A 144,179-nucleotide genomic window follows, 5' to 3' on the forward strand; every position below is an offset into this window, starting at 1 on the left:
TAACTATTATTAATATCCTCTTGCTGTGCTATGGCCTTCTCAATATTTTACTCTCAATCTCTTGCCACTTTAATATAATATACTAATGTCCTAATCTCATTCCGCGATATCGTTTTCTGTCAATTTGCCTTTCTCTGTCTCCCCATTGGCCTTCATTCCATTGTCAAACATTTCCACTTGATATCCGACAAGCCCTGCCAAACTCTATCAGTTTTTTCACTTTGCAATTTATATCTACCGCAGTTCACTTCATCAACCCAGTACAGCATTTAATGAATCGCATTCAATTACTTTGTGACACGTGAGCCATAACAACTTATAAACATATACTGTAAGGCACTAAATCCTTTATTTATTATGCTCATGGTGCGATACAATACAGGAGATCAATACAATGTTTTCACCGAGTATCAATGCAATGGAAGTGTAAAAAAATATAGGTGACCAAAATGAGGCAAATTGTAATGCTACAGCTTGGGATCACTTTCTGCTTGTGTCATCACCGACTCGTTGTGCTGATCGATGGTGTTGTTGTAGCGGTCACTGGTTGCTCCTTCCAAGGATCTTTAAAAAAAGGAAATAGTTGGAACAGTTTTACGTCAGTAAGCAGCTTATATCACAATTGCCTATTAACATGCACAGGGGATGTGTTTTTTGTGTCTACAATTTATTATAACAGGCCAGGGAAATATGGGAAAATAAAGCTCTTTTTTTAAAAAAAATTGCTAAAGTTTTGAAGATGTCATTTTAAAAATGGGTCACAAGTCCTACCACAGTTGGTGGGGCAAGCTGGGCAAGTGAAAACTTCCTTCTCAGTTAAAAACTAGGCCTGATTCCCATGTTTGTGAAATGCGGTTTTTGATAATACTTTGGGAGAAAATGGTAAAATGTTAAACAGTCATTCTGTGACTTTCAGAAAATGTAATTTCTGCCAACACATGAGTGAGAGGCCACTTTTCTCAAAGGGGTCATCTGGTCACATACTGAGCTTGATGGTCAGGCCCATGACAGTGCTGAGCAGCAACAGCAGCACCAGCGCCAAGGCCACCCCGAGGATGAAGGCCGTGAGTCGGTGTGTCCCTGCCCCCTGGCCTGCCGTGGCGGAGTCGGCATCGCCACGTGGCTTCCAGCACATACTGGCCTGTCCGCTCACACCTAGGCCCATGGCAACACGTGTACAAGAGCAGCCTCGTGCGGTTAAGGAAGCAGGTACGGCATTGGTATTGCGTCGATGAATTATTAACAAGTCTCACCTTGCTGAAGGCTGTGAGGTACCATCGTAGAGGGCTGCCTTTCATTCATCTCATCATTGCCGTGTCTCTCTGTCTGTACCAAGTAGAGTCATGGGTCACTTGCCTAGTGTCATTTATTTTGGCCATACGTTTATAAAATAGCAATTTCTAATTTAACTTAATTTATTCACTCTACAAATCAAACTTCTTAGTTGTTAAAAGGAAAATTCATATACATGTGTAAGCATTCTTTACAAAAAACACAAATCGTCTCTTTTAAACTACTGGAATCTAATGTTTTAATTTAAAAGATAAACCTCTCCGGGGTAAAGCAACCATAATTTAAACAAATTAAATTATATATCTTAAAACATTAAACAACCTCAGAGGGTTTTCTTATAATGAAAACAAAGCAATATCAATTATTTATTTACATGTCTTTCCTCTCAAGACAACTATTTTTTCACAATAGGTAGAGGTTATAATTGTTTTTTTACCCTTCTATCTGGCAACAAAACTGACACCTTTTTACAAGGAGTCATGTTTGCATAGACCACAATACCTGCAGTCATAATGCAAACAAAAAACATAACTCTGATAATGTGCACTGTCCTTGAAGTCTCACATAGGTTGGACCAGATGGCGCCGAAAGGCGTCATCTGGTCCAACCCATGTGAGACTAGGCTCTAAGGAAAGCTGTCTCGGGTGTGGACCAATCAACTTCAAGGACAGTGCACATTATCAGAGTTATGTTTTTTGTTTGCATTATGACTGCAGGTATTGTGGTCTATGCAAACATGACTCCTTGTAAAAAGGTGTCAGTTTTGTTGCCAGATAGAAGGGTAAAAAACCAATTATCATATTTTTACTGGCAAATGAGGTTGCCATGAGGTAGAGGTTAATTTGATAACATCACGCAGCAAGTCTCACAAGCTCAATTGCACTGTGAGACAAAGCTGCAGGCGCCACAGAACGTCACGAGGCAGAGGGATGTAGCCGCTGGTAATGTTTACCTGTGTCGCTGTCGAAGTCATCGCAGCACTCTGAGGTGTCGATGGATTTCCCATGCTCTGAAGAAACAAAATATTAACGATAAAAAAACACGCATTCCCACTACACGTCAATATTCATTACAGCTCCGTCGGGGTGGGGGTGGGGGGCTATTTAAATGTAATCTGCACGAAGTCAAGTGTCTTTCTGTAGCACTCTTGCTGTACTGCCTCCTGCAGGTGCCCGAAGATGTCTTGTAGGTTGGGTATCTCACTCGCTTACTCTATGCGCGAGCAAGCAACCCCACGCCCCGCCTTATACTCCTGTGATGCCCTGTTGTTTTATCCCATTCAGTTTCATCATACCTCATACTCTGTGTGCAGCAAGGTGGCGTGTGGTTAAAAGCACCTGACTCGCAGTTGAAAGGTTGAGAGCTCAATTCCAAATCAGGCTCAAACTGTGGCATATGAACCGTGCTTGACCTATGGAGATGCTGGCCAATACAATGGTGAATGCAGAATTTCCACCACTTAAGCCTGGCAACAGGTGAGTGTCGTCCCACCCCCCTTTAGAGTCGGGAGGCGCTGTGATTTCATGAACGTTGGAACAAACATGAATACGTGCGGCTGGGCGTGCTTCACGACAGAGAGGAGACGACCTGGATGGCCGGCGTGGGTGAAGCCATCGCGTCTGTATTCTTGCCCAGACACAGCCTGAAGAGTTGGCTCTATAACGACGACGACACGGTAAACATAGACGTTCAAACTGCTTGCCATACACGTAATGCCAGTGACATTGTCATCCGAATTATGAGAATTTATTGAACAGTTAAGGGAAAGGGGTGGATGGTGAATTATGACGTCTACTTATAAATATTCTTCATTGACAAAAGACATTATAGGTGGACATCAAACTACATATAAGCACTTTGTAATTACCGTAATATGAAATGACCATCATGTTGATCATTTGTATTACACTTGCATGCCCAAGATGGATGCTCAGGATAATCGTGTCAATGTGATGCGGTGGCACACTGAGGTCAGGTGGGGGAACACGTGACCAGAGCCAAGAGGATGGAAGGGTGACGCGTGGACGAAGAACCACAGCCAAGACTAATAATTAAGGAGGACGATAGTAACGAAGGTGCGAAAAAGGAGATAAGGGGTTGGAGGGAACTCAACGGAGAGATATTTTGGCAGGAAAAAGAGGGAAGGAGGAGGCGCTGAGAGGGACTTGTGAAAGGTTCCAGAATCTCGGGAGTGAGATGCTAGATTTCGGGTGTGGGGTCGGTAGAAGAAAAGGCTGAAAAGTGAACTTCCTGCAAGTGCGCATTGTGGATTACTGGAACTAGAAAGTTCCCTTACCAGGATGACTAGTGTGGACATAAGATGAATAAATAGCTTCATATATATCATTTAAAAAATTGCGAATATAAACAATAGGAGGCACTTTTTTTACCAGTGACAGTCGTCTTCTTGCGTTACTTTCCGTGCATTCGTTCCTTCCCAGCTCTGGTTAAGACGGCAATCAGTTTCGGACACTCGCAAAAGTGAATCCACACTTTGTTTATATCAAAATAATGCTGCACATGTTATTGTTGTTTTCCATTGGGTTCCCATTTACATCGGGAGTCAAAACCGATTAGCTCTCTGGTTCGGCTTTGGTGCACCAATAACCGTTTGGACCGGTTGTGTCAGTCGGTTCAAAAGTTGTGAAAGGTTCAATTCCAATTAGCTATGGGGTAAAATCTATTTAAAACCAGTTATTTTCTAAATTATCAAAACAAAGACCTCGTATCAGATACGTTGCAGGCACTAGGCTACACGTGAGGACTTTCTTTCTAAAAGTAAGCACATTTTAATTGGAGAAAATACATATTTTTTATTATTATTATACGGTTCAGCCGAACCTTTAAAAATAATTTTGAATCGATTGAAGCCAGTGGCACTGCCCCATGAACTCGGCAACCTGACTTCGATTCCTGGTCACAACGGACGTAAGTGCCGAGGGTTATCTGACACGTTCCTCCCCCCCCTCCTTTCACCAACTTATGGGGAGGGCCTTCATCCAGCAATAGATGCACAATTACTTCTTTTTATATCCTGCTCTTGATTGGGATACCATGTTAAATATAAATTTTACTCATCCTATTAATTTTCCAAACCAGTTTTACTCAATAAAGCACTTACTCAAGCTAACTCCCCCCCCCCAAAAAACTGAATTGGAAACCCAATGAATGTAATTGTTTGAAATAATAGTTACAGATAATGTTATACTGCAAAGCATAGAATGATAACAACTGCACCTGCGTGGCATGCATGGGATGGAGTTGTTTGATAACGAGCGACTTCTTCTGGAAAGCCGGTCCCAATTGCACTGTGCTCTGAAAAACACTGCACCCGATATTGCAGCCCAGCTTGGAACAACCACACACACGGTGCCACGCATCACTCACACTTTACACTCCAGGTGAAGTTTCAGAGTGGCATCTTTTTCCTAACAAATCCATAGCAAGGTTACCAAACATTCCTTCAAATGATGCAGTCAGTAAAAATAATATTTTAACCAAGGTTGTAAATCACAAAAGTCCAATGTCAATAAATTAGCACTGCTTCAAATCGGTGTGTTATGCTTAATACATATTCGCGAATGAGCAAGGTGCAGATACAATATTAATGTTTAGAATATAAGTTAGGGGCCGTCCATAAATGACGTCACGCGATTTTGGACGTTTTTTGACCCCCCCACCCCTTCGTCACACGGCGTCACAAAAAGTCAGACCCCCCTCAAATATGACGTCACAAAGCTCTGCCCCCCCCCCCCAAATAAAACATGCTTCAAAACTATTTTCATTGTAGTGCGTATTTAATGTGGCGCTGCACTCTGATGTTGTACGAGGATACATTTATTAAAAGGTCTATTTAATTAAGTAGAACGTGTTGTCTATATTTATTAAAAGTTGCGCATTTGGATGTGACGTCACATTTCTCAAACCCCCCCCCCCCCATCGTCACACGTCGTCACAAATGTCTGACCCCCCTCCTAGGTGCGTGACATCATTTATGGACGGCCCCTTAAATCTTGTGCTTGATTTTATGCCGTAAATTACTTCACGTAAATGTCATCACATTATGCCCAAAATAATCATCTGTTTCATAATAACAGCATGTCTAGCTATGTGTGTCAGTGGTTGGGCTGGATTAATTATCCCGAGGCCCTGCACTCTGCTGGGGTCTCCTCCCGTGTGGGTGAACCGGTGGGTGGGAGCCGAAAGGGGGCACAATGGCCTGCAGGCAATTCATCTCATGGGCTAATCATGCTCTATATATACTCTTTGGTTTTTTCCCTAAAGTCACGTAGGTAAAAAATAAATGAATTAAAATGAAAAAAAAATAGCTTCCGAAACATCGTAATTAAATTTATTAATTTTTTTACCTACGTGACTTTACCGAAAAAACCAAACCGTATGGATCCTTCCAGTCACGAAAACTTCAAATCTAGAATGAATCATGCTCTACTCAGCAGGTGGGCAGAGAAGACTTGCAGCGAACTCGCCTCCTCGGCTATAGGCTGCAGGTGATGGGGTTGCCGGTAGGAGGCGAGTTCTGGCGTGAGGATGAGCATGGCTCTCGGACGCTGCTGGCTGCCCTCCCGGATCACCAGTGCCCGAGGCCTCCCAGCCTCCTCCACCATCCGCCTCGCGAGCTTGAGAAACATTGTAGAGACACGGCAAGCCGTAACATCAACACCAACAAATGAATTGCGTGCAAAACTACGCCGTCGAAGTTGTGAAAATGTTTGTGTGTGTATCAATCTATTCTCTTTTTTTACTGGTTGTAGGCCGAAATCCAATATTTCAAGTGAAACATTTCTCAATGTTGGAACCGCCCACAGTACCGTTTTTCAATGACTACTGACCGTCTGCTGTTTGCGATGTGCGCTGTCGTGGCTTAAATTGCACACGAATCGAAGAGATAATCACGGACAGCTGGACCATGATGGGTCACAAGGACTGAAATTTGAAAAGAATACAGTTATATACCTTGATTATAGACGTTACAAAATTAGCTTTTGTGTCAGGAAACTTGGTGTCCATCAGCGTAATTATATGACCGAAACATGTAACTGTGCAAGTCTGCTCACAAAACTCGTGTGCGCGGCAGATGACAAATAAAAGGGCAACATAAAGCCGCTGCTGAGCTTTAATGGTGGAAACATTTTGTGCCGTGTCGGGTTTTGATTTTTAAAAAAATCGCATGCCCTCATATCTCCATCTGTGCCATCTGGCAGCTGCTGTAATGATACGCTGAAACGCGAGCACACCATTGTCAAGGCGAGCGTGGAGCAGTGTCATCTGGAAAGTTGCTCCATTGGACATTTATATCAATTCCACACCGGCAACGTTCATCGCATCGACACAAAACACACCCAGCCCCACCCCTCCCATTTTTGGATGCATGACGGACGGACGGACACAATAATCCCCTGTGGGCTGGTGGAACCAGGTGGTTCCTACCAGTATATGCACTTTTAGAAGGCCATGCGGCCAATGGATTGTATAAGAAATACGAATATTTCCATGTGTTGAGACGGATATATATCAAGGAGTAATTGTTTTCTTATCTATTTTGCTCTGTGGCAGTTTCGAATGGATACTTCACCTCATGACATGATGCTGACATCACAATCAGGACAAAGTTGAAAAAAAAAACATAAAAAGCAGAATGAATTAGAAACAAATGTGAAAGCTGCTTCGTGAATAAGTTGTTTTACTTATTCTCCACAACTAGTAACAATAATATAAAACACTTTAGAAGCTTATAACGTCCACAATTTTTTTAAAATTCACTCTCTGATACAAAAAGAGAAAATGATCCAGTGGCACGAGAAACCAAAGACAAGTGGCACAAAGCAGCCAGAATCGGTGCCAATATTTGCCTCGGCTCTCTTGGTCCTCCTGTGGTACTCGCCGAGCTGCATTGGTTTCCGTTTGCCGGACGCATCCATAAGGTCGCACTCATTATACACAAACTGCTTGCTACAAATGAACCACAATACATTATTGATCTCGTCAAGGAGCAAAAACCATCACGCGATCTTCCGGTAATCGCAGCAGCGGATTTTGGCTGGCCATCGAACAAAGATGGTCACTGCATCGCGCTCTTTTAGATGCGCTTCTGCGGCCAATTGGAACGCTCTTCATTCCGATATTAGAAAGCCACCGGAGCCATGCACTTTTAAATCTAGATTTGAATAAAAAAAATTCTAAACTGCTTTTAGCGTTTAGTTTGTTTTCCTTCCCCTGCACCTCCGATTAGTACGGTACTGTGCGAAAGACGTTGCAGATACATATTTGGCCAGCCCCACTAATGAGTGTGGAATGAGCTTGTGAAGTGAGGCATTCGTGCCACTCTCACCTGCATCTGTGAGTGCGAGCGGTGACCTCTCCGCTCTCCTTGCGTGGCCATTAGTGCCGGCCCCGTGGCCTGCGGTGGTGCCCACCGGCACTGCATGGATGTCAGGTGCTGCAGAAACTCACATGGCTCACACACTGTTGGGCAACAAACCCATCCACTACTACCATCGTCGTTTCTTCAACAGTGCTGTTTGTTGCTAGTTTTGGGCATGTGCTCATCACAAACTATATCGAAACCTCCTCCAGGCAACACTGATAATAATCACGCTGGTCAGAGTGGCTTGGCAAAGAATACGGGGAGCGTTGGATTTTTCTGCGCTTGGATCTGCTGATGACCACGTGGCACAGCCCCCTAAAACAATATGGCGTGTGTGGTGGTCACCCATCTGAGCAATAACCAAACACTTTCTCCCTGCTTAGTTTCCGAGATCTCATAATGACACCAGGATATTTCGTCTGATTTGTTCATAGGCATTAAAACGATAATCGTCATCTATTACTTTATGAATATGGGAGTCATACAATATGCAATATATTGTGTACAGTAATTGCCAGAGTAATCCAGCCACATGTGGCTGTAGCAAATTGCTAAGTTTAGGTTTCAACCCCGGTCAGAGGCATCTGTAGCCCATGCGCCATTTAGCTTCCATCAATTCAACAGATAATTACCCAAGGGATAGCCTGGCCCCACCCATAGTAATGTGGAATCTCCACCACTGGCTTGGGGCCACCAACGGAAAAGGTTGTCGCCCCAATCCCATTTCCGCAGCTAGACGCTTGGAATGACTTTACGAATTCGGATGAACAGTATCTAGCATCTAAATGAGACTTCATGTCAATAATCAGTACCTAAACAGTCGGCATAGTTATGTTATAGACCAGGGGTCACGGACCTGCGGCTCCAGAACCGCATGCGGCTCTTTAAGGACTGCATTGTGGCTCGTGAAATATTGCGTTTTTGTACCTAATTTTAAAAAAGGCTCTTCTTTTTATTTTGGTTGCCGACCCCTGGAACAGACAGAGGCAGTCAGTCGTGGGCAGAGGAATGCAGCTGCTTTGCATAGTCGGCTATGTGCTCGTAACAATCTCATTCAGCCATATCACACACGAGGCAAACACTACTAAAACGTGACTTAAAGCTTTCCTGACTGCAGGCATTCAAATTTATATACCTGCCGTCATATGTTTTGTTGCGATCGAAACGTCGTAGTATTTTTGATTATTTTCTTTGAACCTATCTACGTGACTTTACCGAAAGACCCAAGAATATACTACTTATACTTGCAAATACATTTTGAATTAAGGATCAAAGGTGGGAATGATGACAGCTATTTGTGGTCTCTCTGTGCTTCTGCAATTCCCATGATCAAAACGGCGGCAGCCCCAAGATGCTAAAAAATATGTTTGATCTTAGCTCCTCCTGCACATTCAAATTCACGACTTCGCGGAAATTATTTCTCTGCTGCTATTGCACCGATAAGGGGGAATGACCCAGGGTAGGTGGACGAGTGGTGGGTGCTGGCCCAGTGGGGGACCCCAAGCAAAAATAATAATTTAGAACTCCCCTCCATTTCAATTGATGCAATCCGAATAATGACAATATAAATAGACAAGAGATGTAGTGAGATAAGAGAAGTATAGACAAAATGAGAGATGTTGCAAGATAAACAAAAAGAGAAATGCAGACAAGTTCGAGATGACCAATGTAGAGATGAGAGGGATCCATTTGATTGTTTATGTTCACTACAATATTTTGCATTCATGGGGTGCTTTAATGCATCGGCATCTCAACACATCTTCCATCATCAAACTTCTTCTGAACCATTTGAAGGGCACCCGCAATGGCAACTCTGCCTCTGCGGGACAAGGCGACTGCTGGCCTGCAAGTTAAAATGTGTCTGCCAGTAGGGGGCGATTACTGCTCCATGTACCGTATTTGTAATCCACATTGAGTAATTTTGTTGAGGTTTTAATTTCAGCTGAAATTTCATACACCCCTATTATTTTCTTAAATCCTGGTATCCAATTAGCTACTTGGCTCCTAATGCATTTGCTTGGTTTGCGTGTACAGTGTTCCCTCGTTATTTACCTTGAGTAAATATGTAAATAATACAACTCATCACTGTCTTTCTATCCCTCTCGATGTAGCAATGTAGAGTTCCAGACGCGATTCGCGGACAGCCAACATCGCGCGCGGTTAGCAAGTTCGTGAATAACGAGCTGAGGAGCCGTGCCCCGCAATGGCCATGGGCGAGATCAACCTGCTCATTTCTCTCAAGCAGCAAAAGGCCTCCTGGGCTCCACGTGTCCCTCGTGTGTGGCGCAGACGCTGCCACTCGGTGCAGCCTGGGTCCCCCACACGCCACCTGGGCGGGGGGCAGCAGCACTCAGCGAGAGCTCAACCAACAACCTTCAATGCCCCGCACCTCCGATTAGCAAAAAAAGTTCCACATACATACTGCAGGTTTTTGTTCATTTGTTCATTCACGGTCAGCGCGTAAGGCGTCCACTCACTAATCGCGACATGCACATTGTAAACCTTTATTTTAAACTCCCCGTCATGCGAAAGAAGACGCCAGGGCATCGTCGCATTTACATTATGGGCCCCATTCACACAAACTGCTGGCGAATGTTGCTCTGTGCAATGTTATCAGAAACGTGCCGATGTTTCTCGCGAATTTGGGCAAATTACTTCGGTCGGTTGGTCAACATGTGAACTTGGCCCCACAAGTTTTAATTTCAGCACTGTAATTTGGTTAATGTAAGGGAGGTATTTCTTAGGTTTTTTTAGCCGATACATAGTAAAATAGTAATTTGATTGCCCTGATACAGTTCAGCGTTTATGCATACCGCTCAACTCACAATTACAAGTTTGCGAGTTTAAATTCCAATCAGGGGTTCACCCACCAGCTTTATCCCTTCAGGGTCCATAAGTGGACCGTGTTGTAGGAAATAAACCGTAAAAATTGCTGATCAACCTGTCATCCTACGAAGACAGGCTCTTGGCATAGGAATGTCCACTCGTTCATGGCTATTGACGGAGACGAGCGGGGAGAATGTTTTACACCGAAATGATGTGTGGGAGCGCAGTGGCGCAGGGATCCGCACGCTCACTATAAACCAGGCAAACCCGAGTTTGATTCCCAGCCACGGCTTTCATCAATGGCAAATATCTGAATCGATAATGGAAGCCCTCCCCTTCACCAACCCCGCACTCACCAGCATGGTCAAATATGGCCAAAACAGCCCCCATGACTAGTCATCGAATAAAGACGGTCCCTGTATCGCACGCTTTCAGATGCGCTTTTGCGGCCGTCGGGAACGCTCTTCCGATATTAGGAAGCCACTTGAACTATGCACTTTTAAATCTAGAAGGAAAACTCATTTGTTGAGAACTGATGTTTTGTGTTTAGTTTGTTGTCCTTCCCCCGCACCTCCAATTATCACGATTGGCTAAATATGGTGCGAAAGAAATTCAACATATATGGCCGCCACGACATGGGGAGGCTTTCATCTGGCAATGAATTGATGAAGGACCGTCACTTTTTTTTAAGTACACAACTGCATTTGCACGAGAGTTTGAGTCGTAAGAATGCATTCATTAAAAACATCCACTCTAATCCAGTGACGTACGGTGAGGTCAATGGCTGGGGAGGCACTGGCTCGTGTCAGAGCCAGATTCACACACTGAAGGGGCGTGGCCTCACGGAGGGGGGCGTGTTAGACACGTCCCCATCAGTGAGGCAGATGTGATAGCTGCTTCCCCTGGTGCTTTTCATTGCAGTTTCATGACGAGACCAGCGAGCCTAAATATATTTCTACACATACGTTAAATAAGTTACCTGGAGTATGGAAGGCGAGGCCATGAAATGAAGGGATCTACAAACATTACATTGGCGACATACTGAGATAGTAACAGGCACGCGCTTATTGCCCGTGCGCTATCCAGTTACTGAGGGGTTGCGCAATCAGAGGGGAGGCTGAGCTCGTCGCTGCCTCACCTCTCGTCTCTTCTTGTATTTGCAGCGGAGCTCCGAAAATTTGCGAATTTTGACTATAAAATTTATTGGAATCATACAGAAGGGACATTTATAACACAGATCAATATCTTAATATTTATTTGATTATTCTTTATTTTAGTAACAGCTATTTTAATTGGATTATGATAGGTGAGGCACTGCCTCCCCAGCCTCCCCTTACCGCACGTCCCTGCTCTAATCTCATGTTTATTTGAGGCACCATCTTTCACTGTACTATATAGAGCATATCCTGCATATACTTTCATGACTTTAACATGTGAATCCAAAGCTCATGCACTATTTAATAAAATGAACACACCATTTATTTTATCTATGGCTAAAATGTGACAGCGCTAACATCCACCAGCACTGGTTTTGCAATATTTCAGAAAAAAGCAGACAACAGATCTGTGCTTTATCCACATGCCAAATAATGTTATGTGCGGCACAACTCAAACTGAACACAATACAAGCAGCATGCAGCTCTCTGCCAAATCTAGCTCGAACAACAAGTGCATTTTAATGAACACCAGATATAAAGTTATTCACACTACGAACATACCAGACTGGTGTATGAAGCATCAGTTTGACTCTTCAGCACACATCGACTTTATGCATAAATGTTAAATTTAAAGTTCAATCGTGTAGAATAATATACTCGTACAATCTGCAACCCGACTTGCCAGGGGGTTAATTTCAGGCAGGTGTCTGGGTCAGTGACTCATAAAGTACATTGTTTCCACACACAGCACACCACATCCAATATACGCGCTCGCTACGGCTGTGGTTACTAGTCGCGCGCTTACTTCAGGTTGCCAGCGACCCGGAAAATATTCAGTTAGAAGTTACCTGGGTGGTCTGCACTGCCACGGAGAGGCCCACAGCAGGTCGCCGCTTGTTCCAGTAAGAGGAGAGCGAGTGAGTCCCTCGCAAGTCTCTCGACATGGCCATTGCCACTCACGCACAACCACCGCTTAAGCTTGGTCTTCACGTCTCCAATGCTCAAGCACCCATGCAAGCTTAAACTGTCAATCACACTCTGTGGTCAGCGATGAACTCAAGTTTTTCTCTACGCCAAATGCCTGCAAAGGACCGTCGGTGTCTAGTGTCTACAGCACAGCCATATTTGATCCTTCATTTAATCTTCCTCTGAACAATGTCACGACCGTTATGGAGGACGCAGTGCCAGCTGTAATACCTGCCGATGTGAATTTATCAGCCGTTTGGTTCATCCCACCTCGTGTCTTCTCTCCCTCCTTCTGCCCCACCCGGTGGATGCAAGCGGCTTTTGGGTTGAATCACCGCCTTGAGTGGCGACACAAGAGCCCTCGTTCCCTCTGTATTGACGGCGTCACAGCTGCGCAAGGGCTCACATCTATGGCCCCCTCGTGGTTCGTGCGGCTCATCTTCAAGAGGCCCCAGAGTTCGCCCACGCCGCCGAGATGCTGCCATAGTGATGGCCTTTTGTGTCCCTTTCTCCTCGGAATGACGACAGCAAAAAGAACTACCGCTCTTACTTTGTTTTTTTCGGTAAAGTCACGTAAGTAAAAAATGTATAAATGAAAAAACAACTAAATTAAATCACGATGTTTCGGAGGCAACACAAGCTTCCGTCCTTCAGGTGGAACCGTTACAGCCCAATTCACTATCACAGTGAACGTCGTGATTTAATTTAGTAGTTTTTTCATTTATTTATTTTTTACCTACGTGACTTGACCGAAAAAACCAAAGAGTATGAATCCTTGCAGTCACGAAAATTCAAATCTTGAATTAACTACCGCTCTGCAGCCCGGAGCGCAGCCGCCCACAGCAGAAATAGTGAAAACCAAACGGCACTTCTGTTAAAATCAGTTACCAAGCAGAGGGCACAAAGATGAAACCCATTTATAGTTGTCCTTTTTGTCCTACTGCTTCCTAAAAAATTACCGGAACAATTTTGTATCTTGGTGGTTCGAAAACAAGAATTGTGTGCATTGTATATGCAGTGTGGGCTACGTACAGCGTGAAAGAAGTTCAACATACATGTGTCCCTTTCCACTGCAGGACACCCATCAAATAGTTCCTAACAGCTCATTGGAGGCCCATCCTGCTGAAATAAAAACAATTCTACCTCATTTGTTTCCAGCCTGAATGCACTTTGCGATTTGATGAATTTATCATTCTTGGTCATGATGCACAATATTGGTAAAAATTGGTTTGTCATCCTAGTGTAGGTCTCCCGTAAGTCCATTCTCAGCACGACGTGAATTCTGCTGGCCCCAAGTGCCCTGTGTGTACCGTGCCAGCCTGAATAGGTGCTTTCAAATAGCAAGTGCCCCTTTAGTCTACAGGGGTGAGTGGTGTTTGTGGATGAGTCTGATCATAATTAAACTGTAAATGTACATCAAAGCATGTTCACTTTTATTTTGTATAACAGCAGACACCATCAAACTACTGTACTTGCAGTTTTGTTGTTATTGCATTTCTTAAACGGCTGTGGCATTTTTTTTATAATTTTATAACAAACAAAACGTAAGGTTAAGATAAGTCGGTAATTTTAATTATTGTTTCGTAAATGACATTGTTTTTATAAATGTTTAAATGAATCTCATTATGAATGGCAGTTCAATAAAGAGCACACTGCATCTTACCCCGAAGCATTTATGCCATTCTGGCAACGAGGCTAACTAAACAAAACATGTAAGCCAATCTTCCAACAGAATGAGGAACCGCAAATAAGTGCTGACCGCTTACGCTTCTTGGCTATTTACAACGTAACATAGGCAATCGATATTCTGGAACAAATTTCAACACAATAAAAAAAAATACGTATGCATAAAAGTGCAATTTACTGCAAATTACAGTAAAACCAGCAATAACGATGACAGAAAGACCGAATAAAATTATCAGAGCAAACTAAAGTGCTGCAGGGATGAATGAATGCGTGGTATGCTGCATGTGGGGTTCATTTTCTAATATGAAGCAAAGACGAGTCTTATCTAGGCAATGAAATGACATTATAAATTACTAATTACTTGCTGTTTTACTTAGACTTATAACATTACCAAGCCAGTATGCAATATTGTACAATAATATTTAGTCCTATAAATGAACAAGCTGTACATGTGGAACAGATCTTAAAAATCGTAGATCTTATCTAAATGTCGGAATATACCAATCATCAGACTTAACAGAGCGAGATAACGATGTTTAAGCAATATTAATGATAATGTAGCACCCCTAAACTTTATATATTTTGATATTTCTCAGAAATACCACAAGAACTTACAGAAGTGATACCGATGATTTCAGAATAAAAAAACCCAATAATGTCTCAACAAAAACTGCATTTGTGCGAGTTTGCTGTAAAGTACGTTCACGTGCTGTACGCTTAAGAAAACGTTGCCCAATGTCTCTTTGCAAATACATACATGTCGAATGTACGTTGTACATGTGTACTTTGTGCTCTCCCTAGTTGTGTCACCTTCATGACTGCTGCGACCAAAGGAACACTTAATTAGGCCTTAATTTCACCTTGGTCTGTCCTGGTCAGCATCCCAGACAATATTTCCACAACCGGCACTCCGCATCTAGTACACCTCTTAGTATGGCCGTGGAAACTTGTCACACATCGACACTCTGGACCAGCAGTTACCCAGAAAATATTCACTGAGAAACTAAGCCCTGTGTGTCACAAAACTGTTACTCACAGTCCCCGATCCATCACTCTCGTTGAACTCGGCCTTGATCTTGTTCTGTCGGAGGTCACTCACCTGGCTCAGTCCTCTGACACGGCGACGGCGGTACCGACGGCGCCTAAAAAAAAAAACAGTTCCCGCATCTCCATCACCCGGCCTGGTGTTGCGCAGCGCTAGGTCACACAGCGTCCTCGCTGCTGCCTGACAGCGCCAGCGAGAAGCTGCCAGAGAGCAAAGAGGCGTCAACGCAAGATGCCGCGTTGCTGGACAGTGCAGCCCAGGTGGCTGGGCGGCCCTTGCGGAGTGAGTACGGTGTCTTCACCCTCCTCTTGATGCGCTCGGCTTGAATCGGCAGCTGACCTGAGGGGTGGAGGGCAGCGGCACAAGCAACGCGTCGGCAAAGTTACATGAAACTTGTTAAGTGCTGTCATAGAGGATGGGGGGTTAGAACGTAATGAACATACCAGGGTGTCTCTCGTCGCGATTGAAAATAATATTTTATGTTCGGGCGTAAGAATGAACCCTCCCGTGATTCACGGTTATGATTAGATTCATAAACAGTTCTTTTCTGACGTCTCGCTGCTAAAGAGGTCATGTGGACTAACAACCAAGGTCAAGTATGAATCTAAAACAATGATCGTCACAATTCAATGTGTGTACCATGAGCTTTAAGAATTTACATCGCAATGGATCATCACACCCCTCATTTTAGCTCGTCAGCATTGTGGACCAATGTTTTCCAGCAGAATTTGGCTGGGCACAAATTTTCTGCGATTCCAATAAAAAAAGTTTTTCCCTGGCAATTTAATTAACATAGAGTGCATGTTTAAGAGGCAACTCCCAGTTAAGCTCCAAACCATGGACCTCCTTTTACCAGCAATATCAGTGCTCTCGACTGACGGCTTCTCTTTACAAAGTAATTAAATCCACTATTTCTGTATATCATCTGAAGATGCACTCGTATTTACACATCGATATGATTTCAAATTGTATTGTAATTACATTGTAAATGCAACTTGAATAAAATGGTGCCATAGGACTCGTGATGGATTATGTAATTTCATTTACACGTTATTTCCTACAAACCCCCTTTATTTATAGACATCGTTGTGATTCTGCTAAATGTACTCCATCATTTATGTACTTCCTGTTTATGGGAAAGGGCAGGGATTCTTTTTTAAAGTGGTTATTGTATGGATCAGACCACCTCTATAAAAACAGGTCCACCGATACAACAGGCCCAACTCGCCACATTGCCTTTCCTCAGGCACGGTAGACTGGTGTGGAGCTACTTTGTGGTAGTTTGTGCCACCACCCCTACTACAAGCTACCGCGGGAGCCGCCCAACAGCCATCTGCACTGTGGAGGGCTGCTCCTTACGGCGGCGGCTATGGGACAAATAAAAAGGTTGATTGAATGCGATGACGCCACAGTCAAGTTATTGAGTAAACTAAATGGTTACCTGCTTCCCGCGAGACGCCTCCAAACAGTGCCTTGCCCAGGTCCAGCGAGTTTGGCCTCCGCAGCCTTCGCTCGGCCAAACTCCGGCTCTGACAAGCAGCAACAATCCCCCTGGCGTTTTCCTCTGCCACTGTACCGCTGCAATCGCAGCCGCCGCCGGCGCCGCCGCCACCAACCCCACCAGCGCCACTGCCACCAACCCCACCGGTGCCACTGCCACCAACCCCATCAGCGTCGGCACCACCGCTGTTGTTGTTGCTGTTGTTACTGTTACCAGACCTCCCCCTCGAATGGTGCCTCTCACCACTCAGAAGTGGCGCGTGTTCGTCCTGGACGCTAGGTGACTGCGAGGTGGAGTCTCGAGCGGTAGACAGCCCGATGGCAGCCTCTCTTGTGGCTGACTCGCCCGGCCTGCGATCGTCCTCCACGGCTGTCTCAGCCACGGGGCGAGCAGCATTCACCGCCACGGTCGCCGCCGCCGCTTCGTGCCGGATGTTCGACTTCTCATCCCTGCCATTGCCGGCTTTCGCACGGAGGCCTCTGCCGTTGGCCGTCGTCGTCAACTGGAGTGGCAGGGTGCTAGGCCGCACCCTGGCGGCCACGTTGGGCTGCTTGGGCAAGGGCGGCCGTGGTGGCGTCTGCAGGGCCTGCGAGCGCAACAGCCGTGCGTCTGGTGGTGCCGTGCGCCTCTGCTTGTCACCAATGGCGGAGGCGGCCAGCTGCACGAGCGGGCCTAGTTTGAGCGCAGCGCCGTCGAAGCACTTCGACGAGGCCGTCTCCGTGAGGTTCTCGTCCGAGCTGTCCTTCAGGTTCTTGTCAACCTCGGTGGGGTCGAGCTTAACTGCTTGCAGGTCAGCGGCCATCATCTGGAGACGGGCAGGGGTGGGGCCGGACGCCGCCGCGACACGCGATGCTTCGGCCGCGGTGGCGTCGTCGAGCAGCAGCATGCCGGCGACGTTCCGGACCGGGACGCCAGTGGCGGTGTCGTCGCCGGTGGGGGTGGCACTGGACAGGGTGGTGAGGCTCGTCTCGGGAGACCCTGGGGGGGCCCCGTGCCACCCTCGACCCATGTTCTGGAGGTTTTTCTCGGTAGCTGCCCCCGACACGGATGTACTTGTGGAGATGGAGCTGTCGGCGCGCGCGTCGGTCGAGCGAGATGCACCATCTCCGTCGGACAATCCTGTCCTGGGGAATCTCCGGTTCTGAACGGTGTTCCTGGATAACGGAGAATGAGTGCTATTCAATAACAATTGTTCGTAACCAAAGATACAAAATGCTCATATCGTATACATATCCACCCACGCTGTTCGCTGATGCACTTTTAATGACAAAGGAGACGTTTTGCTTCACGTGCCAAGAGCTTTTCAAGAACCGAATCCAGTTCCCCGCATGGTAAGTGAAACATTGGATATCATGCGTAACAACAGGCGATATAACACAAAACCCCCCTGGAATGCTCATACAGCACAGGCACGAAAACACACAATGACATTTACGTTCGTAGCCACCAGGTCCGTCCGGCTCATGGTAATCTCTTCTCTTCCCAGCAGATCATTCTTCATTTCCTCCTATCGGGCATGAGTGCTGCTTTAACACAAACGTCGGTGGCGCAGCAGCAGAAGCAGCACTCGCCTCTCACTGTGGCCGGCTTGGTGTGCCGGCAGGCATGGTGTGGCATGCACGTTGCTGTTGCCGGTGGGGCTGAGTGGGCGGGAGCGTTCCCAGGCCATCGCGAGCTCCGCAATTCGCTCCTCAGCACAGTCGGCCGTGAGCCTCGCGTCCGCGTCCTGGTCCCAGCAGTCCTCCATCGTCTCCTTGAGTGAGCGCACAGCCTGCCACGTGCACACGGAAGTGACGCAGTGCGATGCACAAGGCTCGCGTGGCCGGTACGACACAACACCTCGCGGGGTGGCGGTGCTCATCTCTGTTGCCAGCTCTGAGCCAGTCGTGCCAAAGTCACACTACTATGGTGGGAGCCAGGCTCTTCGAAGAACATTGTCGACTTTCCACACAAGTGTACTCGTTTTGAATCTTGATTTGAAACTTTCGTGACTGCAGGAATCCATACTCTTTGGTTCTTTCGGTAAAGTCACATAGGTAGAAAAATGTATAGACCACTGACGTTTCGATCGCAACACAAGCAATCGTCATCAGTTTTTTTTTGCTGTGGTTGTCCCACCTGATGACGATTGCTTGTGTTGCAATCGAAAAGTCGTGATCTATTATTTTTCTACCTACGTGACTTTACCGGAAGAACCAAAGAGTATGTACTCGTTTTATTTACCCTGGAGTGGGGGGGGGGGGGAATCATGGGCAGAGTCGATAAATGGAAGAGATTTTAAGTTGACGCTCTTGGAGTATTCTGATATAGCGCCACAACACTGGGTAAACAACACGGCATAAACATCGACAAATGGCACGGGGATTTCGAAATAGCTCATGGTGCTTGTCATGGCGGTAATGTGAGCACTGCATGCGTCCGACCATGGCCTGCAACAAAAAGCACCGTACACGTTGCCCGGTATTATTTATTCTGGCAATGCGCCACTCCTCGACCTGGCTTACCAAAGCATCAATGCAAACCCTATACGGAAAATGGTATAATTACCAAAGGAACAGTACTCGGCCAACCAGAGGTATAACAGATCGCCTCAGTTTAAAAATCTGATTTTTTTTTGGTTCCACTACAGTGCAAGCCAACCCATTGGGACTTGTCAATCATTCCACTGATGCTCCAGTCCTCCGAGCGTTGTGCGTCTCACGTCCGTACAAGTATTCACAAACTTAAAGCAGTGCTCGCTGTACACAAGTGCAACTTAAGCGCCATTCTTTTCCTTTTTTTCCCCACATTTGAGCAAAAGCTGCCAAGTCAAGCAAAGGTTGTAAAAATGAAATGTACTCCCCGGCCTGCCTCTCTCCTCTCGTGATTGGGGCATGTGTTTTCAATATTTGCTAAATGCTGCACTGCTCGCGCTCTTTGGAAACAGAGCTAAACAAACAGCACCGTTCTGAAGCCGGCACTGTGTGTGCCCAACAAAATCTACTAAATCAAGGAACGGCATTTCACCATTTCACCCTGAGAATGTGTGCGATGATCGTTTGTTTGATTTTTATCCACGTTTGTTATCAAAGAGAATACAATTATTCTAAAATCCAGTGTCTTGTTTTTTATTCAAGAAACCATGCATACAGGGGTTGCTCATTACCATTCACGACTTGGAGCCAGTGACTGAAAGTCCACATTCCTATAGTAGGGACCTCATCAACCATAGAATGGCCAGTTTGAAGTAGACCGCTTGACTAGCAATAAAAAAGTTGCAATCCTAGTTAGGGATGGACTTGGCCCGTTATTCCTCCAGCGTTGATGATTTAAAATATATATTTGTGTTTGCATCTGTGTGTATCTACGATCCATTCTGGGTTTGACCAGGTTGGATTATGTGAGCTCACAATTCCTTGAAAAATCTGGACACAGGCCCATCGGTGAGCTCCTCTGGCAGGCAAGGCTGAGTTGGCTGGGTCATATAGCCCGCATGCCCAGCCACCGCATGCCCAAAAAGTTTTTGTTCGGCCGGATAGAGGGGGCTAAACGGGTGCGGTACAGGCTAGATAAGAGATGGAATGATGTAACAAAAAAGGATGTGGAGCTGAGTGGACTTGCCAATTACTGGTACCAGCTATCGACAACAGCACTTGCCCCAAGAGTCTATTGAGGCTATCTTTGTCTTTGTATACATACGTGTGCTTGCTTGCGTGCGTGTGTTTCCTCACCAAACTGTTTTCCTTCCACGTGTCGGGAAAGCGAGGCCGCCGCTTCTCCCGTGACACCAGCACCTGCATCTCCTCCACCGTCGGGTGGCTCCCTGCCTCCTCCTGGAAGGCCAGCTGGAAGTCTGGCACCGACTCCCCTGCAAGCGGGATCGCGCCTCTTTAGCCCCGATTTAACCATGGCCACGAGCTCCGTAAGTCAGTACACATTTGCTATTTACACAATTCTTGAGCTACCATGAAGGTGCTGTGTTTCACAGATGGATTTAGTCTGTCCGTAAGTAGGGAGCTATGTTGCTAGGTGAATACTTGTTCAGGTAATTTGGCAAATTCTAAACATTTGGACCATGACACTGGCAAACAATTGCCTACTTGTAACATGTAATGTCAGGGGATTTTTAATGTTCGCTGCAAAACAGAAAGAATTTTTATTATTATGAGTACACCCATAGCAATTAACCAGGGCAGCCTGCTGGATTCGAACCACGACCCTCTGCAGCATGCGGAGAGAATGCACTACTGCTGGGCCCTTTCGCCGTGCCAAGCGCTTGTCTGGGCATGTGATATCTTAAGTAAAAAAAACAGGTTTACGGGGTCGAAATATTGAATAATGCAGAGCCAAATACATTATTTTATACAAAACATTTACCAGTAAAAAAGCAAACGGCATAAATATAAAAATAAAATAGTAAAATAATGGTTCAGTAATTTTCAATCTACTACTGCCTGAAGACCCCCTCTATGCCATTGTTTGACCATATTTCACCACACTGATCAGTATCGGCTGGCAAAGAGGGGGGGGGGGGGGAGGTGAAGTGCCCAGCATAAGTTCAGTTGTCACTCTCGACCGATGTTCGCTGGAGCCGGGAATCGAACTCGAGTCACCGAGTTCACAGACCAGAGCGCTAACCACTGCGCCACCGCTCCATTTAAACATTTCAATGCCTGTGTATGTCCACGGTGCAAACAGTTGCAGAGCCGGGAGTGGGGGAACGGACCGGGGAAGAGGTTGGTGCAGCGCGTGAAGATCTCCCAGTAGACGAGGCCCAGTGAGTAGACGTCCACCTGCTTGAGTGCCGACTCGCAGTCGCACAGGTTCACGGCACCCTCCAGCACCTCGGGTGCCATATAGCGGATAGTGCCCACCTGAGGAGCGCAATCGCACACCGCCACCACGCCCAGGAGGCTCGCAATCCACAACAACGGCAACAGCAGTCATTCGCCGCCAAGTGATGGCGACGCCACCACCGCGCTTGTGGGCTTAGAAGCCACGAGGCTCGTCCTCCCAGCACGTCTGTCTGCACACGTCTCCTCTGAGCAAGCTCTGTTCCTCTCTCGCGACGTCTGCCGTGGGTTTGTTTCCCGGAAAGTTCAGTTTTCATCCGTGCTAGCCCAGGCGTGCCGAGTCACACGCAATGTGCACGGGTGAAATTGTCAAGTCGCGATCGAGCCCTTTCACAGGCTTACAGACAAACGTGTGTCCATTGTCACATGCTCATGGCCTTCAACACTGGACGCTTACGCTCGGCACACATGAACTCACAGCAGCACACGCGGCTGACTTCGTCTCCCCAGTGCGGATGTTTACACGATGGACCTGGTACTCATTGCAGGCGGAGTCGACATTGGGGAAGACCCAAGACTGGTTCAGATATTCGCCGCCCACGATAGCTGCGGGCTAAAACAGCAGAGCACACCAGAGACGGTCGGCAAAGAAATTGTCAGCGCACCTCACTGATGGCGGCCGCCTCCTCCTCTCCGGGCCGCACAAGCCTCTGGCCCGAGAGCCGCATGGTGAAGCCCAGGTCACTAAGCACGCAGCTGCCGTCGCCGCGCACCAGCACATTGCGGCTGTTGAGGTCGCGGTGCGCGAGCGCCGGCTTGTGCTGGTCTGATGTCCAAAGGCGAGAGGGCGAGGGGGAAACGGGTTCATAGGATAGGGCATAAATAAACGAACTAAACATCAATCAATCACGCAAATAAAATAGAATTATCTCCGTACACGCATCTTTGGACGGCGTTTCGGTTTTGAGGCGCGGTCAGAGTTGGACACTTTATGCATCGAAACTGAATTATATAAGTGCCGAGGTGAATGTTCGTGGGGTTTTTTTTTATGGGTAATGATGTTTCAATAGCGTTGTTGGCATCGAGTTATGATGGGGAAAATTCTCTCACAGCAAGCAGAAGTTCAACATACATACATACATAGTGACATCGACACATGCAGGGGAATGTCGTCGGGAAGAGGACATCACCGGACTAATTCTAATTGTAAAATGTATTGCTCATGTACCTAATTGTTAAATTTGGTCGCAAGAATTGTTTTTCAACTTATTGATGAGTTGATAATAATAATAATCGGTGCGTTAAATGCTTGAACACATAAAAATCCATTTATTTGGCTCTGTTGGGTGGTGGAGGGTTCTTAACAGTGGCGGCTCCTGCTAAATCTCTCAGGGGATAAGGTCCACCCATGCAATGGATAAATTAACAGCTTAAGCATGTAAAGGCAACTTCACTACTTTAATATTAATGAAAAATAAAGTGACTCTTACAATACATCTCCTTGTTTGTTTCTATACTCACTATTATTACAATCCACTCAGTTTTTTTATTAAAGATTCCACTAGGTGGCGACAAATAATATTGTTGACTGAAACGTGCTTACGTATGATGACGTAAGCACGTTAGTGCGAGCCCTCCCGGAAGCCATAGAGAATGCATTGGAGCGCCCGCCGTTCGAAAAAAAACATCTTTGAATGTAAGTCTATGGGAACACTGGGCGATTCTCAGCCAGAGTGAAATCGCCCAAAAAGAGGCGGTACTCCACAGAACGTGACATGACGCTGATTGGACTATATCCAGAGGCACAGTAACGGCTAGCGTGACTCTGTGGTTGAATGAGATTTTGAATGTGATTGAAAAAGTCCCTTTCACACTTTGGTGGTGCGTCGCCCAATCGCCCTAATGAAGAAACCGCCCCTGGTTCTTAACAACAAATTCGATTTGATCATTACATCGCCTAACCGAAAAAGCCATTAGGAATCAGAACTATTGCTAAAATTTTATTGATGCTCCATTATGCTCTTTACAGAGTGTTGGTCGCGTGACGCTCAAATTAAATACTCAGTTGTCGACATTACGAAAAAATCTAAAATAGTCTTCTTGTTACTGGTGAGTGGGGTGAGACTCACAACCCACGACCGCGCAGTTTAATAATGTGTGAGGTCCAAGATTTGAGCCCCAGTGCTCTGATGTGGTGGCCATTGGCCCTGTTAAAAATCTGGCAAACACTGAATTTCTATTTTTAACGACTATCCATGAGTGACCAGGAAACAATGCAGATGCGAGTCCCATTGTTCACAGTCAATGTTATCTGGATGCACAGCCTCCGAGTGGGATGTGTTTGAATCAAAACACTTGTTTACCTGGTAGGGAGGGCTTATCTACTGCAGTTAATCACCTGGCAGAGAAGCAGGGCCAACTCACAGCAGCTGCTGCAGTAGCAGCAGCAACAACAATACCCTCCAGATTATTACGAGATTCTCACACAAAGTCAATGCTCACACAGCATTCCAAAGTGTTAAAAGACTCCTTACACAAATCCATTGTTCCATGGCCAGGAGGAAATGTGCTGGCTCAGTGCTTGCACTGGGGCAACGATCCAATAACAAATATTGACCCAAATCGTACACTTAAGAGCACAGATGACCTTGACATCAGTTAACAATAACAATCAGTGTTTATGCATAAAACAAAAACTGAACACACCACTGCCAACAGAGCATCACCAAATAATTTGTATTGTAATTTTTGTATATAGTGTAATTCATACAAACTGCATCCTTCTTGCAAAGCCGCAATTCATGGAGGTGCAAACATTTCTGAATATATTTTCAGCCAAGGAATGAGTGTTTATGCATGTGGGAGGAAATCGTCGCACCCGGAGAAAACCCACGCCGTGCTGTACGTAGAACTTTTTTTCGCACCGTACTTAACCAACTCTGCTGCTGTTCCAGGGCAGCGCCTACGCTGTTTTTGGACCAGCAGAGCCTGGTTCCAATTGGCCCTAGAAACGAGGCTCCTGATGTCTACATTTGCTTAAAAAGGCCTTTGTAGTTTCAGAACTATACCCATAAAAAGACACTTGCAGATCCCTTCCCCACTCCTTTATCCTTCTCCCACAATTGCTCCACTCAACTTATTACCCCTTTAAACCTCCTCATTGCCACCCACGGCCTCCCCTCGACCCCCTCATTCCCTCCCCCACAGCTTCTCTCCAGCCATTCCAGCATGCAGTGAAGGTAGTTTTGTTGTTGGTGAAGCAATCGTCAGAAGGTACTTGTGATAAGGGCAGGCAGATATGCAGCTTACTGTTTTTTTTAGTTGCCTACTATATTTTGCGACATTTTTCAGTGTGAACGATTACAGGAAATTTGGTGTGTTCATTTAGTCTTAATTTACGATATTGCTCCATATATTTTTTTATTGGTTGTTGTTGTAACTTTATGACCCGCCCCTATTGGACATCTAGATTTCTCCAGCATGAATAAAATTCTAATTCTGACATAATAATATATTAAAATCAGTTTATTGTCAGTACCGAACATTTTGAATCTATTGTAGGTTATAACATGTTTATGACTTTCGTTCATCATTCCTGATAATTTGCACATTTTATCAGAATACTTGATGTTTTGCTTACATTCAGAGAGCAAGGGATGACCTACAAAGTGAGATGGTGGGAGACTGTAAGAGCACTTCTTAGGTTGGGTGTCAACTGTGCAACAGCTGGGATTTCGTCAAAGGAGGATTATTAATGGGAGCAGTTGTAATGACCTCTTGACCCTGCACACTGGAAATTATTTTATTCATGTGGGAAATTCCATGGTGACAAATCACGAGACGAGTCCCAGGACAATTATCCACAGCGATAAAAGAGTTCTGATTTTGTTGTTGTACCAAATACAAAATTACAAATACAATGATTACATGTTGAGATAAGTATGCACTCTGTCACGTACTATAATTTCTATTCATATAGAAGCTTTCTTTCATTCATTCCAATACAGTACGAAACAATGCTAATCTGCGCAGGTTTCGCTTCCAAAAAGGATGTGTTGTCACAATAGGCTGTCAACTGGTTATAACAGAGTCAATCTCTGTACGAGTGTTATTTATTTTTACATACCATATAAAACTAATACACAACCCCTATAATGATGTCATTAGGCAGTAAGGCATAATTGTGTCAAATAGTGGTGGGCAGCAGAAGCAGCACTGCCGGACCCAAGTGCTTTCATTCCCTCACTCGTCATCAGTCCATTAAACGCCGTACTCTCACTCCTTCAGCCACCCTCCGATCAATACTCCCGGTCCTGGAAAAGGTTAATCAGGTCTGACCATCCCGAGAGCCTTTTTCGGTCATTGAACATGAGGAAAATGAGGAAAAGGCAATCGATGCAGGTCGCCCTTCCGGCAAAGCGTGACCGTGCCCCGTTGCAAGGGAGCCAGGATTCCCCGGCTTCATGCAATAAATGACCACAGCACGAAGGCTCCTTGAGGTTCGACGCAGGAAAGCAGGTGACCTTAGTGAATTATTTACGGCATGCCATTGTGCTGTCTCACGTCTAATTGTTACAAGAAGAGGGCAACCTCAGCCGCTACACAGAAGTGAACAAGGAACATGATGAAGCGCCTGCCGAGAGGAAAACTGTTGTCTTGCGTCTGCAGGACACAGCGAGACGATCATTATTTTAGGTCGGAAATAGGAAGCGATGTGACGAGAGTAGGTTTAGAATATTTGAGACATTTGACTCTTTTGTAACCTGCAATCCAGGAATCCACACAACCATGTCTCAAAAATATACTTGCAATAACGATTCGGCACAGATTTCGATCAAATGTTTAACAGTTGATATAAATCTCATAGACCTGTGCTATGAAGACATCTATTGCAGCTTTCCTGAAGCACATTCTTTGGTTTGGCACTTGTGAGGTTTACGTTGTGAATTCCTCCATGATCCTGATAGTATCTGCTAATGATCTCCATTAACGATGGTGCTCAACTATGGCAAGTCCTAACCAGCTCCAATGCACAAGTCTGTGCCTATGTTCCTGCCCCTTCTGCCCTCATCCCCCAACTGGAGAAGACCATGGCTGAAGGGGGCTGCCCTGGCAGGGGAATCTGATGACTCAAGCTACACTTCTATGACCACTGGCAAGTGGGTCTGGCGGTGACCCAGGAACAGCCCAGAAATGGCCAAATTGTGTTCAAGGATCAACAGCATGGCATGGATCCGTACCCCCCACACTCCATGAGCCACAAGGCTCTGTGGTTTCGGCTCCATCCGCTCCATCCTCGCACCCCCCCCCTCACCTGGCCTCCCCCCCTCACCTGGCCCCTTCCCTCCCCCCCCTCTGTAACCATATCCTTAGGTTTGAGTTTAGCTAATCCAAGTAAAAAAAATATTATTTTTGTAACATCCCATAGTCTTTGAAAACAAATTCTTCAAGTTGAACTCAACGAGAGACGCCATAACTGATCTCAAGGTTGGCCCAGGTAAAAGAGAATGGCTCCATTAGTAAAGGGAGCTCCCAAGCTTCATGCCTGTGCCCAATTTGTATTGTGTCAGCCTGGCTGGGCTGCCATGGGCGCACGAGCCAAGCTGACAAGCCTATGTGAAATACACATATATATACAAACAGACATATAGAGAGACACACACAGACGAATAGGTTGCCAGGCAAATAGATGGGACAGACGGGCATTAAGCCAGCACGGTTTTCAGACATCGTGAAAATGCAACTTTATCAGATCATGCTTAACCTGTATTGCAGCGCTGGGCAAGCGATACTGAGACCTTGGGTTTCAAAGCTGGGCTCCTATTACAGATAACATCAGATTCTGATGCTCAATTAATTCGAATGGCCTCCTATAAGTGAATTCCAGCTCAAGGATAGAGAGGAGAAACACAGCTAACCATCTAAGACAGTACAGATTTGTGATTTTTGAAAGACTCACAAGAATATTAGGCCTTCAATACTTAGAAAAGTCAAACAATTTCCTTTGGAAACATCAATCCTAGAATAATTGCAGAGTATAAACGGGACGGTTCATTCCATTTAGAAAGCTTGACAACCCCAGACAGGACATCTCACTCAGTGGCATACCTATTGAGTGTGCGGGGGGTGCAACTGCAACAGCGACTACTGGCAAGAGGGGATCAGATGCTGGACTACAAAGGGGGAGGGGGGGAGTTGGGGGGAAATTAGAGAGGGGCCCCATTTCACTGCTTGCACTGGGTACACATGCCAAGCACACTATGCCACTGATTCTAGATTTGAAGCTTTCAGTGACTGCAAGTATTCATATTCTTAGGCGATTTCGGTAAAGTCACGTAGGTAAAAAATTTAAATTAATAAAAGTAAAATAAAAATCACGACGTTTCGGAGGCAACACAAGCTTCCATCTTCAGGTGGAACCGTCACAGCACGCTTGCTGTATCCCACTTTAATGTTTTTTATATATATTTGTAGTGTTCAACACGGAGGCACACACTCTGGACTGGGAGGCAACACTTTGATTTAACAACTTCCCTAGCGGGTAACACTGAACGTAACTCGGCTTCTATAGTAGGTGATGTGGCTAACTACGTGAGTAGCGAGTTAACTCGAGACGAAGACCCGGAGACGACCAGACGCGGGACCCAGGCTTGATTCCACCGACGAGCCAAGAACACGCCCGGCACCGCCCCTTGATGCTAATGGGCGTGGCCTCGCTCTGCCTTCGGTCATGCCCCCTTTGAGACCTTTCCCAAAGGATCTCGACCGAGTATCACGTGCCCCACCCAGGCTACCACGTCCTCCCTTGCCTTCTCTCTCAGGCCATCGCCAGGACTATGCCCCCTAGGGCTGGCTGACATGCCGTACTTACTCTGGTGCTATAAAAGAGGCTCCTGGACGCACAGTTGCACTCCTGTAACAGTAGCTGGCGCGAACACCCTAGTGACACCATTTACGTCACTACATATATAAACTTTCATGTATACAGTTATACACAACTGCGACGGTCACATTAATAGGTATCATAAATAAAAAATTATACTGAAGGAAAAAGCGCAATGTGTGCACAGAAATAAACTTCACTAAGTGACAGCAAGTAGAGCACTTATCCCTTAATCACTCAGGTATTGTGAAATGGGGGAATCTGAAAAAAAAGATCTGGCTCAGGGGTGGAGCGAGCAGCTCGCAATCGGAAGGGTGCAAGTTCAAATCCCGGTTGGGGGTTGATTCAGTCCATCCCTCCAGAGTCGATAACAAAATAACCATAGCGAATACAAACGTTTCTGTCCGATGGATAGCCACATCCCTCGTCAGAGAAATGTGGAATTTCTAACACTGATTCAGGACTTGTAAAACAGGAGCTGAGGACTACATAATGCTTATTCCAGCGGGAAATCATTTGACTTTTGAAAAGAAAATGAGGAAAGGAGGGGGGAGGCAGGGAAAGGGGGGGAAGGAAGGAAGATCCCACTCGTGGTTTTGGCGTCAGTAGCCCGGGGAAGGATGGGGCGTTCGTACCCCCGCGCACGAGCTCGGCGTGCAGGTAGGCGAGGCCGCGGGAGACGCTGTGTGCCAGCTTGCACGAGGCGAGCCAGTCGCTGGAGACGCGGGACAGGTAGCTCGCCAGCGAGCCCTGTGCAGCGACACAGCGGGAACACAGCGACGGCAACAACGACGTGCACCTTCTTGTGATGATCCTGAGTAATGCGCACAGCGCGGCTGTCATCTCGGCTTGACCGGGCCCCACGCTGATTCGCCGAGAGCTCTTGCCTAATAACATTGGGCAACCCTGCAGCATTTGTTTTTACAGGCCACATCTTGGAATTTCGCTGCTTAAACAGGATGCTACTGGAAAGCATTGGTTCACAAGTCCAATAGGCGGATGGAGAAATGTTATATTATTTAAAAGTCATGTGGTCAAATTGACCCTTATCTGCTAACATATGGCAGACACAAAGGTTTTCTTTGCACACTTGTCAACTCAAGAGGGGCAATGCATCCCTCCAAATCCTAGTTGATCATTTTGAACGTGTGCTATTTATTTTAAAAGCCAGGTGTATGTAATTAATCATTCTTGTAGCTGATTATTTGCCCATCTTCAAAACAAAGCAAAAACATACCTAATTATAAAGGTTTTGCCCTACCCTGACAAAGTCTTGATTCATGTGGGTTCTACTAATTTAATCTCTTTGAAAATGAAAGCAAGGGGGAAATGTTAAATATTTCATTTTGTTGTGTTATTCCATTTCCACTAGTTTAGAAGTCAATTAAGTAGTAAAATCAGATCACATCTTCGAAGCAATAAATATGCAAATGTTTTTTGAGGTGTGTTGCAATTGTGAAAATTTACGAGCTAGGCGGCTGTCTGTAAGATTCAACAAACACACACGCACGCACGCACGGTTTTATTGGGAAACCTGAGCGACCATTGTGAGGCTAATGAACAATCAAATTGGTTGTTTCGTATCTAAGCAATTACACGAGACGCTCAGGGTAATGTCAAAGAAATTAAAGAAATATAATGGAACCCAAACTTGTCTGTGCTACAAAATGTAGCCTCAGGCAGCTGTTATGAAAAACAAAAAAATAATCCTTAAGCATTCTGACGAGCATTGAAATGTAACTTCAAATTTGGCACGTCACACAAATTAAGCAATGTAGAAGATTGCTCATTATTTTTAATAAAGAACTCATTCCATAGCCTTAAAAGCATAATTTTACTACACTAAGATAGGCTTCTTGTGGGTTATATAGGTGTAGATGACGATGATGATTATTGGATCGTGATGATGATCACCATGACAGCTGCAGATACAGACCGTAGATGTCATTTGGGTGCAACTCGTGGGGCCTGGCATCACGCTGATGATGACGATGCTAATTGAGAGATGATGATGGTGAATGTTGACAATGATGATTGAATGATAACGATTACCGACACTAAATCACAGATGTCCTGTGTGTGTCACTCACGTCAGGGTAGTACTCGAGGATGATGATGTACTCGGGCCGCCCGTCCTGCCGCACTCCGCTCCTCGGCCGCGATGAATCGCGCGATATTCTCGTGCTCCATCAGAGGCTGCCGGTACATCTCTTTCTCCGTCACAAAGTTGTGGCGGCTGCCGGCTCCCAGCACCTTCACAGCCACGGGCTGCTCCTCCAGCATGCCCTTCCACACGGACTGCGTAGCGCCCCCGGCCGATCACCTGAGACACCGCGGGGAGTTGGCGACGACGCGTCGCGGAAACGTGGAGAGACGATGTTTACCTCCAACTCCGAACACTAAACCCCTGAGTAGCTCTCCGAAATATTTTCGGGTTGTACCACGTGTTGTTTCGGCACGATGTCCGACTTTTCGCTCCGCGTGCTGGGATCTTCTTCAGGAAGCCAAAATATGGAGCGAAACGTTGGATATTGCACCGAACAAAACTAGGTACACAACCCAAAGATACGTCAAAGTGCTATGCAGCACAACTGCAAAAACCTACGAATTAGTTTTACATCTTGCAGTCATTATCAATATAAATGAAGCTAAAATAAATGTTCACAACAATTCAACATCTATCCTTATAAGAATATTCGGACTGTATTCCCAAACTGGCAGCATTGAGAGATGCGTCTCCACGCTAGAAATGCGTCTCCACGCTACATGTGATCACATGACCTAATGACACCAATAATTACAGGCACTCAGGGCCTTGAGCAGATGTGCAGCAACACCATTGCAGTGACGTCACCACTGCGTGAAGAGGTTACCATCACCGTGACGACACCGTCATCAAACTACTCTATTGGGATCACACGTAGCAACATCACTCCCGACTGCCAAACTATATCCGCCTGTGCGACATAGCTCATTGGTGAAACATTGGCGTTAAATACCAAATATACAACAATATTTTTATTATTGTGATGTTGTGGGTGCATCATGTACCCATACTTCTCAGGCAATGCGCACAGATAACCCCCGGTAGGTTGAAATCAAATCTATAGTTTGCCGCTAAAGCGATGGAGGTCGTGCGTGCAGTGTTCCTCGCTGGAACCCTCACCTCGATCAGCTTCAAGCTGTCAAGCGCCAGGGAGGGCAGCGATGGGGCCTCAATCAGGTTAATGTTGTGGAAACTTCCTTTTCTCTTTACTGTAGGCAGAATGATGTTACCGTCAGATGTCAATAAAAAACACAGCTGCACGTGTCAGTTCGATTCATGTCAGAAAGCGTCGAAAACGATAGAATGAGGCAGAAATGCACGTATGTATGTTGACCTTTCATTCTCACCGTACATAGCTAACCATACTAATCGGAGGTGTGGGGGAAGGACAACAAACTAAACAAAAAAAGCAGCTCTAAAGAAATGAGCTTTCACATATCCAGCCGCACCACCTCGAGTAGCTCCCGTGCGAGGCACACACGGCGACAACGCGGGTCAGGTTAAACGAGCTTTTCGACCGCATTTGGCCCCTGTCTCACAGCAAGGACAAGCCCTCGCTCGACAGAAATGAACAAGTAAAGAATGTTGCAGGACACCGCTGCATCTCGTTGGAGTTCACACTGCGTAGCGTTGCCGCGTGGGTTTCACTGACCCGTGTAGAGGCGGAAGATGAGGAAAAGGATGATAATGATGACGGCAGCAGTGCAGACGGACGTGAATGCGATGATGACAGCCTGCTCGCGGTAGCTGCCGTTCATCGGTGGCCCTGCACACGGCGAAGCAAAAATGAAACGACGCCATCGTGTCTCGATGCCAAATAATCACCGACGACCGCAGACAACGACAGCAACACCATCGCCACACGCTGAGAAACAATGTCGGTCAAATGAATGGGCATAAGGGATAACTTATGGGATTTAAACAAAAAAGTTAATTATGTATGGAAGTGGACAATGCTAACTTTATTTAACCAATTCATAGCAACATGGCAAATATAATATTAGGGAACTGTTGCCAGTGGTGTACAACAATAACACCCAAACACCGCACCGTGTTCACCATAAACATAAACCTATACGCTCAGTTAACGGTTCAGGTTCAGATCCTTCTTCAGAGCAAAACTGTGTGTTGTTGTGCTAAAACAATGCCAGAGTTTGATTCAAATATATTTTGGCGTTTTCTTTGCATTTGTTAGGGAATTAAAATGAGCTTTTTTCTTTTCCAGTGTTGGAGTAATTCCATCACAGTTATACTGTATTATTATTTAGTGGCCAGTAAATACCTATAAAGGCCACTAACAGGGAAACTTACACACATGCCACAATTGAATATATGGACACCCCAAATGGCACCATGAAATCTTATTATCTATGCACAAGGAGGTATCCAATGATTTGCGAACTAAATAAAAACTATTGTTACGTTCACAAAAGATGGCATCGAATTATGTTCATGAGAGTGTAAATTATATGTTAATGTTACACATAGGTTAATGGAATAAATAAGACAAACAACACAAAGCAAGATGGGGAAAATGAACGAATCAATTCCCTGAATGGTGATAACTCATTAAACCTTGGGTTTGGGGATGTGAATAATGATATGCGTAATTGTGAAGCTTGCTTTGGTTGTTACGGCTCAACATTTAATTGGAACATTTGTTTCTGGTGGTGGTATAAATATTCATGAAGTGGCTGCATAAAACTGCAGTTGTGTAGCAAAAGCATTAAAGCTTTTGGACAATTGGAGACTCTATATATGGTATATCATCAGCCATGATCCCTCCACTGCTAAATGAAGGTATTCTCAAGCCATTGCCACAATCCACCCAACACCTGCAAACAGATTTCATCACTCCATCTCATTGGCGGACATTCTCTCAGATGCATTCTCTTCCTTCGTTTCCACTCCCAATATTATTCTAGACCATCGTCCATGAACAGTATATACATTGAAATAATAATGAGACTGTATTGGCAGTTTAAAAGTCGACAAACATTGGGCCATGACGGACCACATGATAAATATTGTACAAGCTTGGGAGGTTCAATGGTAATCTGTATGCTGCACTCCGTTGACTGTTTATCAGATGACAATTTTCAAACCATTAAAAAAGATTCACGGCGGGACAAGAAAACAAGTCTGAAAGCTGAAACGTCACAAAACGGGACAGAATAGCAGATTTTATTAAACGTGGTGATGGATGGGAGCGGTTTTTTCACCGGATTTGCAGCCTATTTGGCCTCAGATTGTAGCAACATTTTTTGCAGACAGCAAATCACGGTGGAAATCCACAAACAAAAATACTTGCCACCACGCTGCACACCAACAATAAACCAGGCAAATGTATTCCTTAAAGGAAACACACCAGCCCTCTGCTGGGCAATGAGACGGTGACGAACACAGGGCAAGCAATTGGAACGCAAGCCACGAACCCGAAAAAGGTGTGCATTGCTTTGGTCATTACCAGTAGAATAGGATAAATGGTAAGCGGCTCATACAAGTGGTCAGTTCGCCTGTCTGCAGATCGTGTGTAGTGGAGTAAAGTGTTGGTATTTCCACCTCTTTCAAAACGTCTGGCCAGCATGGAAGAGGGCGGCAAAATACAGAGACGAGCGCTCTAGAGCTCCCTCCAGTGGACAGGCCCTTCCGCCAACAGTGGCATGAGCCAGGAATTGCAGGGCTGCACTGCAAGTCCCATTGCAAGTAGTGATGCCGATCCTGTCTCTCCCCCCCACCACCCTCCCACCCTCCCAATGTGGAAGTGTTTGTACCGAGACCAGGAAACGAACCCGCGGAGATTATTTTGCTCTAATTGCCGTCTGGAGCCTGCATTTGGCATGGTCTGTGCTATCTGCTTCCGGCCAGACCCCAATCTCCGCGCCATGGTGAGATCCTCTATGGCGAGCGACGTGCGGCCACGTTTAGCCACCCTAATGACCGTCTGGAGACTCTCACACTGTTTGCTCGCAGGTTTCCTGAGCCACGCCAGTATTAATCAATTACGACGCATTCCTCCTCTGCTAATAAGATGCCTGCTTTGTTCGATGTTTATTACGTTAACAGCTGAGACTAGCTCTTATTTACATGTACATTTCCTGCAAGCACGAGTGGGGTCGGCGAGCCATACCCACCCATGACATAGTAATAGGTTTTTACCCTTTCAACTGGTACAAAAACTGACACCTTTATACAAGGCATCATGTTTGCAATAATCATAACACAAGCAGTCAAAATGCAAATAAAAAGAAACAACTCTGATGATGATAATGATATGCACTGTCCTTGAAGTTGACTGGTCCACACCCGAGACAGCTTTTCTTAGAGCCTAGTCTCCATTGGTGTTGGACCAGATGACGCCAAAAGGCCCATGACACTCACTGTGTAATCTCCCCTCCACACCATGCCAAGATTATTGTGTGTACTTTAAGTCTGTACCTGTAACATGGTTATTTTTTTAACGAAGGATGGCCGTCAATGGGTCCCAAGAATGTTTTTTATGACGGTTCTGCTTTTATGTAGTGTGCTTTATATATATAGGAATGTATGGAGAAAACCAATGCAAATCGAGGGGACAATAATGAAACTCTGTATAAGATATTACCTCTTGTAGCTAAATGAAGACTGTTTGGTTCCATCTCTACATGCTCCACCGACCCCTTCTTCCAAGTTGTATGGTATCCCCATAACCAAAAACTAATATTTCAATGCATATATATATACATACCTCGACACTTTGAATACTACATTGTACGTACACAGTATACTGTGCCAATATAATATGAATACATATGTTCACGGACGCTGAAAAGTTAAAGTGTCTTCTTGCTCAAATGACAGGGTGTCCATCTCCTTTGGTAGTACAAGAGTGAACTTTCCACGACAGCACTGGCAGTATATCCATACCACTGCTGATGTTCCACAAAGTGGTTTTGATTTAATTCACTCCAAAGGGATCACATTTCACCTCCACACAACCCACGAACAGGATTTGAATGCCGAATGGCCGGATACACTTGTAAATTGTACACGGAAGTTGTTGTAAAGGTTAAATCTGCACATAAGAGGACATAACAACACAACACGCGCATACATATATTTTACATGCGGCCATAAAGTTGGGAGCAGCAGTTGTTCTATTCACAGAAAGCCACCGCAGACTGCCAAAGTGCCTCGGGCGTTGCGGGGTGCATATTCAGACTCGGCGACACTATTTTTATAGGAGCCCCGTTAAACGAGCAAATCAATGCCAGCTGTCACACGGACATGGCAGCGCTGTGGCTGCCCTTCCTCCAGCCCACCATACTTCTCTCGTTCATTCTGCCTCTCTCGCACTCTCCCTGGCTCTCTCCCACTCTCCCTGCCTCGCTCTCCCGGTTTTTCGTTCGCTCTCCCTGCCTCTCTCTCACACACTCTTCCAGCCTCTCTCTCTCGCTCTCCCTACTTCTCGTTTGCCCAAATGCACCTCTCGCGGTCCACCCATGGAAAATAAAGTTAGGGAAACAATTCCTGGAACTCGTACTTATTCACATGAGCTAATGCGAATTCCCCTGCACATGGCTCCACCAGGAGTAATAATGGGGGGGGGGGGGGATATTCCTTGCAAGAGTTTCTAAGTGTGCTGTGTTATCAACAATAATGAAAAGAAAACATAGCCGATTACAACCCACACAGTGCTTTTGGCGTGAGCATTCAGATATGCTTCCTTTGACTCAAAGTGAGTCACTGATTCAGCTGCTTGGATTTAACCACATGAAGAGATTAGAAAAACATCACACCTACTGTGCTGGAAATTATTGCTTTCCTTGGATAGAAACATGATGTTTTCATTTGGTTATTGTCTTTATTATTAAACTACAGCATATTTAGTTTTCTGCCACTGCATAGTTTTTTTGGCAAAAATACAATTGGAAATTTTTATTTACACCAAAAAGACAAAAATGCCCTCCGTATAGCCTTCATCAGACCGTTAGGGCAAGTGTTGTTAGCACCCTATAAAAGCTGGCACGGTGCACGAGGGGATGGGTGGCCAACACCATACCCGAGCACCTTTGTCTCCACAGTGCTGATATTTAGCCAGTGCATCAAGTAATAATTTAAGGCCGAGTTGACCTAGATGAAGCACAGGATCGGTTCAGATATTCGTCACTGTTTTTGATCATGAGCAGGAATCGAACCTGGGTTGCTGGGTTCGTAGCACAGTGCATTAACCACTGTACTTCCGCTTCTCATTGTTTTACACGGTGCACAATGTCAAAAGTGTAACGTTCATTAGAAAGTGAAATTTCCGTTTTTGCACAATAAAAGCCAGAACTTTCAATTATGATCATGGAGCAAAGCAAATACAATACTGTCATCTCTTTAAACTGAACCCAGCTTCTGCTTTTTGTATTAAATGGCTCTGTCCACCCTCCTTCCAATCTCATGGACCCCGTGCATGTGAATCTGCGCAGTGCCTGGTACCATGTGTGATGACCACCACACAGTGTAAATCTGTGCGCTCTGCATCTTGCGATTATGACCCCTAGATTTTCATTTCATTGGCAACGATTCAGCTTCAAAGTGACTGGATTAATCTGCATGAGGATTCCGGCGTTAAGACTTTGATTCAAGAATCGATTCTATACTGTGTCATTTTTAACATCCTTTTTTCACTGTTTCTAAATTGTATTGTCATTTAATAATAGTAGGTTTTTACCCTTTTAACTGGTACAAAACTGACACCTTTATTCAAGGCATCATGTTTGCAATGACCACAACACAAGTAGTCAAAAAAGCAAACAAAAAGAAGCAACTCTGATAATGATAATAATATGCACTGTCCTTGAAGTTGATTGGTCCACACCCGAGACGGCTTTCTTTAGAGCCTTTAGACCATCGGTAAGAGGGTTATTACTCAGATTAATAAATTATCCTAAATATAATTTGTATAAATGGTAAATAATCTATTACAGCACACATGCCTCAAATAATTAAGTAAGCTGAAGAATACATTTATAATCAATCAATGCAATATTTCATGGCTGCCTTCACCGAAGATTACACACCAACCAGATGTCCCACGTCCCTATTGCCAGCATCATGAGATAGAACCGTATTTATCATCAACTGCTGGATGAATGCCTCCCATATCCGTCGCCATCTCTCACGGTCCAGCGATGCAAACTGTACGTATACAATTCGTAAATCCACGCTGCCTTGCAAAGTTTTGTACAATCTTTGCTAAAGGATGGGACTTAAAAACAAGGCCAACACCAAGTTGTTGAAATGTCTGTCTAAGCGTCTCGTTAATTGTGATTGAAACATTTTGTTCCGGCAGGAGAAAGGGCTGCAAAGAAGGAGAGGCGAAGGGAGGGAGTGCGATGGAGAAAACTCGACCCAACCAGTGGAATGCGCCACGTATTTTCTCCGCGCCGCTGTTTTGACGGCGCAGAGTGGACCCCTGCGCTTGTTTATGTTTCCCCGCTGATAGCTCCTCCACATCTTCGCTGAAGGTCTAAGCTGTGCAGCACATTATAAACGGGAAATGGTGGAGGGGAGACACGGAACTCTCTTTTTGTTTCTAAACATGAAAGGCTTCAAGTCCAGGGCTGCGGGCGTCATTAATAACAAGTGGTGGAGGATGCATGAGGGAGCTCAAGGGGAAGACTTCAAAAGTGCCTGTTGCAAAACCTTCGAGTCATTTATTATACTTATTATTGTTGGACTCAAAGCACGCATTTCTGTAATCTGCTGATGATATTTAAAAGGTTTATTTCTATGGCCAACTAGAAAATGATATATTTGTTGGGGAGGCTCTGGAGGCAATGTCTATTGGAGTGCTTTTGACAGTTTGAGTTCGAGCCTACGGGCAGACGAGGCAGATAAATGTTGAAATGCAGAAAATCTGCTCCGCATGTGATGAGGAGGTGCATTCGGGTGGAATTCCTTTGATTTCTGAGCCTAGCCAACTGCTGTAAAAATACCCGCACAGCAGCAGCAGCCTACAAATTGTTGCTTACACCGATAACACTCCGTAACACAATTTTTGTTCTGGGGTAGTAAGTGTTATTTTGTAATTGCTTATGCCTAAAAAGTATAGAAAATGGCTATTATTCCCCACAAACTTTGCAAAATAATGCATGAAACCTGAGTCCACGAGGGAAAGGAGCATGGAGGCATGAGTCACTTTACAACAGTTGTAAAAAAGTTGTAATAATCAAAAACGTTCATATTAATAACCACAATAACACACATTAAATACAATTAGGGAATGCCATGTTAAACAGCGGTGGTGCAGTGGTTAGCGCAGTGTGTTGCGGACTCGGCAGCCTTACATCAGTGGCGAGTGCTATGTGAAAAGCCAGTCCTGGGACCATCTTCATCCACCTGCACTGACCAGCGTGATGAAGTATTGTCAAAAAACCCCTATTACTGACACACTGGATGACTGTGCGAGGAAGGTTACGGTGTGGCTGTGGTTGTCAAGAACAACTTTACAAACACTTCACAGTTCTGACAAGTCCAAATGTTATTCCAGTGCAGTAGAGCACACAAATCGTTAACACAAGACGTTTGCAAGAACTGAGACTGGAAACGCAACTTACAGTGGCAAATCATACAGCACTGTGCTGTACTGTACATGCTGCAGCAAAGGCTATTATTGATATTTTCATTTAATCGCTCACTTGGGATTTATGGAATGCTGCAGCTTTTTTTTACATGCGCCAATGTACTAACATGCTAATGTGTTTATTCAGCTTAAATCAGCAATAAAAAGCTTTGCAACTATTACGAATTGATACAGTTTTCATTAATACTGCATATTATTAATGGGTACTAAAAGCTAATGTGCCACGTCACTGCCACGGTGTGTATCTCAAACAAATTATCACTCGTGCGGAGGAAGACCTCGGCAAACGATATGCAACATTAATGAAGCACACAAAAATGACCGTATAGCCTCTTCGAACAGAATGCAAATGTACAACCGCACGACTTAACCATTTGATCTGCAACACCACAATGGCCGTTGACGTTTAGACATGCACAGTAACTCCAAGGTTTGGCGGCACTGTAAATGTTGAGTTAAAAAGGAACAGATAAGACGAACAAGGGGAGGGAGGCGTCGACGCCAAAGTCAAATCGGTCCGCGAGCGCAAGCAGCAATTGTGCTGTGATCACAATCCTGAGAGACTTGCAGAAAAAAAGCTGCGTATGATGGCGTATTGTGGGACATTTAAGTGCACTTAACACAAAACGATAAAGCCATTTCAAAAAATACTACCACGTCAATACAACTAATGTACACTAAGCGACCATATCATTACATCCCCCATTATTTAACGGTGAGTCTTACTTGAAATCTAATCAACTTCATTCTTCCATTCTCGGGTGGCCATACGGAATATTAAAAAATTCAGTTTTTTTTATAATAACAATCAAAATATATATTTTACTGGAAAAATCTGCCCGACACAGTGTGGCAAGATATATTCCAGTGAAAGCTTGCGATTAAATCTTTCCGTGATGCGGAAGTGACACAAGATGAAATATGCATGCACGATCGCTCTCTCCCGTTGGGACTGCATGGGCCGCTTGCCGGTAATGGTTGTGACGAACTCAGCAATAGGCGCTGTCGCTTCGACATTCCCAACCCTGCCGCGTAATTCGCTGTGGAGGCGGCGTGCGACGATGCCTATCTGGAGCGCGAGTTGTTGTTTATGTTAAGACCCGGCTCCCAGTCTCCGTCACGCCGTGGCGTGGCGCCACCCGCTCACGTCAGTGCGGCCCTTTAGCATCTTGTGGCCCCAGGGAGGAGGACTTGGCCCAACGGCAAGAATCTGGACCGTGACCCCCGCCAGTGCCACCGCGGGTGCCAGGTTTGGCGAGAGCAGCCTGAATGGTCGCGATTTTACACAGCACAGCAGTGTTTTGTGCAGACTTTGGCACCGTTGCATTAACGCTGCATCTTAGAACACTTTGATTTATTTCACTAGGAAGTGGAAACAAACCCGGTTGAGACAAAATAAATAATGGTTTTCTTTGCAAGAGGGACCTCGATAAATAAATATGTTGAACGATTGAAATGATAAAAACAACAAGTTTTATAGCCGAAAAAATTGCACGTTGAAATGGGAAGTAAACTTTAAAATAAAATGCAACCCAAGTATTAACGTGAGTATTCTAAGCATTAATGTGAGTATTAATAATTAATAAAGCCTAAATATAAGTCATGAATAAGAAATGTAAAGGCAGGTATGAGTATGTCATTGCTGAAGTGAGCATAGTCCAGAGTTTAATTCCAGGAGCTGATCACATGGTAGAAATGCTACATTCCAATGGATCTTCTTCAGAAGAATATGCCCTGGGGGTTATCAAGAACTATATTCAATTCGTTTTTAAAACCAAAAACAACTCAAGAATCCCATTGTTGGACCCTCTTAACAAAATGTCTTGATAATCATCGCAGCTTTCTTGGACGAATAAAATAATATTTTTTGGAATGTGGTCAAGATGACAACCTTCTCATGGTCTACACTGTTTCGTGTGAAAACACAACGAATTTAACAAATCGGCGACTGAAGCTAATCGTTCTCCCGATCCCAAAAGCAACGGCAACACTGTGAGCGACCCCTACTCGGGCCAAGTCACCGCACCGACGACCATCACCGCACATCACGGAACTAAATACCCCCGAGCTGCTGAAGACTGAGAATATCGACGCAGTTGTACGACTAGAACAGTACCATCAACGTCAGGTCGCGAGCAGCCGAGGGGGTCTCCGTACCGAGAGGCAGGACGTTGGTGGGGTGAGGCGGAGTGATGTAGGTTTCCGTGAAGTTGGCATTGCACATGTTTCCCACGCAGCAGCAAAAGCGCGATCGCCCGTTGAGGATATTGGTGGGCGGCACCGACACGAGGCACTCCGACTGCCGGCAGTTGAGCTTCTCTCCGGGCTGTAGCCAGCAGCCTGTCTCGGGCATCACAGCAGCAAGCACACGCGCAAGCACACGTGTATAAGACAAAGACACACACACAGGTGCACGCATGCACTTACATGCAGCAACAACAGCTGCCATTCGCCACGAAATGGAGGTGATGTTACCACAGTGCTTGGGCCGGACTAGGTGCACTTTAAGGCCACGTAATTTGTTGAAGGCTCTGGCAGGTCAACGGGACAGACCCAGGTGTTACGGATTGACCAAGCTCAATATACCACCCACACATGGCCTAAGCGAGTCGCCTGACAAGTCAGTGATTGTCTTGAGATTTTATGGAAGTTTTGTGAAAAGTTTTGTGAACGGCTGATGTTGTTGCGGCAACGTTGCTCTCAGCAAATTCATCTGGCTCATTAACATAACGCACCAATGCGCGACCGATTTGTCGATTGGAGAGCGAGACAATGTGCATGCAGGCGAGAAAGATTTGATCGTCAAAGCATAACGAGAAATGACGGCCGTCAGTCACTCCAACGTACGATGCATTTAAGGAGAGAAAAGTACAAGAGAAAAGGCGCACGTCAAGTGCACACAGCTCGGTGCAAACAGACAGAACGGTGTTTTCTGGGCTCCCTTTGAAAATTCTCTTAATATCTGTGACGTGTGATGGTGTCACCTTTGGTTGGGTTGCATCTATTTATTTCCCTCCTACGAGTTACACTGCGATCGTGCTATTGGCTTCATGTCACAATACAAAGAAACTTCCATTCAGAACTCTTGATTGTACGTACTTAATGCACACCTTGTAATGGGGAACAGCTCTAGAAAAATGACACCACATATCTCATTGTGCAGTCTCTTTAAGAGGCACTAGAAGTCACCGTTAATATTCTCTGCAAACAGTGGTTGTTGCCTAGCAATGCATCAACATTTTACAATCTCAAAGCTGGAATAAACCACAGGCAAAAAATACCTATTTAATGTTAAGATTTGTTTTCTGCAGACACTGATGGCTGGGCTTGGATCATTAACTCGTCACAAGTTGAAAACCAAATGTAATCACTCGTGGCTGCCTGGATTCAAACCCAAGTTCAGAGCAGTGCCGACCCAACGGTCTAAAAAATATTCGTCCCCTGAGCTTCCAATAACCTCACCGATAAAGCTTATCTTAAAAACACAGCATCCTACTGCTACATATTTGCTGCTTCTACACAAGCCTACAGCAAGCGGTCGGTACAGAGCAGCAATCTGTGAGCCTTACAGCTGACCTCACCGGTAACATTTCCCGTCACGTTACATTTGTGCTCCTAATTCATCGTATGCCTTTGTGGTCTACGAAGACCGGGGTGGAAGGAGGGCGACTTAGGGCACACAGTCAAACCTGAAAGTTGAATAAGAGCAAATTATAGCTCTGCGAAAGCATACTCCAAACCGTAATGGATTGAAAGAAAAGCTTCAGAAATATTTAGAAGATTTATTTCAGGATGCGGAAAGAGGCTGGGTATAGAAGTTACTAGCGATGACAGGTGTTTGATACGAGAACGGTTTGAAGATGAAATTACAGCATGTGGAATGCACTGTATAAGCCAACCGCAAAGCGTGTCCACACTGCTACGGCGGAGGCGCTGTGTCACGGCGGAATTATAATGACATGACGCAAAATGACAGATGCCACATTTTTGCTTCCTAAAGCAGAAGGTACACACATATTCCTAAAATGTAGCTTCGACAAACACAGTTAAATGAAACGATGTGATAGATAGAGTCAAAACAAAATTAGTCGTCGAGCAAAAGGCAAAGGTCACAGGAGACCGGCAAGAGTCAGGCTCGTACAAGATGAGGTTAAAGAGGCCAATCTGCGCCCTGAATTGCCACAAGCAGTGGGTCCTGGTTCATTATTATTATTGTGCTAGTTTACCCAGGAAAACCTCACTGAATCTCAAGAATCTTTTTATGGAGGGCCCTACAATGTTTAGGCAATAGGGTGATGTGTAATCCCTACAGGTACATTTTCAGTTTTGGGAAGTTTGGCCAATCCTAGTAACATTGTGTGTTTTTGTTTATGTTGGGAGGAAACCAGAGAACCCACAGAAAACCCATTCAGAACAGGAGGTGAGCATACAACATCTCTAAGCAGAAAATAGCCTTAGTCGGCAATCGAACCAAGTCCCTTTTGGCCACGAGTCACGAGTGTGACTGCTGCACCAGCCTGCTGCTCTGGTTACAGGTACTAGATCAGGGGTTCCCGGCCTAGGTATGGACTTGCGGACCACCATCAACATTCAAAAACAAATTATGGCCCACGATGCAATAATAAACTTGGTGTTTTGCAAAAAAGATCGTTTCTACAAACAGTTGCACAGACCATTTCCTACGGCTCTGCGGAGTCTCTCCACGCAATGCTCCCCGCAAACCACACGTTGGGAACTGCCCGAGATCACGGTGCATGCGATACTGCAAATGAAGGGGCAAGTAGGTGGCTAATAGAAGGCAACATGGCAAGTAGGTTGCTGGCATTTTCAGGTTTTCTTATACAATGGGGTTTTCTGGACATTGCCTTCCACTAAAAAAACCTTAGAAAAGGAACTGCCCAAGCATAACAGTGCAGGACCGTCCAAAAAATGAGTCCTGTGACTCAGTTGAGGGTTATGATTGATACGAGTAATGCGGTAAATTTCCACACACACCGGCATGCAACCAAATCCGTGGCGAGCGCCGATAATGACATCACTGTTTGGTCTGCGTTGTACAGCATCAGCTTAATGCAGAGGGTAGCGGTTGTTATCCAATGCTCACTTGCTCACCCTCTCTCCATGCCACATCCACACATGCTCATTTTACCCTGCAGCCATTCGAGTTCTGCTAGCGGATAATTGTTTGTCACCACTGACTCCTCTAGCCAGAGCAGTGAGCAGCTAGCAGCTCTCTAAGCTCGTTACGGTAATGACTAAATTAATCTTAACGGACTGCGCCGGCTGCAGCATTCAAGCACAGCTCAACATGCATCCTTACAAGCAGCCAACGCGAGCTCATGTGAAAGAAAACGGAGAGATTAACATTCCAGCCAGTGGCCCTTCTTCCAAGTAGAAAGGGCAGAAAAGGGCAGAAACGTCTATGACGTTCAAGAGACACAAGGGCTACCACAACTGTAGGTGCTCTGTAGAAATAAAAAAACGTGCCATGGAATGCACCCTATCGTCTACAACGAAGTGACCGTGAATACACCACGTTTCCGTCCCAAGCCTAGCACACGGAAAGACCTTATGGAATGGGGAAAAGCTGTTGGTATACAAAAACAAGGACCACATTATACTGTAAAGGCTGTTTGGTCGAGTGCTGTTAGTCAGCACCTGTTAAGGCCCGCGCAGCCCACGAAATATGGCCAGCACCACAGCCAACCAACTTTGTCTACCCACTTTAAATATTAACTAGCTGTACTACCCGGCTTCGCCCGGGACTTGTATCCACCACGGCCGGCCGCCTTTGTCTCCCCAGTGGCGATGTTAATACGCTACAGCAGTTACTCGTTTGAGGCTGAGTGGACCTAGGGGAGGGCCAGGTCCGTTTCAAATAATCGTCAGCGGTGGTGGGTGTGAGTTGGAATCGAACTGGGGTCGCTCAACCAGCTTAATGACTATTTGTACAAAGAACATATAAAGAATCGATTATAATAACCAGGCTACAGTCCACATTATAGACTGCCAGTACACGCAGTCAGCTTCATAAGCAGGCTAGAGTGTACATGATAGAGTGGCAGTACGCTCACCAAGCTTAATAAGCAGGCTACAGTGTACATGATAGACTGGCAGTACGCTGACCCAGCTTAGTGTCTATTTGTACAGTGAACATTTAAGTAATCGATTGTTGGCGCGTTGGGTTTAAAAGTAATATTAATTGCACACATTGTGGTGGGGGTGGAGTGAAGAGTAGGAAAAACTTTGATGAATTTACCTCAGAGTGGCGTGGTGGGTGTCGAGGCCTAGTAGCGTGCAGAGCCTGCGGCCTCGCCTAAATTGTCCAGCCGGCAGAGGCAGGGTACGGGTGGCGTGCCTTCCCCCCCCCCTAGCGCTCCAACAATGCTGTGTAATGGCTATTATTTAATTATTTACGGAGCCTATGAAAGTGGCGAAGGCGTGGCTAGCCGTTGGCAGGGGCAACCGCCGTCCAATGAAACTGCAGCCCTTGGCGAAGGCGTCGCTAGCCGTTGCCAGGTCCAATGAAAGCGGCGAAGGCGTCGCTAGCCGTTGCCAGGGGCAACCGCCGTCCAATGACAGTGCGTATGGTCCGAAATCCACACACACACACAGACGGACAGACAGACATTCACGATTTTATATATATAGATTCCCACCAATTCTAGCTATCGGCGAGGAATTGATCTCGAGTTGCCGAGTTCATAGTGCAGTGCGCTAACCACTGCGCCACCACTCTACCACTTTGCTGGCGTGCACACGTGCGCATAAACTCGCACACGCACACACAATGCACCCACACACGCTAGCATACACACACGCACGATCACACGCGTGCTCACACACACACTCATGATCACACAAGCGATCAAAGACACATCGACGCACGCACGCACACACACGAAGACACACACAGGATGCACACCTTGCTTGATGATGCGGTAGTTGCCGCTCGGCTCCTTCTCCCACAGCCCGTAGCAGTGGCTGTTCTCAAGGCAGGGGATGGTATCATTGTGGGAACGCGCGGGCAGGCCGTGCCCGGCAGCCGAGCTGTTGCTCGCCGTGTCGTCGGACCACGCGCAGAACATCTCCCTGCTTGGCTTGGAGCCTGAGGAATAATAATAATAATTTAGTACATTCGATATTCACGCCACTCTTACCGCAAGGCTATCATCGCGAACGTGATACATTTCACGGACACAGTCTGTGGTAGTTTCGCAGTAGCGGGCTACGTTGATTTGTGTAATATGAATGATTAATTAGTGGGTAAGTTTTGAATTGTTTAGCATGCTTGGACGAGGAAGTTGCACACAGTGGCCTATTTATTTTAAATGACGTCAGGAGATCCCTAGTGTCCATCGCTAATCAGACGGTGTGTAGTATTTAATGATTATTTCACCCAGAGTATTAACTTGGGTAACCTGCCAGATTCGAACCACAAATCTCTACAACAAGCGTCAAACGCCCATACCGCTGGGCCATATCATTCACCCCTGAACATGGGCAACACGTGCACAATGCATAAACACGCACACAATAAGAATTTACACACACATTTACACACAAACAAATCATACAGAAGCATAATATTTATACTGTAGGAATACGATGAGCTATAAAGCTCTTTTTCACAGATGTCAAGTAGATACACACATACACACAATGCACACAATGCATGCAACGTGCGCGTACACAAGTATAAATCATATAGAAATATAAGACATACACCCACATACATAATTGTAAATTATTGTAAAAAAAAATTGTAAAGACCGAGGTTTAATTCTTGGCCATGAATAACATTGTACGAACATAACTAACACTAGTGAGCGACATTTTAACTGGTCCTGGGCAACATTGCCCCCATCCCAAACCCCCACGTCCCACACTGACCAGGCAACGCATGGTGCATCAACTTCTATGACCAACATGGAATTGTATTCATAATAAACGTGTTAAATGGGATTGTATTGATGATACTTCATGTTGCTCAGTGCGGGCTGGGTAAGGCACCCAAAGACCAGATCAGATATCCCTTGTCAATGACGTGGCTAACATAGCTGGTCGAGTTCCTCCTTCACCAGCACAGCAAGTGACCTTGAATCGAGAATCAGAATATTTATACAGGTAGGAACAACAGTTCTACACTGCCCACCAGGGATTATTTGTCTGTCGTGCATAGCCCCTCCCAAACATGTACGCTCCCGGATTGGTTGAAGTGCGTCACGTGACCACGAGCTTTCTGTCGTGCACGTATGCGCTGTCCAACCAAGTTCCTACCTGCCCACTCCGAAGGAGCGTGTTTTGGACTGGAGGAATCTGATGAGCTATGAAGCTCTTTTTCACAGATGTCCAGTAAAATGTAAAACATTTAACTTGAGTAACTGGGTTTCATAACACAGGGCGTTTACTATTGTACCACTGCTCTCCCAATCATCCCAATGCAGGACCATGAAAAGTAATCTTTGGCCTTAGGGAGGCTTTCCTGGGTAAATAATTGGCTTTTTTTTCAAATCCTCGAATGCTCAATATTGATGAGCGGACATCAAACCCACTCCCTTTACAACTGCTGGGCGACACACTATACACCCAACGCTGGTAACGACCCTGCCGAAATAAATTCAATAGCAGGCGAAGCCTGCGAACCAGCGGGTGCATTAAGGTTAAAAGTATGATATCCATGAAAATAAAATGCACATTTTGGTGACTTCGAATAATTAATCAGTGCCACATAGAAACATAATATGTCCACTTGCTATAAAGACTACACTGCCAGGAATCTCGGCAGCACAGTTCAGGCTCCGAGGATTGCCTCTCCGTGTTCCACAGCAAATTGGGGAGGACAATGTATTTTTATTTATTTATCGATATTGCATGCAAACAGGCACACGGTTTGCATGGTGGTGCACGCATGTGTACATTAATGGGGTGAAGAAATTTACTTCAGTGGATAACGATAAGGGGGGGGGGGGGGGGATGAGATATCTGAGAAATAAAGGTGTAACAACAAATCTAGAAAATATTAACCATCTTAGGCTTCATCCCTTTGCCAGTACCAAAATATGATCATAGGTTTTTCCCCTTTTTCTGGCAACAAAACAGGTGTCAAGATGTTAAAACACCAAAATGAAACCTTTTACAAGGAATCATGTCTGCATTAACCACAATGCTTGTGGTCAGAATGCAAACAAAAAACATCCACACGCCTTTTGGCGTCCTCTGGTCTAACACCGTTTGAGACGAGGCTCAAAAGAAAGCTGTCTCTGGTGTGGACCAATCAGTTTCAAGGACAATGCATATATTATCAGAGTATGTTTTTAGTTTTCATTCTGACCACAAGCATGGTTGTTAATGCAGACATGATTCCTTGTAAAAGGTTACATTTTGGTGTTTTAACATCTTAACACCTGTTTTGTTGCCAGAAAAAAGGGGAAAAACCTATTATCACATCTTAGGCTTTTTGATGACAGTTATTATAACTCATGCAAATGATCTCTCAAGTAATGACCGATAAGAGCAAACCAAAAGTCATGCATACTAAAAGTTCGATGCACAAAATAAAAATATGATTGGAGGGACACAGCAGATCAAGTTTTTTTGAGGGAAATTACTGAAGCTAGACTGGGATATAAAAAAGATGAAATAAATAAGGGAGCAAAATCAGGTTGAAGTGCTTTTGTAAAACTGAATTTGACAGTGAAAGCAAAATTCCATGATGCCTAAATAAGAATGTTTTCAATAAGCGTATATATGTCCTGCTATGGCATGCTTCACCACGCTGGTCAGCGCAGATTAGGTTAAGGGAGGAGGGCCCAAGACTGGTTCAGATATCACGAGCCATTGATGTTAGCCATTGCCAGAAGTTGAACTCAGCTCGCCAGGTTATCGCACAGTGGGATAAACACTGCATTACCGCTCCACCCGTGCATACAATTTGTTGTGTTAATCAGCTTTATTGTGCTTAAGACTCGGTGAGGTTTTCCTCGCTAAATAAAGGCCACCGCCATTGCCGCGTGAGTTTATTAACCTTCATGGAGGACCATTAAAATCGCAATATGCAAATATAAGACATTTAACCTTTTTTGAAAGCTCTAGTTTCACATTACAAATGCACAGAAATGATAACCACGTTGAAAAATAACAGACAGGCGAGTCTGCATACTTGGAACATCGTGTCACCAAATCTTCTGACTGCTCCACGTCCACTGTGAATTGCAATGAAGCGCACTTCATTTACACTCAACAGTACAATCCACTTCACATTTTGGACAGAATAATAAATATGGTAAATGCAAGTTTTGTTTGAACGTTTATGAAAACGGTACTGTGTTCACTAAATATTTAAAGACATTCAGGTTGTGACAAAAGAAAGTGCAATAATACAACAAGCCAAGAAGGAAGGGGCCTTCATCGGACGCTATTAAATACTGTAAATAGGCCTGCGGACAACACGCAGGTCTATTGTGCGTTTTTTTTTGTTCCTTCTCCAAACGCAATTTAATTGCCCAAAAAATTCCTAGCCTGGGGTAGCTCTGCGCTTCGGGGATCTAATGCATTGTGTCAGCCGACTGAGGCAGCTCTTTTGAAATACCGAGTAAGACAAGTCAAGGGCATGGGTGGAAAAAACCCTATTTTTCCAGCGGCAGGCATTGGGTTTTTTCTTTAATAGAATTAAACCCGATTTCGGGAATTAAAACCTGGTTTAATGAATACGAAAATCTGATAGGCTTAGGCTGCTTCCTCGTCGGTGCTGCTATCGTACTCGGGGCCATCGGGCACGGGGTAGTCGTAGAATGCGGCGGGCAGGTTGGTCGTGATGAACACGAGCTTCTCCACAATCGTGGGCGCCAGTGAGTTCCTTCGCTTGGAATGGATGAAGCCCATCTTTGAGAAGTTGGCGAAGTGCGGTTCTGCAATTAGAACCAATTAAACAGGATTTCTCCCAATCTCAGATGATCGGGTTTAATATAAAAAGACAATTAAACCCGATTGTAAAAAACCCGACTGTGCCACCCTTGGTCAAGGGCGAGTAAGGCGAGGAATTAGGGCTGGGTGAATGCTGTCTCCATGCGGCAGACTCAATAGAATCAACTCCGAGAACTGAGTGTTGCACAGCAAGCGAACGGCAGCGACGCTCGTTGCTGCTGAAACCTTTAAAATAAAAGTTCTCCTCTTAGACTAAAAATAAGCACGTATTCAACAGCAACATAAAATATCCCTCTGGTTTGAGAATTCATGTCATAGTTCTTTAATAAGATTATTATTGTCAGACCACCCTATCCCTTGAAGGTTAAATCGGGCTATACGTATTCATATGGAGCCAGTTAATTCACTCAGGATGTATGCTGCGGGTCACATTTAGATTTGGAATGTCAACTACAGCACCCCATGTAATAGTTTACTTTTGCAAATTGTGTTTAGTCTTTAACATCTAGTTTTATCGCTACCTCATCTCTGCAGTAAATGGAAATACAGTAATAGAAAAAATATAAATCTCTTATTTTTTTACAACTGATTTTCAAAGAGCATTTTTTTTTATACAATGTCTGGCAAAAGAATTCCATTTCGACGGATGTGGAAAACACTTTATTCCACAGCTCGAAGGTCAAAGGATGCGACCCGTTTTTCTCTTCTCTGCGCCGCATTAGTGCGCTAAGACGACAGGGCGAGAGAAATATGCACAAGCAACATCTGTGGCGTCACAACAGCAAAACACAAAACATCATCACAATCGCGGCTGGGCTCTCAGCCTGCCCTAATTGGAGTTTCTGTCGTCGGCAGGAATAACAGCGCTTTCCGGCCGATAACGTGTCTCCCCCGGTAACAGGAAGGCAGGCATTGCACAGAAACGGGTCTGCCAGCTATCATACCCATTTGGACTTGTTTTGTTCTCGCGCTCGATCACATGTATCCGAGCATACCTCTACAAGGGAGGCAGCCTTTCTACAACAGGATGTGGTTGTGGGTATGAGACATACGCCCTGTTCAGCAGAGCATAATCAATGTCGTGTGGTGGATGATTAGGAATTTTTTTCTTGCTCCTGAAACAAAGCAGGGAACATAATACTTATTCCAGGATCACAGTGTGAAGCGAGTTTGCAATAAGTGGGGTGCTGATGATTTTTTATATTGATTGATAACAAAAAATATGAACAGATCAAAATACATTCGAAATCTCATAATGTAACCATGTCATCTAATTTTTTGTTCACAAAGGTTTAAAAAAAATACCAATGTATAGAAACACGACAAACCATCATCTTTAACTCATGTGTTGACTAAAAACGAACCCCCTCACACTTATTTGTGTAATATCCATAAGTAGCCCTGTATGCAAGATGATTTTTTTAAAAATATACATTATGAGATTTGAAATCGTAATTACATTTACTGTAATCGTCTAAATGAATTCTAAAGTGAGCATCATGATATGGAAAGATAGGAAATTAGTTGTATAAATAGGAACAAAATTCTCTATAAAAGATGCTGACGATGATCTTTATCATCATGAATTACAGGCACAGTGTACCTATGCAGTGACAGAAACTCATTTATATTATGCTTCCAAAGCGGTTTGTATTAAAAATAATCTACACTGATGTCGCTGGTTTGACATATCGCGCATGAAGCACATGCAAGAAACCTTTTCTATCTCCTAAAAAATATATTTCGGAGCGGCATGCCACACTATTTTAGAAATGCTTAATGACACGTCAGTTCACAGTGGCATCGCCCCCACAAGAAATTTAACACCAGTGACACCGACACAGCATTTTACCATTCCCTCTACATAAAGGTCACCACTGTCATTTCTTTGGTCACATCAGTATGGGCAGCCCTTCATCCAGCAATGGATAAATCAAGGACTATGATGAGAAGCACGTTTGTTGATGAAGAACAAGAATGGAGGTGAGCAACTTTCATTCATCCACAGCAGCGCTCCAAATGCGGTAACATTTTGAGGTGTGACTATTTTTGGATTAGCTCGGTGCAAACCAAAAAAAATCAATGTGTGATATTAAAAATCATAATCCAATCCATGCCGCAATAGCAGCATCTCATAATCACCATGGACCTTGAAATGTTCATATAAAGTAACACATAGATTTATATCAAATTACTTATGTCCCCCAGATATTTATAAAAAAATAAATTGTGTTTCCCTGCATGCGTTTTTACAAACCAAATCGATGTTCTTCCTTGAACCGGAAAAAAACCCGAGAGAACGATAAATTATTTACTTCCTCCCCTCGTCTCGTTCAGATCAATACGCGAGACTTGGACATACATCGTGTGGATAAACGCAAAATCCCCTCGCAACGAGCCGCAACAACGCAAATAATTTGGATATATAATGCAATCCGGCTGCACCACCACTACCACCGGATCGTGCCATCCCTTTGAACCGAGCCACCTCCGTCCCTCCCCTGACGCAGCAACGGGTAACGCAACAATGGGAGACGAACATTCGGCCTGGCGGGATGCCCGTTAGCGCCAGACACACCGGCACCGTGCAAGAACCCGCGGACCAGGGTGCGGCAGGGTGGGTGGGGTGAGGAAGGGGGCCTTTTTCCACCGCTCTGCTGAACGCAAAAAAACACCATCGGTGCGTTTCCCGCTCCAGCACGCTCGGGCAAAGCTATCGAGATATTCATGTTTTCGCAATGCTAGTAATTGCAGTGCCACTTGCTTAATTACACTGCATACAAAAAATTAGGACATGGTGAGACGTTATGAATCGTGATCTAAATTCAACTGTGAGCCTCTGCTGAGCGTTGACATCTGAAAGATCAGATCCTTGCTGATGTGCGGGGGATGTGGCGACTGTGATTAGTTAGGATGCTTGATGCTGTTCAGCAGTCAAGCATTTTTCACACTAGAATTTCAGTATTTTGCATTAGTTTCACAACGGAAAGCTAGTATAGAAATTATGTATTCGGAATTAACACTTTTACTCTTTCTGGGATTTAGTTCAGTTACTGCATCAGGTTGACTCCGAATCATTAATGTAGCCCATAACCATCATCATTAGTCAAACATTCCATTTGCTCTCAGTGAAACGACAGCCAACTGTTGACGCTGCACAACTTAGTAGTCACTTGCCCCAAAGTATGCTCTGGTTCCTGCCATAGATTTGTGGAAGTTTTACCACTCGCTTCTGACAAAATAGATTAACTCTACCCAATGCTTGAGCATGACGAGACTAACATGTCTATGCTCTTCGAATTGTACACCATCCTATTTGTGGGATTTTGATACCTACTGCACGTTATTTGGATCCATTATTCCTAGCCTCAATAAATATTGGTTACCACGCAACACAATAGGACTCATGGCAGCCACAAGTGTGCCTGTCACATCCTGCACAATACCCTATAGAAACCGGTGGCAATATTGATGTCATTGATATTATAATTATTATTATTTAATAGCAATAAGGTCTGTGGTTTTGTCACGAGTGAAATAACCGTTCACTCACAGCACTAAACATCGAATTCTTGGCCCAAATTACAAGAAACAAAGCCATCATATTCATTTGAAACTGGCAATAACTTTTTAAATAAGCATATCACAAACATCACATTTTATCCAAACGTAAAGTGTGTTGGAATGTTAACACAATATAATTACGTCGAAAATATATATATATATATATTTTGTCTGGTCTATTAGGATCTATAACTGGGGAGGTGACCAGATTTGTCCAAGTAACGGGGGTCATTTGCAGCCTAATAAACACGAGACTGAATTCCTGCAAGCGGGAGGGGGCCCCCCTCCTTCATGAGGCAGAAACGGTGCTCTCAGGACGCGGCAAAGCATCACTCCCAGCAGGTGCTTGATCACTGTAAGTGAAACTACATTGTTAAAGACATAAGACAGATGAGAAAACGCCAAATGCTGGGGACTTTTGAAAAAAAAAATTCTTTAAAGGGTATGAAGATGCATCGATTAATCGCATGATGATAACGATTCTAAAACTCATCACACATGCATTGAACTGTGCAGGTAAGGATAGATGTTTTTTTTTAACTCGTGTATATTAAATGTAAGCTGGAAGGATGGCACAGTGGTTAGCACTATGAACCTGGGGATCCGAGTTTGATTCCCTGCCACAGCTAGCGTCACTTCAAAGTGAATAATATCTGAACCGATCCTGTGGCTACCACCTTCATCAACCAACACTGCCCAATGTGACGAAGTATGGTTAAACGTCTCCCATGACCGACAACAGTGGGGACATCTTCATCCAGCAGTGTATTTACAAAACGGTTATAAAACATGACAGTATTATGTGTCCATTGTATTTCCAGTAATTAGGTTCACGTGATCCCTGCAGCCACCAGAGGCTGCTATATGCAAGTTTCCCATTTGTTTTGTTCAACCAGATGTGAACTCAAGAGGCCAGGATGAGCCTCATTTACATTCATCACAATATAAATAAACTCCTTAAAAAAAAGTAAAAAAACGGTTTTATTAACAACTTCGTTTAACTCACGGTCGAGAAGTACGTCAATGGCGCAAGAGACACACGGCACAAGCTTTTTGTGCGGGCCGTTTCCACAGTTTAGAGACCGCTGCGTTTTTGACCTCCACACAAATATATAATTAATAAGCCGTCCATACAAAAATTGCTATTGCTTGAAAGGAGGCAATTAATTGATGCCTCTTTTCATACAGGCATGCATTGTCACCGGAGCTGAGTACGTGCGCAAAATGTTGAATTGATTGGACAACAAGAAGTCGACTATGGAAGTAGACTAACTTTTGATTACAAGATTTGACCACGACAAACACAAGTGAAGTTAAACAAAACCGTTGAGAAAAAAAAATCGATGTTTTATTCATATCGTGATCCCAAAAAGTGACGCTAGTAGCTGTTTTCCCTCTGGAACTCCAACGCTCTACATCATGTTGTGATCTGTGAGCGGCCACTGCGTTGTTGAGGTGAGATTGGAGCATTATGGCAGCGCTTGGCTATTAAGACCCTGCCATAAACCTCAGTGTAATGGAATTGGTTATGGCAATCTATGATCTTATCTTCGACTCATAAAACCACTTTACGGTGCACTGTACAGACCAAGCTTAACAATACGCACACCAAAATCTCCATACATTGTTCAGCAATTGAAGTCCAGCTGGGAAATCTATTGTTACGGTTTTCTATATGACATCACTGGCTATTTCTCCGTGTGTCTGTATTTTGGGCCTTACCTAGTGACATTCAATATTTGTTTTACATTACAGATTTGAAATCGCGAGTATAAATTGAAAACTAAATTAAGTCCAACACAGCCGTAACAAGCATTATTTACTCATTGGCTCGAAACGTGAAACGTTTTCAGTCTGAATCATCACACTATGCAACACAATTTTTGTTCCTGGGTACTAAGTATTATTTTTTAATTGCTTATGCCTAAAAAGTAGAGAAAATGGCTTTTATTCCCCACAAACGTTGCTTTTGTGACCAGGACTTGATGTGAACGAAAGACACAAATGCACACGTTTCTCATTGAAAATATGTAAATTCAAAAATATCACTGTCCTGGTCACAAAAGCAAAGTTTGTGGGGAATAATAGCCATTTTCTGCACTTTTGAGGCATAGGCAATTAGGAAATAACACTTAGTACCCAGGAACAAAAAAATGTTGTTACAGTGTTATAAACAGTTTCAGCATCAAATTTTGATTTAAAGTTTTAGTGACTGCAGGGATTCATATTCTTGGTTCTTTCGGTAAAGTCACGTAGAAGGGAAATAATAAAATAATACAAATATAAAACAATAAAAATTCTCACGACGTTTCGACTGCAACACAAGCAATCATCATCAGGTGTGAAATCCACAGCAAGAATTTTTTTTTCAAATTTTCTTGCTGTGGATTTCACACCTGATGATGAAACGTCGTGATGATTTTTATTGTTTTATATTTGTATTAGTTTCAGCATCGTTATACGTGCCCACTGTGTCTCGTTCTACTGGCTGTGAACCTTACCGAGAATACAGGGGGTGGGTGGTAGAACACAGGGGTGGTAGAACACAGGGGTGGTAGAACACAGGGGTGGTAGAACGCACGTGTTGCCCTCTTGCTCCTGTGCTCTGTGCCTCTATGTCACTGGAGGGTCCGGCACCCCCACGGTCTCTCACTGGGCAGCCACCACGCACGCAGGGAGCCTTCCAGGCGATGTTGAAGAACGACAATGGTGCTCGTTAATTCGCACCGACTCACTCGCTAACGCACCGGCACACCAATCGGGCCTGCAATGTCTTATTCCAGGACAGGACTTTGATGTACTTGCAGTACATACCTATCAGCAATTGTATTCTCCTTTAGCAAATTTTGTAACAGTTGCTGTATTAACAACACGCAACAAAGGTGACACTTATGGCCATGAAAAGCCCCGTGACTGACATCCATAGGAGCCTAATAGGCAACACATGCTGAGATGAAACCTTGCTTAAGAAAGAAATCCTCACTTATTTTGTCTGTTACAGCATGGTTTACGTTTTTGCTCATTATTCGTCGCTAGTTTGTCAGAATAATTTGAATGGTCCAGTCTTGGAGCAATAACAACACTACTGCAGCCAACAACATTCCCAATGGTTGAGTTGGTCGGTGGGTCGCACAAAGTAACAATTAATGATAATAATTGACAGCCGTTTGTAAATCCACTGCTGCATGTAGGCCTCCCCTCACAGTGCAGGTCATGGGAATTATTTGACCATCGGTTGTAAATTTTCATTTCGCAAAAGAAAAAGCAACTTAAATTTCGATTTAAAGCTTTCGTGACTGCAGGGATTCATCTTCTTGGTTCTTTCGGTAAAGTCACGTAGAAGGGAAGTAATAAAATAATAAAAATAAAACATAATAAAATAAAGAGAATTATTTTATTTTATTATGTTTTATTTTTATTATTTTATTACTTCCCTTCTACGTGACTTTACCGAAAGAACCAAGAAGAAAAAGCAACTTAACTGTCTAAAAAAAATAGTTGGACATTATATTGTCTACCCTGACTTGCTTCAAGGCAACTGGGTCAGTGCGTCCTGGCGAATGGGAGAGATAAAAACAATTCAGATATCACGAGCCACTGATGTGGCCCAGACTGAAACTCGCAGATCCCAGCTGAGTGGCGCTAACTGCTGCAATACTTTTTTTTCGATTTAAAGCTTTCGTGACTGCAGGGATTCATATTCTTGGTTCTTTCGGTAAAGTCACGTAGAAGGGAAATGATAAAATAATTGCTCGTGTTGCAATCGAAACGTCGTGAGAATTTTATGGTGAAATTTTTCTCATTTTATTATTTCCCTTCTACGTGACTTTGCCGAAAGAACCAAGAACATGCTGCAACACTGTTTATCCCAGCTACAGAGTGCTCGGGCATCATTCACATGCAAGGCTGTCTTATACCACGAAGACGAAATGCACGTAACTAAACCGCACCGGTGTTTTGTGGATGCTACTTACTGTGCCCGAGAGCCCGTATTGCACTGCCTGCTCAAATATTCATAGCTAAAGGTGGTAAAATCCAGCCTCCATTTGGCTAAGAGTTAATCTCTCCATATACAGTACCTTTGAGGCCCTGCATTTTTTTGTATGTAGTCAGCAACACCATTTGATCTAATACTGCATTGACCTCAGCTCTGGAGTTTCGAGGTCAAAATAATTTGCAATAAATCACAATTATTCCCCCATTGCTCAGGTGTCATATCGAAGCGATGCCATTTACAATTGACTTGCTCTTGTCACTAAAAAATGCATGTTTATCTTTCGCATTGAATCTCCCTCTAGTTAGTTTTAATGGGGAGACTGGCAGATTTTTTTTTTAAAGGCACACAAAAGGTGACCATTAATGTCATCCAATGTTCTTGATTTTTAAAACGTCAGCCGTTACACGTTGGGTTGGCGGCTGTATATTTTTGGCTTAAACCTAAGAATACTGGACCGCACAAATGTTTTGGTGTATTGGAGTTCAACTTACTGGTGGGAAACATTTCACGGTTGTTACTCACTGTATCCATTCGGTGTCTAAACAAAGCTTTTGTCTTCTACTCTCAAATACACTTCTGCCACGCAGCAGTCACCAGGAAAATACATTATCTGGTTGTGCATTGACCTTTGTGGCCCCATTAGCCACTAAAGGTGTCAATTTTAAACCCAGATGACCACCAAATTAAACATTGCACTCAAGAATTGAAACCTCAATATCCAGTGAAGCGTTGATTATTCATATAAACTATGCCAGAATTACAAGCGCCCTATTTAAAGTAAAGAACGGTGGATAATGCATTGACATGTCCGTGAAGAGGTCAGAATGCATGGCCATGACGGTGATTATAATTTTCAAAGCGTTGTCCCATGCTGGTATATTAAAACCTTGCTGTGTATCGCTGTTACTGAAACGGGCACACGTACACACAACAACCCGTAACAATAGCAGCTGAGGGCGTACATCCTAATGAACAAACTGAAGGCATCACAACAGCCGATTATAATTGCACAGCAGCTTGTAAAGTGCAGTTGGCCATCTGTAAGATGTGTTGTGGAAACTGGGAATTAAAAATGGACTCATTTGAGATGCATATTCCACTGTTATGGAAACAAACCTGGGATCCAGGTGACCGTGTACACATGCACACAACGTAACAGTAGACGGTGCATACGTCAACTTAATGCGTACTGATTCACACGTGGTTCGAACAATACACACAACTGATACATGCATTATACATAGTTAATCAATTACACACAAAGACAAAGCCCCCCCGTATAGCCTTAACAGTAAGTTAAGGCAAATGCTGTTAGCAGCACCACGCCCGATCGCCTTTGTCTCACCCGTATCTATGTTTACACATCGCACCAGCAACTCATTTGAAGCAGAGTCGACCTCGATGCACACATCACACGTCAACAGTTTACACATTACACGTCAACAGCTTACATATTACACACTCACATATACAGTACTAAACAGCCCATACATTACAGTACAGGCACACACCGTAGTTCATAAAGTAAACACATCACACACCGCGCGTATCACACGCACCGAAATGAAAAACCCATTCAAATCACTTCCGATAAAGAACAAAAGCGGCCGCTACTGCTGCATCGGCATCATCATCATCATCTGTATCATCATCATCATCCCAAAACTTGAGTTTTTCTCTACTTCGGACCCCGTACCTGCACCAGGGACCAACACCATCGCCGCCACGGTCCAGGGAATGAGCGCTCCAGCCATCATCATCACCACCATCACCACCATCACCGTCACCGTGACCATCACTCGGCGAACTCTGCGCAAAATCTCGGCGACCCTCCGGTGCGTGCGTGCCTGTGACAAGGACACGCTCCCGACTCCCTCCTCCTAACTGGACCGTAGGAGGGAAACCTTCTCCACGGATCTTCCCACGCCGGGGGATCCTCTCGACTCGGTGGTTGTGTGTGTGTCGGCGGCGGCGGAGGGGATGGATGTGGTGGGATGAGTGGATGGTGAACGAGGAGGCTCCGACAAGACGTCACCGCACACAGTGAAACCCCTCCCCGACACCGCCAGCGCAGCAGCCTCCCTCGCCTCCTCCCTCCCGGAGCCAACAAAAGGCCGCAACGAAGCTGCACAAATACATCGGCGGTGTTATGCTGGCAGGAACCTCATGCTTACACCAGCCCACAGGGGATTATTGTGTCCGTCCGTCCGTTTGTGGGGAGGGGCTGAGTGGGGAGGGTGGGGAGGGGCTGGGTGGGGAGGGTGGGGAGGGGCTGGGTGGGGAGGGGCTGAGTGGGGGGTGGGGCTGGGTGGGGCTGGGTGGGGAGGGGGGCTGGGTGGGGAGGGTGGGGAGGGGGGCTGGGTGGGGAGGGGCTGGGTGGGGAGGGTGGGGCTGAGTGGGAGGGGTGGGCTGGGTGGGGGGGAGGGGCTGGGTGGGGAGGGTGGGGCTAAGTGGGAGGGGTGGGGCTGAGTGGGAGGGGTGGGGCTGGGTGGGGGGGCTGGGTGGGGCTGGGTGGGGAGGGTGAGGAGCGGCTGGGTGGGGAGGGTGGGACTAGGTGGGGAGGGGCTGGGTGGGATGGGGCTGGGTGGGGAGGGGCAGGTCACCCCGTGGTGCCCTTATACAACTCAACGTTTGTGCCCGCCCTCACAGTCGGGCATATTTGCGGAATACACCACGCCGCCGTTGACCCTGCAGGCCATTGACCGAGCAACCCAACGTTCCTACCAGCTCCGTCCGCAGGAGGAATGTGTTATATGGTGGCCGAGTGGAGTGCTTTGAAAATGAGGTTTTATTGCCGGCCACGGCGAACAACATCCGTGAGCTGATTCTAGATTTGAAGTTTTCGTGACTGCAATGATCCATACTTTTTGGTTCTTTCGGTAAAGTCAAGTAAGAACCAAAGAGTATCCGTGAGCTGGTTGGTATCTGAACGGGTCCTGGGTGCTCACCAGCGTGGTCGCAGTCCGCTCGCAACATACCCAAGACTCACGACAAGGGGACGCCGTGGATTTACAAATCTATCTCATCTGATAGAGCTTTTCACCTGATGATGATGATTGCTTGTGTTGCGATCGAAACGTCGTGATTTATTTTATTTTATAACCTACACCGAAAGAACCAAAGAGTATATATCTCATAGTATGAGATAGCCGGTAAAGCGGGTTTGGTTCACTTTCTATCGGCTAAAGCCCCATACTCCACTCGAGGTGGATTACTCGACTGGCGTTTAGCACGAAACTCAAAGCCACGTAAAATAGCTGAACCAAATGAATAAATAACATTCGAGCCATAATTTTGGTTGTCGCAAATTTCGAAACATTTGGTTTTAGGATTGTGTGCCAAACTTCTATTCAGCTTTTTAAAGTCCAATAAGCACCACATGTATTAACTTATAGTGGTTCCACCCAACAAGCGTCAAGGTTATAGTTGAAATATCAGGCTGGAACAGACTCGACGTTTCATTCCTTCGGGCCAATAAAAACACATTCCTGCGGAGGGAGCTGGTAGGAACGTTGGGTTGCTCGGTCAATGGCCAGGGTCAACGGCGGCGTGATGTATTCTGCAAATATGGCCGACTGAGGGCGGGCACAAGCCGGCTTGAGTAGGTTAAACGTTGAGTTTTATAAGGGCACCACGGGGTGACCAGCCCCTCCCCACCCAGCCCCACCTCGCCCCACCCAGACCCACCCAGCCCCTCCCCACCCAGCCCCTTCCCACCCAGCCCCTCCCTGCACGACGGACGGACACAATAGTCCCCTGTGGGCTGGTGTAACCAGGAGCTTCCTACCAGTACAAGTTTCACTAACTTGGCAGCAAACTAGTAGGTAACATCTGGAGACTGGTCCTCGTTATAGAGGAATGTGAAATGCGTACCATTAGATTGGCTAGAAAAAGCATGACCACCACCCCTTCTGAATGTGGATTTAAATGGGGTGTTTTGTTTTTCATTAGGTATACCAGTTTGATGAACTAATGTGCCCATGTATGGAAGTAGAACTTATTTCGCACCGTACGTAGCCAACAGTGCTAATCGGAGGTGTCAGTCATGACGCCAACATGAAAATATTGCAAATCTAGAATTAAACACCACATTTCGTTTTTATTGGTCGGTGTCAATTTAATCTCATACCCTTTTTATTACGAATATTGATCTTGCTGATTAAAAATATAGGTCTAGGTGACCTGGGGAAACTTCTTGTTCCCAAAAGCAAACATAAGTTGTCACAAAAAGTGACACAGTGGTGGAAAAACATGTTTACGACTGATTCTACAAAACCATGACCAAATGTCAGTGAAACAAGCCATTTTGTCACTGACACCATATTTTGGTTAAACATTTGGTCAACTCTATGGGGACCTCATTTGCCAGTAAAAATATGATAATTGGTTCTTTACCCTTCTATCTGGCAACAAAACTGACACCTTTTTACAAGGAGTCATGTTTGCATAGACCGCAATACCTGCAGTCATAAATACAAACAAAAGACATAACTCTGATAATGACAAAGACATAACTCTGATAATGTCAGTGACAAAATGGCTTTTGGCGTCTTCTGGTCCAACCCATGTGAGACTAGGCTCGAAGGAAAGCTGTCTCGGGTGTGGACCAATCAACTTCAAGGACAGTGCACATTATCAGTTATGTCTTTTGTTTGTATTTATGACTGCAGGTATTGCGGTCTATGCAAACATGACTCCTTGTAAAAAGGTGTCAGTTTTGTTGCCAGATAGAAGGGTAAAGAACCAATTATCATTTGGTCAACTGTTATTGAAACCGCTCTGTTAACTTCACTTGACACCCTGCTAGGATTTACAGTAGCTGCAATATTCATATTCTTAGGTTTTTTCGGTAAAGTCACGTAGGTAAAACATCAAAATTTATAAAAAAAATAAAATAAAGATCACGATGTTTCGGAGGCAACACAAGTCTCCGTCATCAGGTGGGACCGTCACAGCCAGATTAGCTGCATCAAGTGAGGCAATGATTCAAGATGTAATCCCTTAAAAGCGAGTTGAGGGGGGAGGAGAGGGGTGGGAGCTCATCAGAATGTGGTAGCCAATGAATCAATGTGGCCAAGTGGCGCCCCCTTTCGTGTTTGAACATGGAGACACTTGGACTGGAATTGAACTCTATGGGAACCTCATTTGCCAGTAAAAATATGATAATTAGTTTTTTACCCTTCTATCTGGCAACAAAACTGACACCTTTTTACAAGGAGTCATGTTTGTATAGACCGCAATACCTGCAGTCATAATACAAGCAAAAGACATAACTCTGATAATGTGCACTGTTCTTGAAGTTGATTGGTCCACACCCGAGATAGCTTTCCTTAGAGCCTAGTCTCACATGGGTTGGACCAGATGACGCCAAAAGGCGCACAACTCAAAGACAATGCACCATCAGAGTATGAGAGCTCGGGGCAAGCATCTACACTATGGGAACCTCATTTGCCAGTAAAAATATGATAATTGTTTTTTTACCCTTCTATCTGGCAACAAAACTGACACCTTTTTACAAGGAGTAAAAAGGTGTCAGTTTTGTTACCAGATAGAAGGGTAAAAAACCAATTATGGAATTGAACTGTTAGGTCCGCCCTCTGGTGGCCTCCTGAAGTATGACGCCATAATAAATACAGCTCTGTATATGCAATGGCACTTGCATTATAATTATCAATGACATTTTGGTCACTTATTTGGCTCCATATTCTGGGCTCGGGTGAAACCGGGTGAAGGTTAAAAGGGGCAATTCCCCCTCACCCCCACCTAAAATTTCTAGACTGCCTTTGTAGCATAGATATGTACCATTTATTATTCTTTTTCACTGATAAAACATTGTGGTGACTGATGCACGTCATTACAATTATTGATGTATTGTACTGTGCATTGTATTTTAGATGCATTTAATAAATCGTAGAAATGTTATTGTATATGCAATCACTAGTGTCAACTGAAATGAGTGACTTTGTACAATTTGGCCCCTCAATAAAGTTTAGCTAGTTATGCCACTGACTTTAGGCACGATTTCAAAAATTTGAACACGCCCCGACGGTATGGTAATCACTAAAATGCAAGTAATGCACAATTTCCCAATAACCACTGACCATTGTCACTGCGCAAACGGTCCCTCTCACACAATGAATAAGTCATCTCTGGTGCGATTCCCCCGAACGGTTTATTGCTTATAAGTGGAACAGATTTCCTAGGGCTGGTATTACAAAACGTAAACACGGCTGAAACTACATCGGTATTGAAGGCAGCAGAGTTCTCGTCACAGAAACACAACAAGGTGGATGCCCCCTTCACTTGACTGTGGCACCAGTCCTCGGTGGGCAGCAATGGGTTGAGAGGACTTGCCAGGCTCAAGCACTGAAGCCCTATTTTTTTTTTTTACAGATTACCACAATAATGCCGAGATGTCTATTTTCTGTGGCGATGAGATTCACACACGTTAACACGCATTGCTGATTACGCACTTGCTTCACTTCAGATACAGTAATACTTTTCACAAAATGAATGTCAATTACAACAGTTTATCGTTTCTATAATTAATTGTCGCATATTTACTTTTAACTTTCAGCGTAACGACGTTATAAAAATATCAAACATTCAGCTATAACAATTCTAATTCCATCACCCAACTCCTATAAATGGACTCTGCAGGAGTTACAATATAACCACATTAGCAACTGGAGCACTCATTTGGGCAATCACCAACGACCAGACGCCACGACAACAGGCTTCCACCTGCAGTATAACAAGTCGGCCACACGAGCAAAATGCAACGGGAGGGACAGATAATTGCACATCACAAGCAGACACGGAGCCATGCAATGAAACCAGGCTGATATGTCAGGCTTACACCGCACGTACCGCATGTGCAAAGAAAAAACACAACACCGTCCACTACTGCGTGAAACTTATTAAAAACCTAAAAGATGAGCTACTCGTAATAACAAACTTACCCATTTGCCATTCTCGTTGCTGCCATACAAATGCAGCATTTTCTCCAATTGTATTAACTGATCGTTTATGTTACGGCTGTAACGTATGGATAAACATGTGCACATATAATAGAGCTGGCTTTCTAAGATTGACGAAGCACTAAATTAATGGATTGAGCTGGTAATGGTGTGCAAGCACAGGCCAAAGACACCTCGGCATTGCTAACAATGCCCAAAAAAGGTGCCACTGCCAAACAATGTCTGCCGATTGTATATATTGCTGTTGTACGGCAGTGTATATGGCAGCCGTGAGGCGGATTTAGTCTGAATAAGCAAATGGATTAGAGGAAAAACCTTGCCCTTCATCACTTAACATCATTGGTTCCCAACACTAAATTTGGAAATATATATTTGGGACTCGATCTTTCTTTCCTGTCTTGGTAAAATTATTACATTGACCAATACAGTACTTTTGGTAAGTTGCATAATATCTATTTTAAAGCGACATTTCCCCATAGTTTTCAATGGATATCAGTGTGAATCAAAGGGTAATTTTATGCAGTTGGCCAAAGACCTTCAAAGTGGAAAAAGAAAATGCAGATTTTCCTCCTCTGCTAGGCACATGGGTTTTTACTTACAGGAGAAAGCATAAGCCAATAGCGATGTCCAAGCACTTGGCTTCTGATTATTACTGCAGGTAACCAAACTAGCCAACATGTCCACGCTAACAGAACACTGCTCTCATTTTGAATCATATAACAGCTTACAATAATGCTGTGCAAACAAAATTTATCCAGCAAAATAAAACGTTGAATAAATAAACCATAATTAAATTCAAAGTTAAAAACAACATTTCTTCGTTCAATGTTCACCTCAGCTTTTGGAGTACCATCAAACACACTTGAGAAAGAGTTGTGCCGTTCACTGCAGGGCCTTGACTACAAGACACTTACACTTAAATAGGTAGGAAAATACTAGTTTTTTTGTGAATCACATGTATACAACAGCGTCATACATTCTCAGTAAATAATTTGTAATGCGAGATTAAACAGTCTATTGATTCACGCTGTAATAATTTCGTTACAAGCAGACAAGTGATTGCAATTCGTGACCTTCAAAAACTTCGGATATAAGCTAGTAACAATGGAAATATGCAAGAGCACCAATAACCTTGAGAAATAGGATTGTGGGAAAAACTTTTAAAATGAGGTGGAACACACTGACAGCTTTGGTAGCGAGGAGGCCTTGTGGTGTGTATACATGCCAGTCTTTTTTTGCAATGGCTCCGAGGGTAAGTTCCATTTCCACCTCCTAACATGGAAAGGCATTGTCAAGACTTACTGTCGATTGCAAATGGAATATTAAAATACCCTGTGACATAATTTATCAAGAGGACGCCAATGATTGCTGGTATCAGTCTAATTTTAAACAAAAATATTACACCTTCAGAATGAATGGTTTTCAAAGTCTTGTGTTCACATCATGCACTCAACTGGTGAAATGAAACAACGCAATTGATTCCCGCAGAAATTTTAAACCACAAAAATCTTACGTTTGTCAAAGGAAATTGGTACTTTCACAATCTTACATTGCACCTGCCGACAACAGGATTTTTCAGCTACCACATCAAGATGAGGCTTCAGTGTATTTTACAAATATCAGTTTACTCTGTGCCACTGCCTATCAAGTAATCAGTCTCAGGTGTTCTAAGCGAATGCTTTCTCTTATGCTTTAAGACATTTTCTCCATGCACTGTACATCAACATATATTGTTTGACCTCGTGTAATTGTATGAACGTAACAAATGGGCTCTGCTTTATCACACTCGGAAATTTAAAAACCATACGATCACGTCTAAAACACTAACACTGTAAGCGTAAACTAACAGAACACACACTCTTTTGTGGCCTTAAAACCTACATTTCATGATAATGGGTTCCAGACCACTGCACTGTTCAACCAGGAAGGCTTGTGATGCAATGGCAGTCAATCAGGTATGGGACACTGTGGAACATCCCCATAAATAACAACAGGCAAACCAAGAGCATGTGATGTCTCAATCACCAGTCTGAAGTATGCTCTTTTGCACATTTGGGTGTAATACAGACATAATCAGGCAGGACTCCGTGTATTTCCAAATGAGCAACCCTAGTTGAATGAACCATACTTTATATTGGTACTGCATTGGCAGTGGTGCAAAAACACAAATAAAAAAACTCACATTTAACTATGCCCTGAAATGAAAATATTTAAAATCGGTGACGATTAGGGAAAATGGCGCCTTTTTATTGATTATTTCATAGAATAAGTCAGATGTACTAACACAGCATTTCCACTTGCAGATGCCAATTTAACCAACTTGTAAGATAAACATTGTTAAATTGCAAAAATATTAAACCGGCTGAGCAATGTGAGCTTCTGCATGGTGAAAAAAAAAGAATATTATCAACATCATAATCATCTACAAACGTTCCCAACACCCAGTCTTTCACCCAATTTCAAGCTCAAAAAGTGACCTCGTTTTATGACAGCCCAACCGCACGAACAAAATCTGTTCTTCTCATCTTTATTTGAACAAGATAGATATTATTACTGAACTACGTCGAAAAGATAATGGTGCAGTAGCTTCAAGCTTTGCTGGTGAAAATAAAGTATTTTAAATGTATTTCGGTGACTTTTTTTTTTTACAAAGGACTAAAAACATTAACTTTTCTGGCTTGACAAAACTGTCATTTTTAAAACTTGCAGTGGACAAGAGTGTATACCTCACTTTGTGTGAGGCAATGTATATTTAAATTGGTGCAAGTGAATTATTACATTTTAGCGTGATAAAATTGTCATGCCACCATGAACAAAAAATTGTCAAGTATAATTCTCACGTTGACAGGAAACAGCAGTACATGCCAAAATGTGGCAGAAAAATGGCTATATCGCCACCATTTGTTGGGAGATTAAACAATTTTTTGACACTGAATAACAGTGAATACTACCTTCCGAGGAACAGGTGAATTATAACTCAACGTCTCAATAGATTCTCACCTGGTAAAAAAATGGCTGCTGAACCGCAATGTGTAAAAAGTGTCAGATAAGAGAGAATCCAACAGTTTGGCTGAATGGGATGATGATGTGGACCCTTCCAGGCATCGCTTTCGAGACTCAAGTCTCGTGTCCCGGATCCACGTGCCGAGCTGGTCACCGATTCACACCGATGTCTCGGTTTGAACGCTGAACCTCTTGTCCTTGTGGCCATCCAGTCTAATACGCTCTTGGCTACAAGGAAACAAAGGTGAGACAGTTACAGCAACAAGGTCAGCGCACAGGCAATCGCCATCAATAACACACACACGGACATTTCCATGCACAATTTCTTAAGAGAGCAACATTCAAGCAATATTGAAATTAATGCATTTGCAGTTTACATTTGTAGCAAAGCACACGAATGCACCACAAGTTCAAAGCAATTTATACATAAATAGAGAGATTACATTGTTCATGCACTGTGGATGACTTTGACGCTCAGTACTGCTTTTTATTCCCAGTGCACCATCTGATCACTCATGTGATTGTCAACATCGGAGCACAAAGGGTGCGGCAGACTGATAAGAATTCACTACTCGCAGAGCTTCTCATCTCGTTCATCACTAACTTTCCCCCCCCCAGATAACGATTGCCTACACAGTGTAATGGACAGGAGGTGCACATCGTGTACAAAGTCTGGCGACAGAACGTCGCTACCGTCAAACGAAAGGAACCCAGGAGAGACGATCATGCAAAGGAAGTTTATTGTCATTCAAGCATTCACTAGGGAGGTCACCTCACAAATGCACTGTGGCTCACATGCTTGCAAGGCATTATTGATGCAAAGTTTTCAAGGCATTTACTGAGTGCGCAACACCAACTTACCTATGCAGGCCGCAATTCTAAATGGGGCATGGGGTAGATGGGCTGATAATATAGGGATGGGATACGCTCGTCAGAAAGAAAATCTCGAACAACAAATATTTATAACCATGCTCTTTAACATGTACATTATGACAATATGGGATAATGCAAACAAATGTATGTAATAATTGCACATGTACAGCCATTTTGTCAGCCCACTGTTAAATGAAAACTAAAACTAAACTATTTTATTTGCCAGGTAAAGCCCACTGAGCTATTAGCTCTTTTTCAGAAACTACCTGGCCACAAATGATAGCTCAACCAAGTGTCTTATCACGTGTGGAAATTTATAACAGCCAACTAACCTAAACACAAGTTTCTAAATGTCGAGAGAAAAACTGGAGGATCCAGAGAAAAACCCATGGGACCACGGGGAGAACATGCAAACTCCAAATATACAGGCGTCAGGGTCGTGACCGAACCCACAACCTCCTTCATACCAGGCGAGGGAGATAACATCTCGCCACCATGGCACTCCTTCGCATGCCTTATAGGCCATGAGGAATATTTGACCATACTTCGTCATGATGGTCATTGCGAGTTGGTCAAAGTGGGGGGAATACAGAACAAACACATTCCTGCGGAAGGAGCTGGTAGGAACGTTGGGTTGCTTGGTCAATGGCCAGGGTCAACGGCGGCGTGGTGTATTCCGCAAATATGCCCGACTGTGAGGGCGGGCACAAGCCGGCGTGAGTAGGTTAAACGTTGAGTTTTATAAGGGCACCACGGGGTGACCAGCCCCTCCCCACCCAGCCCCACCCTCCCCACCCAGCCCCACCCAGCCCCTCCCTGCACGACGGACGGACACAATAATCCCTTGTGGGCTGGTGTAACCAGGAGGTTCCTACCAGTATAACACACAGTGGTGCTAACCCATTCAAGCACAACCCAGACTCCATTCTGCTTGGCTCACAAGATCCGTCACGCATTTAGTACATATGGATTGGTTTAAGCCATGTTAAAGAAGCACTGCAAATGAACGGTTACAGTGATGCACAGATCAACAGGGCATTGGATACCAAAACCAAATCAAATAACAAGAGCAATGGAAACTGCTCAACTAATTAAAACGATCAAACTACCCTACATTGCAGGAGTAACTAATAAACTAGCCAGATGTTTGGACAAACAAAACATCTGAGTCAGATTTGGCACGGTAAATAAAATACAGAAATTAATATCTGGTAAAAAAGATGTATTACCGAAGCTATCAACAGAAGGTGCGTACAGGATTAAATGCACGTGTGGCAAATGTTACGTTGGGCAAACAGGACGAATGATCAGCACGAGACTAAAAGAACATCAGAGAAATATGAAATTATCCCAAATACAACTGTCAGCAGTAGCAGAACACGCGTGCCAACAAGGGCGCTCAATAGATTTTTTATAATGTTGAAGTTTAGTGCAAAACTAGCTACTACTGGCCAAGACTAATTAGAGAATCTATCGAAATTGAAAGAACTCAAAATAACTTAAACCGTTCGGATAGCTACCGTCTTAGTGCTGCGTGGAAACAAATCATCAAATAATACATTATTTAAATGCATGCCAACAAAGGGCAACATACTTCATTAGGGATTACCGTTGGTAGGGTTATCTTAATTAACACAATAGATAGGAAGGACACGTTCAAAGGGCTCGCATAATGCACATGCATAATGTACGTTGCCTCAGTAATCCCCCCCCCCCCGCCATTGTGCAAGAGCGCAGAAGTGTGGTCAACACATCTTACCCTCTACATAAGGAACAAAACAGTAAAAATTCTCCACAAATCTGGCTGTCGTCTGATGAAACGAGTTGTAATTACTGACGAAACGTCGTACTCAGATTGTAAATGTTGTGGCTTGGCTTTCCAACACACCGGTGTGCTGTACTCGTGACAAATTGGCATGTTCTGTTGACATGACAACCCTTACTAGTTGGCTGTGTTGGGTGGTGGCGGGTATTAATGACACATTTATATATTTACGCGATCTAACCCAAAAACCTCTATGATGGATACATATGTGTAGTGACATCGCGGGATGTCACTGTGTGATGTCGGCCCCGAGAGAGGCACGGCGTGCGGTGTATTGACATCGCGGACACCACTTGGATGTGGGTGCAGTACCGGCCCGAAAGGGGCTCGGTGAGCGCTGACTGGCAGTGCTGGATGGCACCATGCTTGGCGTGCAGTGCCGTCCCCGACAGGATAGGGTGCGGGAGTGCCGGCCATGGAAATGGGGTTACTAAAGGCCATGGCACTCTGGTTGACCCCAGAGGACACGTGACCGGTAAAGTCTACACAGGAGCCCCAAGTGGGGGCTAGGGGTGGTCACGTGTCAGGTCGAGATCCTGCTCGAGGATTCTCGAAGGTGGTCGTGGCCAAGGGCGGAGTCGGCCACGCCGCAGAGGATATAAGCCGGGTCCCCCAGAGGGACCGGCTGCTGTTGTTTATCCTGAAGAAATCTACGTTCTTCGTTCTACGTCCTACAGTCTCCAACACGTGGACCTGGACCCAAGCTGTGGTCCAGTCCATTGTAGCTAGTTATGTTGTAACTAGTGTAGTTAGCCTGGTGGTCACCACCATAGGTTGTTATTCTGTTAAGGGGCAGTTACAACGTGTGTTGGTGTTAAATAAATGTGTTGACTCCAAAGAGAACGTCTGCGACTCAGTTGAACTCACTACATATGGATTAGCATTTTAACTATTGGTTTCATCTATATATATAAACGGAAAATGTGTGAATATGTGTGTCTGTTCGAAATGTTTAATAGACTTTTGTATTTGGGGGGGGGCGCAATAATGGATATAATGTATTGCACGGCAAGTGAGCGGTGATGTCACATCTGTGATGTCACCCGCATGCGTCAGCGTCACGCAGTGTGCCTGTGACGTCACGCATACCCCCACCCTCCGCGTAGGCCGTGTATCCCGCACAAATGCGTGGCTGGGGGGGGGGGGAAATAATCTATATAAACTAGGACTAAACTATTAATTTCCGTGCGAAGAACAGGTACACCTGCTCGTAGTTGATCAAATAAATACCACTCTGTGAGATGTTAAGAGTGCTTCTCATCATAAATCAAAGAAATGTGGACTTTCCACTTCTGGCTCAGGCCAACAGATATGAGCATCTCCCATTGCTTGTTTGAGCAGGAAACCACTCTGACTAGACTGACTTCCACGTATTAGTACGGCTGGCGACATGTTCACAACCCACCAGTATTCGAGTTTCTTGGTTTCAGAATAAAAATGTCAGTGTCTTCATTAATTTTAGTTGGTATTTGGTCGAGTCTACAAGTTGTGGAAATGTAAAATGTTAGTCTGTGGACTTGATTTGGTGATTCTGTTAGTTTAGTTGAAGAAAGCAGAGTTGAAAATGAGGTTGGCTCACAGTTTATGAATGTTGGTGTGAAGGGTGCACACTCCATGCCCCCCCCCCCCCCACCAGGTGAATGTTATTGTATACATAGAGAGAGCCAATTACCATTTTCGGTCGTCCTCAATGTGCTGCAGGCTCTATGCAATTTGTTAAATTATCTGAGTCTGCGCCTTCATTCAAATTCGCAAAATTTGTCTCGTCATATTCAGTCACACTTTTTGGTATTTGATGGGTATTGGTGGTCAACATCATGTTTGATTTGTCCACTCTCAGTCATCGCTGAATACAATTTAAAGCTTTTCGTTGACAAATACTTTCGTCACTAAATCTTGTTAATAAAGTACATATCCTCTGTGTGTACCTGAATTGATTTGTAAATAAAATAATTTTGGAGAAAAAAAAATCTTGTTCGTAAAGTTACCACTGTGAAACATCCACATTGAAGGAGGCCTTAGCAACGGCAACCACTACACAGTCTACTGCCACCACAGCGAACACATCTTTTTTGTGATACTGTGTTGGCAGCGGTGCACGAGCACAAATAACTAACACTCAAAACCTGTCGATAACACTACCTTAAGAGGGGGAATTACATACGCTCCTGTAGTGATGTATGTGGCAATACCTCTTGGTTGCAGAGCTCTCCGCCTTCTCAGTGCTCCCAGTCACCGCCCTCCACATGGACGTCTTGTCCATTTCCTGTGAGATGTTGATGATGGATGGGTCCTCGTGACTACACACACGGTGGGGGGTGCAATGTGGGAGTCAGGGCGGAGAGGGCCGGGTCACATTTGCCACGGTGCCACATGAATAAACGTGTTTTTATGACTTTGGACGTCTTGGCGATGACGTGCAATACCATCCAGCGTTCAAATACATTATTATAACTACGATGTATTACTATAACACATACTGCTGTCTGGTTGAACACAGGCATGTTGTGTTGGTTGTGTGAACAGGGGCACACGGAGCAGAAACTGCATTGGCTGCACTCACCTGTACTTGATGCTTTTGATGGGGATGTTGAGAACGTCCCCCCCTTTCAGGGGCAGCTGGACGGTGCCCACGTCAGACACTTCAATGATTCCGTCGGGGTCCTGCAAGGGCACAACCATACACAATATGAATAACGACAAAGATCCCCCATGTAGGCTGCAACAGACTGTTTGGACAAGTGCTGTTAGCAAGCACCTATGAAGGCTGGAACAGCACACGAGGGGGTGGGTGGCCAACACTATGCCCGGCCGCCTTTGTCTTCCTGGTGGCTATGTTTACACACTGAACCAGGTAGTAATTTGAGGCTGAGTGGACCTAGGGGAGGCCCAGGACCGATTCAGATAATCGTCAGTGGTGTTGGCCATGAACGGGAATCGAATTCTGGTTGCCAGCTACACTCCCCACTATTTATACACACACACACTCAAAACAATGCTTTCGTTAATCACAGATCAGTCACCTCTTGATTACAGTTATATTGCTACTCATTGATTCTTCCACCCATGTTGAGGACTGTCGTCTCATCCATAACGTGTTCAACCACCACACTTGCAGGTCACGTAACTTATTCTTTTGCCTCTTCCCTTGCACTGCTCAACTTTGGAATTCCTTCACATTGTTTCTAGATCCGTGCTCAAGTCAAGAAACGCATTAACTTGTCAATTACACATTTAATAGTGTTGCTTGTTGCTAGCCGTTGGACCTGCGCTTAGAAATTGTGATGAAAAAGAATTGCGACGCAGTGGCTCCAGACCTATAATGCAAAGTGGCCAAGAACATACGGATATATTAATGGTAACTGTGAAAGAGGTGGACAAGCTTCTTGAATCAAGTTATGATGGCAAGGCAGATTTGGACAGGGAGTTCCTGTGTGAGGACAAAAATAGCTGGAAAATGAGCTCCGTCTGCAATGAGGGCAGCTGTGTGCAGTGTGGATGACAGCGGTCGGCCAAGCGTGGAAACCGTATCCTCGAAATAAAAGTCGAGGAAGCTGCTCCTGAGAGAGCAACAACGGCGAGCGGCGCGAAACATCTCGACCTCCCATCGTGCGGGCGTGCGGGCACGCGGGTGTCTCCCCAAAACTGCCCACCTCGTCCTTGTCATCGTCGTCATCTTCAAGGGTCTTCTTCTTACTCTCGGGCATGAGGTCGTCCAGCCAGCTCAGCTCGTGGTTGGTGAAGCACAGGTCCATCAGTTTCCGGATGAACACCAGTGCAAGCACCTGCACACAGAGTGGCACACACCCCACGGCAACGTGCAGGCACACAGGGAGATGATATTACACACCACCATCGCCTGCCACTATAATAATAATGACATTATATATAGTGAGTGCCTGTGGCTGAGACAAACAAAACAAGGTCCAAATATCCCATTTATCTATGCAGAAATGCTTAACAGTCTTATATTTTTTTTATAAAAGGGTCATTCATCTTATACATTTTATCTCTAAGAATATTTGCTATATTAAATTCAACAAAATAAATTGATGTTTTGTGCATATTAAATGTTGGTGGGCATCAGTTTTCTGCAACGCTGAGTCTGGTTTAATCATGAGTGGTGGAAACCTGGTTTGAATTCAAGGCTCTCAGGGGTGAGGGATCTGAGACACCCTGAGGCACCCAGCCAGATAATATTTCAATGAATGCACCATAAAAAAAGATCGGCATCCAAAATGTTTTTCTTAGAGTGTGGTGCAATCAATCCTGATACTGAAAACCAACTTGCCCCACATAAGGGGTCGCACCTTCCCAGAGAATTATTATAAAGCCATGGCCGTCCAACCGTTTTTAAGTGCAGGCCACATTGACAATCTCCTAAACTCTCTGAGGCCCCAGAGGGTCGCGTACCGCCGGTGCTCGCAAGCCTGTCAAATCCACGCTGCGAGCTCCTTCCTGCCCACAGGCCGTCGGTGGCATCGCACCCACGTACTGACGAAGCTGGGGCGAGCGGCGGACCTAAACAGTGCTGCGGTACCATGATGGGGAAGACGATGGCGGCAGGCGATGCCTTGATGACCCAGAGCAGCACGAGGCAGGAGACCTGGATGACGGTGAACAGGTGCACCTTGCGCAGCGGCACGTGGCGCAGGTAGATGAAGTCGGGCTGGTGTTTGGCCGGCATTCCGAGCAGCTTCAGCCGGTCAAACAGCTGTGGTCATAGGCAAATGCATTGGACTGGGTAAAATGTGACGTGGCATACTTCGGGCTCACAATCAGAATGGTGAGCGAGGAGAGACAAGTTTTTTTAAAAATAATGTTAAGAGCCTGCTGCAGTAGAATAACTTTTTTCTCTGAAGGAAGACCACTGCCAAAAGACTTTCCACAATGTACTCTTATTCACATTTCAGTGTTATTGATGCGTGTTTATGGTCAGTTGTGAAAGCAACGATGACTTCCAAGTTATACGTTCCCACTGGTTCACGATGTTCAGGGTTCGTCATCTCCCACCTGGATCCCACGCAGGGAGGAGGCGCCCATGTACAGGAACACACCGTAGAGCACAGGCATGGGGATGAACTGTTAAGAGAAAGGTGCACAGAGGATGCAGATTTGACAACAAGGTCAATGACCTCTGTAACAAGGATAGCTAAGACCCTGTAACATCACTCGCGAAGGTGAGCCATTGGGTGCGTGTGTCACTAATTCAGTGAAGGCCACCTTTCTTACCTTGAGCACTGTAGTCATGAAGACAGAGCAGCCCATGAGCAGGAAGATCATGAGCCCCGTGAAGCGCTGCTCGCGGATGCCCAGGAACTTGGGCTGCTCGCCGGGCGCGGAGCACTCCGACTCGAGCTTGAGGCTGTTGACGTGCGAGATGGAAAGCACCGTGGCCGCCACGAACCACGGCAGCCCCATGATGGAGCACACGCCCAGCATCAGCGCCACGCACAACAGGTCCAGGTGGTAGCCGCAGCCCTTCTGTGTATGCGCACGTGTGGGGGGTGTGTGCGTTTGGGTGCAAATTTAGGCGTGTGGGAGTGTGAGGGTAGAAGTGTGACATTGTGTGTGCGAGTAGGCGAGTGTGAACGTGTAGATGTACGTGTGTGACAGTGAGGTTGCCGAGTGTGCAAATGCACGTGTGGGCGTATGTGGGCGTGTGTGGGTGTGCGTATATATGAGTGAGCAGGTGTGGAGTTGTGAAAGCGCCGGTGTGTTCATGAGGTTGTTGAATGTATAATTGTGTGTGTGTGTGTGAAGTTTATCGTGGATTCGTATTGGTTTGTTTTTTGGAATAAAACACAGGCACAATGAGTAGACATTAGCATGAAATGCAGACAGCTGAGCATTACCAGTTACTTTAATGGCCTTGTCAATGCTGAAGTAAAGTTCCAAATAAATGAGGCATGTGTGGAAAGTTGTCTGCATGAAGCATATACATTATTTTTCGAGGTTATCTCTGGAAAGAAAGATCACCCTTATCTTAAAAAAGTCAAAATGTTCACTTGCTCAAATGAGCGTGAGGTGGTGCTCATCTCCATAGGCAATGTTTAGTGTGCAAAGGAAATCTCACATTCCTATGTCTGGGAGACAATTCCTCCAAAGGATATGTACACTGTTGACTTTCCACAAAGTGGTACTTGTTGAACCAGCACGTGATTTGCCAGCCTATCAGCGGTGCGGTGTACGCTGGTGGAATGCACACCTTGAGCTTGTGCTCCTTGCGGTTGATGATGACGGCCGTAATCTGCTGATCCATGAAGATGAGGATGGTGCAGAGCAGGGCAGGCACCAGCGCTGCCGGGAAGGTCCACCAGGGGTTGGTTCCAATGGGGTTCACGAACCAGCCGCGGTCATCGCGTGTTGGCTGTTCATGAGGATTGCACGGGTGAGACATCGTCTCCCATAGGTTCTTCTACCAGTACCCCAATGGTCAGTGCCATTCTAAAGAATCTTGCATTAATATACCCACATTTGTCTGTCAACCTGGAAGCGTGACCCGCCTGTTTTGATCTCGGTGCGTGAAATGTTTCTTGGCTTACCCACTGCTAAAGTGCTTTGCTCTCTTATTAACATTGAATTATGTTTGTGCAATAGTTTTCCTTTCTCGTGTGACACAGTTGCTTTTGTACCGATTTCTACTTGCTTCATTGATGTATTTTATTTAGTTTGTCTTTTGTCATTTTGGTGACTGAAGTAACTCTTGTAAATGAGACTCTATCCTGGTCTCTTGAGTTTTCACCTGGTTGAACAAAATAAAATCGATCTTGAATTTCCTCCTCCATCTTACCTATTACTGTTATTTTATACAGCATCATATTACATGAAATACCAATTTCTTTGGTAACTTGAACAAAATATGGCTTGTTAATGTGCTGGATATAAAGAGAAACAAAAACTAACATGAATTTGTAAAAATGTATATCATTATAAAAATGCAGAAGCTGCAACCAACATTTCTGGGTCATGGTAAGAATTGAGGAAGGCATATCGAGACCTGTAAGAAACAAACACAATCCAAAAACGATGACGTGTGGTTCAATTGTCGATCGCAGTACCTTAAATTCACTGGGGACCTGGAGTTTTGGGGAAGGGATCCCCAGAGCGTAGTCAACCAGCACCATGGACAGGATGGTGAGAAACACGGCAAAGTCACTGACCGATGATCGGACCTGGCACACAGGGGCACATAGATCCACTCACTCATTTCCCTGTACGATGTTGTACAGATGTAAATTAACTCGAAACAGAGTGTTCGCAATGTCGAACAATTTTTTTGTGGCGAAAAATGCTTCAGAATAGAATAAGGAAGCACCAGTTATAAATGTGTTTTTATCTCAACAGATTGTGGAAATGGCAGATACCACACATGCTGCACTCAAGACGGCAGGGTTGAGTTGCCACTAATTAGTGGCAAGGTTACGAATGTGTTTGTTTTATATATGTACGCACAAGTGTACACACACAGCTAAAGATCTTCATTTAGCCTAACATTTAGACCAATGGGCTAAATGTTAGGCTAAATGCAGATATGTGGTATCTGCTAATGGCAACGAAACCAAATTAGCACATAAGTGCAAGATCACAGCGCAGACCCAAGCACGAGGGATCAACATAATAGGGTAAAAAAAAAAATCTGTTAATGAGAGCACACAAACAACATACTCACACCGCACACTCAAAAAATGTACACACACAAAAACAACACGCACAGAAACAACATAAACCCACACGCAAGACACACAACATACATGCTCACATACATAAAGCATCACGTGCATAAAAACAGATGCAAATACAAAAAAAATCAACTCGCGGCACATTCACAAAGAGTGTACAAACGCACAAACGCACAATGGAACAGCACACAAACAATTTCCAACCACGTAACTTTGTAATTCAGGGGATGCGACAAGGGCGATGTTTTTAAAATGTATTTTTGGCCGCCATTCAGTGCAATTTCTATAAATTGGGACGGACCTTGGTAGGGAAGTAGCGCATGGTCTTGAACTGCTTGAAGAAGGCGGAGAGGAAAACGGTGCAGAAGAAGAGGATGACGGACCAGAAGAGCACGTCAGGGACGAAGGGCCCGTGGTGTCCGCACGCCGAGCCCAGAAAGTCCCCGTGCAGCTGCTGACAAGTCTGCTCTCACACGCAGAGCATAACGTCCCATTATTTAATTTAATCAATATTATTATTATTGCCCCTTTTTTTTTTACCCAGGAAGGCCTAAGTCTTCAGACTCTTTTTGTTGAGAGGGTCCTGTCAAGTTTTTGCAGCAGGGGGCGATGTTGCTGTTGTAATCCATTGAGTAATTTGAATGACATTTATCAGCAATTGGATGTTTGGCCAATACTAACTAAATTTCATGTTTTCATCGATTTTTTGCTATGGGAGGAAACTGGAGAACCCGGAAGAAACCCTTGCAGAACAGAGGGATTACAAACTCCACACCGATAGGCACCCGAGTCGGGAATCAAACCCTGGATGTTCTTCTTGTGAGGCACGAGTGTTTTCATTGCGCCACCCTACTCCACCAGTAACTCCCCAGTGACACCCTGCCTACCCAATAATTGGAAACATAACACGCAACACCATGGGTTATTTATATCTACACCTGGCCAGCAGACCATGTACCATTTAAGTCCATGTATAATTCAATGAATTGTCATGGTTTGGAGTAAAGATTAAATTCATGATATGATTCTGCTTTTTCCTTCCCATTGGGCTTGTTTCTAATAACCAATCTCATAGAGAGTGAGTGAATCAGAATTAATCTCACCACCTCAACGAGTCAATTAATGAATTGTGAGCTTAATAATTACTCCCATGGATAAATTGCTACATCCCTACTGGTCAAGGCTTTTTGTTGATCACTTCTACCCCAGTTTGATACCTGGTGAAATGAGTTAACATCAGCATGGGGTACCAAATCAGCTGGACATGACACTGGCAAACAATACTCCCCTTTTGTCCTGTCCAAACTTTAATTGGTTCTCGCTAACAGCACTTGTCCCAACCAGCCGTGTTGGCTACAAGTGAAACCTTAATTTTGAATGAATTATGCCAATGTTGGCTCAGCGATTTCATCTAGAATTTTAAGGTGTGCCAGCAGAGGGTGCTGTGTGTTGCATGTAAGATCAACTATCTATGGCATGATGTTACCCCTAAACGACTCCCCAATTAAAAATTACAAAAATACACACAGAAAGGTCACAAGACTCACGCTGACAGTCAAGTTTGCCCAGGGTATTGAGTCAGGCGTAACATTCAGATTCTGCCACAACAGCAGCGTCTTATTGCTGGGATCTTGAGGCTCCACGCAAGAACACCTGGATCGACACAACAAGGGGACATGGGTGAACATTAATACATTACACAGGAAGCAATTTTCACCGCTAAGCTTTTATAAAGGACACTTGGGTCTACTCTTGCAGAAATATCACAGTCAATACACGGTGGAAAACGTATCCAAGAAGGTCACACACACTTGGTGCGAATACTCTTTTGTTAGAAGACTGTTCTATTGGGATGTCTGAGCCATTGGTAAAATAGTATTTTGCACCAGCCCCACCTCCACAGCGCTGCATCACAGTCTTTGCATGTTCAGTTTTAAAACTGGGGACACTCGACGCAAAAAGCATCCTGAAGGAAATTGTCACGTAGCCAAGTCAATTGATGTCTCCACTCTACTCAGGGCTGCTCAGCAGCATACACACCAGTCACTGGGCTAATTGGTCACTTACAATGCGCCAGTGTATTTTTATTACGACAGCGTGTTAAAGCCGGGCATGTTGCAAAGCGGGGGGTGGACTTGGTCTTGATTGGATTATGCTGACGGTTCACATAATGGGGCATAGAGGTGTGTGGCAGGGTACTGGATATGCTTGTGGTGAATTTTTACTTTCAACAATAGGAGGCAGCAGGAAGGGATGGGGGTTGGGGAGGGGGCCTTACGAGTAGTGCGTGAGCTGCTCCAGGTCTGCGTGAGAGTTGACCTCGTACGTCTCCCCCAGGTGCACGAGCTTCTCCAGCGCTTCGTAGATAAAGATGATGCAGATGAGTGAGGCAAAGGCCTCCTCGGTGAAACGAGTGATGTAGCACACGAGCGAGCTGGCGTCCGTGGCCACCAGCAACAAGCAGAGGAACGCCGTCCACAGGCCTATGGACGCACGCAGCGACAGGTACGACAGCCCGTAGTCCCTGCAGGGATAGGACGGGAGCATCAGCAGGACCATCCTGAATGACGAGCCTTGAGACTCAACGAGGCTATTCGGGGTAGACATACAAATTACGCTAAGACATTACACAGTAAAATTATACAATGAAAGTTTCTCCTTCCAAGAATGTGCACAATACCAGGGTAAATGAAAAATTTAGTGGGTTCATTAACTTATGGGCTTTGTTCAAGCCAGCAACAAAATATCCGCAAATAGGTCAGTATGGTTCTTTCTGTAGTGCCATCTGCTGCCCAATCCACTGAAATCTTGTAATGTGTAATTTGGATTAATGGCTTGTGTTCAAACAATTACAAACTGATGAACGATATTTCAGGAATGCACCTGGGCATAAACGTTCTGCACACATCAACGGCTGCAATGAAGCTTTGAAGCCAGCCAAGGGTGTTTGTAGGCTGTGAACCATCTCTTTGTTTTCTCGTCACAAACTGTGCTCAAGTGACAATACACATCAAGTATGTGAAATCTTCCAAATAAGGGTGGCTCTCTCAGGGGACACGTGTTAATTTTCTTTGAATGATTTACACGTGCACCCCATGCTGATTTAAAAATGCAGCTGACAGTTACAATTTAGAAATGTGTTTTTTTTATCAAGGTACTGAATGTTACATACAAAGATGACCGATCGATCTACGGTGAGATCTGCCCAATATGAATATCTACAAATCCTACAGATACAAACGGACTTAACAAAATATAGATGTGTGTTAGCACCGACTCTTTTGTTTTAAAATAGATGCGTATGAGATATATGTTTTAGCATTGTTTGGAATTCATGATAATTTATTTGTCGGAGTTTTGTTTGTCTGTTGTTATTATGTTATTATTATTATTGTATTTTTGGTTCTTTCTGCACCCTAACTTTTGTGCTGTGCATTTTTGTCACTGTATTTGTATCTCAGCTCTGGGATCTTACCTGCTTATGAAATTCACTGAGATCAACAGATTCCTCTTCTCCTCCACCTACAACCATCTCTCTATTCCTGAATTTCATCATCTTTACTGCATTGAAGATTTTGTTATCCCCCACCCGAAAACCTTCCACCCTTATCTTCATCAATATCATCATCAATAATTAACAATCTACTGCCGGATCAAGGCTTCCCCAAAGCTGTTGCCACCTCTTGCGGTCCTGCTATGTACCAGTTTAAAAAATATAATTACCTCACCCCTCTGTACTACCGCCACCTCCAGCCCCTTCAAACAACAGTGCGCACTCTCTCGAGACAATTGTTTATGGATATTATAAAGACAAATTCCATTGTAGGTTGTAAAACATTTCCGTGGAAAGTGTATATTTCACAAGAGCCTCTATTGGTACGATGACCTTCCCCTGTGGACTCTCCTGCCAGCGAAAGCTGTTATGATTTTCTATAACAGCACAAGACATCTGAACTGCATGAGCCAAATGAAAACCAATCCGCCACAACAACACCAGTAATCAGCATACCGAGACAGAATTTACCTTAATTAACAGAAGACATAAATCGAAGCTCGCCAACAGGCACATCATTTTACTTTTTCAGGAGTGCCATGCTTAGATATTCTTGGTCAATTCGTAGAATTAATTTGCATGTTATAGGAAACCAGAGTGCCAGAAGAAACCCCAATCATATGAGAAAAGCACTCAACAGACAAGTTATCAACCTACTTGCTCTGCTGCCATCTACTAACTACTTTTGTCATCTAATTCACAAACCCCTATGCTCCACCAAGCCTTGCACTCCATAGCACTGGGGATAACAGGCATGCATCACGGGCCACCCCGGCCGGCAATGTCCACTCGTTTCAAAAGTCATCTCCTCCTCCCCCTCCCGCCACTCACTTGCAGAACTTGTAGAGAATCTTCTCAAAAACGAGTACGGGTCCCGTGCTGCCCAGGATGGTCAGAGGCTGCCCCGCGAACAGCGAGAACGCAATACCCGTCATTGAGGCACCAAATAGCGACTCGATTGCACTCTGCCACACGACAGCGCAGGACAAGAACAAGACAGGGAACCAAACATGAACACAGATTCCCCGTACAGACAACATAGGCCTGTTGCAGCAAGTGTTGTAAAAGCAAGCGCCTATGAAGGCCAGCATGGCATGTAAGCGGGTGGTATGGCCAGGACTACGGTCTGCCTCCTTTGTCTCCCCCCCAATCTCCCCCCCAATTGCTGATGATTTCGCACTGCACCACTAGTTCTAGGGAAGGCTCAGAACCACTTCAGATAACACTTGCCACTGATGTTAGCCGTGGCCGTGAATCGAACCAGGCCGCTGGGTTCCTAGCGCAGTGCGCTACGTACGGTGCAAAAGAAGTTCCAGATACGTACACACATACAGTGTGCTAACCACTATGCCACCACTCACCACAATAATTGAATACGCATACATGCAGGTTTACACAAAGATCCCCATATAGCCTTGAAAGGCTGCTGGGGCAATTGCTGTTAGCGAGCACCTATGAAGGCTGGCACGACACGAGGGGGTGAGTGGCCAGCATCACGCACGATCGCCTTTGTCTCCCCAGTGGCGATGTTTTTACACACCGCATCAGGTACTTATTTGAGGCCGAGTTCACATAGGGGAGGCACAAGAACGGTTCAGATAATCGTCACTGGTATTGGCCATGAGCGGAAATCGAACTCTGGTCGTCTGAATTTCGATTTAAAGCTTTCGTGACTGCATGGATTCATATTCTTGGTTCTTTCGGTAAAGTCACGTAGAAGGAAAATATTAATTAAATAAAAATAAAACATAATAAGATACAATTATCATTAGGACTCTGTCTTTCCGACAGCCCTGTTCTTCACCTGAGGACGGCTGCTTGTGTTGTGGCCGAAACGTCGTGAGAATTGTATCTTATAATGTTTTATTTTTATTATTTTATTATTTCCCTTCTACGTGACTTTACCGAAAGAATCAAGAATCTGGTCGTCTGGTTCGTAGCACAATGCGCTAACCGCTACATTCCCGTTCCCCACACATATACACACGCATACATGAGCACACAAAGACCAAGATTTACCATGAAGCCTTATAGGCTGTTGGGCACCTATTTATGATGATTTGTATTCTTGTCCACACTGGAAATCCTCACCGAGTCGCAGGACTCGTGTAATACCAATTTAGTACTCTTTTTTTTAGTAATTTGCAGGTATTTTTTGCATTGAGATATTTCGCTAATACCAGTTAAATTGCATGAGGTTTTTTTAGCTCTGGGAAGAAATCGGAGAACCCGGAGGAAACCCATGTAGACATTGGGAGAACATAAAAACTCCGCACAGAATGGCGCCCGAGTTCGGAATTGAACTCATGGCCTGCATGCAATAAGGCAAAAGTGTGGCCGCTGCATTTCCCTGCCACATGAAGGCTGCTATTGCACGCGATATTTGGTGTCGTCTTAATGATTGAGGTAGCATGGTAACATTGCGTCAACACTATCCAAGACACATACAAGCTCGCGCGAACACACGTTCACGTATGCACGCACACACACATCGGTGTACACACTCGCATACAAGGATACATTACATACATCTGCACAAAGTGTTCGCCGCTGTTGTGAAATTTAAAGTGGTGGATGAAAGCAATACGTGCGGTCACAGGATGACGTCAGGCACGTTTCACTACACATCCAGCTCTGGCACATATGCCTGCAGGTCTGACATTCCACATGTGGCAACATTCTTGTTTTAAAATGAGTTTACGGCCGTAAATGTACCCCTGTTGCTTAAAAGTTCGAAAGAATATACACAGGCATGTTTAAACGTCTACGTATTTCTTTCCATAAAATTTCAAGAGAAGTGCACGCATGTGTACGTGCATGTGTTTGTCATCGTGAATTGCACGTCTCTCGATTGTGTATGAGCAAGCATGCATTTGTTATTGTGAGTGGTGGCAGATCTGCCAGTCCTCTCAGTCACCCGAGTCCATTCCATAACCACCTGCCAGCGAGCCTTCGACACTTCACGTGGCCTCAAAATGCACCTCGCTTGGCACAAGCACCGTGGTGACGTCACCGCCACTTAGTGGCGAATGAGGGTTGTTATTGTTCTTGGTGGTACATTCGTGTATTAGTGAGTGAGCGTGCATGCGTGTATGTGCGTGTGTCAGAGGTCGCAACCGGGTACCCGATACCCGTACCCTACCCGATACCCGGCTACCCGTACCCGGCCGGGTACGGGTACGGGTACCCGTTTGCGACCCTGGTGCGGCCGGGTACGGGTACGGGTAGGCCGTGAGTCACTGTTGAGTAACCATTTGTCACTCATTTCGGGTAGGGTACGGGTAGGGAACGGGTACCCGTACCCGGCCGGGTACGGGTAAGGAATCAAAACCCGTTTGCGACCTCGGGCGTGTGTGTCATCGTGAGTCGCGCATCTCTCATTCGCACTAACTATTCTATTCTCGGTGGCCTCCCCAAGGAGTCCGCCGAAGGTGATGACGGGAGACATGCAGGCGCAGTACAGGAAGAGGAAGGAGGCCACACACTGCAGGCTGAGGGCATCGCGGTAATCGCTCCAGTACCAGGGCAGCTTCCGCTTGATGTCAGCGACGAGTCCTCCAAACAACCTGGCAAGCAAGGAAGGAGGTGAGGAGGTGTCAGAAACACAAGAGATCCCAAAGAGAGTTTGAGCTGCGAACTCAACGGGAGCTATTATTGCAGGCTCAAACGAGCGTTGGGTGGCACTGATCTATTTTAGGAGCCTTGAGCAGGTGGTGAAAATTTGAAATTCCTAGGACAGGGACCAGTCTGTCCACAGATTCCTGTTGTTGACTTCCTACCTGAAACCCAATTTGAATTTGTGACCTGCCGATTATGAGTTGAGCACTTTACCAATAGCTTTACCGGATGAAGTAAAACCAATATGAAACTAGAGAACCTACATGCTTGTACATTAGCGTAAAAATATTTCATATTTACCTGTCCATCTGTGTGCATGTCCGTGCCCACTTTAATGCAAGCTTATGTTTCTACTTAAATTACCAATTTGAGGAACCACCACGGTAGTGCTACATATCTTCCCCGAGGGTGATGTCTGTAGAGGAGAGTGTCCACGACAACAGAGGTAATGACCTGAATCTAGGGGAGATATCTGCGCAGCGCGCACTTGGGAGAGTGGATGATGAGGGTGCGGGAGGTCCAGACCAAAATCTAGCTGGAATCTCTATGTAGTGAGGGGGATTGATTACAGGGATAGACGTGATGACGGTAATCTAGGTGTGGTCTCTATGTGGTGAGCGAGCACTAAGACGAGAACAAGGAAGAAGAGACCTGCCAGTTCGCTGCAGCTCTGGTCCCATGCCATGACCCTCATGCTCTGGCTCGGCCCCAGGCGCTCCGCCGTTTGGCACATTCGGCATTTTCCGCTTCTCCTGTGGCACCACCGAGAGCCAGTGGTTAACAATATGTCATGCTATTTTTAACTGGAAAGAGATACAAATATACAATCCATGCAAATGCTGTTGTCACGCTACGGCAATCTGGTTACAAAATAATTATAACTCGCCTTTTGCCCGTCCAAGGTCGCAGACCGCGACGTGGTATTCATTGCATCAATGCGTGTGCAATTTGTAAGGGCGCGGTGACACAGACCTCTTTCGGTACGTGACTTTACCGAAAGAACAAAAAGAATATGGATTCCTGCAGTCACGAAAGCTTCAAATCAAAATCCCTTGTTCATCATGACATCCTTTTTACTTTGATGTCTCAATAGCGTTACGGAGACCACGTGACGTGAGGGTTCTACCTTTGTAGTGAGGGTTGTGAGTTGACGCCGAGGAGGGGGGAGGAGGCGCCTCGGCCCCCCCATGTGGAGCGTCGTCAGCCGCTAATTATTATGAATGGTGGGGGGTGTCCATTTGGAGGACGTCACCTTATAATGATTATTAATGAGGGGGCTGTTCGATGTGGAGTGACGTCACCTGCTCATGATTATTAATGAGGGGGGAGGGTGCTTCATGTGGAGTGACGTCACCAGCTAATGGTTATTAGGGAGGGGTGTGGCATGTGGAGTGACGTTACCCGCTCATGATTAATGAGGGGGGAGGGTGCTTCATGTGGAGTGACGTCACCAGCTAATGGTTATTGGGGAGGGGTGTGGCATGTGGAGTGACGTCACCCGCTCATGATTAATGGGGGAGGGTGCTTCATGTGGAGTGACGTCACCAGCTAATGGTTATTGGGGAGGGGTGTGGCATGTGGAGTGACGTCACCCGCTCATGATTAATGAGGGGGGAGGGTGCTTCATGTGGAATGACGTCACCAGCTAATGGTTATTAAGGAGGGGTGTGGCATGTGGAGTGACGTCACCCGCTCATGATTAATGAGGGGGGAGGGTGCTTCATGTGGAATGACGTCACCAGCTAATGGTTATTGGGGAGGGGTGTGGCATGTGGAGTGACGTCACCCGCTCATGATTAATGAGGGGGGAGGGTGCTTCATGTGGAATGACGTCACCAGCTAATGGTTATTGGGGAGGGGTGTGGCATGTGGAGTGACGTCACCCGCTCATGATTAATGAGGGGGGAGGGTGCTTCATGTGGAATGACGTCACCAGCTAATGGTTATTGGGGAGGGGTGTGGCATGTGGAGTGACGTCACCCGCTCATGATTAATGAGGGGGGAGGGTGCTTCATGTGGAATGACGTCACCAGCTAATGGTTATTGGGGAGGGGTGTGGCATGTGGAGTGACGTCACCCGCTCATGATTATTAATGAGGGGAGGGGTGCGGCATGTGGAGTGCGCGACCTTCTTGTGCGTCAGTGTAAATTTCCACGTGAGAATAAATATGAAGGGGGGGGGGGGGCTCTTTCGCAGTGGCGTCACGTACGGATGTAGCACTGTGCTGCGTAGATTTATTTTTTACTGTCACGTTCTGTAAAGAAACGTTATATTTGAAGAGACTTTGCGTAATAAATAATTTAATTCAGATCGACCTTCCTTTGTGAAATCCACCCACTCATGAATATTAATGAGGGGGGGGGTGGTGTTGTGTATGTACCCCCTTTTTATTTTTTTTTAATATTATTTTTTTTTTAAGAATTATTCTGCCAACATAGATAATATCGTTTTTTTTAATAGACGCGGCCACGTGGGAACGAACACGCCCCCACACTTCCACAGAGGCCCCCACACTTCCACAGATGCGCGCATACCTCATTTCAAAGGAGAGAGGACATGAAAGGGGGGGCAATAAGGTAATAAAAAAAAAACTCCCCTAAATTCACACAAGAGGAACAAGGGAGGGGGGGAATTGCAGGCGGGGGGTTGCATAACCAGGAGACACGGAGGAAGAGATAATTATATTCTTAACAAAGAAACAGCATCGACGACAAAAAGCACAGATGGGTCTTTGAACCATGTTAAATACACAAGTTACCAACTTAACCATAAAGATTAAGCAAACAGTATCCATCCTCACTCCAATTGAAAACCAGACGACAAAATTGCACCAGAATCGCGACCCATCATTGTTAATTAAGTACTGACATTATTTACCTTTAAAGAATATCTACACGGCCGGGCCGAAGCATCAAAGAATAATTATGGCATCTATTTCGCTCCAAAACAAAATTCCTAGCCGGGATATCAGATTAAATAATCACAAGAAGTCAAATAATAAGTACGGAATTAAAGTAGAAGAGGAATCAAGGGCGGAGAAGGCTCTCAAAATTAACCAAACACAACAACCCATGGGAAGCGAGCAACACGGCCGCCTTTGTCTTTCCGAGAGGATCTCCACACGCAGGCACAAAGCTAGGAAATGACACCCATAAAGGGGGCAATGGCTCAAAGGAAATTAACACGTCTTCGAATAAATAAGCGCATGCGCCGGGTGCTCCCACCGTGGAAACAACCGCCTTTGTCTCCCCACAACACGGACAAACACGCACGCGAAACACACGGACGGACACACACACGGACGCAGATGGTCCACCCCCACAGGAAGGTTTTATGACACAGCTTTTGAACAACTCGGGAAGCCGAGTGGAATTTTCCGATATAAACCGAAGGAAAATCCATACAACTCAGATCGACAGGGGCTCTGGCCTCCATCACAGATATCGTCCGGGCTTCGGCTCCAACACACATATCATCCGGGCTACGAGCCCATCTTCGGCTCCACCACAGATCGACAGGGGCTCTGGCCCCCATCACAGATCTCCAGGGCTGTGGCTCCATCTCTCCTCGTCGCCGCCAACGAAGAAGCTCCTGTCATTCAGAATGACGAGGTTTGCGGAGTAGCGACGCGTAGCTACAAGCCGAGGTCTGCACCACCTGAGAAGAATCGCTACCCTGAGTCGCAGAGCTGCGAGTGAAGCCAACAAAGACGCCAACGTCCACCCTGCCACGAACGAAGCATCGCTCCTCGTCAGAGTGACGACCAGCGAACAACCCGCAGGAAAGGCGGAGATCGCTGAACGAGCGACAACGAGCGACACCTTGCGCCACCGAGCGACACCGAGCGACACGAGCGACCGAGCATCTTCAAGGACAGCATCGTGCCAACTCGTCATCTAGCAGTAGAAAGAGAGAGCGCACGAGCAGCACCAAGCCCCGGAACCATCAAGCGCCAAGCAAGCAAGTTTCTTCAAGGAACATCGTGCCAACGCTGCTCAATCCAGCAGTGGAGAGAGAGAGAGAGAGCAAAAGCCGAGCGACACGCCGAGCGAGGGAGCAGCAGGAGCTGTTCGTATCCTCCCACACCACACAAGCTAACGACACAATTAATATTACGAGGGGACAACGCACACACAGCACGCACACGAATAAGACTTTAAAAGAAAAACTGTCTTTTCGTTTCAAAAAGGGTTGCCATTTCGAGGTGGTGCGTTCAATATCAACTGATCGTGCAAAGCAGTTGCTGCCGTCGAGTTACATAAATGCATAAGAGTTTTCGTTATTCATATTGCATAATTGCATAATGTCACAACTGCATAAGTTTTTGTCGTTCATATTAGTTAATTGCATAATCTTGCCCATGAATTATTGACGCATGTTTGACCTGCATGATAGAATGTCACGTGCTTGTTAGAATAAAATTGTAATCCAGAAGCATATCGAGTGTTCCTTCCAAGTCCATGCAAAACTGTCTTATTCTTGACAACTGTATCCTGTGATGAGATATGAAAATGGAGACCTAAAATATTATAACACACACTAGGATAATCGGTAAATGAATCTATGATAATCGTGTTATCCTGATTGATAACTCTGGATAAACGAAACTAAGCAAATTATCATAACTGCACACATTAACATAATCGCAAGCCTCCGCATAAATTACTACGATTATCATAATTTATGCATATTAATACACACACTATCATAATTAATGCGATTTGCGCATTTTTCGGAAAATTATTAATTTTTATTATTTTCATCAAAATTTCATAATCACAACACATACAACATAATGGGTGGCGTCGTCCGGGATCTCTCACAGACAGTGTTTTGCATGGATGATGGAATGAATCACTTCGTGTTAACCAGAATATCAGGATCGAACATTGCATGGTAATTGTGAAGTATGGACAATTGTGAACGGGCGGAAAACAAAAAACGCCCTCTAAGGTTAAAACCCAGAATAGCAGGTTAAAACAGAGACAGTGGAATTAAGATAATATCGTATCAAACCAATTGCATCCTGTGATAAATGGTGTTAGAGGTACGCACTCTGAATCGGAAAATAACAGATAGCTCGAGTCGAATTGACTACACTCTGTGAGATAATTGTTTTATATGCACTCTGAAAGGGAATGTCAAAGTAACTCCCGCCACACCTTGAGATGCTAGGATTAAGAATAATTTTTGAATGGGTTACGGGATACGGGGAGCTCGTATTTAAACGTACCGACCAATCTGTTACAAAGCAGTACAGTCAGAGAGACATATGGGAAGGGAGCTGTATCGATAACACGAACACACCTCGGGGGAAACTAATTGACTGGATAAAAGGTAACGAAGGCGAACACGATGCAAAAACTGCAGAGAAGGCAGGACAGGACTCATTCCTTCTCACACAGGCATACAGACAGGGATTGTGGAATGAGGGAAAATTTGGAAAGGAAACGGGAGAGAAATCAGTGCTCGCGACACCAGCGAAACTCACAGACGTGGATCCACAGAATAAATATGGAAGTGACATTAAATCACACTCTTGGGTACGTGGACAGAGTCCAGGGACTAATCGCACAAAAATTATGGATGTCGAACAAAAAATCCTTGACAAAGGGAAACCCTCACAATTCGAGAGAGGGAGGAAAAATGTTAAAATAAAGTCGACAGGACATGCTCCACTAAGGGCAGAGGCAAAAACTGAAGGGAAATGGCAACACGCCCGACACGGCACAGACCAAAGTGACAGATTGCCTGATGATAACTTGTTTTATGATGACGCTGTCGGCGATCAACTTTCGGAATACCTATTCACCAGTAAAACCCTTAAATTGATGGACAAGGCTCTAGTCAGAATTCCCGATTTTGACCCCCACAATAAGACTATGGATATCCACACACATATCGCAACCGTAGAAGAGGAGGCAATGATTAGAGGGCTGAGGAGACGGGATGAAAAAGCGAGTTTGTTGAAACGGACCTTACATAAAGAATCCATTCCATGGGTAAAGTCACTGCCACGCAAGGTTAGAAATGATTTTAAACAACTGAGCCTGGCAGTGATTCGGAAGTTTGGAGAATATTCGACACTCACTGAGGGGTTTTATGCTGTAAAATCGATGACCCAGGGCATGGACCAAGATCCACGTGACTACCTCGTCCAATTTAAAAGAGCGTATTACGCAGGCGATGTGAATCAATACCACGAAGGAGATAAAATGTTCAAAATTATGTTTTTTGAATCCTTGAGCCCAGAGATTACAGAAAGGGTGAGAATGGTTTTGAATCCAGAAACCGCATCCTTACGCCGCATAGAGAGCAAGGCGTACATGGCATGGTTATACAGAGCTAAGAATCATAATTCGGATCCAGAACACAGGGAGAGGGATGAGGAACCCAGCCTCTCAGAGAGGAATAAAAATCACCGAGCAGTCCCACCATGCAGGACGGAGCAGAAACGCACGCACACATGGCAAAATAACCCAGAGAGAGGTTGGCACGAGAATGAGAGCGGCACAAAGCCGAACATTCAGGAGAATCGCAGGAGGGAGAGGTTCAGAACAGAACCATATCAACACCCCATGCCACGACACACACAAGATCAAAATTACCCACAAAGATGGCGAGGTAACAATCCAGGAAAAATGTGGCACCCAAATGGGAGAAATACTTGGCCAAAAATGTACGAGAATCGCAGGAGGGAGAGGTTCAGAGCAGAACCATATCAACACCCCATCCCACGACACACGCAAGGTTCAAATTACGCACAGAGATGGCAAGATAACCACCTAGCGGGAAGGTGTTACACAGACCGCGGAGGTATGGATGCGAACATTCAGGAGAATCGCAGGATGGGAGGTCAAACACAATCGATCCAATTCCGACCAATTCCTCCACCGGCTATACCAAGAGGGAATAGAGGAATAACACAGAATGCGGTCCAAATACGTGATGAACCATCCACAGTGAGTGCGAGCGAGCGGCCAACACGCGCCCCACCCGCCGAGGTGTTAAACCCTGAGCAGGCTGCAAGTGACAGGGCTGAATTGAAGTGTGATCGGACGGTGGATAGCAGACAGCAGAGACAAAGAGAGAACACAGAGACACGCCCTGAGGAGCGCAGGCGTGAGCCTTTGAATGGAAAATATCCAAGGGAAACCAAAAATTATGTGGATCGGAGTGCTAAAATGGAGACGAATGTCCATGACGTATCGGGAATGGTGTTGAAATCCAACACACTCGTAAAAACAAAGAGGGCAACATTACGAAGGACAGAATTAAATCGACACACTGACTCGGCAAATGTGCATGTAATCGCAGAGAGAGCGAATGCCACGAACCAAGTGTCAAAGTGGGTCGTGTGCGCGAATTCTGGTTACGTGCAGCACAATTTTTCACCACACACTCCCACGACGCGAGAGAGTGAGAGAGGAAACTACAAAAACGAACCCGAAAACCGTGATCAAATTATCAAAGTGATAAGTGGTAAACCAGGCAACATGAGGAAGGTAACGCATAAATGCGTTCGAAACCGCTACCTAGCGTTTCCCAGGATTTAACAAAAACAAAAATGAATGTTCGTCAGAGTTATGATGTATGAGAACCGATGTAACGCAATATCGATGTTAACGTGTGTTATTTTCTTTGCTTAATTCAAATGTAACCAGGATTTAACAAAAACAAAAATGAATGTTCGTCAGAGTTATGATGTATGAGAACCGATGTAACGCAATATCGATGTTAACGTGTTGTTATTTTCTTTGCTTATTTCAGATGTAACCAGGTTAAGATCGTAATACGTGCACGCGCGTCGTAAGAAATAACCGCCGAGAGTAAGGGCGGCTGATGGGATGCATGACATAAAAAGGGGGCATTACTTTGTTTGAAAATTCGCCAGTGGCCAAATCGACCCCTGATAATTTTCAAAAGGGCGGACTGTTGTGTATGTACCCCCTTTTTATTTTTTTTTAATATTATTTTTTTTTTAAGAATTATTCTGCCAACATAGATAATATCGTTTTTTTTAATAGACGCGGCCACGTGGGAACGAACACGCCCCCACACTTCCACAGAGGCCCCCACACTTCCACAGATGCGCGCATACCTCATTTCAAAGGAGAGAGGACATGAAAGGGGGGGCAATAAGGTAATAAAAAAAAAACTCCCCTAAATTCACACAAGAGGAACAAGGGAGGGGGGGAATTGCAGGCGGGGGGTTGCATAACCAGGAGACACGGAGGAAGAGATAATTATATTCTTAACAAAGAAACAGCATCGACGACAAAAAGCACAGATGGGTCTTTGAACCATGTTAAATACACAAGTTACCAACTTAACCATAAAGATTAAGCAAACAGTATCCATCCTCACTCCAATTGAAAACCAGACGACAAAATTGCACCAGAATCGCGACCCATCATTGTTAATTAAGTACTGACATTATTTACCTTTAAAGAATATCTACACGGCCGGGCCGAAGCATCAAAGAATAATTATGGCATCTATTTCGCTCCAAAACAAAATTCCTAGCCGGGATATCAGATTAAATAATCACAAGAAGTCAAATAATAAGTACGGAATTAAAGTAGAAGAGGAATCAAGGGCGGAGAAGGCTCTCAAAATTAACCAAACACAACAACCCATGGGAAGCGAGCAACACGGCCGCCTTTGTCTTTCCGAGAGGATCTCCACACGCAGGCACAAAGCTAGGAAATGACACCCATAAAGGGGGCAATGGCTCAAAGGAAATTAACACGTCTTCGAATAAATAAGCGCATGCGCCGGGTGCTCCCACCGTGGAAACAACCGCCTTTGTCTCCCCACAACACGGACAAACACGCACGCGAAACACACGGACGGACACACACACGGACGCAGATGGTCCACCCCCACAGGAAGGTTTTATGACACAGCTTTTGAACAACTCGGGAAGCCGAGTGGAATTTTCCGATATAAACCGAAGGAAAATCCATACAACTCAGATCGACAGGGGCTCTGGCCTCCATCACAGATATCGTCCGGGCTTCGGCTCCAACACACATATCATCCGGGCTACGAGCCCATCTTCGGCTCCACCACAGATCGACAGGGGCTCTGGCCCCCATCACAGATCTCCAGGGCTGTGGCTCCATCTCTCCTCGTCGCCGCCAACGAAGAAGCTCCTGTCATTCAGAATGACGAGGTTTGCGGAGTAGCGACGCGTAGCTACAAGCCGAGGTCTGCACCACCTGAGAAGAATCGCTACCCTGAGTCGCAGAGCTGCGAGTGAAGCCAACAAAGACGCCAACGTCCACCCTGCCACGAACGAAGCATCGCTCCTCGTCAGAGTGACGACCAGCGAACAACCCGCAGGAAAGGCGGAGATCGCTGAACGAGCGACAACGAGCGACACCTTGCGCCACCGAGCGACACCGAGCGACACGAGCGACCGAGCATCTTCAAGGACAGCATCGTGCCAACTCGTCATCTAGCAGTAGAAAGAGAGAGCGCACGAGCAGCACCAAGCCCCGGAACCATCAAGCGCCAAGCAAGCAAGTTTCTTCAAGGAACATCGTGCCAACGCTGCTCAATCCAGCAGTGGAGAGAGAGAGAGAGAGCAAAAGCCGAGCGACACGCCGAGCGAGGGAGCAGCAGGAGCTGTTCGTATCCTCCCACACCACACAAGCTAACGACACAATTAATATTACGAGGGGACAACGCACACACAGCACGCACACGAATAAGACTTTAAAAGAAAAACTGTCTTTTCGTTTCAAAAAGGGTTGCCATTTCGAGGTGGTGCGTTCAATATCAACTGATCGTGCAAAGCAGTTGCTGCCGTCGAGTTACATAAATGCATAAGAGTTTTCGTTATTCATATTGCATAATTGCATAATGTCACAACTGCATAAGTTTTTGTCGTTCATATTAGTTAATTGCATAATCTTGCCCATGAATTATTGACGCATGTTTGACCTGCATGATAGAATGTCACGTGCTTGTTAGAATAAAATTGTAATCCAGAAGCATATCGAGTGTTCCTTCCAAGTCCATGCAAAACTGTCTTATTCTTGACAACTGTATCCTGTGATGAGATATGAAAATGGAGACCTAAAATATTATAACACACACTAGGATAATCGGTAAATGAATCTATGATAATCGTGTTATCCTGATTGATAACTCTGGATAAACGAAACTAAGCAAATTATCATAACTGCACACATTAACATAATCGCAAGCCTCCGCATAAATTACTACGATTATCATAATTTATGCATATTAATACACACACTATCATAATTAATGCGATTTGCGCATTTTTCGGAAAATTATTAATTTTTATTATTTTCATCAAAATTTCATAATCACAACACATACAACAGTGGGCCTCATGTGGAGTGACATTAAGCACGGGACGGACAGACATTTCTGGGTGATTATAGTAGGTAATGTGTATGAGACAAAGGATATAAGTTACTGATAGAAAGGTAGTCGATACAGATACTTGGACAATAAACAACCAAATAGTGGCTATTTTCTGCTGGTTTTACAAATAAAATCAGCAAAAAAATTCTTTTATCCAAATAGTGATGTTGGTTTATACACCAATTCTCACAACGAGGATAAACATCGACATTGAGTATATATACATCTTTTGATTTAAAGCTTTCGTGACTGCAGGGATTCATATTCTTGGTTCTTCTACGTGACTTTACCAAAATAACCAAGAATATATATACATCTCTAGGGTCACTATAAGACATTGGCGTTAACGCCTAAGGCAGATGCCACTTCACAGTTTGCCACTGAGAGCATCTCTGGTGGAAAGTCCTGAACGCCTGCCTCCATTGTCCCAACAGAACTATGCTGTGTTCATCAAATATGAAGGCAGGACTAATAGGATGAACTCACCAAGAGCCAGTCCAGGACTCCACAAGGATTCAACAAACCCATCTGCTCATGGACATTAAAAACAACCAGCTCCAGCCAGGAAAATAATTTAACAAGTGAGCAGCAGCTTTTCTCTAAAGGACTCGAGAAAAAAACTATCGGCAACAGCTGGCGCTGCTAATTTTTTCTTTTATAAATGTCATTTAATTAAAAATAAAAACAGAGGGGATGAGATTAGAAACTATAGGAAACAGTACCAGAGGTGAAGAAACAGCAACGCACCAAATATCAGGTGCACAGCCAAGTAATAAAACAATAATATTACCTCAAGCGGTGGGGATCTGAAATATCTGGGTAAAGTTCCTTCTCCAGCTTGATTGCCGTATGGGGCCCATACCAACTGTGGTGTGAGTATGGTGGGGGGGGGGGGCATTTACCTGGGAGGGAACGCTCTTGGGGGGCTCAATGCGGATGGAGGGATCCCACTCGCCGGGAGGAAGCACCGTCACCTGGTCCAGGAACTCGTCGATCCCTGCCAGGAGGTCATTGCGGTCCTTCGCTTTGTAGGCGACGTCGTGGAAAATCTGGCAAGGCCAAGCAGCAAAGCGCACGTGTGTGTGCAGTGTAAGTGAAGTAATGTAATGCATTACGAGCGATTGGTCACTGTAATCGGATGACCGTTCAGCTGGCATCGTAAGCATGTACGGTCACTTTGTTTTAATTTTGTAATTATATTGCATTTCTTGGCGTGTATTGGTGGATTCCCCTCTAGGATTACCTTGGCTTTAAAAAAATGGAAAATAATTAAAGAAACATGTAAACTTGGGAAATTATTACATGGAATTGGTGTTGCGCCATTATTTCTCGGGTGAAATGAATTCGTTTTAATAATGAAAAAAGTAATCATGAAGACAATCAAGACTATGTTACATTGGAATTAACCAATGCAGGATTACGTTACATTCTTTTAAAGCTTGCGGTAATCAACCATCAAAGGCTGATCACTTTTCAAAGGCTTCCCTCCCACCACTGACCTGACCCTGACTGATGAGGTCATGGGAAGATGCAATCACTACCATTGTGTGAATTCCAACAAAGCAAATATATAATGGCATGGCGGGCACAGGTCTATAATCAAGCACTTTAAGAGCAAAGTTGGTGGATTACGCAGATATCACCATCATGTATCTAGTACTTACAACCTGCTTAGACAGAAAAGTGTATATTAGATGATAGTGCAGCAAGTAGGCTGCTGATCTATTCAAATAGAGACTTGAGTGTTTTACATTTTTTACGATTTTTTTTCCTCTGGGAACTAACCTCCTGAGGCCAAATGGCAAATTTTATTAAACAGATATTGGTCTGCAACGATAGCAGGACAGTTCTAAAAATATATTTAGATACAATTGAGGGTGTCTTGGATAAAAAGGGAATTGCTATTATTAAGATTTTAAAGTACGTAATTGCGGAGAAATCCAGAAGTGTGTAACACACAGGGTGGCCCAAGAGTTAGCTTCTTGAGATAGACACAAAGTATTATTATGTTTTATTCTTTCAGAGGTAAACCCTATGGGCAATAAATGCTCATTTCGATGCAGACCTGGTTACACCATAGAAACCTGGTTACAGCAACAACAAAAACGTGAACAAAATAATCCAAAACAACTGTACGTGGTCAAGTTCCGAATGGCAAGGTCATGCATCAACATTTTCTCAGTAAACTAACTTTTTAGCCACCCCATAGAGACTTCAAACCATAATAGTTCACTATGGCTGTAAAACATAGATACAATAGTACGCAACATCAATCAGATGGCAAATGGGAATCGTGATGATAGATAGAAAGAAAGCAAGTAGTTAATCAGAACATGTTGACAACTTATTGCTGCTTACTTTGGGTGTATTAATCACAGGAAACATGCAATGTCTGCTTCACAGTGGCGCGATGTTCAAATTGACAAAATGATCTGCAAACTACAAAATTGGAAATACACATAGCAATCGTCTCTTACTGGCAGACTAATGCTCATTGGCAGGCCAGGTGATGTATCACTGAGCACCAAGGGACAACTTCCAATGGGGGTCAAACGTTTTAGATGAGATGTGATATAAAGCACTCTGAAACACCCTAAGGTATTGGGCACTATATAAAAAAATATCATTATCATATTCTTTCGGTCTTTCGGTAAAGTCACGTAAATAGGTTCAAAGAAAATAACAAAAAAAACTACGACGTTTCAATCACAACACAAGCGGTCGCAAGGAGTTAGCCTCTGAAGGCAAAATATGTATAAAGGTTTGGGGATGGGTTTGGCCCAAGTGTATCGGTGGCAACCAGGGTAATGGGCATTCAAGAATTAAACCATTATCTCATTATTACTCCCGCAATTTCATGGCAAGAAAACTTGTTACCACTGTAATGCCTGTAATCCCTAAAGATGACGATGGTACTGTTGATGAAGGTTGAGGCTGACCTCATCGGCCATTAGAGTTGCAATGGACCGGCCGATCTCGTGGTACTGCTGGGCCTTGCCTGGTGGCCCCAGCAGAAAGAACAGAAACCTGTAGGATTGTAAGGAATAATTAATGGTGACGGTGGCGAGGGATTTTATTTTGTTGAAATTATAGGAAAATAAAGAGTCTAAATTCATACAAAACATGGGGTGGAGCTCTTTCCACATTAAATAGTAAATATTCAAGATCATCATCAGCCATGAACTGCTGGTTGAAGGCATCCCCAAGCTGTTGCAATTTTTCACTATCCTGCAATGCACAAATGTACCAGGCAACTGCGAAACAAGTTGATTTTACAGCTCCATAAATGTACATAATAATAGGTTTTTTACCCTTTTATCTGGCTCTAAAGGAAGATGTCTCTGGTGTGGACCAATCAATTTCAAAGACAATGCATACATTTTCAGTGCTGTTTTTTATTTGCATTTTGACCACATGTATTGTGGTTAATACAAACATGATCCCTTGTAAAAAGGTGTCAGTTTTGTGCCAGATAAAGGTAAAAAACCTATTATTATATTTTTCTACTGGCAAAGGAGGTCTTATGATGTAAATGTACATAATATTTGAAAAGTGTGCTATTCCCCCATATAGATGTTAACATTTGTGGTTGTCTCATAAATGTCTTTTCTTGCATAAAAAAAATGTAAGCACCAGAGGCCATTATTTCTCTAAACATGATTCGACAACTAAATCACACAGGACAACAGTAGAGCTTTCCACTGGGCTGAGAAACCCAAATAGAGCGGTGGGCCCTGCTATAAAAAGGTGTTGTGGTTGAAAGCACGTGATTCACGTGACTACAGCCACTGTAAAAAAAACGGTTCCTTGAATCTCTAAGCCAACTCAAGTGCAAGGAGAGAGCAGTTATCATCATAGCCGTTCTATTCTTAACGTACAGCCTCAGCACGGGATGAGGTGAGCATGTCTCGCAAAGAATACACAGGGTGGGTGTGTACAGTGTGTCCTCCAAATAACATGGGTGAATGTACCGTCCCACATATATACCGGAGTTTTTTGGTGACGCCAGGATTAAATATTGTAAACGAACTGAAAAATCCCTCCCAAAACCCAAAAAATGTACAGACTTGTAAACTGCGTCTCCACACTTCGGAGATTGTTACGCACCAGGAAGTCCAAGTTAAGTGTGATAATATAATTTTCTTTAAATGTTTATATTATTCATGTTATTTAGTATCTGAACATTTCCCAACATGGAGAAAAACGTTGGACATTGTGCCGAACGACAGCTTTTCGCACTGTACAGCACAACCGCGGAAACCTACGCAGTCGTGTTCACACTGCAGATTCTGCTTCCTACCGTACCGGGTTGGGATGGGAACCTCAGTTATCCCTGTCAGCAGCACAGCCGGGGAGAGGCGCACGAAGGCGATGAGTGGCCTCTCCAGGAAGTCCACCTCGCCCACCAGCACGTTGGAGGCCTCCGCCCCCGGGGGGATCTTGCGCATGAAGTTCAGGTCCACCTGGATAACGCGCAGTGAGTCAGTTGTATTTACACCGACATCTGAATTAGGTTTTAGATGATTGCGTCTTAAAAGCTAGCCTGAGTAAAAACACATTACACACCACACTCAAACAAGCACTAAAGTTGTAACTACCTCTGAAAGAAATTCAATAAGCAGACTGAATTTCTTTTCGCCACATTAAAGACTCATTAGCCACTTTCCAGGAGTGCAATTTTGCGGAACAAAAAGCCACTTGTCCGAAACATATGCCATTATGCCACAATGCATATGTTCCTCCAAACAAGTAGACGTTTGTTTCGTGCAAACACCACCGTTTCAAAACAAGTGGAAGCACTAGGGGACAAGAATAACGAGAGAAGTGGTGTAAGGGCACTGCGTGAAGGACAGGTAATGGGCGCTGGTGGAAACGACAGGAGGGAGCATGGGCGGCCTCTGCACCGCACAGAGCGAGAGGCGGCTGAGCCCCGCAGGAACGACTTACTGCGGGGCATGGCCTTCCCTCGTCCGGCATCACACAGCCACAACGCCAACCGGCGCCGGCTTGCTGATAATGTCCCAGATAAAATGACACCCACAACAACAGCAGCAGCAGCAGCAACAGAAAGACGCGCAAGTAGAAGAGAAAATAAACGTTATGATTTTAGTGATAATGATGATAAGCTATAATGGAAGTAAAGTAATATGTATGACGGGCCGAAAACAGCTCACCTCCTAAGGTGTTTGTGAACATAAGTACAGAGTACAGATTTTATCAGACAATAAATGTTTTTAAGCTTTGTTCTGAATGGTGACAGTTGCTACAGACACTTGCCAGCTGGATATATTTGGTAAAGGACTATTAATGAAGGAAGGTTTTAGTCCATGCTTTACACCACTGCCAATACAGCCGCGTAAGTCGTATTATTGTTAATCACGAGACAAACAATCATTTATAGACACAACATGGGAAAAGTGCTGGAGTGAAAAATAAGCAGGTATTCTCATGTTAAAGTTATAAAAAAAACATGGATCATTAGCAATAACTGAAAAAAACATTGGAAACATCTGACCCATTGTTTGAAACCGGAAGAATGCGTGCAACATCGTATCCCTAAATCACAATTTAATCCACCACAAACACCGATCCCATCCTTCCACAGCTGCCAATAAAATCACTCTGGCACCCACAAGGGTTGACCCCGCAAGGGTTGACCCCAGGGCCCCCCAGTCCTGACCTTGCTGAAGTCCATGTTGCTGTTATCACGGCTGACCCCCTGGCGGCAGTCACCCTGCTGTCTGCCCTCCACGTCCGTTTGCCCGGGGACGGTCGGAGGAGACAGGAGGTGGCCTGCGGGCAGTGCCATCAAAACGGACGTTTCAGTCATGTTAGACAAACGTGCGATCACCCACCTCTCATGATCCTTGTGGCGATTCCATTTCAGAATTGATTATTTTTGTTTAGCTTTTGTTTATCTTCTCATTCGTGTTTTTTTCCAGTTTCATTGGTATCAGTTTGTTCTTGTTGTTAACTGAAATGTTCATCTAGCATGGAAACTGTGTACAATTTGCATAGAAAATCGATTCTCATGTGTCCAGTAATCACAACCCTGAATTGTGGCATTTCATTGCATTGCCCCTCTGCAGTTCAGTCAAGGTTTGGAGATTTAGCAAAGATTCTAAAGGCATGCTACCACATTTAAGGTGACACACGTGCACACTCAGGTGAAGCTGTCGCTATGAATAATTCCTTCGACATTTACCTGTTGTTTTACTTATCAATTGAAAAGCTTTAAAACTCAAAATCTTCAAACTAAATCGATGCATGTTGGCCACTCTCCCCGACCTTCCTACATGGCTTGGCATTTTAAGTTACAAGGCAAACACTGTTCCCATGTTGCCGTGAAACCTTAACCAAATGCCACTCTTTGATCAAGCTTCCCTCCCGCCGTATCCCTTTACAGGAGCTCCAGCCCTATCAGATACACCCACCAGGCATATTGTAAGATAATCCACCGTGACTCAGCAGTACACACCAAATTGTTGCAACTGCAGGGTCCTTTGTATCGGTGGCCCCAAATCGTGCACTTCATGGTGTTTGTTTTTTAGCTGCTGCCTCAAAGTTTAATAGGCATGTGTTCAGAAAATAATATTTTAAAGGTTAACATGTGAGATGCAACCTGCCTCTGAATTCATAGCATCTCACTCTGCATGGCTACAGAAGTTGAGTTTTTATACACAGTCTTACATGGTCTGTTTTGATCATATGAGTGTATTTAATTTATAAACACAACAACATCATCACAAGACACCCACATCAAATTACCAACAATATTAGTATGTTGTTAGGTTCAAAACAAAATAGCTAACCAAGCCAGGATAATTGCACACCAATCACTGAATGTGTTAGTATCTTGAATCACGGCAATTTACTAAATATGAGCACCGCATCACCATGCTCCCACCACCATGCTTCCCCTACCCATCTCCCGATTTGTAGAATCTTCTTCTGGAGGGTGGATAACGACATCTGGAATGTGGTCCACCGGAGAAGGCAATGGAGACTTCCAGTCACCGCTGTCGTAATTCTCACAAGTACTGCCATACCGATCGGGAGGTGGCAAATGGCCATGCTGCTCAGAGGATCCTTCACCACCATCGCCTCTGTCAGCTTCCAATGGGATCTTATCAAATGTGAAAACCAGGGGGGCAACGTCAGCGTGGCTGGGCAAGAAGCCGCCCTCTTTGTGGCCCCTATCAGTGAGAGTCTTGGCGGTCCAGTCGGGCGAAAGTAACGGGGACTGTGGACTGTGGCTGGCGGGCGATGCCGGCGGCGTGCCACCACGCGATGGGCTCGGGCTGCCTGGCGCCGAGCTCGGGCTGCTCGGTGTCGAGCCGTGATGCTTCAGAGAGCCAAGGATCAAGGAGAGGCGAGACGCAGTGAGCGACGAGTGTCTAAAGGCTAAGAGGCCCGCTTCGTCTAATGCACAGAGAACAGCGACAGAGGGGGGGGCGGGCGAAAAGAAAAGAAGGGGGCAGACGGCGAAGTTTAACGAGCAACCGAAATACGAGCTGACAAGCAAGGGAACTTGGGAAGAACAGACATGAAAGATGGTAAAGCACCGACACAAATTCGCAAGTCAGATACAATGAAAGTATCGAAAATATAAATGCTACCAAGTGTAAAAAAAATGTAAACTAAAGAAAATGTTACACTAAAAAGAGTTTCCTTACATATGTAGGGGCATAAATGGGCTGTGGGGTGTTCTGGGATCCCCCGAGGCCCTTCCCGGGGGGAGGGGGCTGTGGGGTGTCCTGGGATCCCCCGGGGCCCCGCTCCTCGGTTGGGAGGTGGATAAAAGGCGGACCTCTCTACAGGCTCGGGGCCAGTTGAAGACAGAAGCCGAAGAGCAGCTAGATAGGACCCGGAGATCCCTGGCCCCGCTGTCCTTATCAGGGCCGGGATGCTGTGCGGCTCAGTGGTGAGACCCTGGGAACCCCTGGCCTGACGTCCTTGTAAGGGCCGGGTCCAGTGGGTCAGTGGTCGGAACTTGCACCCTGGCTAGGGCGAGTTAGAATAGCCTCCCCCTAGGCACCCATAGCCGGAGGACCCTGAGAGTAGTCCTGTGTTAGGGCATGTTAGCCCGGAGGCAGTACCTCCCCAGACAGTGGTGTAGGAGGACCGTAATCCTGAGTGTTCTGGGGCTGTACTGCCGAGCGAGGTGATTTAATAAATAGTGTTGCCTCCAAGAACCGTCTCCGACGTCTACCGAATCCACAACACTACACATAAACAATACAATTGTAGAGCCAAGATAGTCTACTCCAGAGACTTTAAATGAAAGGCAGAAAAGTCTCAGTTTTCCAAACTCCATTTCCACAGTACTCTTTAGGATCTGATTAGAGATCATATGCAAGCAAAGTGAACTTCACATGCTATTCTACCAGAGATTGTACAGCACATCAAACTGCTGACCTATCATTATATAATTCTGAGCACTATCTTGTCATATGTGTAGGGTTTTCTGGCCACCATGGTTTCTTCCCACAGGGCTGTCTTGACAAAGAGCCTCAAAATGGTAATTAAACCTTCCTAGATAAAGTACATTTTCACCAATGGGAAACTTGGCACACATAGTACCCTGCACCACAGAGATGACGGGCAAGGTAGTGACTTTTGAATCGCATCCGGCGGCCCAACGTCCCCTTTGATTCCCAGCCCAAGCGGAAAAATCAAACGGCAGAAAGTCTCACCATTCTTGTCTTGAACGTGAACATCCGAGTACTTCTTGCCCATGTCGGCCAGCGACCTCACGATCGGGATCTTGTTGCTGAGCTTGCTGTCATTCTGGTGCCGGTGCTTCCTGAGCAGCGCGTCGCGCATTCGGTCGCGCACGTTCTCGTCCAGCAGGCCCGACGACACCTGGTTGTCCAGGACCATGTCTGCGGGGCGGCGGATGGGACGCAGTCACGAGGCAGTGTCAGCCAAGTTTCTGATATGACACTGAACTATTATTTGCGAGTGGATTAGCCGGGCTGCACATTAACCGCGCGTGTGAAAAAAGACATATTTTTAGGTTGCACATTGGTTTTGTTGTTAACACTTGCCGAGGGTTAGCGACTCGGTGTCGATGTGGCTGCAAACATCTCGAGAAGCAAACCGATTACTTTAAGAAACAAAAACACGACAAATGGTGTCTCCACCCCCCTTCTACATTGTTAACCAATGCATGTGTTTAGCCTAATTTACAGTTGGATTGCATTTTCCGTGTTGTTGTTTCACCCGGGCCAGCCTTCCCGCCCAACTATCCTCACCTATCTATAAGTGCCAAAGGAGTGTTTTGATGGAGCTCATGTTGCCGGCAGTCCTGAGCTACTGGTGGATGTTCCACATTTCTGCGGCAGAGATCACCATCTCTAGAATAAGATAACTGCTCACCTGCCACAAAGTAGCACTCGTTTTGATCAACTTGAAAACAATCTCTGATTTGGATGAGTCAAATAACGCCACCAGAGCACCACATAGTTAAAAAGAGTATAACAGGAGAGGCCAAATGATAATCAAGACAACTATAAATAGATTAATTACTGTGCTGTGCGATTGCTTGCGATTTTAATTTGGACTATACTCACAAAACGATTCACCTCCACCGCAATTAAATACATTTTTAGGTGTTAGTTGCACACGTCAATGAAGAGGAATTTGTCTCAATTTGCTGTCATGTGTCCAAAGTTTGTCTCATCTTGTTCTACTGCTACATAGTTGTAGAAGGCTAAAGGCATCTTAGCATATATGCATAGTTGGCTACGTAAAGTGCGAAATACGTTCAAAATACATATGTAGTGAGTCCAACTGAGTCACAGACGTTGTTCTTTAAAGGCAACACTTTTATTGTAACATCAAGCCGTTAACACAAAGGGGTAACTGCCCTTTCACCAGATACAGCCTAGGGTGGTGACCACCCAGCTAACTACTCTATGCGTAGGAGTTATAGCTACGAATGATAAGACCCTCACTCGGGTCCCCGACCACATGTTGGTGCCTCGTAGGACGTAGAGCTTCCAGCTTGTAGACGTGGAGCTTCCAGCTTGTAGAATGCAGCGACCCCGGTCCCTCTTAGGGACCCACCTTATATCCTCCCGGGTCGGGGCCGCTCCGCCCAGGCCCCGCCAGCCTTCGAGCTTTCTAGCTCCCTCTCGAGAGCTCTCGAGAGCTCTCCCCGGACACGTGATCACCCCCTAGCCCCCCCCCACCTGGGGCCCTCTGTGGACACTCCGGACCACGTGTCTACGGGGTCAACTAGAGTGCCATGGCCCGGGGCAACCCTGCCCTTGGGCTGACACTCTCCCGCTCCCCCTTGTGGGAGCCCGCACTACACGCTGTGCGTGGTGCCCGCGCTATCCCAGCGCTCACTAAGCCCCGCTAGGGCTGGCACTACACCCGCCTACGGGGTGTACGTGATGACAGTGCATCGCACGCCGTGATGTGCTAGAGCCGGCCTCATACAGCAACCCACCCGGTGCTGTCACGATGTAGGGACATCGCACGCCACGGCCCTCTCGGGCCGGCACCATACAGTGACATCCCCGATGTCACTACACATACATAAGAAAACCATAAAATCTTAAATGTGATTTGATGTATTATAAGGAGTGTAAGAATCGATTTAAAATCGATCAAATTAAGAATTACTTCGTGCTAACTGGACCAATCACCACACTGGAGGGTGATGCGGCATGAGCCAGCCAGCTGCTGTGGCTTTGTTCTGCAACACGTGCATCTGATGACACTTTGTTTCAGCGCAGAGAAGTAAACAGCAGATTAGCAGAGTGTGAAGAGACAAAGTGGGCAGTGGCAAGTGCCTTTCAGAAGACTGGCAAAGGCCCACAGGCATGGGTCCAATCACCAGACATTCTTGGCATGCAGTTGTGCCAGCCAAACATCCGAAACAATACCTGTGTAAACACATATGCAATCATATTGATGTTAGGTGCAGTCCTAAGATTGTAGTAAATAGTGAGTGTTTACAGTGGCTTCTCATTGTACAAACGTTCCCAGGTGTATAGAACAAACATTTAAAAAAGCAGTGATCTAACCCTCATGTTTGAAATGGCCTAAGGGCCTGGGCATATAATATATGCATTTGCCTTGGCAAGGTCAACTTCTTTTGGCGTTTTCTTACTCAAATTACTTAGCTGTGTTGCTGACTCATCTGCGTTGGCGCCCCTGAACCAGTGGTGAAAATTACACATTCTTATGGTGGGGGCAAATCTCTCTGTACCATAACCGCTGTTGAATTTTGACGAAGCAGAACTCGATTTATATACCCCGAAAGAGATAATGTATCAAGTCGAAAAGCTGGCTGGAAATTAAACTCGCACAACCTTTCAAATGTAAGTCAAGAACTCTGGAAATTAAACCGTAACAATCAAAAACTTTCACGAGTAAAACGTTCTAGCAGCATGACTAAGCTGGCTGAAACTTAAGCTGCTTAAAATCCAGCCTGTAGCTTGTCTGGAATTCGTAGTACAGTGAGTAAACAGTGGCTTGTTGCCCACGTTGAATTCACCCACTTATCACCTTGGTTGTCCTCTTAAGGAGATAACTGAAGCTCTAACAGTCAAAGTAGGGCACGTGGAGCAACACAAACTCAGAGGGTATATATAGGTACATAAATTACCTCATCATTATCCGAGCCAACCATGATCTATCCACTCCTGGATGAAGACATGCATAATCTATTGGCATCTCTCAGTGGTACATAAATTACCTCATCATTATCCGAGCCAACCATGATCTATCCACTCCTGGATGAAGACATGCATAATCTATTGGCATCTCTCAATCTCGCAATGAAAAAATCCAACTAACTCCTGTAAAAGCCAATGTCATCACTACAGCTATTGCACGTTACCTCTCTTGGTTGGCATTAGTCTCGACCGCCGGCCATCATTTTTATACGAAGCATCTTGCCCAAGCCCACTAATTCTTCTTAACAGTCAATATAATGCCTGTACCGTGCATATCTTCTCTGGATACGTGTGCTGCGATTCCCATCCCACAATGTCAATTAAAAAATGAATCTCTTATAATAATTTCAACATGCGACACAAGCTGGCGCCAAGCTCTGCACGTCCCCTATATATTAACGTGGTATAGGCCAATTAATGAGTGTTAACATCCTTCTTTTGCTCACTTTTCCATTTTTCTCCCATTTTCTTTGTCAATGTCCATCTGTCTGATCCGGGTTATAGGAGGTAATATACATTGTTTACAAATTTTCTTCTCATAATACGCAAACGGGATAACATTTAACACAATGCTCCCTCTTCAGAGCAGTCATGTATCTGTTGTGAAGATCACATCAAAACCATCTGCATGGGTTTTCCCCAATGTCAGGGCAGCAAGACTGCTGCAAACAGGGAGTATAGCACACTGGCTATTGAACTGTCTGTGTGACCTTTGAATGTCATCTACTTGCATGTGTGGGTTTTCTCTTGGTACTCCGATTTCTTCCCAAACAGAAAAGAATGCTCAAAAATAAATTTGACAAATATTTTAAGCAGGACCACCCCCCCAGAGAAAGTGCAAAGAGTCTGGGTGAACACGTACAGTACTACAGTAATGTTATTAGTTTCCCTGGAAAGGTTTATCAATCAGCATAAATGAAATACATGTTTATTTACTTGTGCACTTATTATAATTACTAAACCGCACAGAAGATGAGGCAACGGAAGTCTTTCGGAATATTTATTTAGGTTTTAGGCAATCGTCTGCCTCCCTGACATGCAACTGCATCTCATCATGCCGAGGTCGTGACGTTATTACCACTGTCAGAACTGCATCAGAGCCTGCCGTGCGCACACTTTCATTTGTAAACCCACGACCGCACCGCCAATGAATGCGTACTGCACAGGATGAAGACAGCACGCCAGCCACGCGTCAAGTAAACACACCTAACGACCGGATGCGACCAATGCCGTGCCCCGCAGGCAAGGGAAGTGCGTCATGCCAGTTAGACAACCTCATCATAATCATCAGCCGTGGTCTCTCCACTGCTGGATTAAGGTCTCCCCTCAAGCCGCCAGCCACCACCTTACAATCCTGAGGTGTAATAATCCACCTAGCACCTGTATTAAAAACGAATTTCATCGCTTCATCTCCTTGGCGGATGTGTTCTCTATGATAGCTGAAGTGACCGGCAATTGTCTGAGGGTTTACTAACACGAGTGAGAGCTTAAGGATGTTGCTTATGGGGACATCTGTGAAAAAGAGATTTATAACTCATTGGATTCCTCCAGTGTAAATAAATATTCTGATTCTGAAATGCTTCCCTTCTACGTGACTTTACCGAAAGAACCAAGAAGATGAATCCCTGCAGTCACGAAAGCTTTAAATCGAAAAATAAATGAAAACAACTAAATTAAATCACGATGTTTCGGGCGCAACACCTGAAGAAGGACGCTTGTGTTGCGCCCGAAACGTTGTTTTCATTTATTGACTTTATCAAAAAAAACAAAGAGTAAAAATAATATTGTTTGGTTATTTGTGGTATTAGTGGTGGTATACTGCGAGGAGTTTTGAGTGTAACCCGCTGCCCTGCAAGTGACATCAAAAGCTAAAATGGGATTAGTTTAAGCCTGGGAAAATTATGCACACAAAAAAACTCCGGAACTCATAATACAAATTAATTCTTCTGACAATAAACAATGTTGATTTTACCAAAATGCCATGTTAATTTATTAACAGTAGTATTATAAATGTACATTAATACATTTCCTATACTATTAAAGATGTGATAAAAAAATGTTGTTTTTGTACCCCAAGCAACCTTGAAATAACTCTTAGGTGTCACTAAATTGTGAAGCCACCAGCGTTTGTGCCAGACTTACATGATGTAAGCAAAGGCTCAATGACAGGTGACAGGACAGACCCAGATCATACGGGTTAACAAACGAGTGTCTATAGTGTGTGCTGGCAGGAGCACCCCCACTTCCAAAACTCTGCTCATTGCTATGGGAATTAAACAAATTCCTGCGGAGGGAGCTGGTAGGAACGTTGGGTTGCTCGGTCAATGGCCAGGGTCAACGGCGGCGTGGTGTATTCCGCAAATATGGCCGACTGTGAGGGCGGGCACAAGCCGGTGTGAGTAGGTTAAACGTTGAGTTTTATAAGGGCAACACGGGGTGACCAGCCCCTCCCCACCCAGCCCCACCCCTCCCACCCCCCACCCAGCCCCACGCTCCCCACCCAGCCCCTCCCCTCCCCACCCAGCCCCACCCTCCCCACCCAGCCCCTCCCCACCCTCCCCACCCAGCCCCTCCCTCCCCACCCAGCCCCTCCCTGCACGACGGACGGACACAATAATCCCCTGTGGGCTGGTGTAACCAGGAGGTTCCTACCAGTATTATCTGCCTCATGTTATAAGGAAGGAGGGTGCCACCAGCTTGCCTTATACCGTAATTGACAATGTTCCTCTTGAAAGACAAAACAGTTTTGCGGCAAGTCTCATCAGTAAATAAAATAGACGTAGCGTTACAATATTTTCACTGAGCGGATCAAAACTAAACATTCGACCAGGTGTTGTGGCAGAGCACTCCCCTTAAAATCAAAAGAGCATAAATTCAAATCCTGGTAAGGGAGTAATAATTCAACTATAATTTCTCCAAAGTCGAGAAGTTGAGTGCAGCTTTGTGCCGACTCAGGATCACCAACAAAGATGAGTAGTAAGGCACTGGCTATTTACATTGCAGGCCTTTAGACGTTACGTTCATCAGCATAAACTAAATATATAATTTGTATAATGTCCGTCATTTCCCGAATCTCCAAAATACACCGAACCTTAGTTTAGTTTGAAAACTTCCAACTCACTACTTAATGCAAATCATGTAAAGAAAATAAGACGAGTCCACAGATAAAATTCCATCACATAGCTTTTGTTAAATTCTTGGTGTGTAACAGTGAATGAATTCATAAATATAATAGAAAAGAAAGCCACTGTGATTTTCGAACTCAAATTAATCCAAAGGGGTGGATACTTGGAAAGCCAACCTGCTATCTCATCCAGTGTGCTGGCCTTCATGTCGAGCATGACCGTGCCGCTCATGATGCAGCTGCGCAACTCGAAGAGGCTGTGCAGCGACAGGGTGGCCACGTAGGGCTTGCTCCAGCGCTCCCCACCATCCTCCACGTCTTCCTCAAACTTCAACCACCTTCAAAAGGAGGGTAGAGCGGAGCAAAATTGCAGCACACCGCCAGCAACAATATATGTATGCATATTGAACTTCCTTCGCACCGTACGTAGCCAACCGTGCTAATCATGCCCATAAAGCAGACAAATCAGCAAGGGACCCGTAAACACCTGGTTTGATTTTTTACAAAATGTTTTCTCTGACCCATTAGTCATGTTAGGCAATAAGGGAAGACACGCAGTGAGAGTGGTACCGGGCAGTCTCCCTCCATTCGCTCTCGTCTCCGTCGCGCATGCAGATCTCGTCCATCTCGGTGAAAAGGTCGTGAGGGATATGCTCCTCGTCATCATCCTCTGTCCCCAGGATGAACTGCACACGCTGCGACGGCGTATCTATACGGCGCCGCACACAGGCACCAGCTCTCGTTAGCCCACTGTCCAGATGCTCACGCTCAAAACGAGTCAAAGCTAAAGGAGACTCCCTATGCAAAATAACATTAGGACAGTGCTCGTCTCCAATTGGGACCACCACAATAGTGGTGGAAATTCCACATTCCTATATTAGCAGCCAGACAAATTAACAGAGGTCAATCACTGTTAAAATCCCACAAAGTAGTTCCAACTAATTTTGTCAACTCTGCAGGGATGATGGACTGAGTTAAACCCCAAACTGCGATTTTATCTAACGATCTTCCGATTGTGCCATCATGGGTCTCTACCAGCATCTCCCACTGGGGTACATTTATTCTGTTTGAACACAAATCCCACGCAACAGTGGGTATACATTTAACTTTGATGATATACTTGCATGTATGTTATGAATAAATGCGTTTTTACCATACGAATATCTCCGTTTGTTTGTTTGTGTACAAGTTTAATATTTTACAAGGCGATACAGAATATTTTAACAAATATGATATCATTGGTACCAGATTGACAGCTTAAAGAATGTGCAACATGCAATTGTTGAGCTTCCCATAAAATAATGTGATAATTATTAGGGGAAACATTTGATGTGCTATAAAATATAAAAAGGGTTCTTATCTGTTCTATGAACAATAGCTTAATTTTAGGAGTGTCCCTGAGTATCAAAATATTATCAAAATAAACAGACTGAATTGAATTTAATGACATCTTTTCATGTTATTGTTAATTGAAGTAACTAGGTGGAAAAGATTACTCTGTCACATGAACTTAAAAATGACATCAGGCTAGCTCATACTTGTATATGTCCTGAAAATACCATTAAAAAAACCCCAATGTTATATTTACTCAAAGCCAATAATATGAAAATAAAATGAATTTAAATAAAACATGAAAGCTTATTATTAAGCTCTCTCCAAAGCATTTACTTATCTACACATTTTTTCCCCATTGCAGATTGCAACAAGGACTTTTTTTCTGCACACAACCAAAATGCAATAACTGATCTTCGGCTATATTTCACAAACCATCGATGCAATTACACGATACCCTTAGGTGAGCAAATGCCCTTTCTCTGCTGCAGAACACCTTAAGGTCCTCACTACATTCATCTCACTGCCTGTGGCTCTCATTCCTGTCTCTCCTGATGACAGCTCCACCGAACGGAGTACAGCTGCGCTTGCGTCGCCCCCACACAAGGAGCCGCCGAGTGGCCTAGACCAGCGGCTGCACAACAGGGCTCGAAAAAATTCACACTCTCCATCATAACGGACACCGCTAACACTTTTTTAGGTTCTCAGTTCGTGGATACCTTGGCGTATAGAAAATGGGTAGCGGACCATTGGCGCCTATGTAGCACGCAACTATTTTGACCTTGAAATGTTTTGATAACAAAAACTCATGGCATGAGCCAAAATAATATTTACAACCTAGTATAGTTGGCAGCTCTGTGAAACACCCGTCGCGTGATATTGTAACCCCATGCCACCACGTGGCCTACTGTACCTTAAACGAGCAGTACCATTCAGTGTGGATCAATGTAATTTTGCAAACTATCTTTGTTTTTGGTGGTTTTACATAGGCAGTGAGATTATCCGTATAAATAAAATGAAAAGTTTATTGTTAAGCTTCTATATAATAAAGGCAAATACAGAAATGACATTCATACATAGAGTATATCCCAACCAGCCAAACCTAATAATATCCTGGAGGATATAGAAAATGTTATATTGGCAATTAGCAGAAACTTGGATGAATAAAATGTTATTCATGAAATATAATAGCGAAAATAATCTTGGGAGATAGTAAACATCACAATAGAGTACAATACACAAGACAGACATAAATAATCAGAAAAAAAATAAAAAATACATCACTCCAAATGCGGTGGCAGTTTTGTTTCCACTGAGGCTTGACAATTTGCGGTGATGTATATCAATTACACACAGGCACAGCCTGAAATTATTTGAACATCTGCTCAAAGGTAGTTAAATAATTTGAATGTGCATAAATCTTCAAAGTTATTTCTGTTTATATCACATCAATACAAACAGAAGCTTTACTTCAAATAGTGGTCTTTCATGTTCCTTAAAATTGGCGCGAACCTCATTTAATGACATTTGGGTTCTGCATTGATGAGATAACATGCCAAAGTGGTAGAGGGCCCATTCATAGCCAAAATTGTCATGAATAAGAGAGACACACGAGCTATAAGAATGCGAGTCAGGGAGACACACGTCAAAGAGTTATAAGGATGTTCCTGCACCATAAGCAGATGACTCGGCGTCATCCTGGCTCGCCTCCCGCTCGCGTTCCCGTCGCCGGTGGTGGTGCCGGTGGCCCCGATGTCGGTGACGCCGGTGACTGCGTCTGCCCGAGGGCACGTGCAGGCCGATATACACAGTCCGGTGAGCTGCTCGCACACAAACAGCATACGCGGCACACGGAGCGAATCAAACAGCACACCACAACGCAATGTGCGCTCAACCCATCACGCAAAGCACACAATGTGCATGATACTCATCACGATTAGCACACAACACAATGTGTACTGAAAAAAACAAAGACAAAGATCCCCCATGTAGCCTTAACAAACTGGCGGGGCAAGTGCTGTTCGCGAACACCTATGAATGCCGGCACGGCACACAAGGGGTGGGTGGCCAGCACCACACCCAGCCGCCTTTGTCTCCCTAGTGGCGATGTTTACACACCTCACCAGGTAGTCATTTGAGGCCGAGTCGACTTAGGTGAGGCCCAAGACCAGTTCAGATAATCGTTACTGGTGTTGGCCGTGAATGGGAATCGAATACGGGTCGCTAGGTTTGTAGCGCAGCACGCTAACCGCTACACTACCGCTCCCCACACATATAACAAGCATACATGAGCACACATAGACCAAGATTTACCATGAAGCCTTATAGGCTGTTGGGGCACCTATTTATGATTATTTGTATTCTTGGCCACACTGGAAATCCTCACCGAGTCTCAGGACAATATTTCTGCATTGGGATATTTCGCAAACACCAGTTACATTGTATGAGGTTTTTTTTTGCTATGTGTACTGCACACACAACATATCACACATAGCACACAACACAATGAAAACTGCACACAACACATCACACAGCATACAGCACAATGTGTACTGGATGATGCCCATCATGCAGCGCACACAGCACACCATGCACAGTACCACATATGGCATAGCAGAGGTCATCACGTCTGCTCTGCAAGACACATCTTGTTCTCAATGCTTCAATTAATACTAGGTTTAATTAATACTGGTTTTGAGTGTTAAAAGTGGTCCAGCTGCATATGTTACAATTTAAACTACAGCATTCATGAATGTGAAGCTTGTGTCTCAACCATCCTCCAAGACTAACTAGAATTACATACATCTGACTTCTGGGGGAACCAAATATACCGCTACACTTGCTTTGTCGAATAACAAAGCTCACAATGTTGCCTTATGCAGTAACAGACCAGCAAAGGTGGAACCATTACTGTTCAAATGACAAATTAATTTGACATGGGAATGAAAACATTTAAAGGCGTTTTCTTTCTGCCAAGTCGTTTGCAATGTTTAATATTGGCTTAAGGTCTATGCTCTCTGGATGGCAGGCGCTGCGTTATTTTTATGCTCTCATGCAGGAATTGGATATACTTCGTGTACGAACTGTCGAACATAAACAACAGGGCTACGTACTTAAAGTGCCAGTTGTGAAAGGGCTGGGAGATACCGTATCATTCAAGAGGCTGTACTGGAGTACCCCCATAGAATAAATAGCTCACTGGCATCGTTCATCAAGCTCGGATATCAGCACTGGTCAGGACAATTAATCAGATTTATTTTTAGGAAGTACTTAATGACGTTAACATTAACAGCCAATGTCTTACATAACTGTGAAGATATTATAAATATCACATTTAGTTTATACCTCAACTGCATTTTTTACTTTCTGAATGTAGCAAACTGTATACCGGGCAATCAACTATAACTCCATATCAATTGCTCAATTAAAATATTCTTAAGCTTACGACACAAGCATCGAACAGCAGGTAACAAGATCGACCTCGTCAAGGTGGCCATGAAAAAAAATGGAGATGTTAAAACGGGCAAACAGGGTACTTCATTGTGTATGTCAGAACTGCGTAAGTCTTATTGGTAGATGTTGTACGTCATTGGTTTACAAAAACCCTGCACCCACCAAAAGTTCTACACACATTGCAATGGCAAAAACGAATTCATCTTTTTACCTTTTCGCGCCACCCCAATTATGTTAAAATCATTACTGGCAACATATTCAGAACTCTGCTGCTAGCAATGTAAAGTCTCCCAAAGCACAGCTCTGAAAGATGACATTACAGAACTACTTCTGAAGTCACTTGTATAGTGTAAGTCAGCCGCATACATATGTACAATCAATAGTTGGAACACAGCATAACATGTGTCGAAGACTGCTTCATTTCCATGGCAAGGTGCCTTGAAATGACCCTTCGATTAGAGATATGGTAGAAACGCAATGTACTCTCTATCATACTACTGCATGGATAGAATTCTCTATTTTTAGTTGTATTATGAGCCACACTCATCAGGACTGCCACTATGTCACAACTGTCACATATGCTATATGCATGTTTTTTATATCACGTTATTTAAACTAAACAATGTTTTATTTTACCAGGTAAGGCCCACTGAGCAATATAGTTCTTTTTCAGAAGCAACTTGTTCACAAATGGTAGCTCAATGAAGTGGCTTATCATGTGGGAATTTTTATAGTAGTCAAATACTCGAAAAGCTATCTTGGGGAGAAAATATAAACTCCAAATATGTAGGCGTCAGGGTCAGGATTGAACCCATGACCTGTATACCAGGCAAGGAGGAAGTTAACGTCTTGCCACCGTGGCGCCCCTATAAAAGGTTATAAAAGATGTAACCTATTATACGATGAATTTGACATCAATATAATTATACTGTCCTTTTTGTTTCTAGAAAAGCTACATTGGGTCTTAAAAGCCTTTGCAATGCCCCACATAACGTTTCACCAGCCCATTATGGAATAATGTGCATACGAGCATACAGTGGAGTAATGCAATTAAAAAGAGGATATTATTTTACACACCACACAGATAAGCAACTTGCCTGCTGTACTGCCACTTATATCTCTTCCAAAGTCCAGGGGTACTCATGTTTAAACATAACGAGCGAGATAGAGAGTGGGTGTTTTTATGTTGGCCGGGTGGATCGATTTGTTTTTCCACTGCCAACGTGCCACACACACAGTGGGCTCTCACCATCCAGGTCTTCCTTCTCAAAGTTGGTCGTGTGAATGGTGCTGGTCTTTCCGCGATCCACCACCGCCTCCTCATCGTGCCTCTACACAAATACGGACCACGACATCAAGACACAATGCATAACAGTCCTTAACACAATTCTCGCTTGCTTAACACGTGCCCACAAAAAAAAAAATCACTTTAGCTCGCCTTCCAGAACTCATTCACTCAATTTCACAAAGGCCTGGGGACTCCACAATCAGTTCAATCGATCAGCAAGTGTTGGATTTGTGCAGAGGTGCACAATCTTAAGAGGCAATTAAGCTAAACCCCCCCTCAAGAAATCAGCAGTCAGAACACTTTTTTAAACAGACTTTAATGAAATGTACTATCCGAGCTGCCCCTCTCCCTGCCCCCATCGACCCTCCCCCTCCTTCCACACCCCCCGCCCCTGGGCGTGGCTCCCCGAGGCTTGCCGTAACGTAAGGGACCACGTGGTGATTTACAGGCAACCTGAGTTGAGCGTCGACAATTAGAGCCATAAAAAAGATTGTTTAAAATATTTATTTTAATTTTCAATGATAGAATATAGTATTGTCATCAGTATGACATACCTATACCACGTTTGCAGTCGATACGACATTGGGAATACGGTCGAAATTGAGTTACAAGATTTTTGGATACGACAACACATACAGCAAGTTAAATAAAAGCGTGCAAAAAGTTTAAAAATATGTTTTGGATTTTTTATGATAGAATATCGTGTTGTCATCAGTATGACACACCTATACCACGTTTGCAGTCGATAGCACATTGGGAAGTGTGTAAAAGTTTAGTTACAATATTTATTTTTTGAGGATACAACAGACGGAGTGAGTTAAATAAAAGCGTGTCATAAAAATAAAAACAGGCACTCTTCTTGAGAACTGTATAGGGAGACAAATGGGGGGGAGCTTTTAAGAACTAAATTTAACAAACCACAGAGATGTGCATTGCATGACCATCTGCTTTGAACAGCTCCACTCCACGTGGCCCCAGAAGCCCCTAAGCTTTAACACGAGAGACAATAGTCATCATTCCATTCTTCAAGTGCTTTCTAAGCCACTGCCTTTAATAGCTGGGCCACGGTGTAATGGTTTCGGGCAACGTCGTGACGGGGCTCTGGGACGGCTGGTGGTGGTCGCAAATAGTTCAAGTTAATTTATTAGGTATCGCCCTGTGAGCCATTCGGCTCTTGAATCGGGTGCAACCGCAACAAACAAAAAACTAAAACATGAACAAGAAAACATCTTAAAGTGAATATGTGACCAAGTGCAAACAGAAAATCCAAGAAAAGACAGCAAAATATTGTAGAAAAAACACCGTACACCAACGCTGTGTGCAAAAATCCCAGTGGGATGCAAGTCAAACAACCACAAGACAACTCAGATTAAGGCCATCAGTCTTACTCCGTACTACAACAAACAAACATGGCTAAACGAATAAACTTTTCGAAATCACCAAAATAAAGCCATGGAAGCAATGAAACAGTGATCATAGGAACTGTGACGGAATTTTCACAATAAATGACATAAACAACATGTACCACCAAAACCCTGTAGCCATAGCTGGCTGCATGAGTCACTCCACAACAGCAGGAACAGCAATCGGAGTATTATAATTTTTCAATAAGAGGGCTTCTACGGCTCTCCGATGTGTTTCCGCACGATGTTCGACGTTTCGCGATGTGTTGGGAGCACGCAGATGACTAATAGTTCCTGAAGAAGATCCCAGGACGTGGTGCAAAATGTCAGACATTATGCCATGTGTGACCTGAAACATGTTTGAAGGCTACGCAGCACACCCGCAAAAACGTAGGCAGTAAGACGAGCTTCCCTGCGACTCCCAGCTCAGTGTGCTTGATTGCCGGGCAGCAGCTGCCGCATTTAAATTGAAATTGTTTTCAGTGGCATCACAGCTTAAATGATTAACATGTTATTGTCGAGCTGTAAGAATGGTAGCATCTGAAATGTTTATATTTTATTTTTAGCAAGAATAAAAATGGAAGGAAATACAATGCCATTAAACAATGTCAAAATGAAAACATGTTTCGATCAGCAAAGTAATGGGAAATTATATTATTCAATGGAGATACCAGTTTTCATAATTAAACTATTACAGTAAAAAAGCACAATTTAACGCTTGCAACATAGGCTTAAGAATCAATATTATTTGGTGGAATGACAATGACGGAGCCAGGATTTCCAGGTTGGGGGGGCAACCCCTCCAGCAATGAAAAATGATAGAAGAGTTGTTAGTAAGTAAGGACTTGTCCCTTGCTTTTTATTCGACGCGTGTGCGGCGATGGCGCAGCCATCGATCGAGGGTCGAATTCGAACCGTGTGTGATCAGCATCGCGCTCGCTGAAGATATGTGCAACTGCGCACAATTATGTGAGTCACTTATAACTGCTTTGCCGTTACTTATTGACAATTATGGATTCAGACTATTGTCCTATCATCTCAGAGTCCCTGGCACGTAATAATATGCTACACAGTGGCAGTGGGGGTCGCAAAATGCCGATTTATTACTAATAAACCCCAAAGATCATTGGGGAGGCATGTGCCACCCCCCCCCCCCCCCACTGGCTCTGCCATTGATGATGCGTCGTTACACCACGAGGGATTGGGAGACACGAGTGTAGCATTTGTGCAGGTGGTGCGATTCACAAGAGACTACATTCCAGTTCAAGATAAAGTCACAGGTAGAGGAAACGACAATCCTAGCAGCGGCATGGAGCCAACAATGTATATGGAGAGTATATTGAGTATATTGATTATATTGATGTAGTTTAAATTTTAGTTTTTTTATCGGTTCACTATATGGTATTCATTATATAGTGTAGTGTATGTATACCCAGTTACTTAATGTGAATAGCTCAGCTTATTGGAAAGTATATTGAGTACATTGATTAAATTGATGTAGTTTATATTTAGTTTTTTCACATCGGTTTATTGTATGGTAGTAGTGGTAATTGCAGTTCTTTAGCGTTAATATGCGAAATTCCTCTGTTGATATGTAAACTCCTTTGTCAAGGCGCTCTGCTCCTCCCACCCAGCTTAAAAATGCGCTGCCAAGCTTTGCAGTGTTCATTGGGACGCTGTCTTTCCGACAGCTCTCTTTTTTCACCTGAGGATGGCTGCTTGTGTTATGACCGAAACGTCGTGAGAATTTAATTACATTATGTTTTATTTTTATTATTTTATTATTTCCCTTCTACGTGACTTTACCGAAAGAACCAAGAATATGAATCCCTGCAGTCACGAAAGCTTTAAATCGAAATTTTACTCTTTCTCTGTCATCACATTCACATACAAAGAGAGTTTTGTACTTATACACATCAACTCACAAGCGCTTACACAATGACCACCAAGCCACAATGCTTTGTTCAGATTGAACAATGTTTACACCTCCATTGTGCATATTGTAAGCATGGAATATGTGTGTGGGCGTCCATTTGGTGCGTGGACCTCCTGGAAAAAAACACGGAAGCATGTCAAATGTACACAGTGGTATAGCAGTCGGTTTGGGCCCTTGTGCAAGGGATGAATGGGGCCCCCATGTCCAATTTACCCCTCATTATAGTCCGGTGTCTTGGTCCCTCCGGCCCAAGAACCTTGATGCAGTTGCATCGCTAGCACACTCGACAAGTAGCGCCACCGACTCGAATGGCGTGCAAGTTGCACTGCATCACAATTACTGACGCATCTTTGGTTTCCCAGCCACGTGGCAAATGAATGCGCCAATTAAAATTTTAAACACAAATGTACAACGGTGGTGTGGCGTACGTCACACCGCACCTTCATTCAAGGTGAATTCCCATTATACCACGGGCACTCAAGCAGTAAGGCGAGCTCCTGGCCATTACAGGGAGAGTAGGACATATTAAACCGGCGGATGGAACGCCAACAGCAAGATGACAAGGGTTTGCGTAATTGCCTACCCAACAGCATCTTTAGAGTTTTATTTATGTTCACATTTAAGGCCCATCAAGTCGAGAAATGTATGAGTTGTTAGCTGTCTTTTAATATGTCTGTTTTTGTGTGCGCACTCTGTGAGAATGTTGCTTCTGTGTTTTCCATGTATACATAATATAACATAAAAGAAAACTAAGTAACACTTTTCTCATGTTAATTAAACGAGATTGCACGTACATGGATTATGCCATACTCGTTGGTAATTTTGTGACGTATAAAATGAAAAAAAGAAAAAATAATTTATTTAATTTTAAAGCTACGTGACTTTACCGAAAGAACCAAAGAGTATGGATCTCTTTCGATTTAAAGCTTTCGTGACTGCAGGGATTCATCTTCTTGGTTCTTTCGGTAAAGTCACGTAGAAGGAAAATAATAAAAATATAATAAAAATAACACGTAATAAAATAAGATATAAATTTCTATTATTTTATTATTTTCCTTCTACGTGATTTCACCGAAAGAACCAAGAAGAAGTATGGATCTCTGCAGTCACGAAAACTTCAAATCTAGAATGTATAATGTCCCTTCAACCTGCACTGACAATGAAGTATTTTCAATCAACTGCCCATGACTGCCATGGTGTTGGGAGACCTTCATCCAACAGTGGATGAACACCGGACTAGTTTTTGCAAGTGTAATGAAAGTAAATGCGTTTAGATACCAGCAACAATGACTACTAAAATATCATCTAATTAAATACACATTATGGCTATTTGATATATTTATTCCAGAAATTGCCTTTAAAAAACATGTACTATCACTTTTTTTTGTAACCAGGGAACACCTGACCAACAATAACATCCAGTGGCCAACACGTACACGTGCGTAGACTTCTCTGCGCTTTCACAGAGCTTATGATGCCACAAATCATCAAGTACATCATTAACCACTGTAACCCCTTCAGAGCATTCCTTTATCAAATACCCTTGCTAAGCACGCACAAGATGTCGAGATGATTTTCTCACAATTCTGTAACATTTCCCTGTGTTATTTCAGACAGATCGTGGCTTCCCGACCTTACATATTATTATATTTTAGTTTTCATATATATTTCAGGCATCATGCAATTTTTAGTATATACACAATGCCATCGAATAAGCGCAATTCAGCTTCTATTCAAACATTGTCCTTGTGATGTTGGGAATGACGTCCGTCTGATAAAGCCCAACTTCAAACGGCTGAAAGCACCTGTGTAATTATCTGGATACTAGCCTTTTTCCCGTCCTTGGACGGGTGCAGTAAATCTGAAACTTGAAAACGAAAAGCAGACCGCGACGTGATATTCATTGCATCAATTTGTGTGCAATTTGTAAGGGCGCGGTGACACAGACCTATTTCATTTTAAGGTTATAATCCCTTGTTCATCATGACGTCCTTTTTACTTTAATGTCTCAACAGCGTTACGGAGATCACATGACGTGAGGGTTCTGCCTTTGTAGTGAGGGTTGTGAGTTGACGCCGAGGAAGGGAGAGGAGGCGCCTCGCCCCCCCCCATGTGGAGTGACGTCAGCCTGCTAATTATTATGAATGGGAGGGGGGTGTCCATTTGGAGGACGTTACCTGCTCATGATTATTAATGAGGGGGGCTGGTCGACATGGAGTGGCGTCACGAGCGTTGCACACAGACATTCTTGGCTCATTATAGTAGGCAATAATAGGGGGGGGGGGTGTCCACTTGGATAACGTCACCTGCTCATGATCATTAATGAGGGGTGGGGGGGTGTCCACTTGGAGGACGTAACCTGCTCATGAATATTAATGAGGGGGCTGACCGATGTGGAGTCACGTCACGAGCGTTAAGGACAGACATTTCTGGGTGATTATCGTAGGTATTCCATGTGCCTCTGTCTCATGAACTAAACGACCGTTTTCATATGGGCCAGGTAGAATGCCAGATGACACTTATCGCACATGGTAGCTTAAGGGCATGTACAGCTTGCTGGTTTTGAAATAGATGAAAGATTAGGAAATGCACTACTTTAAGAGGTCTTGTTAAGTGCCATTAAATCACGCTGAATAATGTGCCGGACAATGCAGTCATGGCTAATCCGCATTCGCTCTCAATCTAACTCCCCAAAATTAACAATCAGACCACCAGCTCCCCTCTACGCGACCTGCGATTTCTCATACCTCCCGCCAACCACCCCCCTCTTCCCGGGAAAGTATCAGGGAGGTGTGAGAATTCACATCGTTATTTGAGCCGAGTCGTGACTTTAGTGCGCAAGCAATGCCACATCCTACCGAAAGGATTACAATAAATTTGGGGCGAATACCAAACTTCAGAGATGAATCAAACAATTATTAATTATGTTAATTATTTCATCTGCATTTGGTTGTGTTCAAGTGCATTGTGTTTCTCCATTTGGGTGCCTGCATGTCCATTTTCCCAGAATCCTTTTTCAAAAGGGTGTTTAATACCTTTGTCTCTGCCACATGAAAACTCTAATTAGATGTTCTCTTCTATAATTATATGCCCATCCTCTAATCTTGGCAGCTATTTAAAAAGCTGGATTTTTTCCACAGAATTGGTCTATTTCCTTATTTTTCCGACCTGTTGTTGCAGTATATATTTGACGAATCTTTCGTTTGTCTTGGTTGGGGGACTGCCCGAAATATTCACAGACCAAAATTTCCACTCCACCACAAATACTGCGAGCTCTCCCTCTATGATTGTGAGTAATGTCTCTGCAGAGAATTTAACACAGGCAGGGCCCACACGATGCTCTGATGTAAGTTACAATTAAACATCAAAGAGAGGACAAAGCTAATTGCAAGCACGAACAAGACAATTAACATCAAACACATAGTTTAGGAGGTAGGGTAATTAAAACTAGTTTAAACGGCACAAGATTATATAATGAAATAACCCACATGGTAATGGACAGTGCACTGGAAGTAAACAAAAACACAAACAGAAGGCGAGTCATCAGAAAGGCACACAAAGCTGTTACTGGTAGGAACCACCTGGTTCCATCAGCCCACAGGGGATTATTGTGTCCGTCCGTTGTGCATCCAAAAATGGGAGGGGTCGGGCTGGGTGGAGAGGGGAGGGTCGGGAGGGGCTGGGTGGGGAGGGTGGGGAGGAGCTGGGTGGGGAGAGGAGGGTGGGGAGGAGCTGGGTGGGGAGAGGAGGGTGGGGAGGGGCTGGGTGGGGAGGGTGGGGAGGGTGGGGCTGGGTGGGGGGTGGGAGGGGTGGGGCTGGGTGGGGAGGGGCTGGTCACCCCGTGGTGCCCTTATAAAACTCAACATTTAACCTACTCACGCCGGCTTGTGCCCGCCCTCACAGTCGGCCATATTTGCGGAATACACCACGCCGCCGTTGACCCTGGCCATTGACCGAGCAACCCAACGTTCCTACCAGCTCCCTCCGCAGAAATGTGTTATCTTGATTGAAAACTAATTTCTTTAGAACTGCTTTTTGTGTTTAGTTTATCCTTCCACGCATCTCCGATTAGCACGGTTGGCTATGTACAGTGCGAAATAAGTTCAACATACATATATAACAGAGCATGTAGAAGATAATGAGATATCTTGACTTAAAGCTTTAGTGACTGGAGGAATTCATATTCTTTGGGTCTTTCGGTAAATACACGTAGATAGAAAAAAATAATAAAAATATCACGGCGTTTCGCTCGCAACACAAGCAATCGTCATCAGGTGGCATTGAAGCGGCTGAAGAGGCTGTCATGTTATCTACATGTTCCCAATCAAATGTAGACATTTTTTTCTGTCAATGTTAAGTGTGGTTGCAAGAGAGTCTTGTCTAAATTTTCTAGTTCAAATCGGAGCAATCTTATTCTCTCTGAGATCAGGGCTAGGCCGGCTCTGAACAACATCCGTTTAGCATGAGGACAAGTGACAGCAGATGTCAGTAAAATCTTCTCTACGGGGAGGGTCTCCACACAACTATTAGATCTTTTAACAAACTTCGAGACAGAAAGGCTCATCTGATCGAGTCGATGACTTTTCTGAAGAAATGCCGCGACACTTCTTCTCATGCTGAACGGATCTTGTTCAGGGCCGGCCTAGCCCTGATCTCAGAGAGAATAAGATTGCTCCGATTTGAACTAGACAATTTAGACAAGGGTCTTTTGCAATCACACTTAACATTGATAAGAAAAGTGTCTACATCTGATTGGGAACATGTAGATAACATGACAGCCTCTTCAGCCGCTTCAATGTCACCTGATGACAATTGCTTGTGTTGCGATCGAAACGTCGTGATATTTTTATCATTTTTTTCTATCTACGTGGCTTTACCGAAAGACCCAAAGAAATAGATAAGGAGAGACATACAAATGAATGAAAATACAAAACCAAACTTAGAATTCAAAACTCTGTAAACCCATGAGGAAAAGAAAGAGTAAATACATTTTTATGGAACAGAAAACAACGAGATTTAAGAAGTCATAGCAAGTAATAGGAACATGAAAGCAGCTAAAAGGAAGACGATTGATCAATTTAAAAGAAAAATCATTAGAGAGCAAGACGGGATGCTATAATGATTGCACAAATCATGAAATTAGCATAGGAAGCAGATCTTATGAACAAAGGTATTCATGTACCCCAAGACACAAATAATGTTTAAGGTGAAGAGGAACATGTTCCAGATCTGACACTAGAAGAGGTAACCATCATTGGCATCATGAGAAAAAATGTTGAAACAAAATTCAGGGACCTCTTTACTAAATGTTTACAGAGACATTAAATACCACAATCAAGGAATGGATGTAACGCTTGTGAAATGGACTGATAACTCCCCTGTGGATGCCTGTGAAAAAGAGCTTCAAGCTGAAATTTCGATTTAAAGCTTTTGTGACTGCAGGGATTCATATTCTTGGTTCTTTCGGTAAAGTCACGTAGGAGGGAAATAGGAGGACGGCTGCTTGCGTTGTGGCCAAAATGTCGTGAGAATTTTTTTATTATTATTATTTTATTATTTCCCTTCTAGGTGACTTTACCGAAAGAACCAAGAATAAGCTTCAAGCTCATTGGGGTTTTCCGACTTAAATAAAATATCGATGTCTCAATCACTCTTCAATTCAAAAAGAGAGGCAAACCTTACTTGAAAAATTACAGAACCATTATAATCTTAACACACATATAACACATTCCTGCGGAGGGAGCTGGTAGGAACGTTGGATTGCTCAGTCAATGGCCAGGGTCAACGGCGGCGTGGTGTATTCTGCAAATATGCCCGACGGTGAGGGCGGGCACAAGCCGGCGTGAGTAGGTTAAACGTTGAGTTTTATAAGGGCACCACGGGGTGACCAGCCCCTCCCCTCCCCACCCAGCCCCACCCCTCCCACCCCCCACCCAGCCCCTCCCCACCCAGCCCCTCCTCACCCTCCCCACCCAGACCCTCCCTCCCCACCCAGCCCCTCCCTGCACGACGGACGGACACAATAATCCCCTGTGGGCTGGTGGAACCAGTGGGTTCCTACCAGTATAAACTCTTCATAAATATCAGAGAAGTAAACATTATCCATTTAATGGCCCACTGACAATGATAGCATACCAGATTCAGATAAATACACTTTCAAAAATTTTACATTATTGAATGATTGAGAGTATATAGATCTTGGCGGACACACTGGCCTTATGTATTTAAAGTGGACCAGTATCAACATTGTAAACAATGTGTCTTAAAATGTATATTTCCAACTATTACCTGCCATGACTCATGGATAAAAAATATGGACACTTGCAGAAGACCATGAAACACAAATCTGAAACGTTTTTCAATATACTTGCATATATGGATGCCAAATATTACGCTGGGAGACGCAGAAGAAAATGTAAATCGGAGAACAAATGCTAATTACAGACACCATTTGCAAATGAAGAAATTCAGTGTGTGTTTCTGCATGACACACCACGGCTAGCAGTGATGACAGCAGGTGAACCAGATTACTGACAGAAAACACATAAATTACTTTGACATTTTCAAAAAAATCACAAATCACTCAATAATTATTGCATTTGCAAGCCTTTTGTCAATCTACAAAACTGATGCGCGTATATTGAATGGTTTCCACTGTTCACAATAACCAATGCAAGTAATAGATATTAAAATGAAGTTAACAGAGAACACGGTTAACAACGCTTTAAAAAGGCCCTCAGAAACCAGGGGTGGCCAGCGATCTAGTGAATTATGAGTGCCTGCGAATGTTCAAAAAGTCTTCCCTTCAGCACCATAAACAGTTCCAAATAAATGTTTTACAACAAAAAAATCCAAAACTAAAACACTAACCAATAATTTATAAAAAAAATACACAAACAATGATGTACTGTCAATAATCCAGAGTCTCGGTGCCCAAACGGGCATGGGATATCGCTCACCTCCACATGGTGGTCCTGAGCCAGTGGAAATCCCACATTTTTCTCTTTAGCTCTATGATGTATGTTCAGGTCCTAATGCATGCTGTTTCAACACCGTATCTGATGGTTTTGCTGCACATGCTTCTTTCTCAAGGAGCTCTCAAACACATGAAGTGTAATGTCTCAAAGAAATATGTGCCATAAAGCACAACTACAAAAAAAACGTGTACAGTAGTCTCTCTTTCTTTCTCCATCAATCTCACTTCTGGCAAAATATTCCCGACCATGATGATAACGATGATGGCGATGATGTACTTGGTTGACCCCAGCCTCGATTTTTAAAACGAACAACCTACTCGCTGTGATCTGAAGGATCTAGCCACAGTGCCACCTGGCCGGATTTATGAATTTACAAGCAAAGCGATCTACTGTAATATAATCAACTTTAATACAGTGAAAGCCATGATGTTTTATGAAAGCAATATTTATGATTGTATGTACTTGGTCACATGCCAGCCTCATGTATAGTTTGTGGCAATGAGCTGCTTTAGTCGTGGCTAAAGAATTGAGGCCATGAAGAGTAAGTAAACCCTTCCTGAATGCCTTTCTGCAGATTGAGTGGCCCTCGGTTTATTTTCAAGCTCGGTGGCTGCACCAGTCACAAATTAAATGTTTTGCCTTACATGCTGCAACACGTCCATGAGCAATGAGCGAAATGCTTTATAGAAATTAAATTTAAATATATATTTTGACCTATTAATGTTGAGCATGTATAAATTTTAAATTTAGCGTTGAATAAAAAAAAGTTAAGATTAAACTGCATGAATCAACACAATTCCCTGCATTGCTTGTTAATGGCTAGACTTCGGAAAAGAAAACATGTGTTGTATAATAAAAATCGTGCATCTGGTATGATTCTATAATCATAAACAAAGTTCTGGATTTCAATAAAGATAGCGAATCATATATAGTTTTTAATCCCACTTGCACAGACATCTCATCACAACACTGCTTGAACAACATCAGAGCCTCTAGACTTTTTCATTATGTGCATCATACTAAAGTGATGCACCGTATATTCAAAAAAGGGTGTAAATATTACTCCGAAATAGCTTTGCTATCAAATGCAACGCAACAAGGACAGGTTAACCTTCCCCATGAGGATAAATAAATGACATCATCCCATGGACTGCTCACTCCTGTTCAAAATAAGTTTTAAAAAATCTTGGCCCACACAACAAGCGACCAAAGGACAATGCCCACACAACCCAACATGAGAGACTGCAGGCTCCCCTTTTCCACTCACCCATCACCTTCAGTGGCTAAAAATAAAACGCTCCATTCCACAGCCTCCCTGCATTCTCACATGGAGCAAGCTCAACCTCTTGTTCTGGTTGCGAACATGTGGTTGGCAGTTTGGTGGATGGTGCGTGATAAACACTACGGTCTCAGCAAATGTTGGAACACATACAGAGCAGTCATTATCAACCGTGATATTATCCACTGCTGGATGAAGCCATCCCCAACCCACCGCCATATCTCACAGCCCCGCGATGTAACAAAAAATAACGCACCAGAGCCACGAAACGATTTCTATGCCCTATCTCCATGGACGATGCGGTTTGAAAGTAGATTAAAAAGAAGCTATTCAACAATCAATTATGACTGTACGCACACTAAAGTGACTGCCCTAGTGACAATGTCAAATTAGGACGGGGCTGACAGGCGAGCACTATGTCCATGAATTTGAAAGCGTCAATGTTTTTTTTTTTACTCCACACCAAGACGCACTGCAAATGCGCAAATGCACAGTGAGCTGAATAATAAACCAAGCACAATTTAAATTCAAATATTTATTGACCCACCTACCCCAAAAACACACTGATATTAACAACGGGTGCAGCACGTTGAGTTGTCTATCACGACACAATGTACGGGACATGGTATTCACCGAGTCTTTGTGTAGTAGAGACCTCGCACATTACAGCAACACACACACATGACATTGCGAAAGAGATGTCTCCAGCAGCATCCCGTAATGTATGAATCGCTTACTATAATGAATGGATCACATTAAACAAGACAGCATCCACTATACATTTAACATGTATTGCAGTACAATATTCATATAACAAATTATTATAATCAATTAGTGGTGGTGCATAACACGGCACAATATAGCCCAATTTTAAGCAAGGTAAACACGCATGGATGGATCGTACAGGGGAAAAAAAAAGAGCTCTTAAATGTTTTTACATAATTTAAGAATCACTTACACAAGATTGCCGTCCTGCCTCCATCACGGCTTAGCTTTGTTGCGCTGGGAAATTCGAGAAATGCACTGTATGGTGCACGTCTTCTCCTTCTCTCAAAGACGCACGCACACACACACGAGCGACGATGTGACCGGCACAGGAATGACCTTGCCGCATCCAGTGGGCTGCTTGTGGACAAGCCGATTGGATGGTTTCATCCTCCCTGCTCCAACACAGAAAGCACACGTATCCACACCACTCACTGGCCCAAGCCAATGTGCAAGGTGGCTGAAAACCGAATCCTAGAGGGGGAAGTTCTGTAAACAACTGCCTGCTGCTCCACACGCATCCCTAATATGTTGATGCGGGATACGAAGGTATATAATGACCCAAATATGCCCCAGTCAAAGTCCTTGTGCAGAATGCAGCATACGAAGCACATTAATTAGAAAGCAATGCTTCAACACCCCATAAGCACGGCTGATATACAGGCCTTTGCTATTTTTAGTTCTACAGCATTAATGCATTATTGGCGCGGATGAATCTACGCTTCATATAATTTGGGTATGCTGGGGCTGTAGCAGGATGGGGCTTATGTACAAAAAAATGAAAGGATGCCTTGCAGCTCATTTTCACAAAGCTAGAATTGATGTAGTTGTGATTCTATAATTCCCAAAGTCTATGGCAAAGAATAATTTTAAGATTGAATAATGTTCATTTCATCCCAAGGGATTCATTCGTTAATGAATAGCATTCCTCCAGAAGAAGAGAAATTAGATTTTTTGTTCTCGACAATGGCTGCATATTACAAATAAAGAAACAATCGTTATTTTACCTTACAGTCTTACACTAAAATCTTTATTTAAATTGGTATTATAACCAACACATTTCAGAGTACCAAAGAATCCTGAGAAAAGGAACCTTTTCAACATGTTCCAAATTTCATGTAAAAAGTTATCAGAAGTTGACATGTTAGGGAGCACTTGGTTATTTCCTCTTTCAAGGGATGCATCTGCAAAGACTGTGCACAAGGCTGCTACTTGATATCAGATTTCCGCATATCTTCACACAGAGCAGCAGCACGAGGTTGCCAAGCAACATTATGTAATTCCCAAGCACATACTTGATATTGAGTCGCTTTGCGAAAGACACTGCATTGTCAGTCATACAAATTAAATATGCAAGTCTTAAACTCTGGACAACTAGCACATTAACATAATTTCCAAGAAAAGTATCTTCGTGATTAAGACATTATATGTAATGAATATTTAGCAATACTTATCAAGTGCTTTGTATTTGCATTTTTATTGTGGAAATAATAATGTGTCTTTATAAATATTTAAACGTATAGATTATACGATGCATTTTTACTACTTTGCCCATTATCACCAGCCATGATGTAACCCAATGCTGATGGCTTCCCAAAGCCATAAATACCTTTCGTGGTTTCATCATGCAAAAATACATCTAGTACCTTGCACGAGGGCTGAATTCACCACTCCATTTCTATGGTGCATGTCCTCTCGGAAGTTCTCTCCTGTGGCTGGCAATGTTTCTATCCTCAGCAGCTGGACATCATCCCTTCACAACTCTTGCCAAATTCCACTTAATTTTGTTAACAATCAATATGATATCTCGAACTTGCATATGTACCCTGATCCAAGAGATCCTCCGTCTCTCGACCCAATTCCAAACGTGCACCTCTCTATACATCTGAAAACAATACTCAGTAAAAGTGAAGTCATAGTATCTCCTTTGTCAAACATTTTTTCGTTTTTTCTCATTTAGATTGGAAATTGCACATTCCAATGGTGGGGGAAATATCTAAGCGTGGGTATTGATGACTTCTCACCAAATCTACTACTGAAACGTTAACTGTAATGCAGCTTAAGGACTTTAAGCACAGTATCACTCAATGAGGTATGATTTGATTTGTGCATCATTAAACTTGATATATTACAAAAACAAAGTAAAGAACTGCTCCTATCCACAGTTACCCACAAATTGACTTCTCTTATCCACGAGTAAAAAAAAATTATGGATAACCAAGGACAATATAAAAATTGTAAAAGGATGAATTTGCCACGGGACCTTACTTACTCGCGGAATAACTATAAATAGGAGGAATTATGCGCAGTGCCTGCCGAGAAAGGGGCTCGTCAATACCCATGGATAACCCGTGGATATTAGGAGCCATTTGGCACGTGACTCCACTTTATACTTGAAAAATCACAGATGAGTAGAGTGGCATTTCAGGAGCTGTGGGGGTGCTCGCTTCACTTCAGATAATTATATAATAGGGTGGCGGATACGAGGAGTTTTGTATAAAATATAAATACACGTACTGTACATTAGTTTTTCTCATTGTCTTTGTCAGGATTTAGTATCAAATGCTCAAGTCAACAGACAGAGGGCAGAAGTGTGCCCTGGTGGTCGGTCCTTTATCAACGCCACTAAATAAATTACAAGCATAACCCAACACCTTTTTGGCTTCAAACGGCAGAGGTCTCACACTCGAAGCTCCATTAACCTAATAACATATAGGGCACATTCCCAGAGTTATGCTGCTGCAAGAAGCCCACCTGATAGCATTTACCAATTACCCCCAAATTTCACCATTCTGTTACTATTTTTGTTCATGCCCCTTTGAGGCCAAGGGCCACAGCACCCATTACTCCAGCACTATTATTTATATTATTTAGTGGACACATTTCCTGTACCATGCAAAAGTATTGTGTTAATAAATGCAACCTGTTCAAGGTGCATGGTCTTTCGGCTGAAATGTGGATCAGCAGACTTCACGAGGAAAAGGCGTTTACACTATGAGATCTCTTTTACCAGTGGCAAAATATAATAGTAGGTTTTTACCCTTTTAAACTGGTACAAAACTGACACCTTTATTCAAGGCATCATGTTTGCAATAACCACAACACAAGTAGTCGAAAAAGCAAACAAAAAGAAGCAACTCTGATCAAGATAATAATATGCACTGTTCTTGAAGTTGATTGGTCCACACCCGAGACGGCTTTCTTTAGAGCCTAGTCCCCATTGGTGTTGGACCAGATGACACCAGAAGGCGTACAACTCAAACACAGTGCAATATCAGAGTATTGAGAGCTCGGGATAAGCATTTACACTATGAGATCTCTTTTTCGACTACTTGTGTTGTGGTTATTGCAAACATGATGCCTTGAATAAAGGTGTCAGTGTTGTACCAATTTAAAAGGGTAAAAACCTACTATTAGAGGAAAAGGTGCTTTTACATTTTCATATTGACCTTTCCATGGCAACTATGTGAGCAGCATATGCTGAATGCGTAAATGACGTGCGACATTTATATTAACTCAGAGTCTCGGTATTGAGCAAATAGTGTTTTTTTAATAAAATGTAATATTTTATGGTTAGCAATATACTTGGAAAAATGTAATTAAAAACAACTATTGCACTCCTAATATTTAGCATATTTAATACTGTACTCGTAATACTCAACATTAATATACATGTGAAACGTTATTGCGGCAAAGGAAATAATCTTCAGTTGACCAGCAATGACCTGAATAAACACACATCAGCTAGTACTCATTTTGATGCAAAGCTTAAAGTATTTTTTCCTTTTTTCACATTTATTGATTCCACAATTGTTCAGTCCGATTCAGATGTTTATATATAGAACAAAGAACTCTCCCTTTGCTACGGATACTCAAAGCACCTGGCAATTATGGCTATCTGAGCAGGAAATGCAATGGAAATTCGAGGCAACAAAGCAATACGTTGAAGTGATTAAATGGTTTAATGGAATCGGTTATCTCGCATGATAGTCAATGGGAGTGACATTTCTTGACGAATTGTGTTTTTGATTTTCATCATGATCATAAGACTTGATCAATCCACAGCTCAATCAAGGCATCTCCAGTCCGTATTAATCCCTCACGTTAGTTTGATATATCAATGAGAATAGTAAGCGGGCACACCGATTTCATCCCTCCATCTTACTGGTAGGCACCTTCGTGGGCATGCTCGCTGCTTTGGCTTCCATATTCGACCACGGGCAACCATTGCTTCGAGTAACATGTTCTGTGGAAGCCAACTTTTTTAAAACAGTAAATAGGATGTCTCTAACTTGTATATGTTATCTAATCATCGTGTTCACCAATTATGTCTGTAATTCCAAGCATACGTCTTGTCGAACTTTTCAGCTTTAGTTACATTTTCTTTGTCAATGTTCATATTTTTTTCATCCATGTCATAACAGATACTATGCACTTATTAAACACGTTCTTATGCACACATTGGTACAATACTTTCCAAACCCACTCCAATCTGCTTTTTTATGCCAAGTTCATTCATACCGGCAGAATAAGTATGAATACCTAAGACAGTTACTGAATGCTATATGTTTATATACTTTGAATCACAATAATAATGCAAAATATACCCATTCTCCTTGAATTGTTTGAAGAAAAATATCGATCAAAGTACCCAAAAAAAAATCTACATATTCATTTATAACAATGCCAACGCAGTACCACCAACTACTTTGTTCAAATGGATCTAGTGTCCTCAAAACATCGCCCTACAGCATTGAATACGACCGTACATCTGTCCTGCCGGGTTGTCATGTATTAGGTTCAAATAGGATACGTAACAATCCTATAAAATTACATCCAAATGAACCGAACGCACTCTGGAAACACAAGGAGTTCGCAATTACCTATTATAGTCACTCAGAAATGTCTGTCCGTCCCGCGCGTGACGTCACCCCACATGAGACCCACCCCCCCTCATTAATATTCATAAGTGGGTGGATTTTTACACAAATGCAGAGGAAGGTCGAGCATGAATTAAATATTATATTACGCAAAGTCGCTTCAAATATGACGTTTCTTTACAGAAAGTGACGGTAACAGTGCTACATCCGTGCGTGATGTCACTGCAAAAGAGCCCCCCCCCCATTAATATTCATACACGCGTGGAAATGTACACGAATGCACAAGTCGTGCACTCCACATGTCGCACCCCTCCCCTCATTATTAATCATGAGCGGGTGACGTCACTCCACATGCCGCACCCCTCCACAATAACCACTAGGGGGTGACGTCACTCCACATGCCGCACCCCTCCCCAATAACCATTAGCGAGTGACGTCACTGCACATGGGGCAACCTCCCCCTCATTAATAATCATGAGTTGAGCAATTTTGCTATTGAATATTTAAGATTTACTGTAATATACACCCGTCCTTGGACGGGCAAAAAAGGCTAGTGAACTATATGCGCCTTTGATGGGTACTGTGGTTTTAATAAACAACAGGACGAGGTTTATGTTCTCTGACATTATCCTGCCTTCAAACCCTCTTTGATTACATGTATTAAGGGGGCTGAGATTACATCCAAAATGTTTCATAATATACCACTAATCTGCTGCTCCATTAAAATACATGTATTTTAAATGAAACCAGCTTACAGAACAGAGTGCATAGCATCGCTGTAAAAAAAATCTTAGTTATACATTGGCAAACTAAGATGTCAGCAACAGGGCATGATGGGATTACTTTCTTAAAATACAGCTTAAGGCAACAATGGCGATTTTTATTGCAATATTTGAAATGCCACAAGAAAGTATTTGATATACAGGATATATTTTTGTATACATATCCTGGCAATGATGACGTGACAGAAAGCAGAGCTGCAGGTACAGGTGTTGTAATATTTACTCAGCAGGCTTGAGAGCGGTACAACAGCATCCTGTAGTCACGGATTCATAATTTTCTATGGGCTGTGCAACACATGCACTCACTACGATGTCTGACTGCGTCATTTGGTTATTAATAGCGCTTATAGAAAGCAACATTATTCAAGTATTGTGGTACATTGACATCTGCCACACACCCACTGGAGGACAATATAACAGTGCTGCCTACGACCACATTACACAGCATGCATCCGATCTCAGAAGCTGATCAGTGCTTGGATGGACAACCACAATGCACAGCAGGATGTTATAGGCTGTGGGACTACGTAGAAGTGCAAAAAAATAGTGGACTCCTATGCATCCACAAATATTCTCCCGGCCTTCAATCGACACTGATCAGCGTGGTGAATGGTAAAATAACCCCCTTTGACTCACACAGCATGGGACGATGCTCATCCATCAGTGAATTGACAAAGGGCTGTAACATGTGCATACCAGTAATGCATATACTCTATAGTAGCACTTTATCTGTATATTGTAGAGTATATGCAACAGTGGGAAACACCGCAGTATATTTATACAATATAATACTCTAGTATTATATATACAATGTATAGTGTACGGTACGTTGTACAGGTCTCACGTGTCAAAGAAACGTCACAAATAATTGTCACAAACAATCGATTGCGTACCACATATATGCACGTATACAATCCGTTTACATGAATGAAGTAAGTGCACATACAATTATTTATGACACACACACAGCAACGTCAAAATAGGGCACAAGAAATTACAATACCTGTGACAAGAAGCAACGTTGGTTGGGTCTACGATTCCAGTCATAAGACATCATCGGAGAATCAGTTAACATTTCATGATGAAAAACAAACGAACACAAAGGATGTCCCTAACCCTACAACAGCCCAACCCCGACGAACCTTCAGAATAAAGAGGCCAAGATCTCACACTCCTCCACGGCCCAGAATATGAGTTCCCATTTTAGGGTGGTTTTCTAAGTTTCATTTCAATGAGGTTCAGGAGAGCTGAATGACTGATTGTAACGTTAACTGGCCAACAGGGAGCCACACTCACTGGGTAAAGTTGAGCATTATAATGTAAATGCCCCAAGAGTGGTGTACCACACCATAGGAATATGCAACGCTCATGCTGGGTTTCAGTAACCACCAGGAGGGCCCCCAAACCCACCACGGACGGGTTCATGACATTCGTGTTTAATCACACAGCATGGGGATGTACACTCACCACGGGCTATGATGTTAATTTGTATTTCACTCACATGTAATACTCACCACTGGTGTTTGCTAATGCATCATTCATCACACTGTGAGCCATTCGACGTGTGCTATGAGGAAGGGGCATTGCCTAAAACGTCACCTCTATATATATATTTTTTCCTTTTAAAGCTAATAAGGACTATACAACACGAGCCATACTGTAGCCCACACTTAGCATTGCTCACGTAAACTTAACCAAGCAGCAGTCCACACTTACATATTAAAGTTAACCACACTGCCAGCAATGCGCACCATGGGAACATACCGTCAATAGCATCATGACAAATTAACCCTCTGGGAGCCATACTCACCATGCATAATATAATATTCACCACGCTGAGAGCCACATCAACCCTGGGGCACATGAATATGCATCATTACATTATACCAGAAGACTACACTCACTATTACTACTGTAATATGGGACACACTGAGTTACACCGTACCATGTACATCACAGTCCTTTTGCCAATCTACTGCTGGATGAGGGCTTTGCGACAAAGGATGTAGATCTTACAGTTGATTGACCACATGTCACCATGCTGGTCAGACGTGGGGAGCATAGAGGTACAATGCAACAATGGATTTTGAGGCCCTGCCCTCTGCTCCTTATGATCTTCTATAAAATCACTAACCACAAATACCATGGGTGATGTCACCAATGAGATTAACCACATTTACCATGGGCGATGTAACAATGACCACAATCATTTCAATACTCACTTTCAGGTCTAATTTGCCCATGGGTATTCAGAGTACTAACCAAGTAACATTAACCACACGTGGGCCCACGATCACCATGGGCAGTGCAACATTCGTAAAGAAAGTCATAACTTTATTAACACTGGATGTAAACCATGCATAATGGGGCAATGTGATAGTCATGCATTGACCATACACGAAGGTACAGTCAAACGCGGACAATGTTGATGTAAGTTTAACACGTAGGCTTTCGTGACCAATGTTATTCATAATCAACGTTTTTGGGTTTAGATCGCGTTTATTTATAAATGTGTCGTAACCCTCCACCACCCGACACGGCCAATCAGTAAAAATGTGTCACGTTGACAAAGACAAATAGTTCACTGCTTTAGCCCACCGGTGTGTTGAAGCCACAACATTTACAATTTGAGTACGCCGTTTCGCTGGTAATTGCAACCAGCATCATCGGGCAATTCGCCAGAATGGTGAGGCTCTGCTGTCTCCCGTTCTTATATAGAGCAGCAGCAGGGTGACGTCATCATTAACTCATCAACTCATCAGGTGCAAAGATTCAAGGGGGGAGTGATTGTAATTATATACTAGATTAGTAATCAGGCTATTGTTACGATGCGAGTTGTAGATTAGTAATCATTTGGAATGTTTTTTTTGTGATTATGCTACATTAGTAATCAGTTAGTGGTTGTTTCCCTTATAAGTAATTGTAATGTACCAGCGAAACGTCGTACTCAAATTGTAAATGTTGTGGCTTCAACACACCGGTGGGCTAAAGCAGTGAACTATTTGTCTTTGTCAACGTGACACATTTTACTGATTGGCCGTGTCGGGTGGTGGAGGGTTACGACACATTTATAAATAAACGCGATCTAAACCCAAAAACGTTGATTATGAATGTTGATGTAACATTAACCATATATAGTATAATAGGGTTTTCCCCTTTTGGCATCCTCTGGTCTAACACCGTTTGAGACGAGGCTCAAAAGAAAGCTGTCTCTGGTGTGGACCAATCAGTTTCAAGGACAATGCATGTATTATCAGAGTATTATGATATATTAGAATGTTTTATTTTTATTGTTTTATTATTTCCCTTATGCGTGCCTTTACCGAAAGATCCAATAATATGAATCCTTGCAGTCACGAAAGCTTTAAATCGAAATTTATCAGAGTTTTTTTTTATTTTGCATTCTGACCACAAGCATTGTGGTTAATGCAGACACGATTCCTCGTCAAAGGTTTCACTTTGGTGTTTTAACATCTCAACACCTGTTTTGTTGCCAGAAAAAAGGGGGGGGGGACCTATTCCCATATTTTGGTACTGACAAAAGAGGGCCCATGACATATACAGTATGTAGGCTACACTCTGAGCATGTGAGTAGTAATACTAATTCCATTGTGCGGCACATGTTACAGCACCTTGTAAGGAAGGTGCTGTACTATATTGTTACATCTTCCATGTAAAATGTGGGGTAGTGTACAGCACAGTACAGTAATATCACCCAGTGTGGTCAATGTTCCATACCCACAAGGTAAATGTGATTACGTTTTGACAGCAGACCATTACGTATTGCGAGTGGTTAATTTAACATTTCCCACGGTATTATTATACGTGCTTCAGACTGTTGTGTTCACCGAGACTAATATATAGTACGTCACCCACTGTGTGAACAACACAACAATTACTCGTGTCAATTGTGATCGATACATCCCTGCGTGTGACACGTGCCTGGGGCGGCAGCAGCTTGAACCGTGGGGACTGCGTGGGAGGCTTTCATCCAGCAGTGGAGACAGACAATGGGATGATGGTGATCACAAGCGGTGCAAACCAATATTTGTGGCATACAACTGTGGTTGCTTTACCCTTAGCCAGAGTAACACGTGGTGAGTACTAGACAGTACAGGACAGCAATACCCCAATATTGGTAGAGACCCATGGATGATGTTACATGTAAATACTGCACAATTACAATACCATTATATTTTACGTGCAAGGGCAAGATGCATGTAGAGGGGAGGCATTGTCCGGCGTATCTATTGTGTTTATGTTATCCGCAGCGAGGATGATGATAATTATAGGTTAGATGGAGCTAAACAAAGAACAGCGTGTTACGGTGTGATCCGCGTGTGTGTGTTGTATGTGTGGAGTGTGTGTGTTGTGTGTGTGGTGTGTATGTTGTATGCGTGTGTGTTGTGTGTGTGTGTGTGTGTGTGTGGTGTGTGTGTTGTATGTGTGGTGTGTGTGTTGTATGTGCCGTGTGTGTGTTGTGTGTGTGGTGTGTGTTGTATGTGTGTGTGTTGTGTGTGGTGTATGTGTGGTGTGTGTGTTGTATGTGTGTGGTGTGTGTGTGTTGTATGTGTGTTGTATGTGTGGTGTCTGTGTGTTGTATGTGTGTTGTATGTGTGGTGTGTGTTGTATGTGTGGTGTGTGTTGTATGTGTGGTGTGTGTGTGGAGCGTTTGTTGTATGTGTGGTGTGTGTTTGTTGTATGTGTGGTGTGTTAGTGGTATATTTACGCGTGTGTTGTAGGACGTATGTGTGTGTATCGTGTGTGTGTGTATCGTGTGTGTGTGTATCATGTGTGTGTACCGTATGTGTATCTCGTGTGTGTATCATGTGCGTGTATACATTGTGCACGTATTGTGTTGTACATTCATCTGCTCGACCGTACCGTGCGAGACAAGAGCGGCTCCATGAGGGCTCCACGTTGCTCCGAATCGCTGCTCATAGCTTGTACCGGCAGCCCGCGTCACTACAGCACTAAATATAACTATTGTAGACACACTGAAGGGCCGTGACGACCTACCTACCACCCATACTCACTCACTCACGCAAGCCACACACACACAGAGTAGTCGTAGTAGTAAACGCGCGTGTGTGTGTAAGCGTGTGTACCACAGGCAGACGCGCGCACACACAAAGACGACCGCAACACGCGGCGCCGCCGGCTCAGCGAATAGGAGCAGGAGGAGGGGGAAGGGGGAGGAGCTTCGCAGGGAAACCCCTGGGCCCGGCTGCTGCCGACGTCATAGAGAGGAGGTTTGGTGGGGGGTGGTTAGGGGGTGGTGGTGGTGGTGGTGGGGGGTGGTGGTGGTGGGGTGGGTGATGGTGGGGGGGTGGGGGTGGTGGGGGGGGGGGGTGGTGGTGGTGGAGGGTGGTGGTGGGGGGGGGTGGTGGTGGTGGAGGGTGGTGGTGGGGGGTGGTGGTGGTGGGGGGTGGTGGTGGTGGGGGGTGGTGGTGGGGGGGTGGTGGTGGGGGGTGGTGGTGGGGGTGGGTGGGGGGTGGTGGTGGGGGTGGGTGGGGGGTGGTGGTGGTGGGGGGTGGTGGTGGTGGGGGGGGGTGATGGTGGGGGGGTGGGGGTGGTGGTGGTGGTGGGGGGTGGGGTGGTGGTGGTGGGGGGTGGTGGTGGTGGAGGGTGGTGGTGGGGGGTGGTGGTGGTGGGGGGTGGTGGTGGGGGTGGTGGTGGGGGGGGGTGATGGTGGTGGTAGGGAGTGGTGGTGGTGCGGGGTGGTGGGGGGGTTGGGGGTGGTGGTGGTGGTGGGGGGTGGTGGGGAGTGGTGGTGGGAAGTGGTGGTGGGAGGTGGTGGTGGGGGGGGGGTCATGGTGGGGGGTGGTGGTAGGGGGTGGTGGGGATGGTGGGTGGGTGTGGGGAGTGGTGGTGGGGGAGGGTGGGGGTGGTGGTGGGGGTGGTGGTGGGAGTGATGGGGGGTGGTGGTGGGTGGTGGGGGTGGTGGGGGTGATGGTGGGGGGTGGTGGGGGGGTGGTGGGGGGGGTGGTGGTAGGTGGTGGTGGTAGTGGGGGGTGGTGAGGGGGTGGTGGTGGGGGGATGGTGGGGGGGGGCGGTGGTGAAGGGTGGTAGGGGGTGAGGGGGGTGGTGGGTGGTGGTGGGGGGTGGTGGGGGGTTGTGGGGCTGGTGGGGGGGGGTGATGGTGGGGGTGATGGTGGGGGGTGGTGGGGAGTGGTGGTGGGGGGGGGTAGGGGGTGGTGGTTGTGGGGGGCGGTGGTGGAGGGTGGGGCTGGTGGTGGGGGTGGTGGGAGGTGGTAATTGGGGTGGTGGGGGGGGGATTGTGGGGGGGGGGGGCGGTGGTGGGGGGTGGTAGGGGGTGAGGGGGGTGGTGGGTGGTATTGGGGGTGGGGTGGTGGGGTGATGGTGGGGGGTGGTGGTGGTGGGGGATGGTGGGGGGTGGTGGTAGGGCGTGGGGGGTGGTGGTAGGGGGTGGTGGTGGGGGTAATGGTAAGGGGGTGGTGGTGGGGGGGTTGGGCGGGTGGTGGTAGGGGGTGGTGAGGGTGGTGGCGGGGGTGGTGGTGGTGGGGGGTGGTGGGCGGTGATGGAGGGTGGGGGTGGTGGGCGGTGATGGAGGGCGGTGGTGGTGGGGGTGGTGGTGGGGGGTGGTGGGAGTTTCTCTCTCGATCGTTCTTATTTAAAACATGGCCATACATCTCGACGACTCCACGAGTGCGCATCACTGTCAACCCCTTATTACGGACCAATTCGGAGCTTATTGGTCACACCCTGCCCCTTATAAATATCAGCGTTCATCCTGCAAAGTCCCATCACAAGGGAGAAACACAAACAAATAGACAAAAACATTTTGCCCGTATTGAAACGGCTATACGCCGTTTGGACCTGAAAGCTCAATTTCCCTGTGCAAGAATACGAGTAAACCGTATGGGTTTACAGGTATGTGAGTGGAAAATGAGAAATGTGTACATGCATGCACACAGTATTTATAGTTCCACTTGCGACTGTGCCGCCGTGACAACACGACGGGAGGAACACGCGGTCAGCTGCTGGTTGCCCCCGTCCAAGACCATTGGGAGGTGACACAAAGGATGGCTCCTGGCCGGCTTCAAGTTTCATTTATTTGGTATCGCCCTGTGAGCATTTCGGCTCTTAAATCGGTTGCAACCGCAACAAACAAAATATGAACGGGGAACATCTTAAAGCGACGACGCGCAACAGAAACATCCCGGATAAACCAGCAAATCTTCCAGAAAAAACCCCGCCGTTTTTTGCAAAAATCCCAGTGTGATGCAAGTCAAACAATAACAACCATAATACAATTTAGATTACCCATATGTTTTCGAAATCACCAAAATAACGCTATAAAAACAATGTAACAACAGTAATCATAGGAACTGTGATTTAAATTTCACAATAAACGATATATATAGCATGTACGACCAAACTTTGCAGCCATAACTTTGCAGGCTTAGGATCTTCGGCGAAATGCATGGGAAGCAACTCAAACCATGGCAGCAGCAGCAGCGGTAAAATGTACGAATACATGGCGACGGTGATCATGATAATGGTGAAGTAAAACATGTTTTTACTGGTAGGAACCTCCTGGTTACACAAGCCCACAGGGGATTATTGTGTCCGTCGTGCAGGGAGGGGCTGGGTGGGGAGGGAGGGGCTGGGTGGGGAGGGTGGGGAGGGGCTGGGTGGGGAGGGTGGGGAGGAGCTGGATGGGGAGGGTTTTGCTGGGTGGGGGGTGGGTGGGGAGGGGCTGGTCACCCCGTGGTGCCCTTATAAAACTCAATGTTTAACCTACTCACGCCGGCTTGTGCCCGCCCTCACAGTCGGGCATATTTGCGGAATACACCACGCCGCCGTTGACCCTGGCCATTGACCGAGCAACCCAACGTTCCTACCAGCTCCCTCCACAGGAATGTGTTTGTTACAATTCTCCGGCAGTGTGCGGCAACTGTGGTCACCCACAACATTTTGCGACTGCATGGCCGATTGACGATTACGAAGGAGGTGTCATCACAGCATCGATGCGCCGTACCTACTCCTGACGCTATTATCCTGAGCCATACACAGATGAGCATCGATCGGCGCCAACGAAGCGTGCAATTAATCAGCTCACACAACAAAAATAGCCAAAAACATCGATTTTTTTTACATTTATTGCTCCAAATATCAAATTCTGATGTATGTGTAGTGGCATCGGGGGATGCCACTGCATGACACCTAAGACTGGCCTGTGTGTGAAGCAGGGGACACGCTGCTCACACCACCCACACAGCACGGCAGTTGTGCGACATTGCACTCCGTGTGCAGTGCCAGCCCCTAAAGGCTAGGGGGCGAGAGCGCCTGAAGCGGCGCAGGGGTGACAGGGGGCCATGGCTCTCCGGATGAACCCGGAGGGCGAGTAGCCGGAGGTACCGGGGGTGGGGCCCCCAAAGAGGGGGCTGGGGGACCCCGGGACTGGTTCCAGATGCCTCTGGAAGGTTCGAGAAGGGATGCGTGCCTAGGGGCGGAGGAAGCCCCGTTGTTCAACTCAAGACATGAAGACGTGACCCGGACTCGAGTTGGGGTCCAGGCTTGACAGCCTCCCCCAGTTGTGTTAGTGCCTCGTTAGCCCAGAGGGACGACCTCCCCAGGTTACCTGGTGGAAGGGGCAGCTACCCCTTTGTGTTGGAGTGTATTGTCATAAACAGGGAGCTGGTAGGAACGTTGGGTTGCTCGGTCAATGGCCAGGGTCAACGGCGGCGTGGTGTATTCCGCAAATATGCCCGACTGTGAGGGCGGGCACAAGCCGGCGTGAGTAGGTTAAACATTGAGTTTTATAAGGGCACCACGGGGTGACCAGCCCCTCCCCACCCACCCCCCACCCAGCAAAACCCTCCCCATCCAGCTCCTCCCCACCCTCCCCACCCAGCCCCTCCCCACCCTCCCCACCCAGCCCCTCCCTCCCCACCCAGCCCCTCCCTGCACGACGGACACAATAATCCCCTGTGGGCTGGTGTAACCAGGAGGTTTCTACCAGTATAAACGTGTTTCCTCCAGAGAAGCCTCGCTCTCCATTTGTACTCACTACATGTGTCACACGCCACAAGTAAGAGGACAAAGGTTGGCATGTAATACTCAACCATGATTAGTGTTTAGTTTTCAGGGTTGAATAATACAGCATACTGACTATAATCACCGAGGAATTCCCTTAACGCTCGTGACGTCACCACATCGACCAGCCCCCCTCATTCATGAGCAGGTGACGTCCTCTAAATGGACACCCCTCCCACCCCTCCTCATTAATAATCATGAGTGGCTGACGTCACTCAATATTGAGTACTCCCCCCTCTCACTAACAATCATGCGCATGTGACGTCACTCCACAACAAACAGCCTCCCTCATTAATATTCATGAGCAGGTGATGTCCTCCAAATGAACACCCCCCCCATTAATATTACCAAGAATGTCTGTGTGCAACGCTCGTGACGTCACTCCACGTCAACCAGCCCCCCTCATTAATAATCATGAGCATTTGACGTCACTCCACAACGAACAGCCCCCCTCATTAATATTCATGAGCAGGTGATGTCATGAACAGGTGACGTCACTCCACATGGGGCGAGGCGCCTCCTCCCCCCTCCTCGGCGTCAACTCACAGCCCTCACTACAAAGGCAGAACCCTCACGTCACGCGGTCTCCGTCACGCTGTTGAGATG

The 144,179-nt window shown here is 44.7% G+C and overlaps 3 protein-coding genes across 6 annotated transcripts; all 3 read right to left on the minus strand.

Annotated features, from left to right (window-relative positions):
- Positions 1–404: 404 nt before the first annotated feature.
- LOC133345033 (uncharacterized) lies at positions 405–13,891 on the minus strand. Its single transcript, XM_061555411.1, has 11 exons — positions 12,510–13,891; positions 9,903–10,007; positions 7,643–7,750; positions 5,781–5,930; positions 4,531–4,618; positions 3,684–3,736; positions 2,881–2,949; positions 2,246–2,302; positions 1,254–1,326; positions 985–1,155; positions 405–564 (listed from the first exon to the last, which is right to left on the minus strand). The coding sequence occupies exons 1-11, from the start codon at positions 12,609–12,611 to the stop codon at positions 500–502; spliced, it is 1,041 nt and encodes a 346-aa protein (XP_061411395.1). The 5' UTR covers positions 12,612–13,891; the 3' UTR covers positions 405–499.
- Positions 13,892–14,043: 152 nt separating this feature from the next.
- LOC133345034 (bone morphogenetic protein receptor type-2-like) lies at positions 14,044–59,739 on the minus strand. The gene is given in 15 exon segments (XM_061555412.1): positions 14,044–15,697; positions 16,800–18,013; positions 18,431–18,630; positions 20,570–20,706; positions 21,565–21,712; positions 22,297–22,457; positions 29,150–29,264; positions 30,605–30,658; positions 30,660–30,812; positions 30,814–30,837; positions 31,681–31,769; positions 32,213–32,326; positions 41,330–41,512; positions 46,098–46,280; positions 59,356–59,739. Coding segments are annotated over 15 exon segments (3,057 nt in total). The 5' UTR covers positions 59,456–59,739; the 3' UTR covers positions 14,044–15,515.
- A 4,075-nt stretch (positions 59,740–63,814) lies between these two features.
- Positions 63,815–139,656, minus strand: LOC133345035 (sodium-driven chloride bicarbonate exchanger-like). 4 transcript variants are annotated; one of them, XM_061555415.1, is made up of 27 exons: positions 139,395–139,656; positions 116,450–116,531; positions 113,421–113,567; positions 110,986–111,124; positions 110,593–110,753; positions 104,295–104,483; positions 102,523–103,020; positions 101,279–101,391; positions 99,904–100,061; positions 98,538–98,625; positions 96,501–96,647; positions 85,845–85,945; positions 84,967–85,141; positions 82,407–82,540; positions 80,301–80,546; positions 79,570–79,675; positions 78,324–78,485; positions 77,402–77,515; positions 76,549–76,710; positions 75,573–75,824; positions 75,354–75,422; positions 74,881–75,054; positions 73,994–74,125; positions 72,904–73,004; positions 72,533–72,640; positions 68,504–68,545; positions 63,815–67,870 (listed from the first exon to the last, which is right to left on the minus strand). In XM_061555415.1, exons 1-26 carry the CDS (start codon positions 139,449–139,451, stop codon positions 68,521–68,523), a joined length of 3,840 nt encoding a protein of 1,279 aa, XP_061411399.1. In that variant the 5' UTR covers positions 139,452–139,656; the 3' UTR covers positions 63,815–67,870; positions 68,504–68,520. The 4 variants fall into 4 exon arrangements, with proteins under 4 accessions (XP_061411399.1, XP_061411397.1, XP_061411398.1 ...); XM_061555413.1 differs by lacking the exon at positions 68,504–68,545; XM_061555414.1 differs by lacking the exons at positions 68,504–68,545; positions 139,395–139,656 and adding an exon at positions 129,042–129,205.
- Between the last annotated feature and the right edge of the window lie 4,523 nt (positions 139,657–144,179).

Source organism: Lethenteron reissneri, chromosome 21 (genome assembly GCF_015708825.2).
Source record: "Lethenteron reissneri isolate LAM-NWPU_2019-01 chromosome 21, ASM1570882v1, whole genome shotgun sequence".
In the NCBI taxonomy this organism is placed as follows: domain Eukaryota; kingdom Metazoa; phylum Chordata; class Hyperoartia; order Petromyzontiformes; family Petromyzontidae; genus Lethenteron; species Lethenteron reissneri.

Excerpts from the sequence above, each read along its gene's own strand:
- LOC133345033 (XM_061555411.1), bottom strand. The coding sequence starts at position 12,611 with ATGGCCATGTCGAGAGACTTGCGAGGGACTCACTCGCTCTCCTCTTAC. Across the intron at positions 5,931-7,642 it reads GCTCGCACTCACAGATGCAG|CTCGCGAGGCGGATGGTGGA; the intron begins GTGAGAGTGGCA and ends ATGTTTCTCAAG. Across the intron at positions 3,737-4,530 it reads ATCCCATGCATGCCACGCAG|AGCTGGGAAGGAACGAATGC; the intron begins GTGCAGTTGTTA and ends CGTCTTAACCAG.
- LOC133345035 (XM_061555413.1), bottom strand. The coding sequence starts at position 139,451 with ATGAGCAGCGATTCGGAGCAACGTGGAGCCCTCATGGAGCCGCTCTTG. Across the intron at positions 79,676-80,300 it reads GAGCAGCTCACGCACTACTC|GTGTTCTTGCGTGGAGCCTC; the intron begins GTAAGGCCCCCT and ends GTGTCGATCCAG. Across the intron at positions 77,516-78,323 it reads TGCGCTACTTCCCTACCAAG|GTCCGATCATCGGTCAGTGA; the intron begins GTCCGTCCCAAT and ends CCTGTGTGCCAG.